The sequence below is a fragment of the Malus sylvestris genome, chromosome 12 (assembly GCF_916048215.2).
Source record: "Malus sylvestris chromosome 12, drMalSylv7.2, whole genome shotgun sequence".
In the NCBI taxonomy this organism is placed as follows: domain Eukaryota; kingdom Viridiplantae; phylum Streptophyta; class Magnoliopsida; order Rosales; family Rosaceae; genus Malus; species Malus sylvestris.
This window is the reverse complement of record NC_062271.1, coordinates 15,372,326-15,516,504: the sequence shown is the minus strand read 5'-3', so window position 1 is coordinate 15,516,504 and position 144,179 is coordinate 15,372,326. Positions and strand designations below refer to the sequence as shown.

Here is a 144,179-nt window from a genome sequence, read left to right as displayed (position 1 = left end):
GGAGTCTGAACTTGCCTTTTTGAAGAGATCTAATGTCTCTGCCCCCATAGCTCAGCAGCTTAAGACCGCTCGTCAAGAAATCAGTGACTTGAAGGCTTAATTTAATGCAATTCGAGGGAAGAATGGCGTTGCAGAGAAAGGGATTAAAAGTCTAAGCATTGCTAGTGCAAGACATTGAGCGTGCCATTTCAGAATTTTGGTCTGCTCATGATGCCAAGGATGTGGAGCTGCTCGCCATGCATAATGACATGGTTCGACTCAAGAAGGCTGCCAGTAGACTTGAGTCCAAAGAGGTGGAGCTGCAAAAAGCGTTGTCTGCCAACAAGAACCTGAAAAAGGAACTAGATGAGTTGCAGAGTGCTCGTACTAACCTGATTTAGGAGAATAAGTAGCTAAAGAGCGAGAAGTCCAGTCTTGAGGTTGTCCTTGCCATAGATCACTTACTTGGCATGTCGTTTGACTACGCATTTTCTGATAAGGATCTTGAGCTTTTTGCTATTTTTCCAGATGATCTGCTTAAACTTTCCTTCTAGAGCGTTGTTGGTGGAGCAGCTAAGGATCAAGCTACCCATGTAGGTGCGGCCAAAGGTGGTGCTGCCTAGGTAAAGGTAACTGATGATAATTTTGCCTAAGATAGGGCAGTTGTAGGTGAAGCGCAGGAGGTTGATGCTGCTGGGAGCGATACGGTTGTTGAAGATATCCAAGCTACTGAAAAGTAATATTTTTTGATAAATTTTAGGATTTACTTTCTTTTTCTTTCCTGCTTCGCTTTTTTCCTTTGCTTGAAATCTGTTGGCCTTCGTGCCAGTTTACTAATTTGCTAGAAATTAATAAACTATTTTCCTTCGCTTTACTTCACCCTTGTCTTTTTGCCTTACCATGTAATGAACAATCAAGCAGGTTGCTTTGAACAAAGCATTAAGCCCATCTTCATTGCTTTGGGCACCAACTCCAGGTTGTCGGGTGTGAATCTTCACTTGCTTAAGGCATCTTTTGAAACTTCTAAGTTATTGGGATAAATGACCTCTCTAGTTGCATGTTTCGTATTAGTGGTCCACTATGTAACGCCCCACCCCGAAATAGGCCCAATTTATCATCTTGTCTAATTTGCTATCATTACACATTACTCTTTAATTAAAATTCCTTAATTACTCACAAAAGTCTACCACTAAATTTACTTATAAAAAAAATACATTTATATTTTGAGTTTAACACCAATTCTTCTCCTCACTCTAACTCAAAGTAAGAGGTCAAAACTCGATTATTAAACCTCGTTATTTTATGGCTGCATCTAACTTCTCATTAGATTACCTACGTACCATTTGGAGGGATCAAGTCAATCGTAGTTCACCAACAGTAAAAGAAATTGAACAAACCCTACTTAATCACACACTTAATACTCAACAAAGAATTATATATACATAACCAGATTCCACCACTTTCTTATAATTCCTCCATTAAGTCCAACATGAATAAAATTAACCAACGATCACCCAAAATCCAAGATGAGGCTCACGGCAAACCTACTTATCAACTTAAACCAATTCTTTACCACTTTAGTTACCAGTTTAAAAATCCACACAAATTCATCCAACTTACACCAAGAACTTAACATAAATTAACTCATCTATTAGAACCAAAAAGAAAATATAATAAGGTTTCTTGGGTTCTCACCTCCAAACTCCTCCAAAGTTGTTCATCAATCTGCCATTTCACTCATACACTCTTAAATCTACTTCATCACTACGAATCCTCAACAAGAACCCCGAAATTTCAAGTTAAACACTTCAATCTCAAACTTGTTTGAAAATGAAATTTGATATTCGGAAGATCCACTTACATATCCTAGAAGTGCATGATGAGAGGAGTATTTTTCTCTCTTGGGACGAGACCCATCTCCGGCGAGGTTGGCCAGAATTGGCGAAAAACCCACGAAAACTATCAAAACTTCTAGGCTTCAATATATGAGCACGCTTGGTTCCAGCATATAGTTTTGGTATCAAATTGAAGAGAGCTTCATTATGGATACATAGCCTTCGACTGTGCATGGATTTGTTGCCGTATGAGAAAGTTATCATTTTTGGAATGAAGAAGAATTAAGGGGGAGAAGAACACAGCAGCCCCCCCCCCCCCCCCCCGGGGCCCTTTTTTTCCATTTACCAACCCGAGGAAAGAAAAAAAAAACCTTTGGCTTTTAGAATACTCCCTCCCAAAATTACCATTTGCCCCCTAACTTTGCTTGTTCATATCTTATTCGTTATAACTCTGTTTCATAAGCAATTTTTGCCTACACACTCGTAGGGTCGTCCTCTATTTAAATATATCAAGAAATATGATAAAACACATGAGGATAAAATAATTCTTCATATAATTACATTAACCAAATAGGGACATTTTCATCATTTTCCACTTAACGAAAAATTATACGACATAAATAATTAGAAAATCCGGAAGCGAGATTTTACATTTTCCCCATTCGAATTTCTTAACTATGAATCGATTTATTTTTTATTTTCTCCACATATTCATAATTATGAATATCAAATTCATATATTTAAATTTTCAAGGTATTACACACTAGATCTTTAATCACAAGGTCGTTAGCGAAGTGCGCTACTTTTTAATAAGCAAACGGGCTTACATGACCTATGTGATTGCCGATCTAAGCTTAGGACCTCTGCAAAGCTATTAACCAGAGAGTTAGCAGCCAAGTGCCTTATTTACAGAAACAGGCGAGTTTGCACGACTGTTTAGTTGTTAACTTCGATCTTCTAGGGCGTTGAACTGTTGAGCTTTATCTCACGTTGTTGCCCCCTGACCATAGGCTAATTAGCTGGTTGTTATTTCTCCAATCCTTTGAGTTGCGTGGCCTACATCACAACATACTAAAGATTGCTGGGACACGAAATTTGCTAACCTTTATGTTGACCCTAAAAACCACCAAGCCTACATGGTGGTGCATGCTGAGTAATTAATAAGCTAACTATGTCATTCGGTTGTGTGCAGGGCATGCCAACTCCGGGGAGTAAAATATGTTGATATTGTGTTGAGCACGTTGCTGACTTCTTGATCTTGTGACTGCGGCTAAGGAAATAACACATCTCGGCCTTCAGGTTCTAGAGCTTGAAGATAAGGCTACTAGTTTTGCGAAGTTCAATATCAGATTCAGCTTTCAATATGCCAAATGTAGTAACCTGGTAACACATCACTTCGCCGAGAAGGCTGATGAGATGACCTCTACTAACAAGTACTCGAAAATCCTTGTCTACCGAGACTTAGATAGGCAATCAGTCAACCGAGAAGCAATGTTGTTTATCCAAATTAAAGGTGCTCCTTGATCGACTGATTGTACGCCTCCAGTGATGTTTATCCAAACTGAAGATGTCGTTAGTTGCCTTTATAGTGCTGTTTATCCAAACTGAGGATGTGTTGGTGGAAAGAAGAAAATAAAAATCTCAAGGTTGTTAAGAGGTTTTGCGTAGAGCGAGAGTTTGTGCAGGGCAGTTTGTGTAGTCCCGGCAGTTTCTGACACGACACGGTGACACGACACGAAAATAACAAGTTTCAGGTCAACACGATAACTTATCGGGTGACCCGTTAAGAACCCATTAATATCGGGTTCTTAACGGGTATACACGCGGGTAACACGTGGGTAACCTGTTTCGACCCGTTAAGAAAAAATTTATTTTGATAATTTTAAAGTTTAATTACTAAAAGATTTCTTATAAAATACAATAGCCATATTAATATATTCTATATTAAATATATAGTTTTGTATTATTATTCTATATAAGTTTTAAAAAAAAGTTTTAGTCATTATTTATTTTTATTATGAGAGTTATTTATTATCATAACTAGGATAAATTTTATTTAGCATGTTGTTGTCCAAAATTAAAATAAACTAATATAGTATTTGTATAGGCAAGAACTAATAAGACATACATACAAGTATGAAAAATATGAAAGAATATATAAACACTCGTGATTTACACTTACATTATAGTTTAGATTTTTAAAATCCTCCAAACCTTCATGAATAATGTTTTTTATTTGAGGGAAAATTAATAAAATTAATAATAATTATTGTAGAAGTGTAAAAAACGTAAAACAAATATATAATCACTCATAATGACAAACTTTACAACTTTCATGAAGGGGTCAACTTCGAAATCCAACACTATAATTCATAAACCTTAAATTTATATTTAACCGTCGATTTCCATTTACGCTTTATTCTTCTTACTGAATTTCATTTTTTAAATTTTCTTTTTTGAAAACATGAACATATGGCGGATGTAAGAAGATGAACGGTTCAGATCTTTGATATCATGTTTCAATATTTACGGTTAACTGAAATATGAGTCGATGTCATATAGTTTGTAGAAACTTTATAAACATCAAGCAATATTTTCACTAACCGTAAAACTTTGAATATAATATCAACGATCCAAACCGTTCATATTCTTGCATCGTCTAATAGATCAAGTTTTCAAAAAAGAAAATCTGAAAAAAAAAAAACAAAATTTGATGAGAACAATGAAGCGTAAATGTAAACAACAATCAACGGTTAAATTTTGATCTATGATTTATATGATTATAGTGGCTAATTTCGAAGTTAAGCTCTTCATGAAAGTTGTAAAGCTTGTTATTACGATCGTTTATATATTTTTTCTATATTTTTTTACACTTCTACATTAATTAAAAAATTATTAAAGACTTTAGGTAAGTGAAAATATACTTAAAAGAAAAATGTGTTTTATGTTTTGGATGTGACAATATGATATGTATATACTTATTTAGTATTATGTTTTTCATTTGATTATTTATTGGTTGAAAATATATTTTCCTTAACGGGTAACGGGTCAGGTCATATTACTTGTTAATATTATCTGGTCGATTTCGGGTCGGGTCATTTTACCCATTTATTTTAACGGGTGTTACACGACACGACCCGTTAAGATATCGGGTATGACACGAAAACGACATGAACACGGAAAAAATGACACAAATGCTAGGTCTAAGTTTGTGTGTTGAATTGGAGGGTGCCCGAATGATGCACGGTTTCTTATATTTATAGAGACGAGTGCGTGGTTATTGATAAGCTTATATAGGCTCTACCATGCTATTAGAACTCTCCCATTGATTTAAGCCTCGGATAAGTCTTACTACTCCCAGGACTCTGAACTTAGTCCAAAATGCAATCAAATTCAATCATTGTGCTTAGCCTTATCACATCGAATCTCAAGATATCCTACATGCTTGGATTTGATCAAATAATGCCTATCTACACAGCCACCAATCCACATGCACCGCCGTGGTTGGTTACTTTTTGGAGATAATCGTCACCAAACTTGCTGTACATAATTACATGGGAAGTAGTCTCCCAACCCTCCACGTATATGCATGTGCTGACTAGAGAATTGCAAATGAATTGCAATTCTTCTTCTGACCATTGGTTATTATATAACCATTCTTATTTAATAGGGATGTGATATCCACACATCATTTTTTACTTCTCACACACCCTTCTAATTTTTGGCCGTCGGATCAAATGAATTGAAGAAGATCAACAGACAAAAATTAATAAAGGGTGTGTGAGAAGTAAAAATGGGTGTGTGGATAGCACACCCCATTTAATATTATCCCATGCAGAGAAACCCATTTCCAAACAAACGCCAGGATATTGATCATATTGAGCCTAGATAAATTAATATATTATTAAAGGAAGGTGTTATTGGCACTCCAAAAATCTCATTCTACGCTCCTCACAAGTGTATTTTTCTTTCTAAATATAGAAAGTTTGGAGTGTAGAATGAGAAATTTGGAGTGCCAATAACAATTCCCTTATTAAAAGATAATATCATGATTAAAACCACAATATCTACTTCAATAATAATTATTTTAATCATTCTGCCATCCAACGGTTGAGAGTTATGCTCATTTAATGGCCTCGATTGCACGGGCCGATGGTGTAAATTTGGGTCCAAATATTACCCCCCAATTTCCTTGAGCTTCAGCTCGTAAGCCGAATGGTTAAGGAAATTAGTCATTTGTGCCTGGCTCTCAACCGTTCAACATGTTATTTAGCTATCCACTTCATTTATTCAAAAGAAAAAGAAAGCAGAACTGAGAAACACCGAGCCGAAACGACTCCAAAATCATTTATGTTTAATCAGCACAATTGAAGAACTCTCCGTATCGCCGAAAATGAAAATAGTTCTTGGTAATCAGAACCCTACCAAATGAGTCCTTGTAGCGGAAACACATGTTCACACTTGGACTAAAAATTTCAAATGGTTAAGCTTAGTATATGAGGGACCACCATCACAAAAATTGGCCATAGCCTATTGTTGACCCTAAAAACTACCAAGCCTACGTGGCGCGCAGGTTCAGTAACTAATGAGCTAACTACGTCATTCGGTTGTGTGTAGGGCGAGCCAACTCGTCAACCGAGCTCGACCGGGGAGTAAAATGTGTCGATGTCGCATTGGGCGCACTGCTGACTTCTTGATCTTGCTACTGCGGTCGAGAAAGGAACACATCTTGGCTTTCGGGTTCTAAAGCCTAAAGACAAGGCTGCTAGTCTTGCGAAGTTCAGAGATCGTCGGTGCCGGATTCCGTCATAATGATTATATTCATGAGCGTATAAGCACGCCGAATCAGCACCAAGCTATACGGACACAAGTACTCAAAAGAGATGTATGTCTTGATGGTGAATGTGGTTCGACCGTTAGAATACTAAACTCTAAAACCCACTTGTGAATAACCAATCATAAGCAACTCGGTGTTCAATATGCCTAGCCTAGTAATTTGTAACACCTCATTTCACCGAGAAGGCTAATGAAATGACCCTTACCAATAAGGATTCGAAAATCCTTCTCGACCAAGACTTGGATAGATAATCAGTCGACCTCAACGCAGTGCTGTTTATCCAAACTGAAAGTACTCCGCAGTTGGCTGATTCTACAGCAACAATGTTGTTTGTCCAAACTGAAGGTGTTCGTCTGTTGCCTTCACAGTGTTGTTTATCCAAACTGAAGATGTGTCGGCGAAAAAAAAAATAAAAATCTCAAGGTTGTTGAGAGGTTTCTCATAGAGCAAAAGTTTATGTAGGGCAGTTTGTGTATTCAATTAAAAGGGCCTCAAATGTTGCACGATGCCTTGTATTTATAGCAGCAAACTTTATCATGGCTGAACCAGAACCATACTCGGATTAGGATTCTTTATCCTAATCCAACCAAGTCTCGGCCAATCCTACCTCCATTAGGACTTTGAACCAAACTCTTTATCCAGCCACATTCACTTCTCAAATCTCAGCATCCTCATTCCATTAAGACTCTTTATCATACTAGGACTTGGCCCATCTCACTGGGCGGCTTATGACCACTGGACGACCTATAGTATTTTTTGGAAGAGCTTTAGACCGAACATAAACCTACGCTCGGCCCAATAATATTATTTTGGGCCCAAACACATACCAAATGTCGTGGCCTTGATTTAAGACAACATGTGATTTTTGCTCAATTTGGTCAGGTGATTTCTGCTATTCTTGGAAACACAAGCATGGAGGCCTAGCAATTCGCGACGTAGAAACAAACAGTGGACATGTCCGTAAGAAGCATGCAGCAGTTCACCGAGTCTTTGGTGAAGAAAAAGCTCTTGATGAATCTTGATAAAGCAGAATGTGAAGACCACGGCGAAGTGAACAACATATTGAGATAGGATCTAGTAACTTTTCAACGATTTAAGCTTCAAATGACCAATTTTCATGACGAAGCTGTTTAAATCGCCAAGGTCGGATCACCGTCGCTAAATTTAAAAAAAAACCGTAATCACTTTGACCATTCAACCTATACGATCTCAACCCATACAGTCAAAAGATTGATGACTTCAAAGAGGGGCCGAGAAAAAACAAGCAGAGAAAAACCATTCTTAGCAGCTAAACCCCGTAATTACTTCGACTATTGATCTCATTCGGTCAAAACCTAAAAGCACATGAGCCTGAGAAAACCCTGATTCTTGGTAGCTCAGCCGAATGAAAAGATTAAGCCACCCTTAGTGATGGAATCACTAAGGAGACATTCGGCGACAACAGTTAGAGTCTCTTGCCTACCACTACTCATTGTGCTCAGAAGATACATTAGAATCAACACCATCCATGACGAGCGTTAAGATCGATACCGATGCCGCCAAATGGGTTGATACCGCCAAACTCATCTCATAGCCCATCCAAACTCAGAAAAGAACTGATACAGCCAAGCTCTAGTTGTAGACCAAGGTGTGCAGTCATTAAAGACATTTAACATCTCCAAGTCATCGTCAAGAATCATCATCGAGCTCGACAATATCATTCATAATCCAATCATGCTCTTGGTGGGCATACCGCTCTAGCCTTAGTAGAATCTTGTTCTCTTTTCTTGTTTCTATCTTGAGTCGATTTCCAACGAAAAATCTAATTTGCAGAGACTAACGCTTAGTCATCCTCTCAGCTCGGTACTGTGTTTATATGCTAAGCACATCTTTTTTTTGCTGTTGACTCTCACCGAGTAACAATGAGGTAATTCCCACCAATGGATTGAAAGAAGACTCCACAGAAAATCGAAAAACAACCCATATTCTCCATACAAGACAAAATAATATGGATATAATATGTCTCACGTACTAATTCATTATGGTTGGCTTCCTTTATACCAAGGAATGATGTTATATGTATGCATCGAATGGCCACCAAAAAATGGCCTAATTTTTTTTTAACTTTCTGCGAATGCCATTCATCCCATAGAAATATTAGAGCCACGTGAAAGCCTACCATCTAATAAGGGTGGCCTTTTTCCTTTTGATTCCATCAACTAGAGCATACCACTCGTTACCCCCTATTTTCTTAAGTATCAGCTTGAAAGCCGAATGGTTAAGAAAATATTGCATTTTTTTTTTTAACAAAAAAAGATGTTTGTACCATACTTGACCAATCCCGAAACTACTGAGCACCGGTCTACATTATACCGTTAAGGACCTAGAAGAGTTTCCCTCCAACCAGAAGGCCAATCACAACACGACACGTGTCGACATTAGAAGCCAATCATAGTGTGACATGTGTCAACATCAGAAGCCAATCACAACACGACACGTGTCAATGTCAGAATGAAACTAAAAACTCTTTTCTATAAATAGAGATCATTCTCTCACAATATTTCCTAATGTCATTTGTACTAAATCATTCACTTGTACTCACTAAAGGAGAGCTTGAACCTATGTACTTGTGTAAACCCTTCACAATTAATGAGAACTCCACTACTCCGTGGACATAGCCAATCTGGGTGAACCACGTACATCTTGTGTTTGCTTCCTTGTCTCTATCCATTTACATACTTATCCACACTAGTGACCGGAGCAATCTAGCGAAGGTCACAAACTTAACATTTTCTGTTGTACCAAAGTCCCCACTGATTTTGTGCATCAACAGAAGATAAAAGAGACCAAATCATAATCATGAGGAGGCCAACGATTTTTTATTCCGCCCCGAGATCTTTTAACATCAAAGTTTTCACTTTGAGTTTTTCCAAAGCCGAATAAAAGTTCATCCCCAAATATGTTTGGCTTGACGAAAAAGTTTTTACCATTGGCCGTCGAATGTGTTGGACAATTATTATGGCCCCCCAAGCATAATTACTTCGTTAATTTCAGCTTTTAACTCAAATAACTTAGCCAATTGGGATTTCTCCATATCGGCTTTATCACCAATAATCATATCAATGGGCGTAGTTTCGGTGTCTAAGATCATGTCTCCAATTACCATATCAATTGATGTGGTTTTATGGTCTAAGTTGTGTATCAGTCTTGTTCGTCATTGGAACACTCCTCTGACGAATCATTTTTTGAGTCAATTTTTGGCTCAGAAACTTGAACTTTTTCTTCTAGGCCTACCACACTTTCAGTCTCGACCAAACAAACAGGTGACCTAGGTTTTTTCTTCAGCCATCTTGACAATTTTCTTACCCCTCATTCATCAAACTTCCATCCTCAGCCTAGGCTGAGACCAAAGACGCCGATCTTCTCGACAAAACTGGGGGTCGTTCGTGCTAACTCGCGACCTTCCCTTCGGTTGTGATGCTCGGCGCGCAAGTTAGGAAGTCAACCATCCCCACTTTATTGCTCCGCAACTTGGCTACCTCCAAGGTTGCCTTGTGCCCCTGCTCACCTCCCAATCTCTTCTAAGTCAAGGCCGTCTCTCTGGTTCGTCCAAAAAAGAGTGTAGAGAGGCCGAACAAAAATTTCAAGAAAAATGCACAAAACTCTGCCTTCGGCCGAATGCTCTTGAAACTCATAGCACTAGCACTTTTGTTGAATGGTAGGATGCATACATCCAAGAATTCTTTGGCACACCAGTTGAGGATGTTGCTAAAAAAATCTTCGACGACTGTCCAAAGAAAGCTCCCACCCCAAAATCCAAAGAAACAACCCAAGGTATGCGTCTTTTATTTATTTCTATCTCATGCTCAAAATTTTCATCCTAACTTAAGTCTATTTTTAGCGAGTCATTCAACAAAGCGGGCTGACATGGCCATGACGGTTGCCGTAAAAAAGAAACCTGCTCCTCCAAAGAAGACTGCAACTGCTCAAGCTCCTGTGGCCTCTTCTACACCAATAGCGGCCATTATTGTGCCAGTGACGCCGAGCAAACGACCTTGCCCTGAGACAGAAACAGCCGAAAATATTGCCCCGCCCTAAAAATGCATAAAAAAGAAAGCAAAGAAAGGTGAGCGAGAGATTCTCGTGATCTTCAGTCAAACTACAAGGGCAACTGCTCCCAGCGTATCCCCTTTCCTTCTGTTGTCGAGGCCTCAGCAAGAAGACCGTAAAATCCTCCAACGAACATAGGCGACCGAAGTATAAACCCCTCTTGTAGCAGTGACTGAACCAATCGTTGCTCCATTGGTTGAAGTGTCACCACTCCGGAATCGGCTGTTACTCCTGCTATCGGTTCAATACCTACTACCATTGAGAAAGCGGCCACTCTAGTCGAGAAAAACCCTTCTCCAAATCCAAAAACAAAACTAGTAGTCGTTCTGGAGGAAGAGGTGTGCTCATCTTGCTGGCAACTTTTGCTTTCAACTAGATTCTGAATACTAACAACTCCTATTTCAGGACGACGACAACGAAGAAATCCCGTTATGAAGTCACCATCGACCAATTGAACCTCCTACCACCAATCCTCCACCTATGGTTAAGGTGACTGATCAGGTCGATCCTCCTGTAGCCGATCGTGGATAAAAGCCTCTTGTCGAGCCTAAAGCAACGGCGAAGACATCAATCCATCCACAGGATCAAGACCTTGGCATTCCTCCACAAAAAGTCACTTCGACTTTTGTAAGGCTCAATCCCTTTCTATCGTTAATTTTACTATAACAAGTCTAAACCAAGAAAAAATATTAAATGTCAGGTGCCCGATTGTTCATTTCATCGAAAATTCTATGTGCCGAATGGTGTTATCTATATTTCCTGGCCACCTTAGTGGCCGTTGAACGTAGATAACCTTCATCGGCTGCATGAATTGAGAAGCAATCTTAAACATTGGGCTCAGCCATTAAGCTATCTAGGTTCGAGCAATGAACCAGAGGATATGGCCGAAGTCTCCTCTCAACAGGTATAAAACAAATTCTCTCTACTATATTCTTTACGATTTTCCTTTTGCCTAAAACCTTTTCATGTGCAGCCTTCATGGGAAATTGAGCTCGACACTCACTTCTTGAATACTTTTGGAGCAAACGGGCCATCTGTTGCGTCGGCCAAGCCTTCCGTAGCCGAATCCAATGCCTTCGCCAAGTTGTAGGAACTCCTATCCCTTTCTGCCTCATAAGTCCTTCAGTGTAAAGGCTTCAACTTTATAGGAGAGTGCCTGAACGATCTTCCAGCCGGTGGCTTGCTGAGCACTGAAAATGTCATCCATCTTTATGATATCCTGGAATAGACTCGGCAGTTCTTTACTACTTTTGAAAGGGCTCTTCGGGCTGAAGACTACCTAAAAGCTGAAAAGACTACTCACGAAGCCAGTCGACCAAAGGTTGTGGCCATTAAAGCAAAGAAAACACAGCTGGCCAACTTTGATCATCAGATCGTCGAGCTACAACGTTAAATTGCAGAGCTTCAACAGCAAAGGTTGGTCGTCTCTTTGGATCTCAAAAAGAATTTTAAAGCAAATAAAGCTCGACCAACAGACTTCACGGCTAGCGCAAGGTAGATCCAGTAACTTCAACTTAACAAAAGGACGAGGCAAGTTGAAGTCACAATGGGTTAAGTAAGGTGGTTGCAACTAAAGACCGTTATTGAAGCCTTCCTTCATTCGACCCCTTGGGATTTTGGCCTTAGGAATCTTTTGTAACTTCCATTTGTACGCTCTTTTTGCAAAATTAATGAAATGATCCTTTTAGTCTCGCGTCTCCCAAGTGACTAGATAGTATTTCTTTAGAAATTTCCCGTTGATCAGCAATTTGTGAATTAAACTAGTCCAATCTTTGAGGTTGTATGCCCCCTTACCGAGAACATTATAAATGATGAACGATCCTTAATTCCCACAGGCATCACAATTTGCCAAACCAACTCTCCCTCGCATAATGTTTTTTGTCTGACTTGCTGATAATAAGCTTACTCGGCAATCTTCTTCTGTGCCACCAATAACTTATAAGCGTCAAGCTGAATTTCTTCCAAGTCTTCTAACTCTTGTCTTATGGCCTGCCTGTACTCGGCATTGAACAAACTACTTTGTTCAATCACTAGTAACGAATTTATACTTTGCTTGACTGGTAACATCGCATCGTGTCCATATGTTAACGCGTATGGGGTCGTCTCGGTGGCTGATCGGAATGAAGTTTGATAAGCCCATAACACTTCGTTTAACTTTAAATGCCACATACCAGGCCTCTCTTTTAACATTTTTTTTAGAATACCGATCAAAACCTTATTACTTGCTTTGGCCTGTCCATTTGCCTGTGGGTAATACTGCTCGAGTCAAATTTTTAGATTTGCCGTATTCTCCTTAAACCTGTTTAATGTAAAGATTGTATCATTATCTGTTATGATTGTTTCTGGTACGCCGAATCTAGTCACGATGTTTTCTTCTACAAAATTACCGACTTCTTTAGATATTAACTCGGTATATAACTTGGCTTCAACCTATTTGGTGAAGTAATCTGTTGCGACAAGTATCCATGTATGCTTTGCTAACCCGAAAGATGGTGCAATTTTGCCAATTACATCTATGGCCTATCCTCTGAAAAGCCATGGTTTGGTAACCGAATGAAGTGATTCGGTCAGGACTCTCTGTATAGGCCCATCAATTTGACATTGTAAACATCCTCGTGCGGACTCAATACAATCCTTCAATATACTCGGCCATAAATAGCTATGTCGACGAAGCAACCATCGCATCTTTCGTCCGGGCTGATGAGCCCCATAAATTCCTTCATGGACCTCTATGATTACTTGAGGAGCCTCCTGAGGGCCAAGGTATAACAGTAACAAATCGTCCTCACCCTTTCGATATAATTCATTTTGGTACGTTACATAGTTTGTGGCATGAACCCTTATCTTACGGTCGTGTTTGCCATTGGGATTGTCAAGATACCTTATAATTGACTTTCTCCAGTCATCTGGCATTGCCTCGATTACACAAACCTTTATAGGGTCCTTCCACTCCAACAACGAAGGTGTTGACCCTAAAAACTACCAAGCCTACATGGCGCGCAAGCTGAGTAACTAATGAGCTAACTATGTCATTTAGTTGTGTGTGGGGCATGCCAACTAGTCGACTAAGCTCGACCGGGGAGTAAAATTTGTTGGTGTTGCATTAAGTGCATTACTGACTTCTTGATCTTGCGACTGCGACCGAAGAAGGAACACATCTCGGCCTTCGGGTTCTAGAGCCTGAAGACAAGGCTACTAGTCTTACAAAGTTCACGGATCGTAGGCACCGGGTTCGGTCACGGTGATTATATTCATAAGATTATAAGCACGCCAAACATGCTCTAATCTATACGAACATAAGTACTTAAAAGAGATATATGTCTTGATGGTGAATGTGGTTCGGCCTTCAGAATGCCAAACTATAAAACTTACCTGTGAATATCTAATCATAAAACAACTTGGCGTTCAATGCGCCAAGCCTAGTTACCTGTAACACCTCACTTCGCCGAGAAGGCTAATGAGATAACCTCTGTCAATAAGGATTCAAAAATCCTTCTTGACCAAGACTTGGATAGATAATCAGTCGGCCTCGACGCAGTGCTATTTATCCAAACTGAATGTGCTCCGCAGTCGGCTGATTTTACGGCAACAGTGTTGTTTATCCAAACTGAAGGTGTTCGTCAGTTGCCTTCACAGTGCTATTTATCCAAACTGACGATGTGTCAGTGAAAAAGAAAATAAAAATCTCAAGGTTGTTGAGAGGTTTCACGTAGAGCGAAAGTTTCCACAAGGCAGTTTGTGTGTTGTGTTGGAGGGGCTTTTACGATGCACAGTGCCTCTGTATTTATAATGCTATTCTCGCTGATGGCCAAGCCGTAAATCTCTTAGTCTCCTTATGTGTCACAGCTACTAGAAAATAATCTTAGTCTTATGATGTATCACGACTACCAAACTGAAGCAATCCCTGAGTCTCCTTACTCAACAAATCTTTAATATTTAAATACACCACATCTGACAAAACAATGATGGATTTATCCCATCATCATGTGATCAATGGTCAAGAAATTACCATGTCACTATCTTCTGATATTTATCTTTTCCATCATGTACATAGGTTGAAGCCTACTCTTTTTTTTATCTAGATATAATCATCCTAATCACATCACATCACCATCTCACAATTTCACCTTTATCCCATTCATGAATTAATTGCATGAAATTAATCCAGTACTAGCTACACTGCCATATACCGAATATCCCCAATTAATTTGAATCTACCTTGGCTCCCAAATTAGAGATATTACCTGCATCTCATTTATTTCATTCCAATCTTTTGTCCAAAGGATAATAACAGCAGGCTAGCATGCGTGATCTTAGGCCTGGTTAAAAGACCTCAGCATCCTAAATGAGATTGCATTCAAACACCATAAGATTATAAATATTAAGATAATTCTAACTATTCAAAAGATAATTAGTATGATTATCATAATCATAATAATATAAATAATTGGAAATCATCTTGATATTTTACTCATGCGACGATAAAAAACTCTGCTCATTTAACAGTCTCGATTATTCAGACCAATGGTGTAAAATTGGGTCCAAATAGAAGGTAAGGACATGACTCGTGTACAAATTACGCAATCTCATTAGAGAACTTACTGATTTACCAAGGCTGGGTGTGTTCGTTATGACACAGGTATTTCTCGACCTAGTTTGCCCCTTAGGAGTTGTGCTCCGGAGGCTATTTAAGCTAATTCGTCAGTGTCAATGTTGTGAACTCGTCAAATATGCTTGAAAGTATCGTCGTCGAATGACTCAGCCAAATAGCTAGCAACCATGTGATAGGGCGCCAAAGTACAACTCATGCAACGAAAAGTCCCATTAAGTTAGTTAATCACGAGTTCAAAATCACCGAGAATAAGGACACGTGTTGCCCGCAAATCATAGAGGACACCAAGGCTGGTGATAAAGGCTTCGTATTCGACCTGATTATTCGTACAATTAAAATCGAGCTTGAAACAAAAATACCAACAGCTGTGATTTAGGGATTGAATAACGATCCCAACACCAGCCGAGACTGAAGTACTAGAACCATCAAAGTACATTGTCCAGTAATTATCACGTGTTTCCACCATAACGATTTCAACGTCATTGCCCCCCAAAACCATATGGTGAGGGATGTTGGGCCAAGAAATCGGCCAAAGCTTGGTCTTTGACAGCTTTCTAGGGCACATATTGCAAACTGAATTAAGAGAATGCCATTGTCCATTTTTTGATTCGGCCTTTTACTATCGGCTAGGTGAGCATGTAATGAAGGACATCGGTCTGGGCGATGACTTGAGTAACCGACAAGAGCATGTAATGCCTGAGTTTTGATGCAGCAAAAAATAAAGCTAGGCAAAGCTTCTCAACGGTGGAATAATTAATCTCCGGTGGGTTGAGATTTCGGCTAAGATAAAAAATGGTTTGTTCTCACCCAGCATCATTGTCTTGTGCAAGAAGGCATCTGATGGATTCTTCGGCCGCTGAGATGTACAGCTTAAGAGGGCTGCCATGTCGTGGTGGGACCAGGACGGGTGGAGTCGTGAGGGAGACCTTGATCTACGTAAAGCCTCTTGGTGTTCTGCACGCCATTCAAAAATGTCAGAATCCTTAAGTTTGAAGAGCGTGGAAAAGGCTTTCATTTTTCCCCCCAAATTAGCAATGAATCGATAGAGAAAGTTAATCTTGCCGAGCAACGACTGAAGTTATTTCTTAGTCATCAGGGGTGAAGCGTTGATGATTGCTCGAGCCTTGTTTTTGTCTATCTCAATACCACGATGATGTAGAAGGAATCCTAAAAAATTGCCAGTTGATATGCTGAAAGCACATTTGGCAGGATTCATGTTAAGGCTATGTTGGCGCATACGCAGGAAAGCCTAACGAGGATCATCCAAATGTTTTTGTCGATGTTCTGATTTGATTACAACATCTTTAATGTAAACTTCAACGATGGTACCAATCAAATCATGGAAGATAGTATTCATGGCTCGTTGGTATGTGACACCGGCGTTCTTGAGGCCGAATGGCATGACGACCCATTTGTATATGCCGAGTGCCCCCGGGCAACGAAAAACGATCTTATGGACATCAGCCTCGGCAATGAAAATCTAGTTATAACCAGCATGTCCACCCATAAAGAATAAGATCTTATGGTTTACTACTACGTCGATTAACAAATCTGAAATTGGCATTGGATATTCGTCTTTAGGAGTTGCCAAGTTCAAATTTAGAAAATCAATACAGTTACGCAATTCATCACTTTTCTTTAAAACTGGGACGATATTTACCAGCCATTCGATGTATCGAGCTATCCGAATAAACCCAGTTTTTAAAAGTCGAATGAGTTCATCTTTTATTCTGAGTTGTACTTTGGTTCAGAATCGTCGAGGTGGTTGCAGAATGGTTTACACCCAAGTTTGATGCATAATTCATGTTCAACTAATGTTCGATCTAAACTAGGCATCTCATGGTAACTCCAAGCAAAACAATCTTTAAATTCTTTGAGCAAATTATAAATCTTGGTTTTTACATGTTGGGGTAACAACGCACTAATAAACATAGGTTGTGGGTCTTCTGCCGTTCGAACATTTATTTCCTCTAAGGGATCCTTGACCTGAGGCTGACTATCCTCAAGCTTGGCTGGTGCAGCCTAAACTTTATCAAGTGAAAGTACTAGGCTGTTGTCTCATTCGGCCAAAAATTCGACTAAGTTTACACCTGAATTTGGTTGTTTGGAAATAACATACCAATGGGCTAGTAGTCGTTCCATGGTAGATGAAACCACGACCAGGCGTCTATCCTTGTTATCTTCAGACATCAATGTCTGCGATCAGATCAGCCAACCCAAGTCTCGCCGAATCTTGATGGACGATCTCGGCGCTTACCTAGATTGCTTTCTGTACCAAAATTTAAGTTGGTCGTCCTTCCTCATTCAAACTCTGTAGGCTAATATAACTGACGTAATCATCATAGTATCGTGCCTGAATTATATTAGCTTCAAATGGCTGATTGTCAGCCGGGTGAACCACAGTGGATTTGCCATCCCAAAAGATGAGAACCTTATATAACGAAGAGGGGATGCAATTTGATTGATGAATTCAATCCCGACCGAGCAATGCATTATACCCGGTCTTGGAGTTGACGATAAAGAACGCGGTCATGTGATTGCAACCTGCAATGCTGACCACTAAAGGAAGCACTCCCTTAGTATGAGACTTGTCACCGACAAAGCTGCTCATGGTTATTCTTGATGGAATGAGTTCGTCGTTAAATTGTTGTAGTACCTTCATGACGGAGAAGGGCATGATATTGACTGTAGCCCCACAATCGACGAAGATTTTGGAGATTGGATAAACTTCAATGTGAGCCGTGACATACAACAGCTTCAAATGTTGAAAATTAACCGAAGAAGAGCAGGGAAACAGTATGGCCAAAGCTGCTTTGAGTTTGTAGGCTTTACTCGCTTGTTCATCTTTTTCAATGGCGATGAAATTGACTTGTGTTGCTTCCTCGGCAACCACGTTGAAGGAAGATTTTGTGAAAACATGTTCATTTAAGCAACATCATATAGCATGCAATTAACAATTAAAGGCGGAATCATGCTAGCATGCACTTAAAAACAAAACATTAACCAAGAAATTCAAAGCCTAGTAGATTGGTGAACCATTAATCAACTCAAAACAAAGTGAGTTGAGATTTATACCTTTGTAGATTCCTCTTTGCATAAGCAAAGGCTAATCACCCAAAGAGAGGGCCTTCATTCCTTGCATCTTAAATCAATGTTTTTGGATGGAAGAATAGGTTTCTCCAAGTTCCCAAAGTAGGGAACCTCTAAGTCTCTTCACCAAGGAGAGATTGGAGAAGAAATGAGTGACCTTGGAGTAGTGGGATTGCAAGATGCACCCCCCAAGGGGCCGGCCTCCTAGAGAGAAAATGGAGAGACAAGTTCTCACCAATTTTCTCTAAAAGAAACCCTAATGAATAAAAGGCTATAAAGTCATATTTATACCTTTATTCATTTGAGTGGCAAACTTGTAATTAAAGCAAGTTCACTACCCTTCCTCTAAATGGCCGGCCATGGGGTGTTGTTTGGGCTTTTGGGTCTTAGTGAATCATTATTCATTAAGTTGTCATACAACTTAAGTCAATGGGCTTGACGTTCGAAGCCCATTGGGCCTTAAGGTCCAAAACATATCCCGAGGTCTTTAACGAACTTATTCGTTTGATTAATTAACATATTAATTAATCCTTGCCATAAATAAATGATTAAACCATTTAATCATTCTTACTCATCTCCGTTTAATCTCCAATCTCCACCTCTTATGGTGTGCGATCCATTAGGTTCCTTTTAGCGAGGCAGTGGGCGATTAAAACCATTTCAAATCGATTGTGAATTGAAACTTACTTTCAATTCTCCCTTTAGTGATTACACACGTTTAGGGCTTCCACAAACCATGAGTGACACCTTGCAGCATATCATGGTTACCCAAGCTAATCAGAAGAGGTAGAGAAAACCTATTCAGTTTGGGATTACAAATGCAATACGGTCTTTCTCTAATCTAATACTCCTGACCACATTGTTTGGTTTGATAGTTTATTTATTCATGTCTACTATCCAATGTGATTCGTGTGCTTATATGATTTCATTGAATGTGATTTAGAACGACTTTTCTAAATCTCATTCATACTCTGGCCAGAGATTCTAAATCATATCATAGAGTATTCTCCCTCAAACGGTTTGAAGGTTAGAGATCCCTTGTTGCGCATTCACCTGCCTCCATGACTAAGTGGCTTAACCCCAACGATGCCGTGGACACCCCGATGGGGTGACTTTGACATAATCAAAGATCAAGGACTTAACCACAAGACAACTGTGATGCCTCAGGTCAAAGGACTAATTTGCATTATCCCAAACATGAGTTCTCATGTGACATGAGTATGAGAACTCTTCGTTGATCACGTTCAGTGAACTCATTCTCTACTGAGCACCTACGTACTTGTCTTGATGTCACACACACCAATGACTCGAGACTAGTCACTCTCCCTGAGAGAAGACATAGCACGTACCGATCTTGACGGACTGTCAATGCCCAATTGGCAATCCTATGATCAGGAACATTTAGGATGTGTCTACGAAAGAATGGTCTCATGAATCTAACTTCATTAGATTACATTCTTCCAATCACATATTCCTTGGACTTTATCGTTTAAGCATATAACATTTATATGAGACGGCTCAAACAATAATCTTTGCCCTTTATATTAAACTAGATTAGTTTAACATGTAAAATGTCCGTAAAGTATCATCATATGATTGGCTTTAGGGCACATTTCCAACACACGTCCCCATCCAAGGAATTTGGTTGGTGTGGGGTTGTTTGAAATTCAGCGGGTAGGACATGGACCATGTTAATTTCCATATTTTCAAAGACTGAATGACCCATCGGGTCTTGGTCATTGTCCTCCGGGTTATCGAGCACGGTGTCATGCTTTAGAGCATCCTCGACCTAAACATCTCTCGCCTCATCGGGTACCTACTCTAATGGTATGTCAACTAAACCTGTTTCATTTTGGTTGTCGTCATCGAGCCTGTTTGTTACTAGGGTTTGATTTTGTCCCTGCAATGCGTTACGAGCTCGTTCTTCATAGGCTACTCGAGCATCCCTCGTGTCTAGGTATGCATCCAAACGCGCCACACGATCCTTCTCATCGGCCGTAAGGCTAAAAAGAGATACGGCTGAGAAGACTTCGAAATGATGTCGTAAATATTGAAGATCTTCAAAAGAAAAAAGGAGCTCGGTAATGTCTATGTCTGTGTACGGGTCGACCTCGAAGCCGAAGACTCGAGCTTCACGTATGTGTTTGAACCTGGCTTTCATTGTTGGATCAGTAGTTTTCTGAATAATTTGTTCGGCATCAAGGCAAGTTAATGTCAGGTTGAAGGCTTCTTGACACGTCTTGGGTAGGTTGTACAAGTCATTGGCATAATGTTTCTTGTGAAATTCTCGCATGTACTCCAAGGATTCGTCAAGGAATGGAGGGTGTAGATTCCGTCAAACTCTTATTAACGGCTCTTGCGAGGTTAATAGGGGAAGTTTACTTTCGGCTACTTTTCGATGGTGGTTTCAAAGTCGTGATCAATTACCCTTTTCCCTTAAAGTAATTTGACCATGACTATAAGGGTTTGTCGGTTATCTCCATTTCCTGCTGCTTTTTACAGCTGCCATTTTGTAGCCAAAGTAGCCTGTGCTATCTGTCGTCGAGCCATGCAGTCTATTCGCTGATGTCAATGTTCTTAGATTTGGATAATGAGTATACATGCCAGTGGGAGAATTGTAACTATACCAACGTTGGTCGCATGGCTCAGATAGCTTGAAGGTTTTTTGATTCGCCGATGAACTTGAGTTGCTAGAATTACGCGAGTAATAATCCTCATTATAAAACGGTGCGTCGAAATCAAGGTGCCGTCTGGCTGAGATGGGGTCATCCGTTCGTATGTGAAGGCCAAGCCTATCGAACACTTTCTGGCACTAGCCTCCGCCGAGTTCCTTTGGAGGTGTTGCTGCGGCCTTGGATGGTTGTCGTGGTGTTGGAGCCTGAAGTGGTATCTCCTTTGGTTCAGTTAGGACGACACGTGCTTTACAATTGCTGCACATAACCATCGGTCCATCAATTTCTTCTGCACTGGAATCTGACATAGATTTGACTATGGCCGGTCCCGAAAACTCTATGGGTGATCGTTGGAAAATAGATCAATCTTGAGTCACGGCCGAGAGTTCTACTGTGGGACATGTTGTATTGGAACAAACTTGGCCTTCCCTTTCCCTTTGCTCTTGGGCATCCTTTTTTTTTAACAAAAGAAGATAAAAGAGACCAAGTCATAATCAGGAGAAGGCTAACGATGTTTTATTCTGAGCCGAGATATTTTAACATCAAAGTTTTCACTTTGAGTTTTTCCAAAGCTGATTAAAAGTTCATCCCCAAATATGTTTGGCTTGACGAAAGATTTTTTACCATTGACCACCGAATGTGTTGGACAATTATTATGCCCCCCAGGCATAATTACTTCGATAATTTCGGCTTTTAACTCAAATAACTTAGCCAAATGGGATTTCTCCATATCGGCTTTATCACCAATAATCATATCAATGGGCGTAGTTTAGGTGTCTAAGATCATGTCTCCAATTACCATATCAATTGATGTGGTTTTATGGTCTGAAACCTTGTATTGGTCTTGTTCGTCATTGGAACACTCCTCTAACAAATCATTTTCTGAGTCAATTTTTGGCTCAGAAACTTGAACTTTTTCTTCTAGGCCTACCACACTTTCAATCTCGACCGAACAAACAGGTGGCCTAGGTTTTTCTTCAATCGTCTTGACAATTTTCTTAGGCCGTGTTTTTATTGTGGTCGGAGCGAAAAATTGCCCCTCGGTCTTTTCAACCAACCTTTCCTTCAAATGGAATTTGATTTGTAGTCGAAAACGTAAGGACAATGTTCTCCATCTAGCTAGGCATTAAATCGAGCTTTGTCTTCATTTACCCATTGCTTTTGGAGGGTAACAGGAGCTTTTATTCTCAACATGTAAGTGAATGACTTTTGCATCTCTCTATGGCCACAAAGAACTTTTTCCACATCCAAAGATCTTTTACGTTCCTCATGGTGTTTTTCCAATTGCATTCACAAGTAGCTTCATGCATAGCGATAATCTCAACATGGTTCAAAGAAGTCGCAACTAAGGTCTACTTGGTGGACCTCCAAGATGTGCCAATGTCGTTGAAACCACTAAAACAATGAAAAATATGAAGTCTTACATTATGTGAAGCTTTTGAAACGTCGATTTTATGTTACATTCATCATAAATAATTTTTCTCAATCAAAGTGTTTGTAGTTTCATTCGTTATAGTTTTGTTCTACAATGGAGGTGAGAGTGGTTTTGAGAGTTTGAGAAGATAAATAATCTTAGGATATGCGCATTCAAAGTGATTTGGGGTGTATTTAGAGTTTTTTAATTTTAAAAAAAACTTTATAAGGTCGAAATTGTCATTGCATATTAAAGTATATAAGTTATTTAATATTAAATTCTATTCAACATTACATGAAGTACTAATTAAAATAACCAAAATAATAGTTTAATTTGACATCCTATTTGAAGATGCTCTGAGTGGGTTTTTATCAAACAAACACATGAACACCCATAACTTTTGGGCTCCAATTTGGCCCAATGTCGGCAGAGTCGATGAAGAAATTCGCATCCATCCATCCATCCCGACTCCAAGTTGTTTTCCTCGCATCTTCTGCGATCTCTCTCTTCCTCTCACACGTCTTCGACCACTTGCACAAAGGCCACGCGCGTACTACAATCTCGTCGGAGGCGTAAACCGTTGAATTAGCTCTCGTACGTAACCGGACAGTTTAAGCTTCCAAATTCCTCAACTTCGCCGTCGTCCGTACAGTTCAATCTTCCCGTCCATTCGATTCCTTGCACAAGCTCCCCCCAAAGCCATGTCCATGTTCAAGTTCTGGTAATTTCTCTCTTCTGGGTGTAATTTAGGGTTTTAATTTTGAACCGTAGCTCCGTTAGTCCTAGGGTTGAATTCCGATTCTGGAGATTGATTTTTTGTCGTTTTCGTTAATGGGTCGGTGTCGAAATGTCCAATTTGTTCTGCGAATTGATGGGTTTTGTTAATTGAATCGATTTGCGAAATCATTTGTGGAAATTGGGTTGATTTTTGTTTCTGCAAATTATTTTTTTGGAGTTTGGGTTGATTTGTTTCTGCAAATTATTTTTATGGAGTTTGGGTGAATTACTGGAGAGGCTGAAGTCTAAGTTTCTAACCGTGTGTACGTTCACAGGGGATCTCAGGAGGAGCCCACTCAGCCGCGACCGGAGGTTGTTACTCCTTCACAGTCATGGTACCCTCCATCTGTAGTTAACTCTCCGACCTCTTCTCGCCCTGGGACGCCGAGCAGCACCTCATCTAGCAGTATGAGTTACCAAAGGCCAACAGAAAGGGCACAATCTCCGTTACATGTTTCGCCGGCCGAAGCTGCCGGTGTTATTTCTGTTTTGAAGGACAAGAGGTAAGGCTCATGGTGCTACCAAAATCTGATGTTTATAGAATAAATATGGTTTTTCTGTTTCGGAGCTGATCAACAATGATCTTAGGTCACCTAATTAATGGGTTGTTGCATATCAACTTGTCAATTTTTTTGTTTCAGATTGTACATTGATATCTGGAGATGTTTGTGTGTGAAATTTAACTGTACTTAGTGTTTGTCTAATGTAGTCGGTAGTTTTGTTGAACTTGTTCTTTTAAAAACAAAGCTTGGAACGTTTTGGTGGACTGAAGAATGTTGAAAAGGAGTTTAGAGATTAGGTTTTACGTATCATGATAGGATTTGTTTACACAATCATTATTTTAATCAGTCTTTGAAAGACCATAATTGTTAAATGAAAAATGTTGTTCGAGTGAGTTTGTTTTGCTTAATCTCGAATATGGATGTAACTCTCTCAGATCATATCTAATTCTTATATCATCTTTGTGGAGTAATCAGTAACTAATTATTATGTCTTCCTATTGATGTGTTCAGTGTTGAGGACCTACGGAAGCTTTTGTCTGACAAGAATGCATACCAGCAATTTTTTCTTTCACTCGATCAGGTCAAAATTCAAAATAATGTATGTTTTAGTTAACTTTTGGTGTTGTGCCCTTTCTGTTTAAGGTTCAAATGCTTCTGCACACACCCCATTGTTCTCAGTATAATCAACACTTACCTTTTTGTTTAGAAAAGCACTTGATGAACTGCAATGGCTATCTTGATTTGGGCAAAGCGATAATAATACTTAGATCAGGCCCTTCAAGGGAAGGGATCCTCATTTTTTGAATAAAAATAGGGATTAGTTGTGGGACCCACTGCACATCGAACGTCAACGATACTGACGGTCTATTTTGCAAGTCTCAATTCATAGATCATCCTTACAAAATTTCAATTCAATCCGAAACCAGTTGCCTATTTAATTCACAATGAAATTTCAATGTTTTCTTGGAACAAAGTGTTCGTCAATTTCTTTGAACTCAATTAGATGCCCTAAATATTTGCGATTTGGCTAATATTTTGCAAGGATGATCTATAAGGTACAACTTGAAAAATAGATAGTTCGGATTGTTAAAGTTCGATATAATGTGGGCCCCACATCTAATCCCCGTTTTTTATTAAAAAATGCGGATCCCTTCCCTTAAAGGCTTCCATAGTTTGTTCGAATGCTGTCAGTTTCAGGACATGTCTTTATTCTGTTCTTTATTGTTTCTTCTACTGACCTCATCAGCTAAGAGAGGAGCTACGGAGGGAAACTCTGCAGTTATCCAGTGAGTTCTCTGTTTCGTTTTCTGACCTACTATTTTAAATATAGATGTCTCCTGCTGTTGGATTATACATGGGAAGACAGTATAAATTTATTTTTATCAAACAGGGGAAAACTTGGAAAAAGAACCACAGATGGTGGAACTTAGAAACCAGGTAAGCTTTCACCGTTGTCTTGTTTCTCGCACTTGTTGCAAAATTGTTGTTGTGATCGTGGATCTCTCTTTCCCATTTCTTTTGTGGTCACAGTGCAGAATAATTAGAACAACAGAGTTGGCTGCCGCTCAGGAGAAGCTAAATGAGCTTGAGAGAAAGAAAGAAGAAATGTTGAAGCTGTGTTCCCCGTCTTCTCTTCTTCAAAGGCTTCAAGGTATGCAGTAATGATAATATGAAATTGTACAGTAACTCAGGATTTGTTCTTGCCAAGCAATATATGACATGAATCACAATCAATTTGTTGGTACATGAAAACTTTGTTCGTTCGTGCAGAATCGATGAATACGACAGAGGAGGAATCGGAAGCTCTGCACGAGCAGCTTCTCGACAAGGAGGTTGATCTCGGGGCTTTTGTGGAGAAATACAAGAAGCTTCGTACCACTTACCACAAGCGAGCGCTCGTTCATCTCGCAGCAAAAACATCTTCAGTAGGATGAACATATTACCATAACAACATGTATACATTTTAGTGGATACTTCATTGAAAATTGAAATGGTCCAAAAAAGTACTTTGGCTGGTTGCTTATGCGTGTATAACATTAACATTCAGTTTTGATGGTAATTCTATGTATAAACATTGTTGTTTTCTCATTTGGATATGCAAAGCTTTTAAACTTCGATCGAAGATTACCAATTTAGAGTCCCGTTCTTGGTACGATGTTTACTTACCTAGATCGAGTATTGAAATTATTCGGAATCAGATTCCACATTCGAATCAAAAGAAATACGCAATCGCGAATCAAAATCCAGAATTTTAACATTTGATAAACTAAGCACAATTTAAACTTTTACAGCACCATCTGGTTTCCCATGCCTACTAATACCAATATACGAAGCTACTTAACCTCAACCAAAACAAATGCAACTACCGGAGCGTCTATAGGTATTCATTTCACATGTCCAACCACCTTACCGAATTTCCCTCATCTTATCTTCAATTTCGGCTACTCCTATTAGGGATTATTGTTCCTCCGATTTCAAACGATCCAGCTCCTTGTCCCAGTTGAGTCCAAACATTTGACGGCCGAAAGGAGCCATAAGATTATACTGCAGTACCTTATTATTGATCTGTTTCACTTGCAATTTCAAAGCCTCTGAAGCTTCAACCCATTTCGATTGATCACCCCCGTCCCCGCCCCCGTTGCAATTTTTGCTTGCGCAAGCCTTCTTCAGAGCGATTCTCCATTCCGAAACCTGGCTCCTTATCTCTTTGTTGAGCTCAACCCACTGTGGCGCGCAGCCATTCTTTGAGAGGATTCGGTACAAAGTGTCCTCAGCTGGGTCTGCGTGAGGATTTGAACTTAAGTTTAGGGGCTTCCCTTTCCCCGGCAAATTCTCAAACTGCCCTGCTTCCATAGAATGCCATATTCTTTGCTCCACCACATTGATTATATCTGTTTCTGACCTGCCACAGCATCCCAAATTCAAAATTATCATAATTTTAATGACAATAATAATCCAACATTCAAAAACCCAAATCTAATTGAAAAGCCAAATCATCGCTTTAGGCCTGCGCTTCGGCCAAGTTTCAAATTTTGAAATGTGTAGTTTCAATTGTCGCGATTTAAGTCATGTAGTTTATGAACTGCTTGTAATCTAAGGGCAATAAAATTAGCACATAAGTAACATAGGGTAAGTGGTGTTCTTATTGTGAATACAAGTAGGTGGTGTTCTTGTAGTTGAAGAAACACCATACACATAATTATCAAATGCTAAATCAGTAACAAATTAAGTCATGAGACGTTTAGCGTCGGTTTGATAACCTTTCAATTGTTTTTATTTTTATTTTTGAATACGACATATTTTACACTAGGGGAATAGGAATTCGGCTAAGTCATTCAATGAGCAACTTAATTTGGTATCGAATTCGTCATTCACGAGATCCATGCCTAAGATCTCTTACTTATAAGTGAAGACGAATGCTACCAAACCATAGTTCTGAGCAACCCATTTCAATTGTTAGTCTTCAATTCTTGAACACACAAAAATTGTGAAAACAAAAACTGAAAACTGAAAACAAAATGGTTATCAAATATCCGAGTAAACTACTAAACTTGAACTACCGAATCAAATCAAAGTGGGCAAACAGAATCATGGTTTGGCCAAATTAAAACTGGGGTTTTGAACCTGATGTTGTTGCGCTGACCACGGAGCTCAGGAGGAAGTTTACTGTCGTTAACGGCGTCTATCACCGCCGATAGGCGGTCTCCTAACGGGTTCTTCTTCTCCGCCTTATCAGATTTACTAGACGATGATGAAGACCACAGTCTCGGTTGGGACCCACCCTGGCCGACGCTGATCGCGGTCAGAGACGAATAGTGGGCCGTTGATCTCCGAATCTGAGACGACAACGCAGCTACCGTTAGTCGCCCAAGGCGGGTCGCCATGGCTTCAGCGCAACCTCGACTCCGAGGAGGTTCTCGTCTTCGTTGGTTTTGGTAGTGGGGATTTTGTTGAGTGACGGTTGCGGTGGGCGGCTCAGCGTTTGCCACGTGGGAACGGATGAAACTGGCGCCCAAATATGTGGGCCATGTGTTACCAAGTTTTCTCTTATTCACATCACTAAATACACGCTTCAATAAGCACGGTTAGATTAAAAGGAAACTAATGAAAATGGTTTGAAAATTTTGAGTTTTAATGGTAAGGAAAAAATAAATGATAAAATGAATAGTACCAAGTTTGACTTTTTAATGTAAAAATTGATTTTTCATTACAGTGAACAGTACCGTGGGTTTTTCGTTAAAACTCCTCAAATTAAATTGGAAGGAGGGGATGAAATCTTTGGTTTAAATTGCAACCCGTCAAGGAATTTTTTTTTTTTTTGTTTTGTTAGTAAAAATATAGTTTGTTAGATTATATATTAAATTAAGAAGTCAACAAAGTTTAAACTCATGTCGTGGTGTAAGGGTAATACTCACCTTCATCACTGTAGTAAAATGTCACTTGCGGTCATGGAATATCTATTCAGTAATAGGTTATCTCCATCCTAATAGTAGGAGCACTTTGTTGCTTAATGCGTGATTCTGGAATTTTGTTATAATGTGTTTCATATTTGTAGTGGCTTATTATTCGTAAAACGCTGATACAAAAATCAGATTTGTTTTTATATGAATGCGCGTCTAACGTCAACAATAGGTTAAATTTTTTATTGTTTCGAATGACGAATATGGAGTTGGATTTTACCGCCCAACAAAGAGAGGAAACACAACTAATTTTCACATTGTTGTTCCATGGAGTATCATACAAGTTCCGTACGTTTGAATTTTGTGTTGAGTCCTCGAGGCCTTCCTAACTCAATGGGTAGCCCCTAAGCTATGCACCCCTTAATTAACATGCAAGTGGCTAAAGTTGGCTTTTTAACCAAAATTGTCTCTAATATTGACATAACTTCTCATTTTGATTCCTGATATTGAAAATTCATAGAAGTGGTCTATAAGTTGTTTATTGTAAATTATTTTTGTCCTTCAAAGAAAAATCTACAAGATCATCGTTAAATTATTACGTGCACGACCACATGACCACATTTTTAAAGGTATTTTTGTCAAATCATCCCTTACTTTTTAGCCAAATGATCCCTGAGATTGACATAACTCCTCACTTTTGTCCCTAACAATGAAAATTATTAAGTCATTTCTAAGCATATCCATAAATCATTAGGAAAACTAATGAAAAGGGTTTGAAAACTTTGAGTTTTAATGATAAGGACAAAATAAATGGTAAAGTGAATAGTACCATGATTGACTTTTTAGTGTAAAATGTGGTTTTTCGTTAAAGTGAACAGTACCGGGTGCTTTTCGTTAAAGTTCCCTAAATCATTTTGATCATTATGTGAAGATTGAGAAGATGGAGAAACTCCAACAAAATATGACCCAATAGGTGGCTAGAACACTCATCATATAAAAAATGTGTACAAATGAGATGCAATGAGCATTTGAACTGTTGAATACTCATTCTTAGAGGTCTAGTAGCATATTGGATGTGTTTACTTGTCAAAATGTGAAGGTGGTGAAACTCCACGAAATTATTTTCGTGACAATTTAACGAGGATATCCTCATGACAATTTGACGAGGATATTGACAAATATTTCACAGAATGATTAAAATAATTTAAGATGTACAAACTCATGACAATTTTTATTGATTTTCATTATCAAGGATCAAAGTGAGGAGCTATATTAATCTCATAGACCATTTTGGCTAAAAGGGGTTGGTTTGACAAAAATATCCTTAAAACGTGTTCACATGGTTGCCCACGTGACAATTTAACGATGTTGTTGACAGATTGTTCACAGAATGACCAAAATGATTTACAGTGGATAAACTCAGGGATCACTTCGATCAATTTTCAATCTTAAGGACCAAAGTGAGGAGTTACGCCAACTCAAGAATCATTCTAGCTAAAAAGCCAAGATTGAAATTATTGTAGTTGATGAGAATGATATGTATTGAAATTACTCTAGTTGATGAGAATGATATGTATTATTATTACTAGTATATGCCCACACACAAAGTGTTTGAAGTTTTTTTTTTTTTTTTTTAATTGAAGGAGAGCGGAAGAGGGTGAAAAAGAGTGGACAGGGAGGGAGAGAGGTTTAATTTTTTTTTTTTAATTAGAGATGTTAAAATCATATGTAGGTAAAAAACAGCAAAATTTGATATGTATTATTATTACTAGCCCACACACAAAGTGTGTCTGAAGTTTTTTTTTTTTTTTTTAATTGAAGGAGAGCGGAAAAGGGTGAAAAAGAGTGAAGAGGGAGGGAGAGAGGTTTAATTTTTTTTATTTTTTTAATTAGAGATGTTAAAATCATCTGTATGTGAAAAATAGAAAAATTTTGTTTTATGAAATTACATTACTGTCCTTAATTTTGTTGTTGTGATAGAAGACTAAATAGTCTTTTTACCTTTTTTTATTTATAAAAAGAGTTCTATTAATATGTAATTTAGATTATTATTGTTATTATTATTATTTTTATGTTTTTTTGAGTAATTACCATTATAATTATTATTATTAAATAAATAAATAAAATGACTTGGGCCAGCAGGTAGAAAATATCATGCTGGTCCATGCGTTTTTTTCCATAAACCTTTGAAATTGATTATTGTCAAAATAAAAGGCCCAAAACAAATCATACAGTCAAATAAAAAAAAATAAAAAGAACCCAACTATAAGAAAACAAAGAGCTTTATGTTCATCACACAAACTGTCCAAAACAAACTTTTTAATGAATACTAGCCATATGGGCACACACGAAATATGTGAAATTTTTTTTTATGTTTGTTTTTGAAATTGAAGGAGAGAGGAAGAGAGTGATGGAGAATGTGGGAGTGGGAAGTTTGGTGTTTTTGTTTTTTTTTTTTTTTTATAAATTAGCGATATGTAGGATTACATGTAGGTGAGGCTTTGAAAAAAAAAAACAGTAAAATTTGGTTGTGTGAAATTACATTTCTACCCCATATTTATTATTCATGTTTTGTTTTAATTAGAGGGTTAAACTGATAATTTCATAGGATTTTGGTTGACAATTAGTGTTTTATTAATTAGTAGAGATAACAGCTTATTTTTTTTAAACATAATATTCTTAATCTAAGCTACATTAAGAGAGGGAGAGTTTAAGCCAAGAGTGTAGAGATGATCGATGTGTGCATGGATCCTACAATATCACTTTCATCACTAAGCACTACAATTAACACATATCTACATTAAGTGGACCTCTATTTAAGTAAATAGATACCCATTGACCGTCCCTAATCGCATTGGGTTAAGAAGAAAACCCTAACCGCCACCGCTATCCGCTAGTTGCACGCCCTCCCTGTGTATTGTCATGAAAAGAAATGTACATTGTGAAGAGTTGTACTTTTTAAAAATGCTAATAACAACTCCTACAAGTTTTTGTAATTTAAAATCTTTGGTCCACGTGGCATTTATGATTTTATGTTCATTATCACGCCATTTTAGCAAAAGAGAGTTCTTTCTCCTCAACTAACACAACTGATAATCAAAATCAAGGGAGGGGAGATACAAATGTGGATCCTCTTATAGCGTTGGAAAGAAAAGTATTGCAATTTAGTCAATAATAAAATATGAGCGCCAAAATGAAACCAAAACTAAAGAAGTTTCTCATGAAAAACCCAAAGTCAAAAATTCTCTCCTCTGTGAGAGACCTCTATTGTGAGTGTTTTTTCTCTCCTATGTGAGAGTCAATGTTCAATCTAACAATTTTAGTTGATTTGGTTCTTCCTTCTGTCCTAAATTTCTCGTTAGTTCTATTTAGTGCTTTTGGATTTGTATTGCAAGATTCACCTAATTAGGAGTAGGGCGTTCCTGTGGTGATTGATTGAGCCCAACCACCCGCTATGAAGGGGGAAGGGGAAATTTACTACCCACAATTATTCCCTCCATTAAATGAAGACTTGGGTATGCCAACTACTCTTTGATTACATCTATATAGCAAATTTAATCAATCTGTTGTTGCACACAGGTACTTTGTACTGCATATCCTATTTGTAGTTGCTTTTTGTGCTCATCACATAGGAACCGTGCAAAAAAGGAGATATGTGGGGAGAAAACTTAAATTGTCCGACAATCACACTCAGTCTTAATAGATCCTTCAATCTCACTAGGGTTAGTAGATCCATCACTCTCAACTGTGTTCGAAAGGGACAACCAACTCAGAGCATAGGAGGACAAATGGAGCAGTTGGTAGTGGATGATTTGGTGGTGCATTTGGAGCAGTCTCTAGATCTTACGACTATGGAACGTGGGATCAAGCTGGTGGGGGCGGCCTTGACAAACAAGACTTTGAACAAGTGGGGGATAAGAAATATCCTACGGTTGGCTTGGAAGGATCTGGGGGATGTCGAAGTCAAATGGGTCCATGAAAACACCTTTATCATTACTGTACATGATGAGAGTACGGCGGTAAGGATCCTTAACCAAGTGCCTTGGGCTGTCATGAAACAGAACTTCTCCATTAAAAGGTGGCCACCTGAGTTAGCTTTAGAGGAAATTCAAATGGAGTTGGTCCCATTCTAGATCCAAATCAGAGGGGTACCACTATCTTTTAACATAGAAATAAATGTGAGGCACTTAGCCAAGAAGCTTGGGGAGTTCTTGGAAATGGAGGACCATGCAAAAGCCAGGGGTTTTCTTCATGTAAAGGTGATTGTTGACACAAGAAAGCCACTGATTCCAGGGTGTTGGATCCCAAGGGAAAATAATAGAGAGACATGGATTGAATTTAGATATGAAAGGTTATAAGATTTTTGTTATCGATGTGGAAGGATTGGCCATGCCAACAACGAATGTTCATTTCAACCGGAGGGGGGATGTAGCGGCATATGGATAGTGGACAAGAACTGGCCCAATTCGTGACAAGGTTGAAGGTCCAAGGCCCCTAGTTGTCAATGTAGGGGGGAGGAGAGTTGCTGGAGCTACTAGGGCAAGCACAGGGATGAGCTCTCAGAGGCGCGTGTGGGACACGAAGGAGTTGGTAAGTGGACGTTCAATTTGTGGTTTGTGGGTCCCTCCACACCAGGAAGAGGCACACAATTTAAGAAGTGGATGCAGGACATAGCGTAGGGCTCGGAATAGATCGAATGATCAGGAGAGGGACACAGATCAGTGGATTTCAGCGGAACAAGGTCCCCGTGTGACTCATCACGTGGTCATGGGTTTTGAGCAAATGGGCAATCAGCCCAACCCAATCTTTGACTTTCAAAGCCCAAGAGTTTTGAATCAAAGCATAAGGATCCATAAGATAATAGAGGAAGGCGAACAAGCTTTTGTGGGCTCGGGGGTTGAGAGTAACCTAGAACAACTAATTACCCAACATATAAAGAATGTTACAGCCTATAATCAAACTAGGATGATGATGAATGTCGTTTTTCCTCAAGCTAGTTCTCCATTCTTTGGGTCAATGCAGCATCTTGACATCTCCCTACAATGGAGAAGTGAAGATAGTACCATACGGTGGGGTTCAAAGAGGGAAGTCCAGCAGCTAGAGCAATTTTCCCATAAGAAGAAAAAGGTGGAAGAATGTAGTTTTGAAAGGAAAAAATAGGCATTGATTCGTCTTCGAAACATGACGGTGAGTGAGAACTGGTTGGAGGTTGGGAAAGCTCTATATGCTAAAGAGGATTTGATGGAGCTTCCTATAGAATAAAAGGAACTATGGGAGAATTTGGAAGCAATGTCTGAATTGCAGAATCTTAGGAGGGTGGAGAAAGGGAAGGATGATATACTTACTTTGGAACTGTCGTGGTCTTGGGTCGAACACGGTAGTTCAAGCCTTTCATGGGCTAATTCGGAAATATGGACCCTTTATGATCTTTCTGTTTGAAACTAAAATGAAGGATCATAGAATTGATAGGGTTAGACATCATATAGGGTATCCATATGGTTTTCATGTTGCACCAATTGGGCGTGTTGGGGGTCTAAGCGTTTGGTGGGATGACTTGTTGAAGGTGGAGACTGGATTTTCTTCTAAGAATATTATTAATGCTCGAATTAGAGTGATGGGTGAGGAGTGTTGAGGTCGGGTCACATGGGCTTATGGAAGTGCCTATCGGGTTGAGAATACTGCTTTTTAGGGTTGGATAAAAAATTGGTTTAGCCCTTCAAATCTCCCTTGGCTTTGTGGAGGTGACTTTAATGAGTTTCTTTAGGACCACAAGAAGGCAGTGGGAGCGGAAGTGTTGTACAACAGACCACGATACTTAGAGGACTTCATGAATATTGCAAAGTTGGTGGATTTAGATTTTAATGGGCCTAGATTCACTTAACGTGGTACTAGGAATAGGCAGTTGGTGGAGGAGATATTAGATAGAGGTTTATCCAACAAGCTCTAGTTGGACAAGTGGCCCAACACATCAGTCACTCATGGTACAGTTATTGGATCTGAGTACTGCCCACTAATCATTCAGTGGCAATCAAGGGATCAAAAGACGAAGAAGTTATTCCGTTTCGAAGCGTTTTAGGCCAAAGAGAATCGTTGCAGGGAGATTGTTGACCGTTGTTAGGGGTGTCCATATGGTGGTGATGGGATTGCACGGTGGTAGAAAAAGATGAATGTTTGCCACTCACAACTAATAAGTTGGAGTAAAAAAGAATTTAAAGCGAGAGGACGGGAGATTGAAAGCCTTGTGCATAAGCTTGGAGAGCTCCAATTTGATTGGAAGACAAATTGGGAGGAAATCAAAGTGATGTCAGAGAGACTTGACAAGCTATGAGAGTTGGAGGAGAGTTACTGGCAACAGCGATCCAGGGTCAGGTGGCTCCGAGAAAGGGATGCAAATACGGCTTTATTTCATCAATCCACGCTACAAAGACGTAGAAGAAATAATGTGGTGAAGATTAAGGATGGGAATGATGTGTGGGTTGACAACCAGGGGGAGATTCGAAATCTGGTGGAAGAGCACTTTACGACTTTATTTACATCTTCTAGGCATCGAGATTGGCAGCAGGTGTTGGATTGTATTTTTTGCTCGGTGACTGAGGAGATGAATGAGGCATTGGCGGGTCTGATTATGGAGGCGGAAATCAAACATGCTGCTCACCAAATGGGGGGAATGAAGGCCCCGAGACCGAATGGTTTCCAAGGGTTGTTCTATCACTCTTTCTAGGAGGCGCTAGACACGGAGGCCAATGCGGTGGTGTAGGACATTGTGAATAGGGTCAGTTCTCCTCAATACTTAATTATACCCATATTGTGTTAGTCCTAAAGGTTAAAACTCCAGAATCAGTGGGGCAATTCCGGCCTATAAGTTTGTACAACTATTCATATAAGATTCTGTCTAAGGTGTTGGTAAACTATCTCAAAGCTATCATTCTGGATATTATTTCTCCCATGCAAAATGCTTTTGTGGCAGGGAGACAAATACAGGATAATATTGGAATAGTGCATGAGTTGTTGCATTTTCTGAAGCTCCGGAAAACGAAACGTAAATTTGAGATGGCCATTGAGCTTGATATGCATAAGGCCTATGATCGTGTGGAGTGGGACTTTCTAGAAGTGGTGATGGAGAAGATGAGATTTTGCACGAGGTGGAGAAATCTCGTTATTGGGTGTGTGAAATCTGTGGATTTTGCGGTGATTTTGAATAGGCAACCAGGTAGGAAGTTTGTCCCGTCAATGGGTATTCGTCAAGGAGACCTGTTATCCCTATATCTTTTCCTCCTTGTTAGTGAGGTCCTATCTAGGCTAATTCAAGTGGCGATCGATAAGAGGGAGCTTATGGGCATTTATATGAACTCTGGTGGTCTGGTTATCTCGCACATTTTTTTCGCAGATGATACTTTGCTTTTCCCCAGGGTGAATCGTAAAAAATGTTGCAACTAATAAGAGCATATTTATGCAACTTAGTTAGCTTGTTTTCTTGCATTTTCATAGCTAGTCTCTATTTATTATAGTGTTTTAAGCTATTTTCGTGTGTTTGTAGGTCCAAATGACAAAGTTGGCAAGAAAGTGCAATTTGGAGCATTTTGGAGCAGTTTTGGGCACCAAATGGATAGCTTATGAGTGGAGCAAGATAGATGGACGAATTTGAAGTTCAAGAGGCTAGGAATATGCTGAAAAGAGTGAAGAAGTAAATCCAAGACAAAGAAGATAAGGAATTAGCTAAAAGGAATGACATTATCTAAAACATTATCCAACCTTATCTTATCCAAAGTAACCTTATCTTATCTTATCCTATCCTAATCCTATCCTACCTTACTTCTAGCTACAAGGGGGACTCCTTATCACATTAGAATACCTAATATCTGATTCTAGAAGCCCTGAAATAATGCAAATAACCTGATCCTTTTTCCCCCTAGAAATTTGGCCGAATTTCCTAGTCCTTTTTCGCTAGGATTGTGTAATCATTTTCATCCACTACTTTGTGCCAAAACCCTAGCCTATAAATACATATTTTCTGACCATAATTCACCACCACCCTCTACCACAATTCACACAACCATTCACCACAAATTCGTCCACACACAAGAGCCTTAAATCGGAAAATCCCTATTATGCCGCAGCTGTGCAAGAAAGGAGAAGATGGAGCCACCTGGAGCCGTGCTTGCCATTCAAGACGTTGGATTGTTAGAGCATTTCTAGGTGTATTCTATCTTTGTTTTCAATGTTTAAATTTAATTGTCTTCGTTTAATTGCGAACATGTGGAACTAATTCCTTTTTAGTTGGAGGTGAATTCGAAGCCATGATTATATGTTTTATATGAATTGATTACATCCAGTTACTGTTTCTTGAGTCTTGAATGTGATTTCCTTATCTACGTTATCAAAACTTGTTTATGTATGTTGATTGAGGATGCATACTTAATTTGCTTGCATAAACTTGATGCTAGAATATAAGGGAATTTCACCTAATCGTTATGAACTTATATTCACAAGTAGTACAAATCACTAGTCATGATTGAGTTAAGTAAATACTTAGCAGGAGTACCATGCTTTTCATAGTTATGAATGCCTCGTCAATGCTTATGGTTTTCAAAGAACTTAATGAGCTTTGATATGTTTTCTATCATGCTTTTCATAGTTAGGGAACTTGATAAGGATAATTTGGTTGTGATGCGTATCCCGTCCAATTCAATGAAATAAGGAAAATCTGATGGTTAATTTGTGCTGTCACAGTTAACTTGGGGTGTTGTCATTCATAGTTTAAATGAATAATAATTGGAAATTGGTTTGTTTGCATATGTCATGTGTGGAGAATGACCCTCTAACTAGCCATTCACCCATTTAATTCACCAATTTCGTCCAAAGTATTTAGAGTCTTTAATTCTGTTTAGTTTTACTTTAAATTTGTCAAAAACCAAATCCCCTTTCCTTTGTTGAGTCAAGTTAGTTAGAATTTGTCCAATTTTTGTTTTAAGTGTTTTTAAGTATTTTGAGTCAAGTTAAAATCAATTTTCGTCCGATTCACCCTCTAGTGTCTAGGTTGAGTCTTTTTAGATTGTTTTGAGTTCTTTGAGTCTAGTTAAGTGTTTTTAAGTATAGTTTTGTGTTTTTGAGTCATATTTGTGTAGATTAACAGCCATAGTTAATCCCCGGCCTAGAAAGATCCCTACTTTCATATACTACAACTATCTTAATAGGGTTTAATTTGTGTGTTAGAATATTTCACATCAGCAACCTTGTCAAAATCATTGATGATTATTGTATGGCTTCAGGACAGAAGGTGAATCTTTACAAGTCCAGTGTTTTCTTTAGTGCTAACATCCCGGGAGGTCTATCTGCCGAACTCAGTCAAGTTCTTGGCATGCCCACGGTGGATGACCCGGGGACTTACTTAGGTTCGCCTTCACTTTGGAGCCGCTTAAAAAAGCAAGGCCTTGCCTATATCAAAGGTAGGATCCTCGAAAAAATTCAAGGTTGGAAACAATGCATTCTCTCACAAGCTAGGAAAAAGGTAATGATCAAGGCTATGTTACAAGCAATTCCTGCATACCCAATTAACATCATTAAATTTCCCACTACTCTATGCTCGGAGCTGGACTCATTGATTGCTGATTTCTGGTGAGGGCAACAAGGAGAGGATAAGAGGATACATTGGGTGTCCCGGGAATTTTTGGAATTGCCGAAGCATGAAGGGGGTATGGGCTTTCAGAATTTTGGTGATTTTAATGATGCCCTCCTTGCTAAACAATGTTGGAGACTGGTGCAAGAACCAAACTCGTTATGAGCTATAGTTCTTAAAGCTCAATATTTCCGAAACTGCTCGTTTTTTTAGGCTAAACGTGGGGGACGAGCTTCTTGAGGATGGTCAAGTTTAATGGTGGGCCGTGACACTCTACTCCTAGGTGCCCACTGGCAAATTATGAATGGGGCTGGTGTTCGAGTTTGGCTTGACAAATGGATTCCTTCCCTTCCTCTCGGTCACCCTATTCCTCAAGGTGATGTGCAAGTGTCCAAGAACTTATATGTGAGCTTTTTAATATGTGGGCCTTTAAGAACTTGGGATATTGACTTTCTCAAGCCCTTTATTTCTAATGATGAGTATTAGGCGATCTCTAACATAAGTATTGGTGATCAAATGCGGCGGGATAGACTAGTGTGGCCGGAAACTAGGAATGAGGTCTACATCATGAGATCGGGATATCACTGAGTGCATTCCCGTGCCGTGCCAGTGATGACTCAGATTACTTCCTCTTCATATACGATTCCTTCCCAAGTTTGGAAGGTGAAACCTCCCCCCCCCCACGAATATCCGTTGCTTTCTATAGCATGCGTTGAATCCAGCGTTGGCTACATTGGAGGACCTGTATAGACGTAGATGTTCCCCAACTCCTCTCTACCCTATTTGTCATGTTGATGTGGAGTCTGTTGAGAACTTGCTTTTTCTGTGTCTGTGGGGTTGTAGTTATATGGTTTAGTGAGTCTCTAAATTATAAGGTGGATAGGGCTGGCATCTCAACTTTGACAAACCGGTTATCTTCTCTCTTAAGTTCTAATATGGGGTCTAAGGAAGAAGCTAATTGGCTCTTGTCTTATGCAACCTTCACTTGCTGGCACATTTGGAAGGCTAGGTGTAACTATCTCTATAACCAGATGGCTATCAACCCACAACAAGTCATTATGTTTATTTCTTCCTCGATTGCAGCTTTCTTGGAGGCTTCACGCACACCTTTGGTGATCTCTCGTTCTAGGCAGGCCACCCCTTCGTGTTTTCCCCGTTGGTCTTTTCACATGCTCCCTGTTTACCAAACTTAGTGTAGACGAGAGCTGGGATGCTACTACAGCCGAGGGCTTTGTTAGGATTGTTGCCAGAAATTATGCGAGTAGGTTCATGGGGGCAAGGAAGCTGATGATTTCTGCTCCTTTTGTTGTTGTGGCAGAGGCTCTTGCCTTAATGTATGGGTGTGAGTTTGCTAGTTCATTAAGTTTGCAAAGGATTATTGTTGAGTCGAACTCAAAAGAGAACATATCATGTTTGGGTAATGATTTATCCTTTGGTAGCTAGGAGGCTTATCCAACGTTGACTAGAATTTTATGGCTTCGGGATACCTTTCAGACGTGCTGCTGGTCTTGGGTTTCGAGATTGGCCAACATGGCGGCTGACCGTTTGGCGTCAAGAACTAATACGGAGATGTGTAGCTCTACATGGGTTAACCATCCCCCATCTTCGTTGGTGCATGTTTCGAACAAGGATGGGCTCCCGTGTCCTCTGTAATTGTGTTTTGGTAGTGAAGGGGTTGACGTTTTTACATTTGGTGCAGCGTCTTTAGCCTCTGTTCCCTTCTTCACTGCTTTATGTATGTTTTCCTTGGTTGTCGCCTCTTGGTAAGCCTCCCTGTATTTTTGGCTCCTGTCCTGGTAATAAATGTTTCCAGTCCTCCAAGAAAGTGAAAGCAACTCTTATAGAGAGCCAAAAGAAAGCTACAATAGATTGTAGAATAACTCCACAAACACAATCCCTAAAATCTGCCCTAACAAGTGGAAAAGCAAAAACCAAATTACAAGTAAAGAAGCTTTTACAAGCAACTAAGAAATGTTGATGTAAGGTGAATGACAAGCTATGGAAAGTGACTTTAGCCTATGACTTAGCTAAAGTGAGGATGACAACTCATACATACAACCCATCCATACAAACTGGTTTCAATACACCCCCTCAAGCTGGATTAAGGGGATTGATTTATCCAAGCTTGCACAACAAACGCTAAAACTGAGTAGAGTCTAGTGCTTTTGTGAATAAATCAGCAAGTTGATCGTGGCTACGTGTGAACATGGTGTCTATCACCTTGGATTGAACTTGAGCACGAATATAATGGCAGTCAACTTCAATATGTTTGGTCATTTCATGGAATACTGGATTGGAGGCAATGTGCATGGCAGCTTGGTTATCACAATACAAGGACATAGGTGCCATATTTGTGAATCCGAGCTCGGAAAGAAAACCTTTCAACCATATGAGTTCACAGGCTGTTGCTGCCATAGCACTATACTCAGCTTCAGCACTAGATCGAGCGATAACACTAGATCGAGCGATAACAGTTTGTTTCTTGCTCTTCCAAGTGACAAGGTTCCCTCCAACAAATGTGCAAAAACCTGTTATGGATTTTCGATCAAGGGCATTTCCAGCCCGGTCAGCATCTGTGTAGGCCAAGATGTGATTTAATCCATTGTTTTTCATAATTATCCCTCTTTCTACTGAGCCCTTGAGATATCGAAGTATTCTCTTGACGATTTCCCAGTGAACTAGAGTAGGAGAGTGCATAAACTGACTAGCTAGGCTAACTGAATATGAGATTTCAGGCCTAGTAATGGTGAGATAAATAAGTTTCCCAACCATTCGCTGATAAACACTAGGGTCCAAGAGAGGTTCACTTTTTTCATGCCACTGAAGTTTGCTAGCTAGGGGTGTCCGAGCTGGTTTACATTCCATCATGTTAGCTTCATCTAGAAGATCGAGAACATACTTTCTTTGATTCAAGAACAATCCCTTTAAAGAGGTAGCCACCTCAATTCCAAGAAAATATTTCAAGGGCCCCAAGTCTTTAATGGCAAATTTTTTGTGAAGTGACTGCTTAAGTGTCTTGATTTCACTTATATTGTCACCTATAATAATTAGGTCGTCAACATATATAAGCACAACCAATTTGCCAGCAATACTACTTCGAACAAACAAAAAAGAGTCAGCATGACTCCTTTTGAACCCTACAGCTTCAAGGACTGAACTAAGCTTCGAATACCTAGCTCGAGGGGACTGTTTGAGACCATATATGGCTTTGTGAAGTCTGCAGACCTTGTTGGGCTCATTTTCTCTTGGATGACCAGGAGGCAACTTCATGTACACTTCTTCTTCAAGATCCCCATGAAGAAATGCATTCTTCACATCCATTTGGAATAAGGGCCATGCATTATTGACTGCCACAGACAACAATACCCTCACTGTGTTGATTTTGGCAACGGGAGCAAAGGTCTCCTTATAGTTAATGCCATAGGTTTGAGTAAAGCCTTGAGCTACTAACCGTGCCTTGTGTATTTCAATGCTTCCATTGGAGTTGAATTTGGTCTTATATATCCACCTACTTCCCTCGACCTTCTTTCCATTTGGAAAATCCACCACACTCCATGTCTGGTTGTCATTCAGAGCTTGAAGCTCTTTAGTCATAGCATCTTGCCACTCAGGCATGCATGTGGCTTCATGAAAATTCCTTGGTTCGAAAGTGTGGGACACTTTGTTAAGGAAAGAAGTATGAGAAGATGAGAATCTGTGATAAGAAATGGCTGCAGAGATAGAATGCCTTGCAGTGTAAGTAACATACTCTTGTAACCTCACTGGTGGATGTCTATCTCGTGTAGGATTTCTTCTTGGTGCACTTATAGCTTGCTGATTTGGTTGAGCTTCTGATGGTTCAGAGGAGCTTGGCACTGCATCAGTTACACTTTCAGTGAGTTGAGAATTATCAGTGCTGATATGAGCAGGAGTGACTTCGTGAATTTATGCTAGAATAGGTAGTGGAAATAGGTCCATAAGATCTTCCATATTAACATTAGTCTCCAACCCTTTGTGGAAATAAGGTGAATATTCATCAAATCGCACATCTCTAGAGACTGCCAGCTTTCCCGTGTTAGGGTTATACACTTTGTAACCCTTTTTAGAACTGGTGTATCCCATAAACACACATTTGATAGCTCGAAGGTCGAGTTTGTCACGATGGAGAGCTTGAATATGCACATAACAAGTACAACCAAAGGTTCTGAAGTGAGACAAGCTTATAGGCCTGCCCTTCATGACTTCAAAAGGAAATTTAGTATTCAACACCCGAGTTGGCAGTCTATTAATGATGTACGTGGCAGTGAGTAGAGCTTGAGACCAAAATTTCTTAGGAACATTCGTTTGGATCATAAGTGATCGAGTCTTCTCCAATAAGTCTCGATTCTTTCTCTCTGCCACACCATTTTGTTGTGGTGTACCAACACAGCTAGTTTGAAGCAAAATGCCATGATTGCTCAAGTAATTACTCATGTTATTGGAAGTGTACTCGGTACCATTATCTGATCTTAACATATATAACTTAGATGAAAATTGATTGGTGATTAGGTTGTGAAAGTCCTTAAAAACATCAAACAAATCACTTTTAAGTTTTAAAAGATACAACCAGGTTACTCTAGAATAGTCATCAATAAATGTAACATAATATCTATACCCATCAAAGGATTCTACACGAGAAGGACCCCAAATATCAGAGTGAACAAGCTCAAAAAGTTTACTAGTTCTAGAACAAGCTCAAAAAGTCTAGTGGCTTTTGACATTTGACAAGTTTCACACTCCAGTGTGTTTTTACAAAAAAAGGGAAACAACTTGGTCATCACATGTTCTAAGGGATAGGCAAGGCGTTGATGCCAGAGTTGGTGTTCCTGAACTTGACTTAAGTTGACACTGAGCTTTTTGACAAAATTGGACTCTTTTGAGAGATAGTGGAGTCCATTCAAGAAGAACCCTTCACCAATCTTCTTCTAAGTAACTCGGTCTTGAAACACAACATTGTGTGGGGAAAATATGGCAAGACAGTCTAAGGTTTTTGTGATTTTTCCCATTGACAAGAGCTAAAAAGGAAAATAAGGTACATAGAGAGCAGTGGAATCAGTATGCTCACTTAGCAATCTAATCTTTCATTTCCCTAGAATAGGTTCCCCTTTCCCATTTGCAACAGATATATGAATTGGATCAATAGTTATTTGAAAATCGAGACTAGAGGGTTTATTAGTTATATGATCAGTGGCACCAAAGTCAATAATCCAAAAATCATGTGTAACATTTGCATTAAGAGCAGTGGAAATGGCACTGATAATACCTGGAATATTGCCTTTCGATGTGTTCTCCGAGTCAGCCAAGAATCCAGCAAATTTCCCTAGCATTGCAATATGGTTTTCAGGTGTCATTTCATCAGGTTCAGTGCTTCCTTGCTTCTTTTAAAGAAAAGCAGTAAACTCTTTGATCAAGGACACATGATTTGTTAAGAAATTGGCCATCCCATCAGTTGAGGAACAAGCTGAATGAAATGCTTTTAGAGTGACTCCACCCTTCCCATCTTTGATCATCCTGCCTTCCCTATCGAACTTAGGCTTTAACTCCGGATGAAGAATCCAACATTTTTCTCTCAAATGTCCCTTCATGTTGCAATAAGAACATTTCCAATCTGCTTTCTTGCCAAGCACCCTATCACCAGTTGCTTTGTGATTTATCGTGAAAACCCTAGCTTCAGAGTTGGATTTGGGCTCAACGTTCATCACTCTTCGTCGAGTTTCTTCTCTCTGGACTGCATGACACACAGTGGTAAAGGAAGACAGCTCTTAAGTCATTAACAAGTGACTACGTAAGTCTTCATACTTTGTTCCCAAGCTTGCTAAGAGTTGAAAAACCTTGTCTTCATCAGCCCTCTTCAGTAGCACAGCGGAATCAGTCGTGTGTGGACGATACATATCGAGTTCATTCCACATGGATTTCATACTTCCAAGGTGTTGAACAAATGAGTGATCACCTCGCTTTAAACTAGCCACACTCTTCTTCAGTTGAAAGATTCAAACTGAGTTGTTTTGGCTGCCATACATGTCTTTGACAAACTCCCATAGGAGAAGGGAAAACTCTGAGTAGCTGAAAATCTCAGACAGTTTTTGCTCCATGGAGTTAAGTAACCAGGACATGACCAGCTGATCAGTAGTATGCCATGCATCGTAAGTTAGTGAAGTGGATTCTGGGGGCTCAGAGCTGCCATTGATAAACCCTAGCTTCGATCTTCCTCTTAGAGCAAGTGACATAGCTCTTGACCAATGAAGGTACTTGAACTCGTTCAATAGCCCCGAGCAGAGTCATTGATTTGGATTGTTCTCAACCCCTTAGGTTAAGTTTGGGGAGGAGGATGAGGCACTGTCGACACTAGACACATTTTCTGTTGCCATCTCTATCGATGATGAGCAAATGAAAAAGTAAAAAAAAGAACAAAGTCAGGACCCTATGGTTCCTACTCTGATACCATGTTGAGTTTTGGTTTCAATATTTGTTGTATATTTCATTATGAATGTTACAAGAGAGTGAAGGCAACTCTTATAGAGGGCCAAAAGAAAGCTAAAATAGATTGTAGGATAACTACACAAACACAATCCCTAAAATCTACCCTAACAAGTGGGAAAGCAAAAACCAAATTACAAGTAAAGAAGCTTTTACAAGCAACTAAGAAAGGTTGATGTAAGGTGAATGACAAGCTATGGAAAGGTTGATGTAAGGTGAATGACAAGCTATGGAAAGTGAGGTTGATGTAAGGTGAATGACAAGCTATGGAAAGTGACTTTAGCCTATGACTTAGCTAAAGTGAGGATGATAACTCATACATACAACCCATCCATACAAACTGGTTTCAATAAATCCCCTTTCTATAAATATAAACAAAACTTCAAATTTTCACATTATTCATCATAAAGCTTGTTCCTTTATCGTAATGTTCCACGTCCCTTTCCGAGAAAAAAAATTCTATTTGTTTAGAGAAAGTAGAAATTCGTGAGGTATTGGTCTGTAAACTAAAATTTCACAAGTATTGGTTTGTTAACTAAAAATTAGTGAGTATTGATCCGTAAACTTCTTGTAAGCATTGTAACACCGACTTCCATCCAACTCGGACACAAAACGGAGTTGCCTAAAAGAACCATTGCTTCACATTGTGACAAGTTGAAGAATCAACACTTAAAAAAGAATTTCAAGGAGCAAAGCTCTAATTCGACCGTAGTTTAAGGGCAATGCTCCAAAAGTTTGTAAAATACATTTGTGCATATAATTTTCCCAAATAAGAAAAAAAAAACCAAAATTGGAATACCTTCAAGGCCTTGTGGGGCAAATGCAGCGCCTGACGTGCTCGGAGGTTCGGGTCAACCCGCCACAACATCCCGAGCCCGAAACAAGTGGTTTTCCCCGTGCCATTGTGCGCCTGAGCAATGAGGTCTTTGTACGAAGGGGACGAAATCATTGGCAAAGTGATTGCCTGAATTTTACTGGGCCTCTTGAAGCCCATCTCTCTATACAACCCCCGTATCACCTCCGGCAACAGATTCAGCTCCTCGAATGTAATCGCCGACGCGTACAGCGTGTTGTCGGCCACCTAAATCGAATTCAAACCCCAATTAGAAAAACCCTAAAAATGTCAGCCTTATTTGTATGAAAACCCTAATTAGATTTTAGAGAGAGAGAGAGGTCGTACGGCATTGATGTATAAGTCCTCGGGATCGTCGAGGAACATGTTTTCTCTATTGATGTTCAGGTCGGCAATGTTGAGTGCCAGTCCAACAGTAGACGGCGGTGGTACTGATCTATCGTCGTTTTGGTTTGCCGCCATTCTGGATAGCGATGTTGCGTGAGGTTTTGGTATTAATATTAATTTTGGCAGGAAGTCTAGTGTCCGTGACCTACGCGGAGTAGAGTAAGACTAGAGTAGGGTTCTTTTTAAGACCTAGCGCGGTTCACACGTACGGTGGCCAACGTATGAGAGAGTTGATGGGGGTTTGCGGACTCGTGCAACTCGAAAATGACTTATATGGAAGGAGGTGTATTGTCTGCCCTCTTATTTTCATACTTTTTCCATTCCCTTCTGTTTTGTGTGGTCACGGTTAAGCAACGTCAACATTTTATATTCTTATTACTTTTTGTTTTATTATTTTTATAAAAAAAAATCAATATAAAATGTTGACGTGGCTTAACTGTGACCACACAAACATAAAGGGATGGGAAGAGTATGGAAATGGAAGGGCAGACAATCCACAATGACTATCCTACAACTGTAGTGTCCAATCGATTGATGTATTGTTATGTGAAAGAAAATTTTATATATATTAAAGAGTTATTAGATTAAAGCGCTTCATAACAGTGAATTCATTTTATGTAAATTCTTATGCAACTTCGACGAATTGAGCATATTTCAATTCTAATCCATCTTTTTACAATTTGGTTTGGATCACCAAGGTTTAAACGTAATCCAACTTTTTTTTTTGTCAAACTAAATTACTTCCATTAAATAAAAAGATAAGTACAAGGAAAAGAGCAACCTAAATACAAGCCTAACATCAAATAAGAAAATAGATTGGATAGGCCAAAAAGTGACCAGCTAAACAACAACAACAACAAAAATCCTAAGACTGGAATGGAAACCAGCAGCCACCAGATATGCCTCCATCACAAGGTCACCACCACCACCAAGAGAATGAACCAACGAAACAATTGGATCAACAGAAAATGGGAGTGAGCGAATCACCCACGCAGTGAGCGCACCCATAATCCAACCAGATAGTGCTAAAATCACTTTAACAGCCACCCAACACCTGAGGAGAAGCACACGAGCCAAGTAGCAAAGGCTGGTGGTTGAGGATGCGTGACGTAAAGTAGCACATAAGCAGGAGAGGTCCATGAAGGTCCATATCTGAGACTAGCTCATGGGAATTGAGACAAAGCTCAAGGGAAGCCAAAACAATGACCAAAAGAGAAAAAGTTTAGAAATTAAACAACTTTTTGAGTGGAATGAAAGGGGAAGAGGGAAGATTACAGAGGGTGGAGATGGATGGGAAAAAGGGAAGGAGGGCTAGAAATAGGTGGGAAGGATTGGGAAAGGATGGGGGAAAGATGGGGAAAGATGGAAGATGCAAAGGGTGGGGAAGAAAGGGAAAAAGGGAAAGATGGCTAGAAAAAGATAGGAGTCAGGCTGCCGCCAACCCCAAGCCAAAGCAAGGAGCGGTAGCTAGGAGGGTTTCTTTTTTCCAGAAGGCATATGGGAGGAAAGGTTATAGAGATGGAGGGGAATTTTGAAATAGTCCCACAATCCAACTTAAAATGAATTCGAGTTAATGTGGTTAGGCTCAATTAGTTATCAGGTTGACCAAATGCTCAAGAAGGAAAATGATTGTCACAATGTATTTTCTCTAGTTTATCTATGGGTTCTAAATGTAGTATATCAACACGGAATCAAAGTGACAAAAAATTAACACGAATGTAAATAAAGTAAAAAATAATGTCTAAAAATCATTTCCCTCTTAAGAAATATTTGATTTCATCCAATTACAATTGTTGAAACAAAACCATTGGGAAAAGTTGCATAAGAAAAAAGAAAAAAAAACAGTAGTAAAAAAACAAACGTATTTAAGATATTAATTAATAGTTGCGCCCATTTCCTCAATCTTTATTAGACTGATCAGGATGAGTAGTGTCAAATTTTTCACATATAGGACTGGTGTAATAGAATGGACCAAGAGTGTACTTCACCAAATCTCTGTACACAAAACTCGGCCGGTTCAACTTCATCCCTGACCGGCCTCTGCCGAAATTAGTCGGAACGTTACACGTGGCATCTGGGCAAGATACCAACCTCACTGAGCAACGACTGGCTTTCACTTCTTTGTCGTTGATCGTGTACTTGTTCACGATCAGGTCGAATTGGCCTTTCTCGTCCGTCAAATCGCTTCCGTAGAAAGCAACCCTGCTTCTGTCATCCATGCATGTTACTGACACCTTCCCACCTGCACCAATACTTTTAATTAAATTCATAATCTTCACTATCCGTGATTGTTACCCATTATTACACATATATTTTACAATGCATGAACGATTAACACTAAACTACGCATTCATAACTGTGACTAGCCCAACTCATTTATATATACCTTCATTTATGACCAAGAAAAAGGACCATAACCCTCATTTTCATGAAGGAGTTCCTCTTTTCTCACCAACATGACACCGTTTAACTATGTGTTAATCATGATTATGGTGACAAGTGATGAACCTACAATTTCTTTTGATTCAAATAGATAACTAAATGGTATGAAATTTGAACAAATTTTTCTAAAGATAACCTTCAGGTGATGATAATTAAAAAAGAAATGTTTCTTATATGACATGTCTACAGTTAAGTGATGACACGTATATAATTAAAAAAATATATACCCTTGATGGGTCTGGCACCGTGAACCCATTCGTTCCAACCTTGGGTGCAATCTTGGCATAGTACCTTGCCACCTACATGTATGGTTTTGATTTTGGGTTCTTCATAATTAGAAGCTTCAGCTGTGTGGATGCTGCTGCAACCCATTGCAATCAGCACCACTGCAAATATCAGCACCACCATGGTTCTCATCTTTCTCCTGATCTCTCTCTCTCTCTCTCTCTCTCTCTCTAGATTAAGCAGGAGGCAAATATATATAGGAAAACCAAATGGGTGGAAGAGCACTACTTAGACGTGCATTCCATTTGGAAATGTAGAATGTCAAATTATGTATATATATGTTCTAGTTTTTTAATGTATAAATGAATTATTAATTTATCAAGGTCAGCACCTAACATTTTGAACAATCTTTATAATTATTCAAGAAAAACCTGCTTAGTTATAAAATAAAAAAAAATAAATAAAAGGATCTGAATATGATTTCTGAATAAATTCAAATTACGGTTTTTGAATTTATACATTCTCTTAAATACACAATTCAGTGATATATGATTATCAAAAGCTACGAACATACACAAACTTGAACCTAATCAACATAGCATTAATTCCAACAACTGACGCAGGAGGAAATTAGGGTTGACGCAGTCAGTTGTCATATGAAGAATATGAAGCAATGCTGCTCACGTATTTGCGCTTCTCTAGCTGTTTTGGTGATACTATGAATTGTACTTAACATTAAGATGTTAATATTGATGGAAATTGTATATTAACAGGATCGGGAAACGGATGTCGTTGGACTATCGATCACAATATAGTGTGAAGGATATGAACAGAGTGAATATAGAATCGAATGTGTATTCTGACAGAAAGGGATTTACAAATATATAGATATGCAAGTAACCTTTCTGGAGAAGTTGTGTTCTTCAGGAGAAGTTATAACTTCTCAGGTTGGAATATAACTGTTCATATCCTTTAATTAATTAATTAATTAATTATATTATTTTCTTTATTAATTAATTAACTTATTTCACTACAATCATATGTATATTAGTATACCAATGTTATGGTATACCTTCACATATGATTACACATATTGTGAAAACCATGTTATCATAATCATATTCCAACAAATATGCATTCCCCATTGCAGGGAGGCTAATTCTTTTGACACCGCCGCTCCGATTGCCCACCACCCCTCCCACGGATCCATGACTCTCATCGGCACCCTCTCCATCTCTATTTCCCCAGGCACGCACCAGCTCCTTCTGTATCTAACCCCGCTAACATCCCCCTCTTCAACAATAAATGATCAATTGCTCTCTCTTGGCATTGTCTTCCATCTCCGTTTCAGGAAATGACTTCGTGCATGGCAACACATGCTGTCTACATCGCTATGGGTTACAGTGGTTGTTGGGGCAAGGTAGGTTGATTTCGAAGAACACCTTCCATGACTGTCATTCTAATTCCTTCCTTGAGAACCAGTTGACGGGACAAGGAAATATAATTCCTTGATTTCATTGATTCGCAACATTACAAATATATACAAGTCAAATGACTTGGAGTGCAAGTAAACCTAGGCCTACAGCACCTAGTGCATATTAATTATCCTACAATAACAAGGAATTTTGGATATTATTTTCCTTCAGTTCTGAAAAATAAATTTAAAAAAATTTACTTGTCCTTGTGGCAATATATAATTGGTTGAGACAACCAATTGGATTGAAGGACATTTTTGTCCTTGCATTTTAGTGGAGATGTAATAGAATAATCATGAAAATTGCTAATTGGATTGACATTGCTATGAGCAACTCTAGTGTTTGTAGTAGCCTGGTGGACACAAGACTTTTTCAATCCAATTGCCTCCCTTCCTTGCTCCAGCCCATGCGGGCGATTGGGCTAAGGAGGGGCCCAAGTGAGAAGGAGGGCTCGAATCGCAGGCCTGAGCGCCTGAGGCCGGATGATGCAAGGCTAACGTTAGGGTGATGTCAACCACGTTCTAAAAAAATTTGCTTCAGGCGCGTGTCGCACAAGTGCGCGTGGGGGCGCGTCACCAACAGCTTTTCAGTTGGTGGGGCCCGTGGTTTGATTTATGAAATGTTACCGTTTCCTGGGGGCACGTGGCATCTTCTCCCCCAAACAGCTAGATGACGTGGCACAATATCAGCCATTGGATTCCAGATCAACGGTCTACGTTATTCGGCTTTAAAAATTAAAAAAATTAAAAGAAAAAAAGGAAAAAAAATAAGAAATATTATCGTTGTGCCACGTGACACAATATGGAGAGTTGGAAATTAAGTTAATAAAAATGTTAAAAATTAATAAAAAAATCTGAAAAAAAAATTTTGATTTTACTTTTCTATAAATACCTTCTCATTATCTTCTACCTTACACCACAATTTCATATTTTCTAAAATACTTTCAACCACATTCCAATCTTTTTCTCAAAGATTCTATGTACTTTTGTTTCCAACAAAATGGCTAATGATGCAGGTACGAATTGGACGCTTATTGAAGATGTTACGTTGTGTTCTAGCTAGGTTGAAGTTACTCATGATCCGAAATATATCCTTAAAGATTGTAAACAGATTGTGACATATGGCACGACGTGATTGGTTAAAAATCTTATCAGAAATCTATCCTCAATGATTCTGAAAAGGTAACGACACGTGGCGCGACGACATTGGATAAAAATCTTATCGCAATCTATCACCAAAAATTGTCTTTTCGGATAATAACACGTGGCGCAACGAGAACAATTAAAAATCTTATCCGAAATTACAAATAAAATTATTTTGTATTATTTTATAAAATAAAAAATACTAATATTTTATTGTCTATTGCCATGGCCATTCAGTTAGAGGTGGAGATGCAAAAGGTAATTACTGTTCATTAAAGGCAGTTACTGTTCACTGGAGGGGATTCAATAGGCAGTTGCCCTGGGGGACCTTCCTACGCTGGAGTTTCTCTAATGAACCTGACCACATGGTTATGATTAACTACTTTTCACCATAGAGGTTGGATCAAAATTAGAATCTCATCATAGAGACCACACAAAAAAATAAAATAAAATAAAAATGTAGCCTTATTATTATTCTTGCTCTTTACTCTTTACTCTTAAAATTACTAAAATACTCTTAACGTTTGTGTTTCGTACAATCTTCATTCTAACTTCAATTTTCGCTCTTCTTGTGCTCACGCATTAGTATCAATGAGCACTACGAGAGTGTGCTAAAGAGAATAGGTCATACGTGTCATGAGCCCAATAGTCAACAAAAGTCAATATTTTCTCCTCTATGGGCAATTTGGCCATTTCCCACCTTTGAAGGTTAAAATACTCTAATTTCAGGGACAGGTCATGACATGTACCATTAGGGAATCCTGAATTCCCAATCATCAGTTTGTTTTTTTTTTTTTTTTTCTCATCTTAGATTTATTTGGATTTTTAGGTTTCATTCAATTTCATCAATTAATTTAGTTTGACTCTTCACTGGAACTTTTGAATTGAATTTATATGCGGTAATTAGGAATTGGCAATATATGGTTAATTTCTAATCATTCGTTTAGATGGTTTGAATATTTGGCTTTATATTATGATAATGAAATGAAGACTGGAGTGTGGAATTAAGTTCTTTTTAATTCCTTCTAGTTTTGGTTGAGTCAGTGGTTAATTTGATAAAAATTGTATTATGTTGACTCTTTTTCCCTTGTATTTTTTGAAACAGTTATGGGGAGGTAATTTAAGAGAAAATTAACGGAATATACTCCTCCACTTCAGATATCAAAATATGATCCAAATACAAGAGATCAAGTCTGAAAGTGTTGTGGCCCATTTTATCTGACAAAGGGAAGGGGGCCGGCGGCAAGGAGAGAAAAGAGAGAGATGTGTTTGTAGAATTGTATGGAGAAATGTGTGTGCTATTCCCTCCTATGTAGTGCCTTTATTTATAGTAATATGAGGGAGAAGAAATCCTTCATCCCCAAGGAATTCAAGTTCATATAGGAAAGAATAACTAGAATCAAATCTAATATAGGATTTACACAATCACACTTAAACTAGGAAAGTTTATAACACTCCCCCTCGAATGTTTAAATACTCAAGGAAGATTCGGCATCATGTAGAAGTTGAGGAAGTCGACTTGTCGACACTGATTATGGGAACAAGCTATTCTCAAATAAGGTATGAACTTGCATAAGGAAGTAAGTCTCACAAAAAATCCTATGGCTATGGCAAAAACCTGAGTAGGGACAAAATCCATAGTCTAAGGAAAAATGCATGAGTAATGCAAAGTCAAATGAAACATCTACAGGACATCATCAGGGATATGATCAACCTAAGCTGGGTGCCTCGTTAAAACCTAGTTAGGTAGTAAAAACCCAGTGGGAAAAATGCTCCTAATCGTAGGGAAAAAGAGTACATTAAGATCAAGCAGGTATACTTCAGGATACTCCCCCTGAGTTTGACATAATTCCAAAGAGAACTAGCAATGTTACAACTCAGAAAGTTTACGCATACCAATTCCATGAACAAGCTTCTAAAACGTCACATTCGATAGTGATTTGGTGAAGACGTCAGCCAGATTGTCTTGTGAACGGATTTATGTGACTTCAATCTTCTGATGCTCTTGTTGTTGATGTGAGCAAAAGAACTTCAGCGCAATGTTCTTGGTGTTGTCTCCTTTGATGTAACCTTTCTTGAGCTGTTCGATGCATGTTGCGTTGTCTTCATCAATTGTTGTCGAGACATCAATGACGAGGTAAAGATTGCAGGAGCTTTGAATATGGCCCACAACTACTCTCAACCAAAAGCATTCCCGAGTTGCTTCATGTAAGGCGAGAATTTCAGCATGGTTATAAGGAGTGGCAACTAAGGTCTGTTTAGTTGACCTCTAAGAGATTGTGGTGCCTCAAACGGTAAAGATATAACCCGTTTGAGAGCGCGCCTTGTGCGGATCAGATAAGTATCATGCGTCAGCATAACCAATAAGGCGAGAATCGACTTGAGATAAGGGGGTGCGGTATGACTCAAGGATCCATAGGGATAGAACAAGCCCAAATCTGTAGTACCCTTAAGGTAGTGGAAGATGTCTTTAACACCAGTCTAATGTATGCGTGTTGGTGCATTACTGTATCTTGCCAAAAGATTAACAGCGAATGAGATATTGGGTCTATTGCATTAAGCAAAGTACAATAAAGCGTCTATCGCACTAAGATAAGGAACTTCAGGCTCCTTCATCATCCTCATTCGGACGGAAGGGATCTCGTTTTGCATTTAGTTATCGAACGACCATAGGAGTACTCGAAAGCTTCGCTTTATCCTCGTTAAAGTGGCGCAACACCTTCTAGGTATAGTTTGTTTGATGTACTAAGATTCCATCCAAACAATGCTCTATCTCGAAACCGAGACAGTATTGAGTATTTCCTAGATCTTTCATCTCAAATTCCGACTTCATGTGTGCGGCAATTCTCGCAAGCTCTTCAAGAGTTCCGATAAGGTTCATGTTATCGACATATACTGTAACTATCGCAAAACCAGAATGTGATTTCTTAATGAATACACAAAGGTATAGTTTGTTGTTTACATATCCCTGACTAGTCAAATACTCACTCAGACGGTTATACCACATTCTTCCGGATTGCTTCAAAACGTAGAGTGAACGCCTTAGCCGAATTGAGAGCGTGTTCCGGGGTTTAGAAATATTTGATCTAGTCAATGTAAGTCCTTCAAGAACTTTCCTATAAATTTCCGTATCAAGATCCCCATAGAGATATGCAGTTACTACGTCCATCAGCTGCATACTCAGTTTTTTGGAAATTACAAAAATGATAAGGTATCGAAAAGTAATCACATCCATAACGGGTGAATAAGTTTCGTCATAGTCAATCCTGGGGCGTTGTGAGAAGCCTTTCGCAATAAGACGAGCTTTTAACGCACAATTTCATTCTTCTCATTATGCGTCCGAACAAAAGCCCACTTGTTACCAACGAGCTTCACATGTGGAAGAGTAGGAGCTACGGGTCCAAACACTGTATGTTTCGTAAGTGAATCAAGTTTAACTTTGATTGTTTGTTTCCAGTTTAACCAATCGGTTCTACATCGACATTCATCAATGGAACGGGGTTCAATGTCATCGCTCAACATGATCTCAGTAGCTACTGCATATGCTAATGCATCGTCTATGATCATCTCATTTCTACACCACACATCATCTAAGCTAGCATAATAGACTGAAATCTCACGATTCTCGAGAGGTGGATTCGTCTCTTCAAGGACGCTACCGTAATCTAAAATTTCCTCATAAGTTGGATAAAATGAGTAAGCGACAGTCAAATTCAAGGTAGGCTCTTCAGGTGCTTATGTCATGGGTTTCCTCTTCCGGGGGTGTGAATCCTTTGAACCAAGAAGGTTGCCATGCTTTTGTGTAGGGGCAAATGATTGGCTAGCTGCTAATGGACATGGATCACCAAAGTTGGCATCTCGAGCCTCCAGGAGGAAAGTTCGTCGTACATTTGGTACATCCATCTTTGTAGGCACATTCGCAGATGGAATATGTGATTTTGTCACTCACGCTAGATCGGTGAAAGCATCTAGCATGCTCTGAGCTATACTATGGAGATCTAATATGCGTTGCACTTCAGTTTCAAACTGAGCTGTGCTGGGATCTAAATGAAACAAAGTGGGAGTCGTCCACGATAATTCACGTCGTTCTTCAGGAACGTTGACGCTTTTATCTCCCCTTAACGACGGGAAGACTGTCTCATAGAAGTGACAATCCATGAAACGAACGGTAAAAAAATCGCCTGTCAAAGGGTCTAAGTAACGAATGATTGAAGGAGAATCATATCCGACATAGATTCTCATCCTTAACTGAGGCCCCATTTTTGTACATAAGGGCGACGAAATCGGCACATAAACAGCACAACCAAAAACACGCAGATGCAATATGTCGAGTTCGTATATCGTAACCAACTGAAATGCACTATATTGTCGGGTCGCAACAAGCCTCAGGCAAACCAACATGGTTGCGTGCAATATTGCATGGCCCCAAGCAACGATCAGGAGCTTGGTACGTATGACTAATAATCGAGCAATCATTTGTAAGCGCTTAATGAATGCCTCTGCCAGGCCATTCGAGGTGTGAACATGGGGTACTGGATGTTCAACTTCAACCTCAACCGACATGCAATAGTCATCAAAAGTTTTAGATGTGAATTCTCCAGCATTATCCAATCGAATAAATTTGATCGGATAGTCAGGGTGGTGAGCCATAAGCTTGATAACCTAAGCCAACAGTTTAGAGAATGCATCATTCCTTGTGGACAACAAGCACATGTGCAACCAACGTGTGGAGGCGTCAACCAAAACCATAAAATATCTAAATGGTCTGCATAGAGGGTGAATCGATCCACAAATGTTCCCCTGAATCCTTTGTAGAAAAAATAAGAGGATTTGAACGAATCTTGTCATAAGAAGGCTTAGTAATAAGCTTTCCCATAGAACATGTTTGACATGCGATTCCTTGAATCGAACCTAAACTTCGGGTTAGTGGATGCCCGTGTGATAATTTAAGGATACGACGCATCGCTATTTGTCCAGGATGTCCCAAACGATCATGCCAAAGTGTAATTTCGTGCGTGATCCCAAAGGTAGGGCAGGCCACATAGTGGCTTTCTATGGGGCATATAGTCGTAGTATACAGACCACTCGAGATACGCTTCATCTTCTCTAGAATACGCTTTGGCCATATTCGTAGGAAGTTATGCACAGAAATTCAACTATGTTTTCTACGTGGGTTTTAGCATGGTAATTGTTATCTCTAATGTCCTTAAAACTCAACAACATCCTTCTAGAACGCGAAGAATAAAGTGCATCATCAATGGTCAAAATTGTACCACTGAACAACATTATACATGCCTTACCGTATCCTTCAATCAGGTTGGATAGGCCTGAGAGGGTTGTCAGAGGTGCATTCTTAGGTATGAAGTTAGTGAAATAGATGCATTCACACAAAACGGTGTGCGTGGTTGCACTATCTGCCAGACAACTAACTTCCCTACTAGTCATATCTAGAATGAAAAATTAATTTGAATCGATCACATGCATAAAAGTTCTTCAAACAAATATCCATTCAAAATAATTTTTAAGTATTCAAGGACAGTAATTAATTAAAACCTTAATATCCACAAAAAAAATCACCAACAATTAATCCAAACATGAAGGAACAATGTTCAAATTAACCAAAAAACAAGGAGGGGTTCGGCCACTACTGTGGAATTCGACCCCTATGTCTTATTTCAACTAAAATTTAGTTTATGTCTAAGATTCTAATCTTCCATAGGGGTGGTATCCTCTTGAAAGTCAGAAACCTCCATCTTGGTACTCTTTGGTTCGTCTACTTGCACAAAGTTTGATTCAAACTTCTTACGACGAGAATTATATTCAGATACAACCTTCTGGGAAGCTCGGCAAACACGGGACCAATGGTCCTTTGAACCACAATGATAGCCGCCCTTATTCTTGAAGTTTGGGGCCTTGGGAGCGAGGTTAGCTGCCCTTTTTCTCCCTTAGATGGGCCTTGGCTCTGTTAACCTCGATGGGGTGGCTTCTGGCCGCCCTAACCACACCTCTTTTGGCATTTTGGGCGTTGGTTCATGTTATAATGTGCTTCAGGCACAGTAGTCACCCTAGTAAGTCGAGCTTGATGATTCTTCATCAACAGCTGATTCTATTTTTCAGCGAAAAGTAAAACAGAAATCAAATCCGAAAACTTAGTGAACTTCTGAGCTCTATATTGTTGTTGTAGGATAATATTAGTAGCAGAGAAGGTCAAATAGGTCTTCTCGAGGAGATCTTCTTCAGTCAAAGTTTTGTTACAAAACTTGAAAAAGTGATCGGATTCGACAAACTTCATAATTCTATTCATTCACAAACTTAAAGTCTTGGAAGCGCAAATACTACCAGTCATGTCTTGCTTTAGGCAAGAAGATGTCATTTTGGTGATCAAAACGATCAGCCAAAGCGACCCATAGTGCTCGTGGATCCTCCTCAGCAAGGTACTCAGTTTGCAAAGCGTCATGAATATGTCTTCAGATGAAGATCATGGCAGTGGCTTATAGAACTTGAGGTGTATAATTATAATTGAATTAATTATTTGGACTTTGGGCCAAATTTAAAATGTGGGTGAAAAATTATAAAACCCATTGGGCCTAAAAATAATTAGGCAATTAAACTTGAGGCCCAAAATAATAGGCCACAACCCACAAGTGGGCTAAGCAAATCTCTACCGTGAGGTCCTGGCCCAAATTGGGCTAGAATTGTCTCGGGTGGGCTGCAGGCCCAAGGCAAAAAGGAAAAAAAAAAGGCCGGATCCAAGGGAGAGCCCATGAAAGGGCACATATCCAGTGCATTGGGGACACCATAAAACCTAGGCTGGTGTCATGTTATGGACCGGGCTGCTTCAGGTGAGCCCAGTTAAGAAAATCTCCATTTTTTCATCATTCAGGCCCAACTAATAGTTTAGGCCGCTGCAGGCGAGCCCAAAGAAGAAAAAGAAATAGGCCAAGGAAAACAAAGCCCAATTAAGCTCGAGTTGAGACCAAAGACACCCCAGCAGTAGCTGGGTGCACTTATCGAGGAAGAAAACCGGCGTCACTGCTTCAAGCGGCACTATTTTGGGACAACAATGCTTGGGGCGAGTTCGTGGATCAATGGGGATCACAAATATGAACAAAGATAGAGAAATCTCAACGTTCTAACAACCAAACCCTAGAAGAAGAAAAAATTGAATCAGATTTTCAAAAATTCAGATGAGATTCGAAGGAATCTTGGTCAATCGTTGTCGGGGACGAACTGCAGGCCGTCAAAAACGTTGACCCGTGGGCGAGGATTGACTGCAGGCCAACCTGCAACGGTGGAGACGCTATGGAAGACGTCGAGGTTTTTGGGTTTTCAAACCTGGAGCCCTTGGCTCTGGCTTGGGGTATCACGGCTTGGCACAGCTCAGCCATATAGGCTGCAAGCCTGGGCGAGCAGCTCAAGGTCATGGGTTCGAAGAACCCTAGCGTTTTCTGATTTCTATCTTTTTTTTCATTCAATTCAATTCAATTCAATGCATATATAATTTGAATGAACATATATTTGATGCAATTCATGGCAATATCAAATTCACATAATTCAACAATTATGGATATAATGCATATACAATTTATGTAGAATCTAAAATTCGAAAAACGTAAAGTTGGGTCATGCATTATGGTGAATGTTCATGCTATCAGGGCTGCAAAAATATCGACATGAAAATCGTTGTTTTGGAAGAACCTGATTGTGTAATGATATGAATGAACTGGTTTGATGCAGAAAAAGCCTCCATGTTAGATTCCTAGGCGCATAGGTAGGAGCGTGCTAATAACGTGTTGTAGCCTATTTTATTTGACAAGGGGAAGGGGGCCGGCGGCAAAGAGAGAAAAGAGAGATATATATTTGTAGAATTGTATGGAGGAATGTGTGTGTTATTCCCTCCTACGTAGTGCCTTTATTTATAGTAATAAGAGGGAGAAGAAATCTTTCATTCCCAAGGAATGCAAGTCCATATAGGAAAGAATAACCAAAATCAAATCTAATCTAGGATTTACACAATCACACTTAAACTAGGAAAGTTTATAACAAAACGAGCTTATTTACAAAAGGAATCGTTTCAACCTCGAAACCATCAATTTGCATATACGTCATTTGAAAGAGTATAACGAATTATATTTATGCCATGCGTTTGCATAATGAATTTTCTAGATTGAAAGGAACTATTTGTCTTGTACAAAAGTTGGTGGAGACAAAGGGATGGACTATCCTTTAGTGTAGTTGCTTGTCAAATTAGCATTGATTTTACATGTTAATTGTTTCTGATGAAAGAGCTTTTTTGGTGATGAATATTGTGACAAGTCTACATCGTTATAGTATGGGTTGAATGATAGCTTGGTTGTATACATTGGAAAATATGTATAGATTCTATTGATAATAACATTATAATATGAAGTTTCCAAAATATGAGAACATGTCGTGGACAAATCTAAAAAATGAAGGTATGATCGATTTTCAAAAGTTATTTTTTAACCCCATCATTTAAAATTCCTAAGTCTGCCACAGCCTATATCTAAGAAATCTGAGCTAAAATTGGCTTGTAGGCAGCTTACGCCATTGGAATATATTGCCGAGTATCGCACTGGAATTGCAAGCAATGCAACGGGAATCGCAGACAATCGCAATCAGACTGGCAATCACCTTCCCATTGTTCCATTTTGCCTTCTCTGAATCTCTAGTAAAAACTATATGAGCCATTGTCTCTGTATCATGCTCAAATTGATGCGACTGAAAAATCAAATACTGTAGTTTTGGATTGGTATTTAGGGCTAGAAATTAAGCACAAGGCAGTAGTCTTGTTAATTTCTGAAGCACATTGCTTGAAATTTTGAGGATTTTGAATTGTTGTTTGCCACTTAGTTCTACCGTCTAGTGGTATTCCTCTTCACTGATAAATGAGAGATCTTAGGTTTAATTCTCGTCAAATACGAATTTGAACCAAATTATTGCTAGCCCACTGTGAGGCCACCCCCTCCCCTTAATATAGATAATATCGATTGTTCAAAAAAAAAATTGTTGTTAAATCCGAAGCGTGACATTTTGGAGATTTAACGTTCATTCAGATACTTGAATAGAAAAAAAAAACAATTAGAAGCACTTTTGAGGTTTCCATTGCCTAATCTAGATGACATGGTTTTATAACACATGAGCTTTCATTGATATGTGTAGATCAATCGATAATTTCAGTGGTTTATCGACGACGAAAATCCACTCGAAAGCTAGCAAACAAAATGGATCAACTACCAAAATCACTAAATGATTTAACCTTACATGGCACAAACTAACTAGAATGAGTGAATATTTGTCATGAAATAATAGTGACATTTACAGACACTAGAAAACGAACCCATCAAGCATCTCCGACGGTCCATAAAGACAAACAAATAAATAACAAAATTCTTCGTAAGGTATGCCCTCCGCTGGGCTGAGCATACAACACTTTCGCCTGTTTCCTTTTCGCAAAACTGGTTGTTCTAATGCCGCATAGACCATTACATTACAGTAAACCGGCAGCTTTAAGAGCGCCTTCAAAAGCTTCTTCGGTGTTTTGAACCTGTAATCGAAGGGAAAAGAGAATCAATAAGGTAATGCCAAAATTATCACATTGATCTAATAGTTTATCTCCAATAAGATATTGCGACCAGAACGTCAAAGTTCTGTACGAAAGAACAGACCAGAAAGACTTGAACTTTCATCGAGCACCAGGACTCAATTTCCATGAGCTTTTCAAGTAGGATGAGATGCTCGCATCTTCGAATCAAAAGCTAAAGTAGGATGAGGTGCAAGATTATTACCTCTGTTACTGGGGTGTTAAAATACTGCTCAATCTTTGACATGGTCAATTCATCCCAATCACCGCAAATCAAGTTAAACACAGCCCCTGCACAAGAACATATGCACACGCTCAGACAACATTTTCATATGTTTATCAACTCCAAACTGTCGTAGCACTGTAATATCTGTATACTAGCTTAAATGATATATAGAGATCCAAAACAATGGGGAACACCTAATAGCTATGTTTATTAACTACGGTGTTTAGAATAAGTGTTGCATAAGGCTTTTTAAAACCAATATAGTAATGTAATGTTAAGCGTAGGATTGAAAATACCTATCTGTACCGGTATCATAACTCTAAACAGCCAAACCTGGCCCAAATAGCACATAAATCAAACCGAGCCAAAAAAATTGCCATCACGAATATGATTATATGTGAGGATGTATAGCATACATGATCCCAGCACATTTCAAGGGAAAATGCACTTGAAAAAATGTGTTTGCTAGTTAAACCTACATGATTGTTCTCTCAGTTAAAAATAAAAGGTACACGTTTTGTTAATATAGTAACAGGTTTAAAAGCTGACAGCTACATTAGTACATGGAAAGAGCTCCAATATGTATAAGGGAAAAAATACACCAAAATACAAATTTCAGAATGAGAACTTACCCTTGCGACCAAAACGTCCTGCCCTTCCAATTCTATGCAAGTAGACCTCATAATCAGGTTCGGGAGGATCACGTGTCCTGGGGCCCTCTCTATATTTGATTGGAAGATCATAATTGACAACACAATTAACCTACAAAAAAGGTATCAAGTCACCATGTAACTCTCGTAAGGCATTTTGAGTGGGGCTGGGGGTTGTGGTTAAGAATAGAGGGAAAGTGAAAGGCACCTGCTGTTGATCAAAGCCTCGAGCGAGTAGGTCAGTTGATATAAGAACTTGGGTTAAACCATCTTTGAACTCTTTGACTATTTTGTCTCTATCTTCAGCATTGAGGGCACCTTGAATAGTAGTAACTGCATAACCATCTTGAACAAGTTGCTGATGCAACATTCTTGCGCTATTTTTTGTCCGTACAAATATAATTCTCTGCCCCAATTTCTCTCCCAGTTCAAATATTTTACTTTTGATGACGTCGATCTTTGCCAATTCATCAGGGCAGTACACCTTGTACTGCTTCACAGCCTCCAAAGATAGCTCTTCTTTCTTTACAAAGAGTTGATTACCACCACCTTTGATCACTTTTGAAACAAAGTTTGTGACTTTTTCATTAAATGTAGCAGAAAATAAAAGCACCTGAAGCAAATGTAACATAAGAAGGCAGTCAATCCCCACTCCATACAAATATTTATAATTTAAGGAAATACTCCGCAGAGTGCATACATAAACCAATAATTTAATCACCAAACATTCATCGTTCAAATAGTGGTAGATTCAGCCTGTATAACCACTCTTTCATTTCCATAACCAATAATGTTTATCATCAATACTAAAGAGATCCGACCACAGCATTAACAGTCCTAGAGTCCTAGACAGTCTTCGAGAAAACAGTACTGAGTCTACTGACACAAATAACATGGGATATGTTTTAAGCATTTGCGCTGAACTTTTATTTATGGTCAACCCCCCACTGCTGGTAGTTGAATTAACAACAACAACAACAAAGCCTTTTCCCACTAAGTGGGGTCGGCTATATGAATCCTAGAACGCCATTGCGCTCGGTTTTGTGTCATGTCCTCCGTTAGATCCAAGTACTCTAAGTCTTTTCTTAGAGTCTCTTCCAAAGTTGTCATAGGTCTTCCTCTACCCCTTCGGCCCTGAACCTCTGTCCCGTAGTCACATCTTCGAACCGGAGCGTCAGTCGGCCTTCTTTGCACATGTTCAAAATCACCGGAGCCGATTTTCTCTCATCTTTCCTACAATTTCGGCTACTCCTACTTTACCTCGGATATCCTCATTCCCAATCTTATCCTTTCTCGTGTGCCCACACATCCCACGAAGCATCCTCATCTCCGCTACACCCATTTTGTGTACGTGTTGATGCTTCACCACCCAACATTCTGTGCCATACAACATCGCTAGCCTTATTGCCGTCCTATAAAATTTTCCCTTGAGCTTCAGTGGCCTACGACGGTCACACAACACGCCGGATGCACTCTTTCCATCCAGCTCGTATTCTATGGTTGAGATCTCCATCTAATTCTCCGTTCTCTTGCAAGATAGATTCTAGGTAGCGAAAACGATCGCTTTTTGTGATCTTCGCTAGATTGCTCCGGTCATTAGTGTGGATAAGTATATAAATGGATAGAGATAGGAAAGCAAACACAAGATGTACGTGGTTCACCCAGATTGGCTACGTCCACGGAATAGAAGAGTTCTCATTAATTGTGAAGGGTTTACACAAGTACATAGGTTCAAGCTCTCATTTAGTGAGTACAAGTGAATGATTTAGTACAAATGACATTAGGAAATATTGTGGGAGAATGATCTCGTAATCACGAAACTTCTAAGTATCGGAGTGTGGTGTCGTCTTGACTTGCCTTATCTGTCTCATAGGTAGATGTGGCATCTTCTCTGGAAGTACTCTTCCTCCATCCAGGGGTGGTATCTTTAACTGGTGGAGATGCACAAGGTAATATATCAATTTCACTTGAAGCTTACTTGTAGTTTCAGGCTTGGTCAAGCGCGATACAAACCATGTAGTAGGAGTCCCCCAAGTCACCGAGCTAGGGGGTCTGCTGAAAGAGGTGACAGACAAGGTAAGCAATCAGAGCTCCGACTGATTGTTCACCTTCTCCCCATCTTGCAGCAGCATGAAGGATAAAGAGAAGAAAAATGAGAAGAGATGATATGAGATACTTTTGCTTTTGAAGAAGTAACTTTCCACAGGCTTATTCTTGAACTGAGCTGGAGGGTTTTCTGGTTTCCTCCAGAGTATAAGGCCGACTGAAGAATTTGAGGGTCAAAACAAGTCCATCAAATCTAGAGTACGTTCCACCCTGCTGATATGGGATACTTTTGCTTTTGACAGAGTAATGAATGTATCGGCACGTGTGCTGTTACGCTTGTCTCCACATGCTTCCTTGTATCCTTCGCACTTGCCCTATCTGTTCCTCAAGCAGATGCGGAATCTTCCCTGGAAACATAAGATGTTGAAGATGAGTACTCGAGAGCAATGCCAGGTAAGTAATCAGGTAAGGGGTTCCAGGCAGTCAGTTCCTGGCTGGAAGCTTGATTCCAAGTGCTGACTGATTGCTCTCTTTCTCTTTGTCTTGCAGGTAAAAACAAGGCCAAAAGAAAAGACAGGGAAAAAGCATGATATGGGATACTCTTGCTTTTAACCCTGATGATATGAGATATTCTTGCTCTAGTATAGCTTGTTTGCAGAGGTATTATCGGGGGGAAAGAAAGCTGAATATTTCGAAAGGCTTCGTTGGGAGTGCCCTCTCAGATATGATGAAGGGTTGAGCATTATTGCAGGTCTGCCTGTCCGTTGGGGATGGAGGTCGACATATATAGGAGTCTCCTTAACAACAAGTAGTAATGCTATTCCTTTACCCTGCTAAGAGAACAAATTCCAAAACTTGTTTCATTAAACCTCAAATGTACAGAAACAATGACCAGACATAGGCGAAATTGTAGTGCAATAAAATTCAATCATAACCTGACAAAACTAACCTGGCAGTGAGAGCTAAACCTCTCTATGTCCTTCATTATCCTCAAAGAATCATCCTTAAAGCCATCCTGCACAAAAAAAACTTTTCCACTTAGTACCAATAATGCACTAGATTCTGCAACAGCAATTAACGCTCAAAAAGACCACAGTGAGGATGCTCAAAGAACAACCCTTGATCACATCAACCAATTTAGACCCTAAAAAACCCAGAATTTGTTCATATCACCTCAGCCCAATAAAAAAAATGACCTTTGATCTATAATGTCCTAAGGCTACATTGAGTTTACATTGTTTCATCATAAGCACTACACTTAGAAAAACATACAATCCATACATGAAGAACAACAACAAAGAAGACAAGGTGAGAACTTTTAAAGTTCAACAAATATGCAAGCACAAGAATTTGATTACCTCGGCAAGCATGTGATCAGCCTCGTCGAAAACAAGAACCTTGACCTTGCTCACACCGAGTTTTTTCGTCGACATTAATCTCTTAATTGTACCAGGAGTTCCAATCACAATTTGTGCCGACACTGGTGGCCTGGATTGCGTCGAGGTAGAACTCGTCCTATCTGTAGGGACAGCACACTCTGCAGTTATCCCTGTGTACTTCCCCATCTTCTGAAGAACTTCCATATTCTGCCACATTCACTTAATAACATCAAATCTCCTGCTCTAAAAAGCTTAGCTTTATTCAATTTCCACACAAAACGCCCACACAAAACGCCATATTCACTTCTTTCTTCAAAGTAAACTTTCATATTTTCTATTTGAGACTAAACAAAAGAAGAAATTGGAGCAGGAATCCAAGCAAAGAACGCAATTTGACCTGAATGGCCAACTCTCTGGTGGGGCAAATGCAGAGCGCCTGAGGAGCTTTGAGGTTGGGATCGACACGGCTGAGCATCCCGAGCACGAAACAAGTGGTTTTGCCCGAACCATTATGCGCCTGAGCAATAAGATCTTTATAGGGAGGGGTCAAAATCATTGGCAAAGTGATCGCCTGGATTTTGCTCGGCTTCTTGAATTGCATCTCTACATACAAACCCTTCAGTACCTCCGGCGACAGTTTCAGATCCTCGAAACTACTCGCTGATGTGTACGGCGTGTCTCCGTCAGTAACCTAAATCAAATTCAGTCCCCAAAATTTACGAATAAGTAAAAACAATTCATTCCACAAAATTTGTGAATAAAATCAACAAACAATCTTAGCCCTGCTGAATTTGCTACAAAACCCTAATTTAAACTAAGAATTGAAGATTTCAGAGAGAAAGAGAGGGAGAGAAAGAGAGGGATCGTACGGCACTGATATTAGAGTCTTCGGGGTCGTCGAGGAACTTGTTCTCCGTAATCTTCAATTCGGCAAGGTTGACCTCCGGCTCGGAAGTAGAGGGCGCAGGCGCGTCGTCTTTCTTCTCGGGCTCCTCTGGAGGGTCGTCCTCTTCGTCGGCCCACCGTTTTGTTTCAGGCTTCTGCGCCGGCGGAGGAGCGGTGGTAGACGCCTCGGGAGACGACTTTTCTGACGGCGCCGACGGTTCTGCGGTCGCTGTGGCGGGGGCGGGGGCGTCGCTCTCAGCCATGTCGTGCGACAACAGAGAGAGATCTTATGGATCGGTCGAGAATTGGAGGGTTTTTGCGTCACTCCGCGAGGTTTATATGGGTGGGGGGTTTGGGATTTCTACAAATTTCTACTCGATTCTGTAGCTAAAAAAATAAAATAAAATAAAGCAAAGTTGCCGCCAAAATACAAGCATGAAATTTATGTATTATTTTATCTAGTAAAAAGGAAAATAAATTTGAGAAAGCCTGAATCGTATGAAGGAAATTGTTTAGATAAAGGGCAACCACGGGCACCCATGCAGGGACCAACTTAAAGAGTGGAGTAGCAAGAAGAGACCCTTTGCACTAATTAGTAAATTATTTCTAACACTTGGGAAGTGGAATACTTGATCAGCGTTTAGAATGTTGTCCTGGATTAAACGCATTTGGGGTAGGAGAAATCACACTTGGCAACGAGGATCCGTTAATATTATTAGGTAATATGATCGATCCGTTACATGTCAAATAAAATATATTCTAAATCAATAAATAATTAAAATTAAGAATATAGCTTGACCCAAAAAGAAAAAAAATATATATATATGTATATAATACTAAATTAGTATATGATACCACATTGTCATATAAATATTACTTCAAAACATTACCAAAATTTAAAAAATACATTTGTCTTTCAAGTATTACATACTCCAAAATAAGAGCCTAATGAAAAACCTTAGTACATTACTACAAAATACCAAATGTTCAAGGATATGCAAAATGAAGGGAGTTGCGTTTAAAGTTGAGGAACCTTGCATTTTTTTTTAATGTGTTTGATATTTTTAAATTACTGGATATTTTTATTTTTAATGTGTTTTATAATTTTTTTAATCTCATTCTTTGCATATAGTATACTATAAAAATAAATAAATAAAACTTAAATTTAATGTGTCGAAACGGGTTACCAGCGTGTCATTCTCATGTAAACCTGTTGAGGACCCGTTGGTTCTTATCGTGTGACCCAATAACAACCCAATTAGACAACTACAATATGTAGTTGTGAATTCATATGTGATGAATCACTTAATCGGAGTACATTCAAAAGTCTTAGTCATATATTTCGCGTACAAATATACGAGAGGTACTCTTTATTAATGGATAACGTATGGTAAGTTCTACTTTTCATGTATGATAATAATATTATTTCTACTGTGACACTTACCTTAATATGTTGAGATGCGATGTCTAGAGCTAACCTAATTAGATATAGGTCCATCATGAAATACCAGTTGGTAGTATTAAAGAGGACTAACATTGGATGACAAATGTTTTAAAATCCTATATGGAAGAGACTAGTTCTTACTATATCTGTTCTTGAGTTATCCCACTATTGTGGAAGAGACCAGTTTATCTGTGTTTACATGTGGTGATAGCCCAGCTATGAGAGCTTGAGCTAAACATACATTTATCTTGCATATATGCATATGATATAATATTTTGAGGTCAGAATTAGATCTAACTAATCCTCTGACAAATCCACTAAAGTAAATGCTAGTGATGATTATTACATCGAGGGGGATGAGACTTATGCTTATTACAACGATCAAGAGTGATGGTAACCCAACCTATGTGAATGGAGATCCTAGATAGTAGGTTCATATTCATAAGAACAAGTCACTTGCTATTCAGGCATGCACTATCATATTTTTTTTATTATTTATAGTATATCCCTATGGTGTAGATAGTGCAATTACTGCAGTGTGCAAGGTTAAACTTATGTTCTAATGAATTCCATAGCCCGACATTTGGGTGGTGTGTTTGATTGTAATGCACACTTGATGGATTCACCTATATGAGTGTGGGTAACATCCCACATCACCCAGGGGAGTGGATCCTCTAAGCCTTATATGTATATTCTCATCTCTACCTAACACGAGGCTTTTTGGGAGCTCACTGGCTTCGGGTTCCGTAGGAACTCCGAAGTTAAGCGAGAAATGGGCCAGAGCATTCCCAAGATGGTGACCCATTAGGAAGTTCTACTCATGTAAGTTCCCAGAAATAAAACCGTGAGGGCGTGGCCGGGGCCCAAAGAGGACAATATCGTGCTACGGTGGAGTTAAGCCCCGGATGTGGTGGGGGCCCAGGCCGGGATGTGACAATTTGGTATCAAAGCTAATCCATGGCCGAAAGTGTGTCGACGAGGACGTCGGGCCCCAAAGGGGGGTGGATTGTAACATCCCACATCGCCTAGGGGAGTGGATCCTTTAAGCCTTATATGTATATTCTCATCTCTACCTAGCATGAGGCCTTTTGGGAGCTCACTAGCTTCAGGTTATGTAGAAACTCTGAAGTTAAGCAAGAAAGGGGCCAGGGCATTCCCAGGATGGGTGACCCACTAGGAAGTTCCGCTCTCGTGAGTTCCCAGAAACAAAACCGTGAGGGCGTGGCCTGGGCCCAAAACGGACAATATCGTGTTATGGTGGAGTTGAGCCCGGGATGTGGTGGGGGCCCGGGCCGGGATGTGACAGTGGGAGTGGGGCCTCTGCCTATGAAAGTTTAGGTAGGTTCGCAGGTTCTCTAAAGCACTCATGAACATCCAGGTGGGCACATGACCTATTCACGCCAACATACTCGAACAAGCTCGATTCCGAGAATTCAATGTGGGTGGTTAGTCCTATGATTCACATAAAGAAATCTTGGTTCACAGAAAATTTAATTTTCACCAAATGTCTGTGAGTTAAGGCTAACTCATCCTAAGGCTAGTTTATAGTCCAAAAGAGACGAGCTATGATGCGTTGGATTCTCATTTTCCTTTGGTACTTCCTTGTCCCCATTAAACTTGTGTTTCACAAATTCCCTGTTGGTGATTCAATTTTCACTTTGAAACATGTGGGGGGTTGTTGGAATTTTTTATTGGGTATTTCAAAATACAAATTTGGACCATGTGATAAATGTCATGCTGTTACTATTTTGAAAGGTTTATTTCATTGAATATAAATTTCAAGCCGTACCTCCCTGTAGAATTATATCCTTGGAATCATTGGGTGGTGGTTTCTTTCTAGACCTGCATTCATATCACGTTTTTCGTGTCCGTGTAGTTTTCATGACATACTTGATATCTTAACGAGTCGTGTCGTGTAACACCTGTTAAATTACACGGGTAATATGACCCGACCCGTTAATATTATCGAGTAATATGACCTGACCTGTTACCCGTTAAAGAAAATATATATGTTATATCAATAGATAATGAAAATCTATAAAAATGAAATTTGGTGAGTAGAATAAAGCGTAAATGAAATTGACGGTAAAATTTAAACCTAAAGTTTATGGATTATGGTGTCGAATTTCGGAATGACCGCTTCACAAAAGTTGTAAAACTTGTCATTACAAGTGATTGTATTTTATTTTATTTTTTTACATTTTTCACACTCCTACAATAATTATTATTAATTTTATTAATTTTGCACTCAAATAAAAAAAACACTATTCATGAGATTTGGAGGGTTTTAAAAATCTAAACGACCATATAACCATCATCTAAGCATAGAAGATGCAATCACAAGCGTTTATATATGCTTTCACATTTCTCAAACTTGTACATTAATGATTATAAATTTATTTATTTTGAACTCCCTTAAAAATACTATTCATGAAGGTTTGTATGGTTTTAAAAATTCAAATAATGATGTACCCATCCTCAAAGCGTAGAGGATGCAATCATGACCTAGGAAGTTGAAACGCACGACCAACTAATAGTGTTGAGAATGAATCTGACATTGATGAGAAGATGGACCTTACATGTGCTTATAAGAGGTTGAGGCTTGAGCTACTCCTCATATTGCTAATTGGTTTTATGGTCGAACCCAACTTTCTTCATGGTATCTAAAATTTGGTACAATGTGGAATATCCTGCAAATAAAAATTAACTTTGCACAGTAGACTAGTCAAATGAGCTAGTCAAAAGTCCATGTGTGCCTTGAGGGTAATTTTTTTTCCTTTTTACCCAAACTCCATGTGTCACCTCCATAATTTTCTTAATTAATTTTGGCTCCACAAATGCCCACACACATGTTGGGCTGTTCACAGGAAAGGACAGCAGGTGTAGAGATCTTCCATTACTTTAGGAAACACAAGATTGTTTCCTATTTGATGTAGATTCCCACTTAATTGGAAATTAGATCCTTCTATGAAAGGGAAATAAATCACTTCCAAAGTTTATTTAAGTCTAGATGATTAAATCAACTTCAGAGAATAATTTATTCTGCACTACAAGTGAGAGAAAGCTAGAGGATATTTGTTCCTTCTCCCCTAGCAATCTTTTTCACTTGCACGTGCAAATGACCATTTTTCGTTACTTTCTTTGTCTTCACGCCGCACCAAAGTAAGAAAAAATTAATTTTCCTTGTCTTCTTAAAATTTTTTGGGAGCGTCGGAGCTTGAAATTTAGCTTGACAGGGGTCGAGGATGTGTCAAAAAATGGTTGGGGAGCCACGACATGGCTGCTGCCATGGGGCTGCTTCATCAGCTCGGTGCAACGACTGCTTAGCTTGGGCCGAGGGCTGGCGACGTGAACCTGGGGCTTGGCGCGTGGCTGGCATGGGCCAGGGCATTGGGGCACTTAGGTTTGGGCTGCTGTGCTTGGGCCCATGTTGGAGAAAGGAATGGAGGCACAGGCTTCCTTCCTTAGCTTGGTTTGTGGGCTGCTAGACTTGGTTACTGTGAGAGAGATGAGAGAAAATGAGGTGAAAGGGCGTCAGCCCCCTTCCAATTGGACTGGGCCAAAAGAGAGAGATATGAGCTAACACAAGCTGGGCTCCCTTGGCTGCTGTCCTTGGGCCATGGGGCCTGATGCATCTTTTTTTTTTTTTGGGCAGCCGTCAAACAATTCTTCCTTGCATCTTTGTACAATTTTTTTGAGCATGTCTTCTTCAAGCCACAAGAGTGATAATGGTGTGCCGCAATTGTATCGTCAAGGCATGTCTTTGAGTAAAGTGGGCAACTTCAAGGCTGCTCACTTCAAAATTAATTTCGATAACTCGTTTAGAGATTTCCTTGAAGCATATAGGCAAGTCATTCTGTATGGGATGTGTGTGAAATGTGTCATGGAAGGTAGCAACCGTGAGCCATGTTGTGGGGCTCAAAGAGCTATTAAGTTTCACCCCTACTACTTCGTGTTGGGATTTACTTTTCTCATGTCGCGTTTCTTCCAAAAAGTGCTTTGCTCTATGAAGTATGCCTCCCTCAATGTTCTCTAAATGTGGTCTGTGTGATGGTGAGATTCCTCAATCTAAGCCAATTCTTTGACTTGGATCTGACCGTCAACGAATTCTGGTACTTCTTTGACATGTGCCATATTGATGGAATTGGGCAGTTACGATCCCGTCATAGGCTCTTCGATCATTCGAGCAAGGGAGATCATGACTGGGCGAAGGAAACTTTAGAGATAAGTGGAGAGTGGGAGTCTGATTCTTCCCTTGAGCTAAGTGTTCCGACAATTTTCATCACCAGTAAGTAGACTACTTAGTCTATAGGCTGCCTTGTGCTTTTGCTAAACTGTTTTCTGATTTGTTGACTATTATCTTCTGTCTTGTAGTTTCGGAATTTGGCTCAACTCCCAAGACTTCTCCAAATATAAAGACGGTGCACGTTGCTTTAGGTATCCCTGATGAGCACCGTGAATGGCGTGCTTAGTTCTCTTCATCGAGAAAAAAATGGGCTGCCCCATAGAGAGGAGATAAAGCGGATCAAGGTGGATGTATTGGCTCATCTGATCGATGTCAATGAGCTTGCTGTAAATGAAGGTGGAAAAAAAAATCTTCCCCTCCTGCTCAAGAGACGCCAGTTGAGAAAAAGCCGAAGACTTTCTTCGTTGCTCGTGAGGGTCTGCTTCTTGCCAAGAGGCTTATGATTAACTTGACTTCTTCTAAATGAAAAAAAAGATGAGGCTGCTAGATCTGAGCCTGTGACGCATGCTATGCCGAAGATAGTTAGTACGATTGTTGATAGGATTGCTTAGTGTAGAGGTTCCGTCGTGCCCCCAATGTCGAAAGTTGTACCAAGACTTCCGTTACAAGCTAAGTCTGGTTCACCTTTGGATAGGCTTCCTTTATAAAGAGCGATAAGGTGGAGTCTGTTGCTAAATGGCACCAAGGCCTGCTCATCTTGCTGCTGAAACTGATTCACCTACTGAGAAAGAAGAGACTGCTTGCATGAGCAGTTGCGAGAAATCCACCAAGCCTGTTTCTGGAGAGTCTATTGAGATCTGTGCGCTTTTGTAGCCTGATCTACTTGAAGATATAGACGAGTATGTCAAACTTGTTAATTGCGTCAAAAAGGTTGTTTGCTCAAGTTCATTTGCGAAGCATACATCCCAGTATATGAGGACTGCTCTGCTTGCCATGATGTAGAAAACGGCGATTCTGGCTGCTAAGTCTATACTCCTTGACCAAGGTTGCCAAGGAGGTGGCAATGACTATGGAAACTGAGGTTTTTCCGCTGAGAAGATAAAAACATTGGAGTCTGAGCTTGTCGCTTTAAAGGGGTCCAATATCTCTACCCCCATTTCTCTACAGCTTGAGACCGCTCACTAGAAGATCATTAAGCGTGACATTTTTTAGCTTTGTTATACTGCTTACATAAAGGATGAAGAGTAGATGTTAGGGGTGGGTTCAAAAAACTGAAAACCGAAAAAAATCGAAAACCAAACCAAACCGAAACCGAAAAAACTGAACCGAACGAAAAAACCGAACCGAATTGAAAAAATCGAACCGAATCGAATTAATTAAATTAATTTTTTTATTTAATTATTTGTTTTGGGTAGTATTTTCTAAACCCAATTTGTAAGTTAAAATGTGCTAAACCCAATGTGTTGCCAAACTTTAAGCTTAAAATATTTTAAAAAGGCCTATAAAAACTCTAAACCCTAACCTATTATTTCTCCCCCATATAAGGTTCCGAAACCAAACCTCATCCTGAAGTACCTACATCCATCTCCATAGCACTGTCTACTTCTGCCCCAACTTTCTTTTCCAAATCTACTCTCATATAATATGTAACACAATCCATAAACATTTATTTTGGGTAGATTACTTGGGTAATTTGTGATGGAAAAGAATCCAACACACACTAAATAAATCCACCCACGTATTACTTTTACTAATCAAGTTGTCAACATGTAGTTACAAGCAAACAACCCTGATCTTTGAACAACATCATACAATTTAACTTTTCTAAGTCATTTGTACGATTTTTGTATTGTGAGGTTGTTAGTTTGGACTTTGGAAGACTTGATTGATGATTTTAGTTCAACTTTAAATGTTTATTTTCATTGTCTTTGATTCTAGTTAGAATGCTTATGTTATAATTGTGTTGGATATGTTAAAATTTAAAATTTCAATATTTTTCATTTTTTGAAAAAAAACAAAACAAAAAACCGAAACCGAACCGAAAAAAAAATGAACCAAACCGAACCGAACCGAAATTTCGATTTGGTTTCGGTTTTGGCAAAAAACCGAACCGATTTAAACCGAACCCACCCCTAGTAGATGTTGCTTATAATTAAGTGATCCACTTCTGGAAAATCGTCAATAGGCTTGAACCCCAAGTGTTGGAACTTCAAGGTGCATTGAAGATCAACAAAAGTCTAAAAAAAAGAAGTGGATAAGCTGCAGCGCATCTGTGTTAGCCTGCTCGAGGAGAACGATTCTAGTAGTCGTGAGCCGATTCTAACAGTCTTCTCCGGCTACTAGGGATCAAGAATGATGTGTTCAGTGTTTTCTTTGGGTTTCCATCCCATCTCATCTGCTGGCGCATTGATTTGGACATCATTTCTTGATCCGTAGCTTCGTCATCCTTTTGGACTTCGGTGACCTCGATGCCCCATTGTCTGAAAGGCCATGAACCTATCAGAGTATTGAGTTCTTCCGCGTGTTGATGATTCATAGAGAAGTACTTTTGACATTTGTCGCAACTCTGGCCTAATAGTAACCCACACTTATTGGTTTCTGGGCCAACGACCTTCCTCCAGCATGATTGTCGCAGACCTCGGAGTTGTCAATTAGAATTTGTAGGCCAATCATTGGTATGACGCACAAGGTATGAAGTTCGGAGTATGAACGTCGATAGAGCTTTCCTTGAATGATTGTGTATCTTGACGCTTTCTGGATTAACTTTCTGGTCAGGTTGTGGTCCCTGGTAGTTTTTTGTCTCGTATGTAGTCATTGTTTCATCCATCCAATTTTCTCAAGCGTCGATAACAGCGACTACCTCAGGCTTCATCTCATGGATATTATAGGCTTCTAGATATTCGAAGGGGATCGTTCGTTAAAAAAAGTAATCTATGTTTAAAGCTACCTCGGCAAGTGCGTCGGTGTGGCTCTTCTATCATCTGGGGATATGTGTGATTTCATATTTTTTTTAACTTCTCGAGTAGCATTTTAACTTTGTCCAAGTTAAGCCCCATAATAAGATGGTGGGCGATGTAGTCCTCTGTGACCTGATTAACTATGAGATCGAGTCACAATGAATTAGCATTTTTTTACCTAGAGTTTTTCTACAACTCTAAGCCCTGCCAGGAGGGCTTCGTACTATGCTCTATTGTTGCTTGCTTTAAACCCAAGTTTTAAAGCCTGTTCAAGTATGGATCGTCTGATATTTGCAGCACCATCCCTGCGCCAACAATGTATATATTAGACGACCAGTCTACGTAAAGCTTCCAAATGCATGGATTTTCTGGAGGGCCTTAGGGACTTGCTACGTCTGTGGTACATTAGGCTGTAGGCGTGAATTCGGCTACAAAGTTCGCCGATACTTGGCCTTGATTGATGTCCTGGTTCGGTAGATTATTTCATGTTCTCCTAGTTCAATTGCCCATTTGGTGACTCTGGATGAGGCGTTGAGGCTATGCAAGATAGATCTCAGCGGGTACTCTACCATGTAGATTACTCTGAATGATTGGAAATACGGTCGGAGTTTTCTAGTTGTCGTTGCTAGTGCCAGGATGAGTTTATCCATTTTTTGATACCTCATCTCTGGTTCAAGAAGAGCTTTTGATATGTCGTATGCCAGTTTATGCTCCCCTGAGCCTTCTCGAATCAGAGATGCACTTACCGCACAGTTGGATACAGTGAAGTACAAATACAAGTTTTTTCCGTTCATCGGTTTATATAGCATTAGGGGTTTGGAAAGGAATTCCTTGAGTTTAGAGAATGCCTCTTCACATTCATCCATCCAGAGTAGTTGCTATTTTCTATCATTGTGAAGAATGGTTTGCACTTGTCTGTGGATCGTGATAGGAAATTGCTGAGGGTTGTCGCTCGTCCTGTAAGGCTTTGTATTTCTTTTTTGGTTCTGGGCTATCTCATTTATATGATGGCTTTGATCTGATCTGGGTTGGCCTCAATTCCACGCTTAGTAACCATATTACCCAAGAACTTTCCCAATGATACTCCGAAGGTACACTGGGTTCTGCTTCATGTTGTACTTTTGGAGCATATCAAATGATTCTTGGAGATGTGTTATATGATCCGAAGGTACACTTTAATTTTAGAGATATGATATGATAACATGTGAGTGAATAATAAATAAATAAAGCAACATTTGATTTGTGCGAAATTTTATTATTGCCCATAATCTTATTTTGTGATATAAGACTTAAGTATCTTTGCACGCTCTTTTTTTTTCTTTGTTTTTTTTTTTTGGTCAAACGATAAATTTTGTTAGATTAGGTGTTAGATTAGTCATCAACGGGTTCGAACCCACGTTGTCATGTAAGGGCTCAACTCCTTTCCTCCACTATGGTAAAGGGTCACTTGCTCTTTTCACCCTCTTTTAATTACCAAAGAAGATTTTATTAATAAGTAGTTTAAAAGAGTGACAAGTGTTTTCGGAAATGATTTACGGAAATGGATCAAGTACTCACACACAAATTTATTTATAGTACTTATCACCTAAACTATATAAAAGCGGCCAATTTGAACACTGCCGTTAAGTTTCTCAATTTTCATCCAGTTTGCTATTAAAATTAAGGGCAAATTTGACATTTAATAAAAATTGTCATAACTCTTGTCTCGTTGCTCTCTTTTCTTTATAACTATAGAAAAGGAAACAGCAAGAGAGAGTTAAAAGAAGACTTAGAAGATTGACACGTGATTTACGGACATGATTTTGACACACCTTTTGTGCTATGTGCACATTCTTTTTAATTGCAATTATTTTATTATTATTCTTCTATTTAAAGATAAAAAATAAAGAATAATACGTGTAAGAGAAGTGTACAAACCGTGGGTGTAAAAATCATTTTTCTTTTGCATTTGATAAATCCGTGTGTACGAAACTATGCATAAGAAAAATAAGCTTAAAAGCAGTAAAAAAAGAGTGGCACAATCTTTGTTTGCCAAAAAAAATAAAAAAAAAAGGTGGCACAATCTTTTGGTACTTTCTTGTCGTGGAATATATATATATATATATATGAATCATTTAACAAGAGGATCTTCATTTTTCTTTTTATTAAATGGAAACTCTCTCTTGACTGTTAGATTTGACTTTAATGAAATTATGTGATTGAGATTGTGTGGCCTGTGATTTAATCTCAACCACACAATTTCATTAAAGTCAATTCAACAGTCAAGAGAATGTCTTTTCTTTTTTTTTGAAAAATGGGGATCCTCTTGTTAAGGGGCCTAATATATATATTGGGATTAGTTGTTAGGCGCACACCACATTGAACTTTAACATTCTGAATTATCTATTTTTTAAGTTGCACTTCATAGATCATCCTTACAAAATATTAGTCAAATCGAAAATATTTTAGGCATTTAATTGAGTTAAAGAAATTTAAGAACACTTTGTTCTCTAAGAAACAATGAAATTTCAACGTGATAATTAAATAGGCAAATAGTTTTAGATTAAATTGAATCTATAAGGATGATTTTATGAACCGAGACTTACAAAATAGACGGTTCGAATCGTTGAAATTCAACGTAGAGTGTGCCCTACAAATGGTCCCCAATTTTACCAAAAAACTGGGGATCCCCTTGATCCAAAGGCATATATACGCGTCTATATAGTGCAATAGCAAAATTTAGTCACAGGACAAGAGTCATCCTATTGCCCATTCCTAAAGCTCTTTTTATCAAGAGTTATGTTACACTTATCACATATTCATATTATTATTCGTATCATCTTTCTAATAGAGGTAGAGCCCACAATATATGTGGATCTCGTCTCTATTAGAGAGATAGTACGAATGATTGTACAAATATGTGATAAGATTACCATTATGTTTTATTAAAGCTAAAAGTTTGCTATTAACTTAATTAGCCATAAAGCACAGAGCAAGTATTAATTTCAACCAAAACAAGTTCAAGTTTTACATATAAAATTAAAATTATTCTGGGCATGCATGATTTAAGTTTAACGTGGAAGGATGCGATTGTCATCATCACCTAAGTCCCCTTCTATTGTAAACCAGAGTCTAAAAAAAATCGTAGTCACTCATTGTTCGATCTTAATTGAATAATAAAGCAGAAAGTACAATAAAAAGTTACAAAATCATTGATACAATCATATTTATACAAGTTTTTATCACCTTAGTACTTGGATTATGTATAGTTTTCATCCCTTAGTAGTAGTTTACTTGTGGTTTTCTTATTTTGTAGGATTAATTGCAAAGAAAGGGATTTTGAGGCTAAAAAGAGGAGTTTTGAGAGCCCAAAAATGGTCCGTAAACATTCAAAGGAAGATCACAGGATATCAAAGCGATGCCCAAGACATGGAGGTGACACAATTTGGAAAATCTGGGATATGGGAGTTTCTGTCCAGCGAATTTGATGGGCTGCCATTTATTCATCCAGAGGAACCTCGTTGCATACCATATATGGATGAAAAGATATGGAAGTCTTCTTTCAAATGGAGTTGGAATCATGTCAATCTGATATTCCTGTAATGAGTTATGATCATCTTAATGACTGCTGTTCAGATTTCCAGATTTTGTTAGCTTTGCATTTCAAGTGATTTGGGCCAAATCTGTGCAGTTCATTTAAGTTGGAGATTTAAAGCCCAACAAGTAAACTAGTATACCAGTTTGATAGAGAAATATGAGCTGCGTTTTTACGCCCAATAATGTACTTAATCCTCACCAAAATACAAGTGGAGGGGTGGAGATGAAAAGCAAAAAAAATAAAAATTAAATTAAATTAAAATAAAATAAAATTGGGGGGATTGAACGGAAGTGGGTGTTGCTACAGAGTAGGGGAATAAAGGGAAGAACGGCTGCAGACTTGAAGAGGAGAAAAGAAAAAGAAAAGAAAAAAACGCAGAAGAGGGAGAGGAAGGCACACAAGAGTTCGGCAGCTTGAGGAGTGCAAAATTCTCCTTCGGTTCAATGGTTTCTCATGCTTTTCTTATCTTTAGTTATGTTTTCCATCACTATGTATTTCTAAACTCTTTTGCTAAGGCTACAATGTAGCCATAACAAAAATATTTTGTGTTTTTAGCTATTTGATTATCCAAGACGATTTTCGTTACGTTGAATCTCAAATTTTGGGCTTAATTCACTTGTTCTTTCGTTCTTGACGATTGGCCATCACTTGTATGAATTAATAAGTGTTTGTTAATAAGTGCTTGTTGTAGGTTCATAGGCATACATCCATGTTATGTTCTTGTTCGAATCATGAATTTGAGATCACAATTTACTAGAAGCATACACCATGTTCTAGGTTTTGTGTGGTTGTATAAAAGTTTCCATTGTACTTTGGGAACTTCAAGTTGTGAAATCTAGGCATACACCATGCTAGGTTGCTTCTTAAAAGAATATAATTTGATGCATACATCATGATCGGATTATAGAGTTGGGAAACTTAATCATCAACATAGGAGTTGTTAAATGGATAGTTGATAGCTAAGAATCGGAATAGGATTGTTATTGGTGAAATTGGATGCCTTAGCCCTTAACGTCTTGTTTGTTCTTAAGTTTTACTGTTATTGGTTTATTTATTTTCTTAAACTTTTAGCAATTTTATCTTTAGTATTAATCTTCACAACCAATATCTCCTTTGCTCAATAATATTTTCATTTTCACTTGTGCGTTAAGTGGGTAGTCATCGAATTAAATCACAATTCCTTGTGTGATTTGACTCTATACTTGCACTTCTGTACTATTACGAACCGTGCACTTACGGATAAACATGATCAAAATTAATCTATTTTAGGTTGCTCTAATTGACGGATCAATTATCTACAATTGGATTAAGATTGAATGGTTGATGATAATAATTTACTTATATCCTGGATCAAAGTCCCTTGTATTATTGCTAATGTATTGGTCCATGCATGGAATCGACCTTTGAGCTATTTAATTAATTTTAAACAAAGACACACGTCAATTTCCAAATACAAAAGAAAAGGGTATGTTAACAAGAAAAGCAAATCATACTCTATTAATTAAAGTTTCCATGTTTCTTCCTCAAATTTATTTCTTAAAGAATTTGGTTGCTGAAATTTGCAGAACAACTCGATCGCAGGAAAAATGGCTATCTAAATTTGATTAAATATATTGTTAAACAATGCAATCTCATGTTAGAAACTTGACAAGATATATAGATTTGGAACTCATCCGGATTCTCTTTGTGAAAATCCTAGGGATTCTTACATCATATCTGTTTATTGTATATCATATCGTCATAAATCATTTTCAATTTTTTTATTTAAAATTAAACACAAATAGTACCTAACAATGTTTTTATGATAAAATTCAACATCTCTCAAACTATGCATATGATTAAGTTAAGACAATATTCATATAATTATTATGTACTACTGACTCGACTTCAAAATATTAACGTAAATTATGGATGAGTATAGGATTTTATGCAGCTTCTTCTTTTTTTTTTTTTTTTTTTTTTTTTTTTTGGTGTGGGATTACATGAGGGGTTGATCATGGAGGCGTACTTTTGAAGGAGGATGTTTGTTGCGTTGAGTGGCAACTTGAAGTTAACTACTGTTACGGATTAAATGACATGACATGTCAATATATAAACATTATAATTGGGGTTTGAGTGTGGGAAAGCAACTTCACAAAGAATGATGCATTTGGTTTCTGAACAATACTTGACAGAAATATGATTCTATTAGGATTCTCTTTTGTGGTTAACAATTATTTTAAATTTTTTTATTTAAAATTGAACATAAATAATAAATGATGAAAACTGATCGTAAAATATAAGATAAACGTACTAAAGTTGTTCTTGAAATTCCCACAAAAAGAATTCAGAAAGAATCCACGTCCCACTTGACAAGTCGTACGTACCTCTCTCTTTCATCTAACCCCCTCCATTTAAAGCTACTACATGATCCAACTCGTTTCTTTTAACGTGGCACTTGAGCTGGATAGGATTGTTACTTTTTCCTCCATATATTAAACTTCCACATTTGCTCCCACATACATAAAGCAGAAGAAAATACAATCTTACCGCATCTTCTTCAAAATTTCGTGGGCTTTGCTTCCAAATTCACATTATAATTAACATGACAACACCACTTAATACTATGGTGCGGTGAGTGTTGATTATTTTAATAATATATTAATATATTCGAATGGAAGAAGTTGGGTATTTACCCAACAGTTGCTCTTCATCAGATTAAAGCAATGCGACTTTTCAAACTTTACTTAAAGACATGATCCATGTCTGACTAGTGCATAGTTTACTAACAGACACAACCTTTGGTAATTGATGCTTTGCATCAGACATGCGAATTGGCATATTGCTATAATATTAATTCAGTTGTATCCTATGGTGAGATGGCATATCCAAAACCAAATGATATGTCTAACAGGTGCAATCTCCCTTATATATTGGTAAATTGGTAGAAGAGAAATACAATTCAGAAATTTGTTGTCTACGTAATTTCTTTGCTCTCTTTTCTCTCTTCTTCACATTCATATAATTTATTTCTAGTTATTTCTAAGGGAATACAATTTGGTTTTGCTAATCGAATATTCCATATTTTGTTGTATTCTGGAAGCGATTTGCCAAGAATCCTTTAGCAAACTCATTCGAGTGGGGGCAAATAACACTTTAAAGAAATGATTCAAGTCGTACTTTAAAGTCATCATTTCTTAAACAGTGAGATCATATGATTTTTAACTTTTAAACAAGAGTTCTACATTTCGGCGTATACATATCATGGTTGAAAAAAGTTAACACCACAACATGCACCATTCAAAATTTCAATTGAATAATATTGCTTTTTAGAAAAATGAAAATGAAACGGCTAGCTAAAAAAGACTACATCCAAATACAAAATGTTAGTCTTCGTCTAACTTAATAAAAAATATTTTTTAAATAATTAAAATATAAATTTAGGCGATGTTAGCTTCTCGGAGTATGATGTTGTAGGGCGTGAAAAATGTCCACCCTCACCCAAATCAAAGGGTCCTGCACAATCTGATATGACACATCCTGATCCTAGAATCAAGGCGTGCTGGTCGTTATGTGAGTGTAACGTAACTAAAAATGCGACGCGGAAGCAATAGGTAAGAGAAATACGAAGAAATAAAAACCAAATATTAGCAATAATATCCAACTGGCATGCTAGAGTGAGTTTAAGTGTGAAACACACATATTCAGAGCATAAGTACTAGTTGCAGTCAAGTAGGACCATAACTAAATTACAACACCCGAAGGTGAGTCCTACATTTATGTAGTCTGTCAGTACGCCGTGGGAATCCTCGTGGGCCACCAACGCTACTAACTAGAACCTAGAGGGGTGCAAAACAAAATTGAGTGAGTCGGTAAAACAAAACTTTTTGAAAACATTTCAATTAATAACATTTCTAACCCTCGCTGTAAAACCTGTATACTTTCCCAGAAAATAACATAATATGCATATAATCTTCATATATCTTAAATCACAATTCTTTATCAAAAATCAGAAAGTATGCCATGCGATAAATGTCAATAACAGAATAAGGATGCATCAATATAACAGGTGAAATAATGAATTAACCGTACAGGACCAATTGCAGGGTCTCCGGTTGATTCATTATTTCACATGTTATATTGATGCATCCTTATTTTGTTATTGACATTTATCGCATGACATACTTTCTGATTTTTGATAAAGAATTGTGATTTGAGATATATGAAGATTATATGCATATTATGTTATTTTCTGGGAAAGTATACATGTTTTACAGCAAGGGGTTAGAAATGTTATTAATTGAAATGTTTTCAAAAAGCTTTGTTTTACTGACCCACTCAATTTTGTTTTGCGCCCCTCCAGGTTTTAGTTAGCAACGTTGGTGGCCCACGAGGATTCCCACGGCGTACTGACAGACTACATAAATGTAGGACTCACCTTCGGGTGTTGTAATTTAGTTATGGTCCTACTTGACTACACCTAGTACTTATGCTCTGAATATGTGTGTTTCACACTTAAACTCACTCTAGCATGCCAGTTGGATATTATTGCTAATATTTGGTTTTTATTTCTTTGTATTTCTCTTACCTATTGCTTCCGCGTCGTACTTTTAGTTACGTCACACTCACGTGACGGCCATCACGCCTTGATTCTAGGATCAGGGTGTGTCATGATAGCCCACAGGCCATCCTTCCATTTCAAATTATTAAATAAAAAAAGTACAAACAAAGAGCGAAAGGGCATGAACGTAGCCTTCATGGAAAAATGATGCTAAGTGAACAATATAGAGGAAAAAGACAAGCCTACTCTCAATAAAAGGAAACCAAAAAGCAACCAAACTAGAAAATTCTGTAATTAGGTCGAGAAGAAAGGTCGTGAGCTTAAGCCATTGCAGCGCACCCACGCGGAAACTAGCCAATTAATTACAAGCAACTTAATTTCCCTATCGAACAAATTCAGGTGACACGAATATGTATGCGAAAAAAAAGAGTAAGACAATTTATCCAACGAATACGTAGAAGCCTTGGCATCCTATCATAACGAGAAGAGAGAAAAAGTACTACTAAAGAAGAGTCACATTTAATCTAGAAATTCGTCCAACCTTGTGCCTAGGCAAAATCCACTGCATGAATATCTAGGTGAGTGCCGAGTAGACATAGTCCTATCAAAACTCTATCTCGGGAAACCTGGTTATCATGAAATCCATCCTATACATAGAAGTGGTTATGCAACATGAGAGGCCCCTTCAACTCAACAAAAACTTAAAACACTTAACGCGAAAAATCTCGCTCTACGCGAAACCCTTCTCATATCCCTAAGAAAAATATTAATTATTCTAACAATTTTGTTAACATATCTTCAATTTGGATAAACAATACTGTGTTAACCGCTGGCAACATCATCAGCTTGGATTAACATCATTCGAGAGTCGAGCGATTTGCAACTTTCCATTTTTAATTCTTTCGCCTAAACGTGTCATTTCATTAGCTTTCAAGAAAGTGAGGTATTTTATGATAGTAATCCAACTGCCTAAAAGGTGCTCGTTTCAACGTCAATGCTTCGGTCAGCATTGAAGGGTATAATAGTCGTTGTAGTCTCTATTTGAACACCGTGAGTGCCCAAATCATTTCTCATCATAAAACTGGTTTCTAATTTTACAACTTTCCGTTTTGAGCCGCAAAAGCCTTCCTTCCTCTGTCTCTCTGCCTCTGACAGTCTCTCTCTGTCAATGAACAAAAGCAAGAAGCAACACCACCACCACCACCACCTCCTCCATCTTTGCCACTGAATTTCCCTCTCACCCAACTCAAAAAACTATCCGTTTCGCCGAAATGCGGGTCTCCAAAGTTCCGATCTTGGCCTCCCTCGCTGCGCTGCTCTCTCTCTCCGTCGTCTACTGCAGCTTCCCGGCCGCCTTTCTTTCTTTAGAGCGTGCTTTTCCCCCGAGCCACCGAGTGGAGCTCGACCAGCTCCTAGCCCGGGACCGAGTCAGGCACGCCCGGCTCTTGCAGAACGTGGTGGGCGGTGTTGTCGACTTCTCAGTCGAAGGCACCTCCGATCCCTACCTAGTCGGGTAATTTTATCATCTGGGTTCTCTTAAATGAAGCTTTTAATGCATTTGGATTAATGGGTTTGTCTGAAATTTGGGTAGATTTTGGTGGGTCAGTTGAGTTTTCTTCTGGGTGTTTGATAATCTTTGTGGGTTCTTAATTGGGTAAGCATTTATTGTCTCTGCGGGTTTGTATTTTCTATTTCTAGCTCTGTTTGGTTGCTGAGAAAATGCAAATAAGAAAGGAAAAAATTACAAAAAGCTCAAAGCTTGCTAATTCTTGCTGTTTTCAGTTCCTCTGCTAATGAGTTCTTCAATGCTTTCTCTGGACTTTTTTTAGTGTTCTTCTGGATTTTTTTTCTTGTTTCAATTCAGTTTTCTTCTGTTTTTATTATACAACTAAGATTAATGATTTTTCGTTTCATCTTTGGTTTATCTAGGCTCTATTTTACCAAAGTGAAATTGGGCTCTCCACCGAAAGAATTCAATGTGCAGATTGATACCGGAAGTGACATCCTGTGGATTACCTGCAATTCGTGCACTGATTGCCGCCAATCTAGCGGACTCGGTGTAAGTTCTGTTTCGTTTTGTTGCTTGCTGTCACTCTAAGAAGTTTGTGGAGTAAAGAGGCAAGTTAAAGCGTAACAAACTCTCGAATTTCTGCCCCTTTTTTGCAGATTCAGCTCAATTTCTATGATTCTGCTAGCTCTTCAACTGCAGGGCTGATCCCCTGTACAGACCCAATGTGCACTTCCTCATTTCATACTTCGTCAACTGAATGTTTAACTCAGAGTAATCAGTGCAGTTATACTTTCCAATATGGTGATGGAAGTGGGACGACTGGTTATTATGTATTGGATGCACTATACTTTGACATGATTCTGGGGCAGTCTTATATCGCTAACTCATCAGCATTTGTTGTTTTCGGGTGAGTGTTTCAACTTATACTGAAATGGTGTGCACAACAAATGAGGCATATAAAGAAATCATTGACAAACAAATGATACAGGCAAAATATAATAAATAACTTAGTATGAAGATTGATCAGGTTTTATTAATAAATAATTCATGTTTTATTTAAGGTGTACATAATTTATCCGTATTTACGGGAAATTTTAAAATGGTATGGCTGACCAGTCCCATCATTTAGCAGCAATAGTGACTCTGCTTATAAATAACAATAAGCATGATGTGTGCCAGAAGAACCGTAATTGATTGTGCTGAATTTCTCTGATTTGTTGGTGTGTGGGTGTGGGAGGGGGTCGGGGTTTAATACCTGTTCAATACTTGTTATATCTGACTAAAACAAGAGTAATGGGATATCTTATATTGTAATTTCTCTTCATTCTCTTTGGATGCTTACATCATTTTTCATGTTTCTTTTTATTGAAGCTTATTGCTTTGGATGGTCGTGCAGGTGTAGTACGTATCAGTCTGGTGATTTGACTAAGACAGATAAAGCAGTGGATGGGATATTTGGGTTCGGCCAAGGGTCTCTCTCTGTTATATCACAATTGTCATCTCGAGGGATGACTCCCAGAGTGTTTTCACATTGCTTGAAGGGAGATGGAAATGGAGGAGGTATACTTGTTCTTGGCGAGATTTTGGAGCCAAGCATTGTATATAGTCCCCTTGTCCCGTCACAGTATGTCTCTACCCTGTTGGAATTTATTTATGGTTGTGATGTTTGATTTAGGTTAAAAGTTTTAAGATATAAGTATAACCCAGTCTATGAAGTGGAAATTAATTTCTACTACAGATTTAAATCATTGTTCGTGTTTTTGTGTTTCTATATCTGTCGTATTTCATTTAAACACACAATTTATTTGGTCAGCAATGGACCTTGACTCCGAATATATTTTATGTACCAAGGATAACATTGAGTCATATCACTTTTGGCTTTTTAAACTTTTAGTGCTTGGCTATTTGATACATCTGGATAGGATTCAGCATCATTCATCCCCATTGTGCTAGTGATTTGTTTTTAACATTATCTGATAAGAATAAGATTGTTGTTTCACTAAGGAAGTCTGGAAGTTTTCTCTCTGTGCAGAAACATCAAACATAAAAATTTATACTCTGTCAACCTCACCGTTACTTTTAATATTGTTCTTTTAATTGCAACGATTTATAACAGTTATTATTTTTTGTCCTTTCATCTGTACTTTTTTCGGTAATGTAGTTTTGTTTTTTGTTATTTTCAGGCCACATTACAATTTAAATCTGCAGAGCATCGCTGTCAATGGGCAAACCTTGCCAATCGATCCAGCAGCCTTTACAACATCAAACGGTCGAGGAACTATTGTTGACTCGGGAACAACGTTGTCATACCTTGTGGAAGAAGCGTTTGATCCTTTCGTTAGTGCCGTAAGTTTGTTCACTTGATTTGATACGCTAATTCACTTAAATAATTTTCATCATTAGCATTGGGATGAAAAAAGTCATTTTGTTAGAGGAAAATAATATATATATATATATATATATTACATATATTTTAGATGAGTCACTTTAAAAAATGGTCAATTTGATGGTGTTTGAGTCTTCTTTAACTGTGTTGCTTGATCTATGATGTAATTTCATGGGCAGAAGCTACATTAATTAAGGCACAGTTAAGCTTCGTTCCTATTGTAATTCTTTCTTTCTTCGTCATTTGATTCATTTCATATCTCGGTTTAGTTTCTTATGGGGCCAACTTGACTTTGATGTGGTTGTGAAATATCTGCTCCTTCCTTTCTATTTGACATCAGATATAATATTGCATGGAAACAAAATGATTTCATCTCCGTACTTAGAACTGATTTTATGATTGTATCTGTAGATAACTTCGGCTGCTTCACAAACCGTGACTCCCACCATTTCAAAAGGAAACCAGTGTTATTTAGTTTCCACCAGGTTGGTTCTATGTCTAAATATCTTTGAAGTTTTCCATAAGAACAATGGTGGACCATGGAGGGTGCGCATAATTGTGGCAATTTGTTTCTTTCTGTTTATGTTTTAAAAAATAAATAAATATGAATGACATCTATTTTATTTTTCAGTTTGGCTGATGTATTTCCTTCGGTTAGTCTAAACTTTGCCGGAGGTGCATCGATGGTGTTGAAACCAGAGGAGTACCTTATGCGTACAGGTATCATTGTAAGTATTCTCTGGCTTCCTTTAAACTCTCTTATTTAAAATAGTTTCTTTAGACATCATGACTGCAAATTACATGGCGTAAATCTAATGGGTTATTTCTATTGTAACAGGAAGGTGCTGCTATGTGGTGCATTGGCTTTCAGAAGGTTCAGGGAGGGGTGACGATTTTAGGAGGTTAGGCCCCAAATTTAGGCTGGTTGATTAACTTTACGGCCGAAAGTTGGCAGTCATATTGTGTGTGCAGAACATACGGAGCATTTTGTTATTCTGTTGAATTTGATTTATAAACTCAAACTAGGCTGCTTTCTAATAAATGAATAAAGTTTAGAGGCAAATTTAAAAAACCGGAGCAAGGGTTAAGGCTCTGCAGTTTAGGTTTGAGTTGGTAAATGATAAATTTCAAGTGCAGCTTGCATGGCATATTGTGCAGGCTGGAGCTTTCAACAGTTCGAAAGAATCTGCAATGGCTTCTGAGCAATCTGCAGTTTCTTTCTATAGCATCCGATAGAAATTGATTATCATAATTTGTGTTTACGAATAGTACTTAAACATGTATGCTAATCATCAATGTGCCATCTGATGACCTTTCGTTTCTTCAATTGCAGATCTTGTTCTAAAAGACAAGATATTTGTGTATGACTTGGCTCGCCAAAGGATTGGGTGGGCTAACTACGATTGTAAGTTGAATAACGAGTTTCACTTCCTTTACAACTTTGGGCCAGTTACCAATACCTATGTCATATTTTTTGAGTTTCTCCTTTACAGGCTCAATGTCAGTAAACGTCTCTGTAACTTCTAGCAAAGACGAATATATTAATGCAGGACAGCTGCATCATAGCAGCTCATCAGGAGACATGCTTTTCAAGCATCTAACAACAGGAACTCTGGTTTTCTTAATCCACATACTGTGGAGCTAACGAGTTCCCTTGCTGTAATATAAACATAAGATTCTAAGTTCCATTCTCTGTTGAAAGTGGCTGATCTTTTATTTATCGTGATCAGCGGAGCCTTCTGCTATTGTTTGTTGTATTGCCAAGCACCTGGTTCCCAGTGTATATCGTTCTGCTCTACTTCTGACTCGTGAATGGGAGTGTCTTCAAGCGCTCTCCATCTTCAGCATTGCCGGAATGGTAATCCATTTTTCCACAAGTTTAATGAAGTTAATATTCGAGTGGAAGCAGAGCAAATTTATTGTAGCTATTGCTTGACTTAGCTTAGGCATATAGAGATTCTGTACGTCAGTCTGAGTCGATATCATTTTTGTTTACTTGATGATTCCAAGCCTTGTACATGACTGAAACTCTTAACAGTTTCTCGATGTTGACACGTGTTTTGTCCTCCAAGAAACTTGGAAAATAGTCCATTGTTGTTGTCTGGAAATGTTGCAGAGAACTCAAAAGTGTTGTAGTTTGATGATTCAGTTGAATTAATTCAGTTGGAATTGTATTTTTGGGTACCATTATTGTAGTCATATGAAGCCCCCACAACTGTTCAACATAGCAGCACCATTCTACATAATCTGGTCAATGCACTTGTGTCATACGACACGTATACATCGAAATATGGCGTCCCGTGTCAATGAAACTCTCGCTCGCAAGCCTCTCAACATTCGGCACTACTTGTGTTAATGCGACAACTTCTTAGCGATTTCCATACAATAGGCGCATCCCCATCCTCTCTATCAGGCAAGGAGAGAGTTGGAGAGAGAACAACTTGATGTATCAGGATTTCTTGTTACGTGAAAAGAGAGACATCGGGAAATATAAACTCATGAGATATTTTCCTACTATTGCTAACTGTTACCAACTTGTAAATCATGAATTGGAATTATGATGCAAGCATGGAAACTTTCTTTTTTAAACTAACCTATCTTATTTATCGTTCAATCAATCACTTACCATTACGATTTAGTAATATTTTTCTTCTTTATAAGTAAGAGTTTTAATTGACAAATTCAAGGCATTTAGTACTACGGTCTAATAATATTCCTCTTTATTTGTAAGTGAGAGGTCTTAGATTCGATTCTCACCAAATGCGAATTTGAATCACATTATTGCTAGCTTATTGTGAGGCAAAGCCCACTCCCGCCCCTTAGTATAGTTGATATCGTTTGTTAAAAAAAAATTGACAAAATCAATACCAAATTATTATAGTCACTCATTGTGTGACTTAGATCAAAAGCTACATGTGCGAACTACAAATTTTCTTCTTTTTATAAATTTTATATAAAAAAAATGAAAATAAAAAAAAAAATAAAAAAAGGAGAAAATCAGTGAGGGAAAGGGATTGTGAGCGTGAAAGAGGGCAATGTTTGAGTAAAATCCTGGTTGTGAAAAATGCCGATAATCCCTACGAAGAAATGGTTGTGTGAACAGTTGAAGTAGTCTTACGCTCTTGGGCCCCGCTTATTTATCCCGTTCCCCACTCTCTCGTTTATACGTGGCATTCTCGTTCCACATGTGGGACCTATTTTCATGCTTCTTCTGGTCTTGGTCCGATTAGGACTTGGGAGATCACAATCCTTTTATTCTTTATTTTTTTTAATTTTTAATTTTAATTTCAGTTAGTTTTAGTTCATATCCAACTCAAAATTGAATTTCTTTTGTATTAGTTTTAGTTCATATCCAACTCAAAATTGAATTTCTTTTGTATAAAAAAATATAAGGCTTTAGTTCTATGAGGACTTCTCGTTTAATCTCGATTTTATACACTCGTGAATTTAAGCATACTTTGAAAGAGTGTAGATAATGTCAGTAATAATAAACCGTTAATCACTATACAAAAAATTATCATTTAAGTGTTCTTGAATTTGAGAAACGGCATTCATGTCCCTTCTTATATTATGATAAGTGTGTGAAGAAATAGAACTCAATCAAAGTAGTATAATTTACGCGCTCTTATATTACGAATGTGTGAAGAATAATACTTAAATCACAATAGTACATATCATGCTTTCGTAGTATTCATTGGTAACTATTACTTTTTCATACATAATTCAACGTCAATAATTAGTTTTTAGGCAAAGTAATAATGATGGATTATTTAGAAAATAGATAACATTCCTTGAAACTTTTATTACCAAAAATACCAAATTTCCTTTAAATTGCGAAAAATTCCTTAAAATTGTGTAAATTCCAAAAGTCCTCCAAACAAAACCAACAAATGTCCTTAAAAATTGGGAATTTCCGTAAACGGGGCTTCCGATTCAAGGAACGCCACGTCGTTTCATGGCGCGTACCAACACGCGCCGAATCGCGCGTCCACACTCCTCTCATGGGAATGAATCCTTGTGGAAAAGGACCCCAACAACATCCATGCAAATGAAAATATATAAAATAAAATAAAATAAAAAAACTTTCATCTTCACAGGTTGGGTCTCTCTCTAACCTCTCCAAAATTCTCCAGAAAAAATCCAAAAAAATAGCCATAAAAGAGAAAATTCCCATCCGTTCCCCTCCCTACTTTCTCACTCATCAGAACCACTCTCTCCCTCTCTCTCTCTAAGAGTTGGTGGAGCAATTACTGTACATTAAAGAACCCAAGAGAACGCCGGCCGGGCATTGTTTTTTTTGGTTGTTTTTGAAATTTCTGCGTGCGATCATGGCCGTTAATAATTCCCAGACGGTGGTGGGGGCTGGGCCGACGGCGGGGGGTGTTCCTGCGGCGTCGCTGTACGTCGGAGACCTCCATCCGTACATGACCGAAGTTCAGCTGGAGGATGCTTTCAAAGGCTTCAAAGGTGTCACGTCCGTTCGGCTCTGCAGGGACACCGCCACCGCCACCAACTGTTCTCTCTGCTATGGCTACGTCAACTTCACCACACCTGAAGAAGGTCGTTTTTTGTTTGCAGTAATTTGATTTTGTTTTCTGAATGGAAACATAGGATACATTTTTCTTAATTTTTTATTTTTCAGTTTTGAATTGAGTTTTTATTTACTTACCTTTTTAATATATGATTTGTGTTGAGATTCTTTTGTTATTATTGTTGGAATTTGGAAATCCATATGCACTGTGAAATAGAAAACTATGAATTACGATTTTGTAATTTTGATCTGTTTGATGGTTGGGCTGTGTGCGCTTTCTTAACCGATCTGTTTGGTTTGTAAGGAGGGACAACTCCTCTCGCGCATACACATGAGTTTGCGCGCGTGGGCACATACACAAAACAAATGTTAAGTTCTTGTGTATGTGGTCTTAATTTTATTCTAATCGCGTTTGGTTTTTCTCTAATAGCAATTCGAGCTCTTGAAGTGATGAACCATTCAATTCTTAATGGAAGAGTGATAAGGGTCATGTGGTCTCATCGTGATCCCGATGCAAGAAGAAGTGGAATTGGGAACGTGTTTGTCAAGGTATGTCATGTTGCTTTAACCCTAAGTCATGGAGAGCATACTTCCATATTATGTGTAGTTTTTCTCTGATGTGAATATTTATGGTAAAAATATTTTGGTTTTCTGTTGCAGAACTTGAGCGAATCAATTAATAGTGTAGAGCTTGAAGAAATGTTTAAGAAGTTCGGACGTACTTTGTCTTGCAAAGTGGCCATGTTTGATGACGGGAAGAGTAAAGGCTATGGCTTTGTTCAGTTCGAGTCTGAGGAATCTGCGATTGCCGCTATTGAGGCGCTAAATGGCACAACTGTCAAAAACAAGCAGCTGTATGTGCAGTTTTTTATTTATTGTTTCCTGTTCTGTTGAAAGATGTCTTCTGGGTGTTAATCATACAATAATTACAACTCATGTAACAGGTATGTTGCGAAATTTGTTAGAAAGAGCGATCGAGTTTTGCCCAATCCTGATATTAAATATACAAATTTGTATATGAAGAATTTGGATCCAACTCTCAAGGAAGAGCTTGTGGAGGAGAAGTTCTCTGAGTTTGGGAAAATTGTTAGCTTTGCGATTGCAAAGGACGACCATGGGAACTCTAGAGGTTTCGGTTTTGTGAACTTTGAGAACCCAGATGATGCTAGACGAGCAATGGAAGGAATGAATGGATCACAACTTGGTAAATTACGCATCTTTTTTATGGCATTAATTTGGTTGGAAATATGGATTTGTTTATACAGACCTTTAATATTTGGTCCGGCGGTTTATTTTGAGTAGGCTCCAAGGTTCTATATGTTGCAAGGGCTCAGAAAAAGGCAGAGCGCGAGCATCTTTTGCGTTGGCAGTTTGAGGAAAAACGAAAAGAGCAAATGTTAAAATTCAAGGTAGTTTGGATTTCTCTTTTCTTTCCCAAAGATTTCTTGCCTCCATTAGGTTTACAAGAAAAGGGCATTGTAAACATGGGAAATGAATAGTGGGCATATTCGGTTTAGGGTTTAGGACCCTAAACTCTAAATCCCATTCCACTTCCCATCTCCTGGGAAATGACATGGGGATTGATTTCCCACCAATTCATTTCCGCGAATCAAACAGGGTTATAGTAGCATCTCATCTTTGTGTTTCTTTGTTTTATATGTAGGGATCAAATGTGTATGTGAAGAACATTGACGACGATGTCAGTGAAGAAGAGCTGGCAGAACACTTTAGTCAATGTGGTACGATTACTTCTGCAAAAATTATGCGAGACGACAAAGGAATAAGCAAGGGGTTTGGTTTTATCTGCTTCTCTACCCCTGAGGAGGGCAATAAAGCTGTGAATACTTTTCATGGTAATAAGATGATTGCACGGATCTGTTGCTTTTAACCTTAGATTTATATGGTAACATTCCTCAGTTTCAATATTTGGTGGTTTTCTTTACAACGTTTTATGACAATCGAACACACACGTTCTAAGTTCTTCCTCTTTAATCTTATAATAACTGCTGCGCTATAATTTTTATGCATAGACTTATAAGTTTGTGTTTCAATTTATGGTTTTTGTTTCACGGTAAGTATTTTAACCTCGGATTACCTAATGCCCTTGTCTGTCATGTTTTCTTCACACTGCTAATCGTGTTGCCATTGTTTATTTCACAGGATATATGTTTCATCGGAAGCCATTGTATGTGGCTATTGCCCAACGGAAAGAGGAGAGACAAGCGCAGCTGCAGCTTCAGTATGCACAGCGTTTGGCAGGATTTGCAGGTCCTTCACCAACTGTGATCCCTGGTGGATACCCTCCTATCTACTATCAAGCTCCCTCTGGGGTTGCTCCACAAGTGCCTCCTCGAGCGGGATTGATGTATCAACCTTTGGGATTGTGGCCAGGATGGAGACCCAATGGCTTTGTACCTACATCTGGACCAGCCTATCAACCACCACTGGGTCCTGTGGTGAGTACCATTTTTCCTATGCCTAGTTGTCATAGCAATTATGCTTATGCTAACTTAAAAATCGCATCTGCAGATTCCTAATGCTCCACGACAACATAGGCAAAATAGGGGAAGAATGAACGGGCATATGATTCCTCAGGGAGGCGCATATATGCCACATTTACAACAGCCCAATCCGTTGCTACACTCTGCAAAAGATTCAAACAATCCGCAGGTTTGTTTTCTTTTACTAACAAGCTTTTGTTACTCGTGTGTGTGTCGGCCTTGTCTATAACTGCAGAATTTACACCTTTCAGCACTTAACGAACCTATAAAACCAGATCTGCTTTTATTCTTGTTTGGTTTCTTCGAAAATAATAATGAGTAAAAAACCAAAAAGTTTAGTAGTCCTTAGGACCGAGATGAATATTTGTTTCCCCGGCTTTCAAGTATGCCTGATGTGTCCATCTGTTACTCGTGAAGTTCTAATCCGTGCTTGCCTTTCATTGCAGCGGACAGGGCAGGCTAAGTCTGTTCCTAATGGGCGTCAACTAGAAATGAATAAAGGAGGAGTCTCGTCCGCTGCCTCCAATTCTGTTGGAGTTGTCGTTCAACCGGAGATGCTGAGTAGCATGCTTGCTGCCGCTTCTCCCGAGCAGCAGAAACAGATACTTGGCGAGCAGCTCTATCCACTTGTCCATAAACAAAAGGTGACGCTTTTGCCACATTGACCCGTTTAGAAGTTTCTATAGTTGTCATCTCTAGCAGTATTAATGCTCCCTCAGAAATTCCAATCTTCTTGATGCTGTTTTAATCACCTTTTAAAATTTCCAAATACACCATCAACCAAACGCAATGGCTGCTTGAGGACCGATACTAACATTTACTCAACACTTTTACGTGCAGGCCGACCTAGCTTCAAAGATAACTGGGATGCTACTTGAAATGGACAACTCGGAGCTGCTGAATTTATTGGAGTCACCGGACTCCTTGACTGCGAAAGTGGAAGAAGCAGTTCAGGTGCTCAGGATGTCGAAGACCAAAGTACCTAACAAAGATAACAATCATCCGAGTTATCTATCTGCTGAGGTTGCAGTCAATTGAAAATAGGCGATGGTGAGAGGCTTTTCCGTAGCTCAAGCTCCGGGAGAGAGAATTTTTTATACCAGATTGGCACCTTCTCCGTCTTTGGCCCGTCATGGTGTTTGCTTTTACTGGTCTTTTGTTCGCACAGCGGATTATTTTTCTTCCTTCATAGAACGTTAAGCGTTTCCTTGCTATAGATTACTCTGGTATCGTAGTAGGAATGATAGATTTGATGAAGTTTCAGAACTTAGTATTTTGCGGTTTTGGATTCAAGTGCTTTTAATATTTTGGCAAACATAATTATCTGTTTTGATTTGAATTTTCTGTTGCATGATAATCTCATCAATTGACGAAAGATAGAGCTCGAAGGATTTTCACAGCCGTACTTCTCTTTGATACATTGATGGTCAAGGGAGACGAAACAATAGAACCAAACTGGTTACTAATGGATTGGTTTGGTTCCAACTCAAAAAACAATTAATTAGAACTAAAAATGAAGACGATGATCAAGTTAGAGAGAGAAAGAGAAAGAGATGTGAGAGAGAGACCAATCGAAAAGAGCGATGCTTGGGCAGTTTAGGGCCATTCATCGAGCAGGGGGCGCGAGAGAGGTTATGTTGACTAGGTTTTCGCAATAACTTATTTATATAAGAGGACAATTTGATCATTTTAAGTTTTAGAAAAATTCTATTTTTATCATATTGTTGTACATGTCGTGTGTATGTTCTGTGCATATTTAGAAAATCCTATTTTAGTCTCAAGATTAATAAAATGGTAATTTCAGACAATTTCCTAAGATCTTTTGTGTAACAAAACTCATGGATCACAGTTCATTGGTCTTTAAGACAGTTTCGTCTAATTGTGTATCAACTCGAACTATAGATGTTGGAACTATAAATGTTTGTTTAAGTGTACGTTTTAAAGATATAAATCGAACCAAACCACTTCGTGTCGTGCCGTAACCTAATTCTTAACTTATAAAAAAAATTAAAATTTAAGCGGCAAGACCTTTGAAATAAAAGAGGCAACTTGTCACACGTGTCACAGCTTTCCCGCTTTTTTGTTTTTGTTTATGGGCATAAGATAATAAATATGGGCCGGTTTTTGGGCCTCCGAAATATGACCCGACATTGTCCAATTTTAATTTGTATATCCATTCGTTTCGGTACAAACCCAAATAAACCTCTGGAAATTTATTACCGCGAAACATGGGATCTTAGGGACGCAGTGGCAGCAGTAAGGAGGCGCCGCCGTCGTCGCCCTCCAAGAGTCGCTGCAAAAGAAGATCCGAAGACTCCGATTCCGCATCGTATACCGAGTCTGATGATTCCGATATCCGCGACTCCTCTCTGGCGAGGAGCTCCAGGAAGCGCAGGGAACGAAGCAACCGCAGAAAAAGCAGCCGCCGTAAGGACTCCGACGACGGGTCGTACGACAGCGATGAGAGCGAGGACCGTGACCGCAAGACGAAGAGGTCGTCGAAGAATGTTACGGAGGAGCAAATCGCGGATTACTTGGCCAGGAAGGCACAGAAGAAGGTATGCAATCCACTAGGGCTCTCAATGAGATGTAAGTGTTCATTAAATTTTTGGAATTTAGACTCTATTCGCTGGTTATATTGGTTATAGATCACATTTGGACTGGCTGTTGCAAGTTAGTTGGCATTGTGAAGCAATAGGTTATAGAAAGCTTATGGTTAATTGTTGTGTTCTATTCCTTGTGGTTATGGCAGTATTAGTCTTAAATAAGGGTTTATAGGTTTTGGACTTTTAATTTGCACTCAGTTAAAATGTCAGATGCATAAGTTAGAGACTATGCTCAGAATAGAATTTCATATGATGTGGAAATAATTTTATTCTGTTGTTGGAAGGTCCCTGGAGAATTTGATTGAAATTCATGACCTAAAAATTCGATTTTATCTCATAACTTACTGGAATCAGCATTAGTTGTTGGAGCACTATAAGATGGATTACATGGAATGACAAGCTTAGCTGCCGAAGTTTGTTGGCATTGTACGAAGTCTAATACTGACTGAGAACCCTTTTCCTGTTTCTGTACAAATGGGTCTATGTAATTAGTTATTATTACATTCCAATTCCTTCCCGATACCTTCCAAGGAAAATTCCAAGTTGTATCACAAATTGACGGGTTACTGTGAGCTTATGCATGCGGTTATGCAGTTTTAGGATAAAACCGAAACCAAAATTTATTTCAGTTTGGTTTGGTGTGGTTTTGGGGTAAGAACCAAAATGGAACCAAACAGTTTGATTTTGGTTCGGTTCAGTTTCAAACAATTTTGGTTTCGGTTTGTGCCTCAATTGTAGGCCCGTTGAAAAATTGGCATTAATACAAACATTCAAACGAACTCAAAAGTTCAAAACCGAGTCATATGCAAACTAAATGCTTTATGCCATTAGTGCAACACAATTGAACAAAAATTCGGGATGATCACCATACTAAATTCAAATTGAAACAAAGTTCAACATCAAAATACCTTATGACATTACTTTAGTACAATCCAATTGAAAAAGTTAAGTTTACCATACTAAAATTAAAGTTCAAACAAAGTTCAACGTCAAAATGCCTTTTGGCATTAGTACAACCCCAAAAAAAATAAATTGATCACGCAATTCAACAAAAAAATTTAGTGTTTCAAGTCACTACTTTGAATCGTTTAACCTTGTCCCGATCCCTTTCCTTTTGGACACTTACTATGCAAAGGTTTAGGAGGCCTTTGAGCTTGAGAAAGCGGTACTTGGGAATTCATTGGACCCTGTGAAAGTGAAACCGATGGATACACCATTGAACCTTGTGAACTAGAAGCTTGAGAAATAGAAGCATGTTGCCTTGGAGCTTGTTGTTGGTGGTGGATTAAGACTAAGAGAGGTGATGCTTAAATTCAAGTTGGCCAACTTTACACAATGCAAAAACATAAAACAATATATAGTACATTTGTTGTTATAAACTTTAAAAAGCCTAGTCTAATATATTATGCTACTTGATACCTAAGAAATGTAAGATTACAAGGAAATTGAAGTGTCTTTGAGTGCAATACAAGTTCAATTTCACCCCAACATCTAATTGGCTATTAAATTAAATATATTTTTATATTATCAGGTGTGGTGTGGTTTCGGTTTGGTTCCAGATGTTAAGAACCAAAACCAAACCGTTTTTTAGCTTGCAGTTCAGTTTCAAAACTGCAAAAATCAAACTGTTTGGTGAGGTCCAGTTTCGTGCGTGTTTCGGTTTTGGTTTTCGGTTCCAAGTGCACACCCCTACTCACTACGGATTGGATGCAGATAGAAAAGAATTTACTAGGGCATAAGCATTTTGATATCTCAATAAACCTTTTAGGATAATTACGAGGCAAGAGAGGCATTTGAAATTGCTAGGATTACAAAGGGAACAAGCCCTGCAGTGAGGCTCTTTCCTTTTCTCAAGGTTACTCTTTCTCTTAGGTAACTGTGTACTGCATGTATGTGAATGGCTCATTTAATATGGAAACGAGAGTTAGACATGTGGCAAGTTCTCTTATATTATGAGGCACTGAGCAAGTTTACTACCTTACCGAATTTCTGCTTTTATTCAATACCCTTTACAGAAACTCTATCATTGTCGGCGAACTAAACCTTAATGCACCAATGGCTAAGAAGGGTACATACCATAAGGTCTACTTCTTTTGGGAAAGGACTAAAAGCCAACCCTTATGCTACACACAAGCCTTATCCGCACCTCTGGTTGTTTGATACCATGTCACCAATGTTATACTCATCCTGTATTAATTTTTACCTGACTGTTAGAGGGGGTTGGTATTAGATATATCTCTTTAAACAACAGTTCAATTCTTAAACATATATGTATCAACCTTTCATGTTTATGTATTATGTATTGTATTCCAAAGAGATTAATCCCATGCCTTGGTTAGGACGAACCAGGTTCTGTTTCATTGTAGCTGCATATCTACTTCATTGACAGCAGAAACAAGAACAAGAACAAGACTCTAGGAAACCATTTACATCCAGTTACCCTCCTGCTAAATTACTTTTTAGTGGAGCACGTGCTTAGCTAGGATGAAGAACAACAAGAGTGTAGAAACCATCCCATTATCCAGTAACCCATGTGCTGAAAAGTTTTTTCATGAGGGACGTGCTGCAGAAGTAAGTTAAATAGTAAGATAAAATAGGAACAGGATAGCTTATAATTTTAATGAATACTTTGGCTTTGCTATAATTAATAAACATATCACTTAGGCTTTGTTACAACTATTTAATATATAGAAGACCAATCCTTTTCAGTGCCATTTTGCGGCCTGTGGTTGCAAACTAAATGGATTCTATGATTAAAACATGGGATTTTTGGCTTCCGTAATTTATAGTTGTTCAGTTTGTATCTTTATAATTTTAATGTTTTTAATACAAATTCATCCTTCAGGTGGAGATTGAAAAGGTCAAGAAAAGAAGGGAAGAAAGGGCACTTGAGAAAGCACAACATGAAGAGGAAATGGTAAGTTTATTGCCTGGTATGGATTATATTTTTTCATTGAAGATCTTGGGCATGTTTGGAAGTGCTTTCAAAATTAAAGTGCTTTTGGTGAAAGTGTTTTTGGGTTCCAAAAGCACTTGAAGTGCATTTTGGAAGAAGCACTTCAAGTGCTTTTCCAGGATTCACTTGGATTTTTACTACGGATTGGTTCCAAAAGCGCTTTCAGTTATTGTAAAGGCACTTCCAAATACACCCCTTGGCAGTGAAACTCTGAATGCATTTTCCCATTGGAAATGATACTTTTACTTTTATAGTTTCTTCTTTTCCTAATTGGTCTAACATTGCTTTTCGGTTAAGTAAAGTTGATTTCTTTCTGCAGGCACTGCTAGCCAGAGAACGTGCTCGGGCTGAGTTCCAAGATTGGGAGAAAAAAGAAGAAGAGGTGTGGTGCTGAATTCAATCAATAAATTCCTATTCTTGCCAATTTTCGCGTTGAATCTGCATTTTTCTTTTCCAATGCTCTAGCTTATGTGAATGTGTTGAGATTTTCTTTTACCTGCCAATTTGATAATCTACATGTTCTAAGTACAGTTCCACTTCGATCAAAGCAAGGTCAGGTCAGAGATCAGATTGCGAGAAGGGCGTATTAAGCCAATTGATGTACTGTCTAAACATCTCAGTGGCTCAGATGACTTTGAGATTGAGATAGATGAGCCATATATGGTTTTCATGGTAAATATTTCTGAGAGACTTGTGCATGCTTTCACAAAAATTTATTTATTCTTCATGGCAATTTATTTCCTTCTCATTTCTATTTTGTATGGAAATTGCTAGGCACCTGTTCTGTGCAATGAGTGGAGATTGAAAGAGAGTCAATGAATGTTTCCTTCCAGGGCCTTTAGATGTGTGCGCGCGCTTGTGTGGGGGGGTTATCTGGAAGGGCGTGATTTCTGTTCTTGTTGATCAACTTGGTTCTTAATTAGATCTCTCAAGTAGCAAGAATCTTAGTTCTTGCAATATCAGCCTGAAACATCAATTTTTATTTTATCTTTTCAATATCTAGGAAATTATTACTTTCGGTTCTCCATCTCGAAACAGATGTTATAAAGTTGAATACATGAAATAAGCATTAATGTTTCCGTTTCAAGTCAAATGTTTATCTCTATTTAATGTCCAGTGTGTCTTATGTTTCAATGTCATAATTTGGTATTGTTTCGTTAATAAACATAATAATGACATAGATTGAACTGTTTTAGGAATCATAATTCACTCTGGCATTTGACATGTACAATGCAGGGATTGACTGTAAAGGAAATGGAAGAGCTTCGAGATGACATCAAAATGCATCTTGATTTGGACAGGGCAACAGAAACACATGTGAAGTACTGGGAGGTATTATTTTCTTTCTTTTCCTTTTAGTGCCTTTCTACCTCTTACAATGTTTCTCATGGATACTTTACCCCCAGATACGAGTGCTTCAAATTAATCAAGTCATGCTAATTAGTTAGTGTCTCCTGTTTTATTATATGGTTTGATTACTTCAATATTTTTGTATTATCGATGGGGTTGTATTAGATATACATTTTTGGGAGATAATTTCCAAGTGGTCTCATATTTCTGGCATGTGCAGCTCTCTTTTTTCCCTATCCCGAAGTTTTGTCCCACATGGTTTTCTTCGGGAAGGTTTTTAACCGAGGCCCACATCAATAATGTACGTTGCCTAGTCTGTTGTATTTCTCTTTTGGCAGTTTTGTATCTTACCGCGTGTCTTTTATAAAGACGCAACTATAGTTCCTGATATTCACGTTTGGGTTTGGATAATTTGTGCTATCCTATGTACCTTATTTTGATGTTTAATACATCATCTTTGCAATAAAAAAAACAAAACAAATATAGCAGTAATGATGCTCCTTTATTTGGTTATTTTTCTTTTTATTCAAAATTTATTTTGTCCTTTGAGTTGTCTAGAGTGAGTGAGCTGTACTCTACGCGCTAATCAGAGAATCAAAGCTATGCGAGGTTGCAACTTTGCCAGCTGCAAACAATAGTTATTACTTGGACCTCATTTAATTGCCTTAAAATTTAGTAATTAAATCTGGATATTGCCTAAATAATTATATGTTAAAAGCTAGATTTGTTTTGGGATTGTATCCTAAATTCCTAATATACAGTTTGACAGGCACTTTTAGTGGTTTATGATTGGGAGCTAGCGGAAGGTCGTAAAAAAGATGCAATAGATCGAGCTAAGGTTCGTGGAGAGGAACCTCCTTCTGAGTTGCTTGCGGAACAAAGAGGCTTGCATACTAGCGTTGAAGCAGATGTCAAGAACCTCTTGGAAGGAACGACTTTCTGGGAATTAGAGGAATTACAGTCCAAAATCGAGTCAGAAATGTGTTCTGGAACAGCCAAGGTTGTTGAGTATTGGGAGGCTGTTCTCACACGCCTCCATATATTCAAGGCCAAGGTACTTTATCCTTACATTCTTTAATGTCTTCGCATTTTATCTCAGCTACAGTGTTTGGACTCATTATTTAATTCCTTCCAATACAGGCTTGTTTGAAAGAAATCCATGCTAAAATGTTGCACAATCATTTGCAACGGCTTGTGAAACGGGAGGGTGGTGAAAAGAACTTGGATGAGGTTCACGATTCACAAACCGAAGAGGGGAAGAGTGAGCCTGGTGTCAAAGGTATGCGCACTTTTGACCTGTGGGTTTATGATTTTATTACCAAAATGTTTGCTAATACATTTTTGTATATAGATGCTCAAACATTTTCCATGGAGGAGGAGATTCATGTGGCTGAGGAAGAGGCCGGGTTGTTTTCACCAGAGCTGTTGCATGTAGATGAAAATGAGGAAGTAATCAACCCTGAAGAGGACAAGGCTATACTGGTAATATTCAGTTTCTAATACTGGTAAGATTTCTTTGCACAAGTGCATTGGTGTAACCGCATGAGTCTTTTGCTATTTAACAGGAAAGGAAGCGTGTAGCCATGTCCATGGGAGACATGGTTGAAGGAGATGCAGTTTTTGGCATGGGTTCTGAAGTGAACCTTGACTCACAGGTACTTCATCTTGTCCATTATCTTCTTTTGCACTTTATTTTTTCCCCTCAGTTATACTCAAGGAAAAATGAAACTGTAGTTGGGCGTATCTACCACGTCTTCTGCAGAATTTGATGAAATAAATGTGGATGCAGGTATACTGGTGGCATGACAAGTACCGACCTAGAAAGCCGAAATATTTCAACCGTGTTAACAGCGGGTATGAATGGAACAAGTACAATCAGACTCACTATGATCATGATAACCCTCCTCCGAAGATTGTGCAAGGATACAAGTTGAACATCTTCTATCCGTACCTTGTTGACAAGACGAAGGCCCCACATTATATGATAGAGAAGGATGGCGACAGCAGTGAGATATGCATTACAAGGTTCCATGCAGGGCCACCCCAGGAGGACATGGTAAGTTTTCTTGATCTGGTAATTGAACTTTGTCGGTTATGATCCTGTTGAGGATGAAATTACTTATCATTCATCTACTTGCATTGCAGGCGTTCCGGATAGTAAACAAAGAATGGGAATACTCGCACAAAAAGGGGGTTCAAATGCACGTTTGAACGTGGAATTTTGCACGTGTACTTCAACTTGAAACGACTCCGCTATCGTAGGTGATATGCTGGTAGTTTTGCTACTTTTCCTTCTGAAGCTGACATATATGCAAGTGACACAGTTTCATCGAGTTTGTACAAGCTAATCTTGATTAATTTTCTTCCTATGTAATACAAGATTTTGAGTTTAAATGGCTTCTTGTCTCAATACTGCCATATGTGCATGTCCAATATGCGGGCAACGGCTCGTTTAACCCAAGTTGAGAATAAGCCATGCTGTAATGCATTTTACTACGGCATGGAAGCAAGGTTCTGGAGGACGGTACTCGGGCAGTGGGCCGAGGCTTAATGCCTAGGCGGTTAAGCCTCTGCCCAGGCGGCTAGGTGGGACTTAGGCGGATTTAAGTAATTTATTATATATTGTATAATAATTGTCTATTTATACTTAAAGACACACACAATTACCACTTAGTATTACTGTCTAGTGATATTCATTTTCACTTGTAAGTGAGAGGTCTTAAGTTCAATTCTAGCCAAATGGAAATTTGAACCACATTATTGTTAGCCCATTGTGAGGTTAAGCTAACCCCCCTCCCCTTTAACGTATATAATATTGTTTGTTCAAAAAAAAAAAAAACACACACACACACACAAATATACTGGGATACATAAATTGTAAAATAAAGTAACATATAGATTATAAAGTATTAGAATATATTGAAAATATGGGGAACAAACATATAATGAGTGTTTGTCCAAGTATTTAACAAGTTTCTTACATTTTATTGAGGAAATAAAAAGCAAAATGAGAGTTATCGATTTTCTATTTAAATGAGAGTCGCAATTTAGGTGTGTGCTTAGACGGGTTTAGGTCGGCGCTTAGGTGGTTTAGATAGATGCCTAAGCGAGTCTAGCTGCACATTCTTAATTTTCAAACGTTAAGGAACTAATCGGGAGGGTGGCTAGTTACCTAGTGCCTAATCAAGCCCTAGACGGCAATTTTTAGAACTGGAAGTCTGTCTACACCATGTTCTATTTTATACAAACGATGGTGAGGGAGAAAGAATTTTGGCCCAGTGTTCGATTAGAGATCAACAATAAAGCCGACGCCTTGATAGGCGTGTGAAAGCGTGGTGAGAGGGCTAGTTCATAGAATCCAGTTTGTTTTTTATTGGGACTGAAATTATCCCACTGATCCATAATCCTTTGTGCTAAGGAAGTGTTTGTTTTTCACCTTCCACTCAAGTTATTGCGGTTGTTTTTAATTACCAATTTATCCTTCCACTGCAAAAAAAGGTTATGCGAGCATAAAATGGCAATCGCATCACGCGTGCCGTTTCGTTTCTTTATGTAGAAGTTGTGGGTTGTTATGGTATCTCACTCACTCTGTCAATCCATAAAACTAAAATTGTTAATAGTACTCGTGTTAGTGGTCTTTCTTTTATTAGGTCAAGTACGATATTCATTGAATAAAGAAATACGTACAAATGGAAAATAGGATGCTAATAATGGATCGCGATACAAATTTTGTCAGAGATCAGCCCGATTGAAGAGTAAAAGATTGTCCTGCACTAACAACTTAACTACTAATACTATCCTCCAACAAAAAATCATAAATTAAATCAGAAAGTTTCTCGTACCATAAAACTGGGTGATCAAGAGTTAAACTTAATGTGGTTAGATGATGAGCCACCTTATTCGCATCTTGTGATCCAAAAGAGATTTTCCACTTTGTGAAGCTCTGTAAAATTTGGCGTGTATCATCAAAGAGATGTCCAAATGGCCCATTATGCGCTGCTACTTCGGTTTAGTGCTTTTTAGTATTGATTTTTTATATTTACGCAAACAAAACAAAAACAATTGATTTTAGTTCAATGTCGTCCCCAGAACTATAATAATCACATTGCATAAATGAGAACAATAGTGTTTCATATTACATAGGGTTAAAGTACATTTTATACCTTTTAAATTTGAAACTATTTTTAAAATAGGATACGAAGTTTCAACTTTCTCATATTACATCCCAATTATTGAAATTGTATTAATTTGTATCTTTAGTATGATTGATGTATGATAATTCGTTGAAACTGATGGTCGGTTTAGCTTAATACTCTTATATGGGTTATCATGTAAACCTCATTTGCACCACATTAACCAAAAAACTTATCAATTTAATAGATGATGTAGAAGCTCAATGAGACAAGAGGTGTAAATTGTTACAATTTCAATGCAATATTGGAAAGTTGAAATCTTATGGTCCATTTTGAAGATCACCAAAAACTTAAAAGGTATAAAATGTAGTCAACCCTATTATAATACTAGGCAGACTAGATTTGTAGACCAAATTTTATAAACTAAATTATATAGATATTGATAATTGGATTATTACTGAAGTGTTGATTAACATGTTTATTTTTTTATTGATGACACTTTATTTAATTTGCAAATTTAGTCTACTTAGCATTATAATAAAAGCCAATGTAATGGGATTGTGCTTTTGACTAATCCCAATTAAAAAGTGGCTTTTTATCTTTATAACCATGCCCACTCTTGACCCCTTTTGACTAGTTAAATCTCATTGGAAATCACATTATTTTTTTGTAACATTATTATTGCATCCATGAGTATAACGTTTCCTTTTAATATTGCCTTGCCAACACTATTAATCCGTCTTAAGCATGCTTAGTTTCTATTTTAATTACCTTGGTGCAAGATATTTTGAGTTCAAATAAGGAAAATAATAAACAAATACTTTTTTTACCCGTTCACAAAATGCTATTTAATCTTGTCTGTTGTTTTCGTTTGATTTATTTAGCCTCTCATACAATCTTTCCCTATTTTTCAATCTCAAATTAATCTTTTTTCAAGTGACTATTCCACTTAAGTTTGGTGGATTTAGAATAAGCAAGAGCACTTAACAGTCTGCATTTTAATGATGTTCTGCATTAACCACAACTCCACAACTTTAACTACTCACAAATTATAATCGAGCTAAAAACTCACTATACTCTCAAACAAAGTAAACATGAGTATTCTATTGCTTTTTAATCAAAATGATCATTGAGATTGGTATAACTCCTCATTTTGATATTTGCGATTTAAAATCAGTAGAAGTGGTCCCTGAAATTGTCTATTGTCAATCATTTTGGTCATTCTGTGAAAAATCTTCTTTAAATACAAGGCAGTTTTGTTAAATCTTCTCCTCTACTTGAACTGGTGGCTTCTTCAATTTAAAATAGATTTTTGATAGAAGGACCAAAATGATTAACGGTGGACAATATCATGAACCACTTCTATCGATTTTAAATCTCAAAAACTAAAATGAAAAGTTAAGATAATCTCATTTACCATTTGCCTATTATAATTATAACTTTTATATTCGAACTTTGTAAGCAAAATGCTTTTGTCGTTGTGAAAAAGCTTGCTTGCTTTCTGTGTCCATGTCAACCAATCAAAATCCAAAGAAAGCATCTGATCCCAAGGGCCCTTGTTTCTTCCCTCCATTCAAAGCCCATCCTTCCTTCTTCCTTTTTTGGAATGGAATCACTACTTTTGGCTTCTGTGGGCTGCGTAAACACTGATTCTTTGCCTTTCATCTCCACTCCTTTCTTTTACAACATGAATATTCAAAGAAATACTTTACACATATTATCCTTTGTTGACACAATGTATATGCTATCTTCTTACATGTATGTTAAGTTGCATGATACTTGTAAGGGGCTAGCGATTTAAGTTGGTTATGAGCTTTCGTTCCTGTGTTTGAGATGACCTTTGTTCGATTTATCTCTCCTTCAATATCGAGTGTGTAAAGAAAAGTTGTATGATATTTTGACACTAAAACACGTTAAAATATATCTATTCATGTGACCATGAATAATTTAGGCTACAATCTAACAACATAACAAGCTACGACAGAACATTTTCAAACTCTACTAGTACTATAGTTACATATGACATTGATAAAATTTCATGACGATAACTAATAATGTCATTAATTATGAACCACTTGTTCATCTAAAGCTTGAATTATGCAATGGAGTTCTTGAACAACATCCTTCATGGCTGGTCTCTCCCCCTTCTTTTCCCTCAGACATGCAAGTCCAAGCTCTAAGAAAAGCTTTACACTCGCTACTGTATTCCCCGAAGGCTCCTCGCTGAGCAGCCGGTGATCCACAACCTCCATAGCTGCACCATTGTTGGCTCTTACTCTCACATAAATGGCTAAGTTCACGTCGTCCTGATCCCGCGAGAAATCAATGGCCTTTTGTGATGTCAAAAGCTCAAGCAGGACGACTCCATAGCTATAAACATCACTCTTGTCAGTTAACTGGTAGTTCCGATAATATTCGGGGTCTAAGTATCCTAATGTTCCCTGAGCACATGTCGAGACATGACTCAACCCCGGACTAGCCAACCTGGACAGCCCGAAATCTGAAACTTTTGCGTTGAAATCGCTGTCCAGAAGTATGTTGGTTGACTTGACATCTCTATGGTAGATGGGAGTGTGCGCGGCGGAGTGTAAATAAGTCAATGCTTCAGCAGTTTGCACGGCAATTCTGAGCCTAGTTTTCCAGTCAAGAAATGTCGAAAACTTACCGTGTAAATGGTCACTGAGAGTGCCATTGGAGATGTACTCATAGATCATCAATGGCTGCTCAGCTTCCACACAATAGCCTAAGAGTCTGACCAGGTTCTTGTGGTTGACTTGGGAAAGTATCCCAACTTCATTTAGTACATGTTCTGTGCTCTTGATGTTGCCAACTTTCGCAGACTTGACGGCGATGAGAGTCCTATCTTCGAGCTCTCCTTTGTACACTTCTCCAAAACCACCACTCCCCAAAAGTCTGTCTTTGGAGAAACCATTGGTGGCTTTCTTCACTTCTTTCAAGTGAAACATTCGAGCCGATTTCCCATCATTGTTGCTCTTCAAAATGTCCTCTCTTGCCCTGGTAAGTTTCTCCTGCTTCGAGAATTTGCAGGATCTTTTCACCGTGACTATTGCTACAACTGCGGCTACAACGAAAAATGAGATTACCCCAATCGAGACCTTTAGGCTCAGACCGGCTTTCGTGTTCCTCTTCTTCCTTGAGCAAGTGCCAAGAAGATGATCCCAATAGTACTCTCTATTGCAAAGGCAGCGTGAGACGCTCCTCGAACCAATAGGCGAACATTTGGAAGCTGAAGAGCAATCAAGTTGTGTTCTACAAATTGGTTCAAGTGGAGGTGACCATTGAATTTCCAACCCCTCTTCCCATTGGCTCGGAGGCTTGTTTATATCCAAATGAAGGATGCTTCTGAGGGCTTTGCAGCCTGAGTTGTGAAGCCGAATCTTGTATGCTGAAGGCATACCACCGGCAACAAATGTGCAGCAAAGATTAAGCCTGTTTTTGCACTGTAGTGCTCGGTTTGTGTCAATGTGTCTTGAGCTTTCCAAGTACCGGTGACAGAGGCTAGATGGAGTGCAATTGAGAGGAGATACCAAGAGCCGTGGAGAGCAATTGTAGAGGAAGATAGTATTCGATGAAGTGATGTTGAAAGGAAGTGACTGATTCAACCAGAGGCCCTCACTCACCACCAAGTCTTGAGTAACACATTTGCCGGGCAGCCATGGTGACGGTTGTACCACCATACGCTGATACAGAGCCATGATTTGAAGCACAAGATAGTAACTTCCATTGAGGGCATCAAAGTAGAGTTTCTTAGAGGAAGGATCGCAATGGAGAGAGTAGTTGGGGTCACCACAGTCGGGGTTTGTGCTTAGGGGGTACGGAACCTTCATGCTGCCACACCCAGGGCAGGTCTTTTGGGAGGAGCAGCGAAAATCGACGCAAAGGATGATGAAGAAAAAGCTGCAGAGGAAGCCTGGCATTATGTTTGCCTTGGTGACCATATTTGCATGAACAAAGGAGGAGCAATGAAAAGCTTATGGGAAACAAAGATGGGGTAAATAAAAGGATACAACACGAGGTTAAGTAGGTTGGCTAGGGAAGTGTGAATGCCTCGTTACACTAAGCTTGAATTCCACTCTCGTGAATGGAGTAGTTTAAAATATCGTTTTGTCAAAAGTTAAAAAAAGGAAACAACAAGAGAATAAAGTGGATTCCTCCTTTATAGTATGACCTCTACTTAAGGAAAGCTCTTACTACAAAGGCATTAGGGAAAACTAATGATATATCAACTTTTGTGCTTTCCATCACTAAGTTGAGGAACAAATCACTGAATTGGAGAATAAAAATCTATTAGAAAAATAAAAGAAATAATTCCATAACGTAGTGGCTAATCACATCTAGCTAGAATTTTTTCAATGTTCTGTTCTCGGATAAATGTACACGTGTATCATCGACGAGATAAGTTAGAACGATGCAGAATACAGAATTATGCAGAAAAAAACTATGTTCTGCATAAAAGAGGAAAGATTTAAGATTCATAACAAGAAAGTGACTCAAATATAAAGAAAAATCGTGAATAAGAAAACGATGATCTGATCATTCAAGGATAAGCACTTCCAAAAAAGAGAATTTCCGAAAAAGTATTTCGAGGTTCTGAATGAAACTTACAACGCTAATGATATTTGTATCATTTATGCAGGTACCCTTGTTTTAGTGTCGAACAAAAGGACACCTTTACGGTTTACAATGAAGAGAATAGCAAGATAATGTTTCCTCATTTAAATTACACAAGAGGCATGACAATCAGTAGGAAGAGCTTAGTTTCATTAACCTTCAACAATTTTTACAGGAGACCTGCACAAGAGAGCAACAAGACGAAACAATTGCTACGTATCTTCTAATATGAGCACAAAAAGTGGATAAGTAAACTTCACGGAATCCATTACTTACCCAAATGGGGTTTGTTTAATGGCGAGTAGTTCAACGTCCAACTGCAGATAAAAAGAATATACAGAACAGTGAAGACGAATATAGGGAAGGGCCCCTGAAAGAAAGGTATCAAAAAGATGAAAAGAATATAATCACAACGCGAAAGAGAACAGCGATAGAGATAGATTAGCTCCAAGAAATACAAGAAAAAATACATTTAGAATCCTACACTTTGTATGAAAGAGAATGGCAAAGGAAGTTGATTGTGAACAACGTCTGGAGTGCGGTACATACGTGTATTTATACTTATTACCATAGAATAAGCCTAAGAGAGAAGAAGAGAGATGCGGTGAGATTTGAGGATGAAGTCCTTTAGGAGATTTGTAGATGAAATTTTGTTACCTCTATGGTTGCATTTGGAGGAATTTCCTGTACTCCTTTGCTTCCATATGCTAGCTCGGGAGGAACTATTAGCAATCGCTGCAAAATAAATAATTTAAATAAAAAGGAACCCAAAGGGGTACTTATCAAGCTGAGCGCCAAAAAGGAAAAGAACGAGAGGGCGTCGTTATTGCAGTTGTTTTAAGTGATCTAGTCGAATGAGGAAAATGCCATCGACTTCAAGCTGCTATTTCCTCATCATAAAGATCAAAATATCTCCAGCACATACTTGAGACTCAAAACTATTTTTCTGTGCATAAATCAACTCCATGACAGTATTCTACTCAAGGTTTACTACTAAACAGCATAGAAGAAGTAAGAACTTTAATTTTCTTCCACAAAGTGTAAAAACAAATAAATTTTAAGCCAATAAACTAATCTCACCTGGCCTCCTACCCGCATGCCTTTTACACCAATATCTAATCCTTTAAGGACTGATCCCCTCTCAGATTGGCCTACGTCAAATCCGTATGGCTGCAGCATCCAAGCATGAATGTTAAAAGTGCACGATATAAGAAACACACACATGTGACTCAAACAATACTGGGCGAGATTGCTTAGTCTTCAATGCCATATTTTTCCTTTCTATATCATAATTAACATATGTACACACTTAAAGCTCAGATTAAGTTTTCCTTAAACTAAGATTCCACAATCTCCAACAATTGCTTCATGGAGACAATTGAAAATCTGAAGTGATATATTCAGTGACATTTTTGGTCAAGAGTTTAAGACCAGGTTTAAGTAATTCCTTCTAAATTTATGAGCAGGTATCAATGAGAATCAGATAACTGGTGGTTCATCATATGCAAGAAGGGATGTTAACACTGTTAGCACTTTAACTGAATAAATATAACTGTTCCGAACTCCAGTGCATTTTTATTAAGCAGAACCATTTTATACATATGAGTGCAAAACAATGTTCCAAGTTTTGGTTTATGGTCAAGATAGTTATTCCAGAAGTTAAATCATATAACCGTAAAATTGGTTGCTTCATTTTATCCTAAGTTTATAAGGAAATTTGAAGGTGCCTGCTTATTTCTACATGTAAATGTGAATAGCAGCACTACTCAAATCTCACCGTTCCTCCACCAACACCAAGTCCTTGTCTACTTGTCATAAAAGTGATACCCTTCCACTTCGCAACATAATGAACCTGCAAAAATGAGGATACCTTTTCATGCTTAGTTTGGAATATTCTAGGAGACAGAATTACTTATGTATACTCAATTATTGAAATTTAACTTGATCACAACCATACTGCAACCCGGGATCCTGTCACCGCCTCAACTCCACCCCCGACCTTCAAGTCATAATACCTGAGGAGAGAAGAATAAAACCATCAGTGTATTACTCTGTGTATTGAAAAAGCCATTAAGTTTTCACAGATACAACAACAGCAAAGCCTTTTCCCACTAATTGGGGTCGGCTAATTAAGTTTTCACAGATGAAGTCAATAAACCTGTTGAAACTTTTATCGATAGGAATAGTGGGTTATGAGCTAAATGCAGTACTTTGTATCCTATTATAATCAGAGACAGAGCTTCGAAAACTCTAGAAAAATTCACTCTAAGCTAGATAAGAAAATTATGAATTCGAGAGAGAATTTCTATCATCAACATGAAAGCTACAATGAAAGGCAACACTAGCTCATATACGATGAATATGGATTACAAAAGGAGAGAGACGAAATTTAAAGGGTGAGAAGAGATGTTAGAAGTAATGATAGTTTACTAACTTCAGGCCATTGGGAAGGGTTGTAAATTCACTCTCGGGTATTTTCGCTCCTCTTAGCTGCAGCAAATAAATGAATGTCACAAACTTTGAATCATCAAAACAAAGATTTCCTTCTTTTCTCCTCAAACTTAAAATGCCAGAAGAAATAATCACTAAAATATATCCGATAGAAAAGATAAAAGATTTCGAAAACACAGTAAAATTTCAGAACTCACAGCTCTCCTACTTGTGCTAACAGCTTCAGCCCCATCACACACATAAATGCCAGCAGCTGACTCATTAAAAAAACAAGAACAAAAGTCAATATACCAGTTTATAAAGTATCATATGAAGATATAGAAAGACCAAAATAAAATAAAAAGAAAACCCAACTGGAATTACCAAGAACTTCTACTTCAATTCTGGCTTCAAAATTATTTTAATTCACTATCTTTTTTCTTTGAACCAGATGAAATTAAAGCTTAAGGAAGAAGTTAGATTAGGAAAAAACCTGAGGCTAAGAGAGTGCCAATCAAAGCCCTCCTGCCCTCAAATGGTGTAATTTGGTTGGTTGGTTGTGCAGAATCATCTGAGGAAGGCAGTGAGCATTGACATGGCAACACATGTGACTTCCTCTTGGGGAATCTCTTGCTGTTGCCTGTGAAGAACCCAAATAAAATTGGTAAATTAGAAGTCTCAATGCACCCCAAAAGACAAGCTTTTAGAGAGAGAGAGAGAGAGAGAGAGAGAGAGACAGAGAGAGGTACTTGTGATGGGTTGTGGGAAGAGAGGCCTGTGGAGCAGAGTTGGGTTGTGATGGTGATAAGGAAGAAGGAAAAGCTCCATGGTGCAAATGGTTAGAGTGACCGTTGGAGAATCAGTTGGTTTTAGGCCTTCAGCGGTTTGGTTTTTCGAGAGAGGGAGAGAGAGTTTGGTTTTGATAGGGGAGAGAGAGGATCTCACTCACCCTATTTCATCCACAACTTATGGTCACAAACAAAGGTGTGTCGCCCCAATTGAAAATAGTTAATGTTTGTCACAAATATTATTGGAAGGTGCATTCTAGCAGGTTCAATTTTTCCTTTTCATTAATAAATTGGTGCTACAGATAGAATGACACATATTAAGTAAGTGGCACTTACGGTTTGGGTGGACACGATTTGGTTTGGAAAATTTTATTTGAACTCATATAACATCTTTCTACATCTAACTTAAACCTTAAATGTGAATTGTCCTTTTTATCTTATTGCATGATTACCATTAAGTACAAGATGAAATTAATAACAAAATAAAATTTATCAATAAACCCACACCCAAATTAAACATTACATTATCCTACGTTGGCTAAAACCCTATGTTGATCCTACATTGAAATGCTTTTTTTTTTTGTTCACTTGATTTCTATTTTTTATAGAGTTGAGAAGATGAGTTTTTGAGTTTCAATTCACGGCCATCAACATTGAAAGTTGAGAAGATGGGTTTGGGGGGGGGGTTGGTTTCACCATGTAGGTGGTGGCGAAGCCTCACCTTGGACTTAAGACTCTGTTCTTGGTTGAATATTTCAACAGAAAATAAGTGGTTTCCCAGCTTGAGAAGGAGGTGAGTGTTCCCGACGATAAGTCACCTCTAAATATAACACATCATCTCCATGGTAGAGCTTGGCAAGCTCATCCTCCACCGCTACGGGCCACACAAATTGTCCATCACCATTGTCTATACCTATGGCAGCTTCGTCGATACCCCTAGTATTCCTGCCTAATTGCCGCATATCACAATATCTGCATAGAAAGAAAAGTTATTATTAGTTTATTTTCTATGGTGTTTTAAGTATAGACATATGAAAGCATATACTTTATGCTTATGCAAATACAATCACGGGGACATGGATATCAAGAAAGTATATGGAAGATTTCTAAACAAGTAGAAACTTCACCAAATTATTCAATTGGGATTTTATTTTTTAAATGGATGCAAAGATAAATTTTCATTTTGAATTGGGTTTGTGAGGGTAATTTAGGTATAAAATTGGGTTTAAAGATATATTGATTCTTTCATTAAAAATAATATGGGTGTAAAGGGTAAGTTGGGTATAAAAAGTGGTTATATATGAGTTCAAATAAAATTTCCCTTTGATTTTGGTCGGTTTCAAAAGTATCAAAATCCAATCAGAATTGTTGGGATATTATTGATTTGCATATTATTGCTTTTGTGCAAGATTTCTTTCAGTGCGGTTAGTTGTATCCTAACACTAATAGTTATTTTACTATTCTTGTCTCAAAAGTGAATGGTGTTTTTGAGATTGGCCAATATCGATCTATTGTTCTCGCAAACTTTTTTATTTAAGATTATTTCCTAAAATTCAGGTTGATAGGCTTAGTCCAATTGCTACATTAACTATTTCTCCACGTCAAGGTGCTTTAAGGTAGCGTTTGGTACGTGGGACGGGACGGAACGGAGTGGGACGAGACGTTCCGTCCCACGTTTGGTACGCCTAAAAAGGATGGAACGGGCTGTTCTACGGGACAAGTTTTGGGTGAATTTTCGTTCCGCCTCACCCCCCTGGAACAACTCGTTCCACATCCGTGGAACATAAAATTATAACATTTTAAGATAAAATTGCCCCTCTCCCATTGTCTCTTTCCTCAGACCTCAATCTCTCCGTCTCCTTCGTCCTGCATTCATTCTGCCGCTGCCCTTCTCTTCCCGTGGGCTTCCTCCTCATCCTCTCCAGTAGGCGTCGACTGCACCCAGCCAGCACGCAGCAGCACGGACCCACAACTGTCGTGCTGCAAATTAACCTAGGTATGCGATTGATAGCTTGATGAATCTCAGTTTTTTTTCATTGTTTTGCGTTTTGATTGAAAGTTTTCTGGGTTTTAATTAATTGGGGTTTTCTTTTTTATCTTTTGTTGTTGATTTGTTAATTATTGGGTTGTGTTAATTACTGGGTTTTGTTAATTATCAGATTTGATTTGTTAATTACTGGGTTTTGTTAAGATTTGTGCAACTGGGAGTGCGAGTGCATAGATTTAACATGCCAATTTGAGATTTCTGAATTAGAAGTGAAGAACGGAGCAAACAAATGTAAGACCCCACTGGTGATATTCGAATGTTGCTATATTTCCAATTTGAAATTTCTTAAATTCTTACTAATATCTTATGGTGCTTAGATGATATGAATTTACTGAGCATAGATTAAGGCAAGAGACACGGGTTTCGGACAATCAATTCGGGTTCATGCTAGGGCGCTCAACCATGGAGGCCATCTATCTCTTACGAAGATTGATGGAAAGATATAGAGATGGGAAAAAGGATTTACACATGGTCTTTATAGATTTGGAAAAAGCATATGATAGGGTCCCAAGAGACATTCTTTGGAGGATTTTAGAGAAGAAAGGAGTATGAGTAGCATATATCCAAGCTATAAATGATATGTATGAAGGAGCAAAGACTGCCGTAAGAACTCATGAAGGACAAACTGAAAGCTTCCCCATAACTGTAGGATTACATCAAGGCTCATCCTTAAGTCCTTACCTTTTTGCGTTGGTAATGAATGAGTTAACAGGACATATTCAAGATGATATTCCTTGGTGTATGCTTTTCACAGACGATATAGTGTTGATAGATGAAACTCAGGAAGGGGTAAATGCGAAGCTTAACCTTTGGAGAGAAGTGTTGGAATCTAAAGGTCTTCGCCTAAGCCGATCAAGGACAGAATATATGGAGTGCAAGTTCAGTGCAAATGGAGGCCAAAATGAGTTAGGGGTGAGGATCGGAGATCAGGAAATACCAGAGAGCGATCGTTTTCGCTACTTAGGATCTATCTTGCAAAAGAACAGAGAATTAGATGGAGATCTCAACCATAGAATACAAGCTGGATGAATGAAGTGGAAAAGTGCATCCGGCGTGTTGTGTGACCGCCGTATGCCACTGAAGCTCAAGGAAAAATTTTATAGGACGTCAATAAGGCCGGCGATGCTGTATGGCACATAATGTTGGGCGATGAAGCATTAACACGTACACAAAATGGGTGTAGCGGAGATGAGGATGCTTTGTTGGATGTGTGGGCACACGAGAAAGGATAAGATTAGGAATGAAGATATTTGAGGTAAAGTAGGAGTAGCCGAAATTGTAGGAAAATTGAGAGAAAATCGGTTACGGTGGTTTGGACATGTGCAAAGAAGGCCTACTGACGCTCCGGTTAGAAGATGCAACTACGGGACAGAGGTTCAGGGCCGAAGGGGTAGAGGAAGACCTAGGAAAACTTTGGAAGAGACTTTAAGAAAAGACTTAGAGTATTTGGATCTAACGGAGGACATGACACAGACCGAGCACAATGGCGTTCTAAGATTCATATAGCCGACCCCACTCAATGAAGAAGGCTTTGGTGTATTTAACACAATATGTTGAAATGAAGCAAAGCTTATTTATTGATATATCCGATAAGTTACAAATATGTACATATACATGAGTCAAAATAAACAAACAAGAGGGAGCCTTCACAAAGGTTGCTTAGGAGAAGTCTCAGCAGTCGGTAGAGCCCCAGAAAGAGAAGGCACCGGAGGGGGATCATTCGGAGCCTCAGTACTGGACAGAACCCTAGAGGGAGGAGGCATCGGAGGTTGATCATTTGGAGCTTCATTACGCGGTATAGCCCTAGAAGACGAAGGCAATAAATGCCTTTGGAACAAACCCACAAACCGCTGATGATCAAGTAAAACCTCCTTCATCTGGTTAAGCTTCCTCTTCATGTTTGTAGCATAGTCATGTGCGAGCTGGTGCAACTGTTTATTCTCATGCTTGAGCCCTCTAATCTCCTGTTTGAGACTCATCACTTCAGCCGCCAATGATTCAACTTGGCGGGTTCGAGCAAATAAACGTTGGGCCATATTAGACACAGAACCTGCACATTGAACACTTAGAGCCAGAGAATCCTTAACAGCCAACTCATCAGACCGTTTCGAAAGTAGTCTGTTATCTTTGGGAGTGAGAAGGTTCCTGGCCACCACCGCAGCGGTCATATCATTCTTCATCACGGAATCCCCAACGGTAAGAGGACCAGTAGGGGATAAGAAGGATGGGCGCCATATGTTGTTTGGAGAAGGCGTGGCTGCCTCTTCAACAAGGTTCAAGTCAAAACGACGGTCGGAGGGGCCAGACATTTTCAAAGGTGTTGAAGAGAGAAAAGGTTGGACAAATCAAGATCTTAGAAGTGCAAGAAGGGAGCTTCTACTAGTGAAGATTCAAGTGTGCTTTGGAACTTAATGCCAGCCTCTATAAAAATCTGCACTCGACGAAGCTTCAGAAATCGAAGAGGCGCCTGCCCAGAAATCGAAGAGGCATTTGCTTTCTCAAAAGTTGGGCTGCTCAGAGACCACGAGGGCCGATCTCAGAAATCGAAGAGGCGTTTGCTTTCTCAAAAGCTGGGCTGCTCAAAGACCACGAAGGCCGATCTCAGAAATTGAAGAGGCGCTTGCTCTCTCAAAAGCTAGGCTGCTCAGAGACCACGAGAGCCGATCTCAGAAATCGAAGAGGCACCTGTTTTTCTTAGCCTTGTCAGCACCTGTCACATGCACACTCAGCTTTGCTGAAATTACGGGCATTCTGTTGAAGATTTCTGGTGAAGTAGAAAGCACGTGAATCTTACTGTTCAATCATCCACTTTCCACATGCACTATCAGCTCATGGGTACTACAGATAACTTTGCCAAAGATCTCTGACAAAGTTTAGACACGTGAAGCTTGCAGCTCCCACTACATCGCTATGACCAAGAAGGGTAAAAAAATAGCAAAGAAACAACACTAACAAAGTTTAGACACATAAATTTTGAAGGTCTAGCTACCATATTATTACCCACAAGGGTAAAGGAACAGCACCACTGCTGGATAATTGGAAAGTCCCTATGTGTCAACCTCTGTGCTCCGTGGCAAGGTAGACTAGCAAACATGCCCAACCTTTACTCACATTCGAGAAAACACTCCCAACAAGATTGCTTGCTCCAAAATCGAAGAGGCACCGTCCTCCGAATCTCGAGAGCCAGACTCCCAACATGATTGCTTTCTCAAAAATCGAAGAGACACCGTTCTCCGAATCTCGAGAGCCAGACTTCTAGTAGGATTGCTCTCTCAAAAATCGAAGAGGCACCGTTCTCCGAATCTCGAGAGCCAGATCCCCGACAGGATTGCTTGTTCGAAAATCGAAGAGGCACCGCTTTGTCAACTTCGAGAGCCAGATCTTCTTGGATAAAGCTTGTCTGTAATCTTCACACGCAACATCAGCTTTCCAGATACCACAGACCACTTTTTCAAAGTGCTCTGACACACGTGAAGCTGGCAGCTCCCACTATCGTGCTATGACCAAGCAGGGTAAAGGAATAACATTACTACTTGTTGTTAGGGAAACTCATATATATGTCGACCTTCATCCTCAACGGACAGGCAGACCTGTAAAAATGTTCAACCCTTCCTCATATCTGAGAGGGCACTCCCAACGAAGCCTCTCGAAATACTCAGCTTTCTTTCCCCCCGATAATCCCTCTGCAAACAAGCTACACCAAAGCAATAATATCTCATATCATCAAGGTTAAAAGCAAGAGTATCCCATATCATGCTTTTTCCTTGTCTTTTCCTTTGGCCTTGTTCTTACCTGCAAGACAAGGAGAAAGAGAGCAATCAGTCAGCACTTGGAATCAAGCTTCTAGTCAGGAACTGATTGCCTGGAACCCTTTACCTGATTACTTACCTGGCATTACTCTCGAGTACTCATCTTCAACATCTTATGCTTCCAGAGAAGATACCACATCTGCCTGAGGAACAGATAGGGAAAGTGAGAAGGATACAAAAAAGCATGTGGAGACAAGCATAACAGAACACGTGTCGATACATCCACTACTTTGTCAACAGCAAAAGTATCCCATATCAGCAGGGTCGAACGTACTCTAGATTTGATGGACTTGTTTTGACCCTCAAATTCTTCAGTCGGCCTTATACTTTGGAGGAAACCAGAAAATCCTCCAGCCTAGTTCAAGAATAAGCATGTGGAAAGTTACTTCTTCAAAAGCAAAAGTATCTCATATCATCTATTATTCTTTTCTTCTCTTTATCCTTCATGCTGCCTGCAAGATAGGAAGAATGAGAACAATCAGCCGGAACTTGAAATCAAACTTCTGATCTAGGACTGATTGCTTGGAGCTCTGATTGCTTACCTTGTCTGTCGCCTCTTTCAGCAGATCCCCTAGCTCGGCGACTTGGGGGACTCCTACTACATGGTTTGTATCGCGCTTGACCAATCCTGAAACTACAAGTAAGCTTAAAGTGAAATTGATACATTACCTTGTGCATCTCCACCAGTTAAAGATACCACCCCTGGATGGAGGAAGAGTACTTCCAGAGAAGATGCCACATCTACCTATGAGACAGATAAGGCAAGTGAAGACGAGAGCTTGAACCTATGTCATTTGTACTAAATCATTCACTTGTACTCACTAAAGGAGAGCTTGAACCTATGTACTTGTGTAAACCCTTCACAATTAATGAGAACTCCTCTACTCCGTGGACGTAGCCAATCTGCGTGAACCACGTACATCTTGTGTTTGCTTTCCTATCTCTATCTATTTACATACTTATCCACACTAATGACCAGAGCAATCTAGCGAAGATCACAAACTTAATACTTTCTGTTGTACCAAAGTCCTTACTGATTTTGTGCATCAACAATCCTTAAGTCCTTACCTTTTTGCGTTGGTAATGGATGAGTTAACAGGACATATTCAAGACGATATTCCTTGGTATATGCTTTTCGCAAATGATATAGTGTTGATAGATGAAACTCAGGAGGGGTAAATGCGAAGCTTAACCTTTGGAGAGAAGTGTTGGAATCTAAAGGTCTTCGCCTAAGCCGATCAAAGACAGAATATATGGAGTGCAAGTTCAATGCAAATGGAGGCCAAAATGAGTTAGGGGTGAGGATCAAAGATCAGGAAATACCAAAGAGCGACCGTTTTCGCTACCTAGGATCTATCTTGCAAAAGAACGGAGAATTAGATGGAGATCTCAACCATAGAATACAAGCTGGATGGATGAAGTGGAAAAGTGCATCCGGCGTGTTGTGTGACCGTCATAGGCCATTAAAGCTCAAGGGAAAATTTTATAGGACGACAATAAGGCCGGCGATGCTGTATGGCACATAATGTTGGGCGGTGAAGCATCAACACGTACACAAAATGGGTTTGGACATGTGCAAAGAAGGCCTACTGACGCTCCGGTTCGAAGATGTAACTACGGGATAGAGGTTCAGGGCCGAAGGGGTAGAGGAAGACCTAGGAAAACTTTGGAAAAGACCATAAGAAAAGACTTAGAGTACTTGGATCTAATGGAGGACATGACACAAAACCGAGAGCAATGGCGTTCGAGGATTCATATAGCCGACCCCACTTAGTGGGAAAAGGCTTTGTTGTTGTTGTTGTTGTTGTTGTTTGGGAGTTTAAAACATTGGAGAAAGGAGGTACGAGCATGGCGGAATATCAGGGAGTGCCCAATGTGAGGGAAGAGAGAGTGGCAGCCATGGTTGTGGATTTTTTGGGTCTGTTAGGACTTAGGAAGGGTAGATAAAATGAAAAATGGAAGAAAATAAGGAGAAGATGAGGAAGAAGAAGAATGTAAGAAAAATTAGTGGTATCGACTGGTTTTTCTATGGTTGCGAGCCTGTGGCTTATCAAAACCTAATCTATATACTGTTTGTTTATATATATGAGTTGGAGAATTTGGCCAAAGAAGGGATGGAGTAAAAATGACGACATGGAATTGGAATTCACTTTGTATGATATATACAAATGAGGGATTGCTTGGTGTACAAATAATTTGGATAACAGTGAAGCTTGTGATATATGTTAATCTATCTGTTATCTATATATTGGTGCAGATAACTGAATTTGTTAACTTTCATGCCTACAAGTTAGCATGCTGATTCTTGTATCGGAATTCCCTCTTATAATTTTACAGGGAGTAGGATGATTACGAGGTGGTGAATTGCATAGCTTTTACCTTCTGTACTTGTATAGGCTGCCTTGTTGGTATTGTTGTTCAGTGAGTGAGGTTTTAGAAGGATTGCAATCGGAATTGGAGTGCATGAGAGATTTGGTCTTGTGGGTTGTATGCTGGGTAAATTTGGGATTGAGAATAAGGTGGGATTGTGGGCTTGTGATAAGGATTAGGGGAAGGGGGGGCAAATGTGGCTGAGTTATTGTGGGATTTGAGGACCCAGGTTCTTTCCATTTTTGCTTGATCTCAGCTGGGTAAGAGCTTTTTGGCTCACTTTTTCGAGTTTTCGAGATTTCGAGTTCAGGGTTTGACACAGAAATGCAGCAGTATCACACCAAGAAGGATCACACCATGGAGTTTAATTTCAAATGTCTGCGGGTTTAATCTCAAATGTCTGCTGATTGAGTGGGACATTTGTTAGCTAAAATTGCAACATAATTATTGGTTTAGATAACAGCACTTGGATTTAGTTTTTGCTTTATAACAATCATAATGGATAATGGCATAAGTTAATGCGAATAACCTTTGATAGATATGTTTCCATTCTTATTTTGGTACTTTACCAATTCATTGTTTGATGACAATTTGATGACATTTTGCTAAAATGATTGTTGTAATTTTTTTTTATTGCTTAAAGACTACTGAGATGTAAACATGTATGGAAAGCCTACTTCCGTAAAATAGAGACTCATAATTTTACACTAGTACTATCATATTGTTTGAATGTTGCCTCTTCACATCATTGATCCGATAAGCTTCAACCATATTGAAGCTAAGCATCGTATTGTTATAAAAGATAGAATTCATGGCATAACATATCTTCAGCCATGTACTACGCATAAACATTGTACCAAACAACAAACAAAACAGGGGTGATTTAGTCATTTAATCTTTTGGTTTCGTTTCGTCCAGCGCGTACCAAACGCAGACTGGAACAACCGTCCTGTTCCGTCTTGCACGTACCAAACATAACATGGAACCTCTGTTCCGTCACGTTCCGTCCTGTCCCGTCCTGTTCCGTCTCGTCCTGTCTGCGTACCAAACGGTACCTAAAGGATGACATATTCATGATTATATTGGGCAAATATCAAAGGGTTTTGATCTTTTAGACGTAGGATGACACACCACGACCCAATAACTAACTAGTTAAATGACCATAATGTGCTGGACGACGTCAAGTTGACAATGTAACCTCATTGTAGGAATGAAGAAACACCACCAACTTAATGATGAAAACCATGGTAAAGAATTATAATGTGAATACATTTGAACCAAAGTGGCTCTTTATTAATTTAATTCAGACCAGCTTGTAAGTCCTAAACAACCTCCCTACTTAGGAACACATTTCAATGGATACAATCCCATTATTATCTGTCACAGCCCGTCCCGAAATATTATATCTGTTGATGCACAAAACCGGAGGCTTTGGAACAACGTAAATCCGACCGTGAATCTGCATGAAATGTAAATGACACAAGATGTATCGTGGTTCACCCCAAGGTTTGGGCTACGTCCACATTGATTGTATTATATTTCTCTGTCGAAGAGGGAGAGAAAGAGCTTAGAGCTTAGGGGGTGTGAGGAAGCTTAGGGTTTGTGAGGGTGATAAAGCCCTTTTATAGAATAAAGGCTCCTCCCTTAATTACATATTTGCCCCTTCCTTTATTACATAATTACATTTAAGTCCCCTGAGTATTTATACGAGGTCTAAATATGGTATAAACAGGGGCCCTCTTATAGAATAAGGGCTCCTCCCCTAATTACATATTTGCCCCTTCCTTTATTACATAATTATATTTAAGTCCCCCGAGTATTTATACAAGGTCTAAATACGAGACCCTAAATATGGTATAAACAGTAGTCCCCCAAGTTTTCAGTCAAGAGAGTCTTTTGGCTGGAGACTTGAAATTCAGTCTATGTGTAGGCCGAAGTAACTAGATGCTGTCTTGAACTGATGCTCGATATGAGGCAGTGCTCAATCTGAAATGACGCTCAACTAGAAGTAGCACACGCAGCGAGGCTGCTCGGCTCGTGGCTTATATTGCCTTGGTTGGCTCGGCTTGTGGCGTTTGAAGGTGAGGGAGTTCCTTTTATAGAATAAGGGCTCGCTCCTCAATACATGAATGATGGGCTAGAGTTGATGCTCTCTAATGATGGTGAGGGAGTCCCTTTTATAGAATAAGGGCTTGTTCCTCAATACATAAATGATGGGCTAGAGTTGATGCTCGCAGCAAAGCGGTTGCTCAGTAGGCGGTGATGCTCTCTAATGGTGGTAAGGGAGTCCCTTTTATAGAATAAGGGCTCGTTCCTCAATACATAAATGATGGGCTAGAGTTGATGCTCGCAGCGAGGCGGTTGCTCAGTAGGCGGCGATGCTCTCTAATGGTGGTGAGGGAGTCTTTTTTATAAAATAAGGGCTCGCTCCTCAATACATAAGTAATGGGTTAGGAGTGATGCTTACGGCAAGGCGGTTGTTCTCTAATGATGGTAAGGGAGTCCATTTTATAAAATAAGGGCTCGCTCCTCAGTACATGAATAATGGGTGCTCTCTAATGAAAGTGAGGGAGTCCCTTTTATAGAATAGGGGCTCGCTCCTTAATACATAAATAATGGGCTAAGTCCCTCAAGTATTTTTCATGAGGCCCAGTTGAGCCCAATATATGGTACATAATGTAGTCCCCCAAGTCTTCGGTCAATAGAGTCTGTTGGCTGGAGACTTCAAATTGAATCTATGTATGGGCCGAAGTGACGGTTGTTCGGAGGCGGTATTTGTATACCCTGCACTGAAGCTTTGTAAGTGAAGCTTTGAAGCTGGAGCTCTGTAAATGAAGCTAGAGCTTTTGTAAATGAAGCTTTTGAAGTTGTAGCTCTGTAAATGAAGCTTTTGAAGCTAGAGCTTTTGTAAATGAAGTTTTTGAAGCTGATTGACATGAGTGATGCTCATGAATGTTTGATTGACATGAGTGATGCTCATGGATGTTAACATGAGTGATGCTCATGAATGTTGACATGAGTGATGCTCATGAATGTTTATGTATGATTGATATGAGTGATGCTCATGAATGTTTATGTATGATTGATATGAGTAATGCTCATGTATAATATGAAGTACTGGGCGTACTTTTGATCACCTGGTTGGTGGCATGAATGGCTAGTTGCCAAATTAGAGTTCGGGTTGTACATCTCATGTTGGTGGTAATAGCGGCGGGTTGCCTAATAAATTTGGAGTACTGGGCGTACTTTTGGTCACTTGGTTGGTGGTAATAGCGGCGGGTTGCTGAATAATTATGGAGTACTGGACGTACTTTTGATGACCTGGTTGGTGCTATTTTAGGCTTATGGGCCTTCGTTCTTCACAAAACATTGCAGCCCATTATTTTGGGCTTTTTTTTTTAATTACCCTTTGATGGGGTTTATACATATTACCCTCTGATGGGGTTTATACAAATGTCTCCGAAAGATAAAATAAATTACATCATGCTGGTGAGATGTTTATTCCTTACTTTTGCAGTGTCCTATGTGCCTCTCTTCTTCTTTTCTCTTTTCCTTTTCTGCTTTACTTTTGCTTTTGTTTCTATCTTCTTTTCTCTTTTGCAGATGGTAGAAGGGATGATAAGTACATTAATCTTATCTCTGCTTTTGCATGATCCCTCATGATCACAGCCTCCACCACCTCTCCATACTTCCTGAAATATTCCTTAAGCCGTTTCTCATCTGTGTCCCAGGGAATCCCCATTGTTTCTTTTTCTTTTCACTTTCTTTTTCTTTTTCTACATAGGCACAGTGGATTTTGATCTAAATCTGCCAATAGCATTGCTTCTGTCAGTGCTTTTGCTTTCGGCCTGGTTGGTGTTGGGACCTGTGGGATGATAACCAGCTTGGCATCATTATGTCTGAATTCCTTTATCTTGCTGGGTAAAGCTCTGGATGACAACTCAAAGCACCAGAGACCAAGAAAGTATGGTCAAAATATTCTTTTCGCACGTTCATCCGCGATTGTGTCTGTCAAAATATTCCATAATATTGAAAGGGTTCTGACAATAATGGAAAAGAGAATGACCCAGACACGGTGGACGAGGAGGCCGAGATTGTGGAAGAACGGGAAAATGAGGACAGTGAGGAACAGGAGGACGAGGAGGCCGAGATTGTGAGAGTCAATCGACCAGCTTGACATTAACCACGCCGAAACCACCATGCTGTGCAACAATATCATCAATCCCAACTCCACTGGTAATCTGGGAAGACCAGAAATGCGTCGGACAGGAACGGAGGCCGTAAAGAGAGGGTTCGACTTGAGTTGAGAGAGCTCGGATGCCAGCGTCTTATTGGTGAGATTGCACGTGAAGAGCTGTAATTGGGAGGATAACCTAGAGATAATCTTTGCAGGACGCCATTGGAGAAAGCTTCGAGCTTTGTGGGTTGTAATCAAAAAATTTCAATTACTATTTTAACTGAGAGAAAAATACCAATTTGAATAGTCATGATTCCATAATTGCAGCCAATGTCAGGACAATCTTTTCCTTCGAACCGTTCCTTCTTGAAAACCTTCAACCTAACATCTTCTTCCATTTCTTGGCTAATTTGATAGCAACTTTTGTGGTTTCCATAAGGGAAAATCTCTTTGCGTTTCTTATTACTGATCTGCCCATGTTGCTGTTCGCCTTCCAAACCTGAGTTCCTGCAATTCAGCTCTATCAATTGACTGTGACACGAACTCAAGCTACAAACCTGCAAACTGATCATTCTCTGAAATTTCCTGCGTTGAAGGCGCGCCACGTGTTCCTTGTTCTTCCGGCCCTCTTCCTTCTGCTCGATCGACGGCCAGCTCGGTGGTCGAAGTCGAACTCTATTTCTCCCCCAAACGACGACGCTGTGTGGGTCTTGGTTTCCAGCAAGCGAAGACAATTTTTCCTCAGCGTCGGCCTTTTCACGCAGGAAGGAAGGAAATGTGTTTTTTTTTTAATTCTAGGATTTCTCTTTCAACGCTTTTGGTACACTGTGTTTCGAAACACAAGGTGAGAGCATGAGCTTTACACAGATTTAAAAGCAGCAACCCAGATGGTGGTAGCTCATGGTGGGTGTTGTGCCAAGTGTGTCGGATCTCCAATGACGGGCGGTACTAGGCCGGGTTATGGGCTAGGATTGAGTTCCCCAGTTTATACTAATGGATCCGTAGGTGGAGACGGGGGTCGCCAGGAGGAAAAGGAGTGTGCCGATATTTGAGGGTATTTTCTGGGTTTTTTGTAACCGTTTGTTTGGGTTTTTTTTCTTTCTAGGAAGTGATTGGAAAAACTATGATATCTCTGAAATGAGATTTGGGTGTTTTGATTTGTTTGGTAGATGAAAATGGAGATCTGTAGGCGTTTTGGATTTTTTACGGATCCACGGTGTATAGTGGTTGTGATGAAAAAAAAGGGAAAGAATCCGACATAGCTTTTCGTGTCGTTTCCCACAGACGGCGCCAAATGTTGATGCACAAAACCGGAGGCTTTGGAATAACGTAAATCCGACCGTGAATCCGCATGAAATGTAAATGACACAAGATGTATCGTGGTTCACCCCAAGGTTTGGGCTACGTCCACACTGATTGTATTATATTTCTCTGTCGAAGAAGGGGAGAGAGAGCTTAGAGCTTATGGGGTGTGAGGAAGCTTAGGGTTTGTAAGGGTGAGGAGGCCCTTTTATAGAATAAGGGCTCCTCCCCTAATTACATATTTGCCCCTTCCTTTATTACATAATTACATTTAAGTCTCCCGAGTATTTATACGAGGTCTAAATATGAGGCCCTAAATATGGTATAAACAGAGGCCCTTTTATAGAATAAGGGCTCCTCCCCTAATTACATATTTGCCCCTTTCTTGATTACATAATTACATTTAAGTCCCCCGAGTATTTATACGAGGTCTAAATACGAGGCCCTAAATATGGTATAAACAATATCTTTAGACATGAAATGTCAATTATGCCCTTGAGTGTTTGTGGTGTTGTGTGGTTTACATTTAGATTTGGACCGATTCGTTAAGTCCCTAGTATTTTGGAACCAATTAGAACTAAAAAGGACTTAGTTTTGTTTGGTTTGTGACCAACTAGGACCACACACACACACACACAAACACCCATACCCTCTCTCTCTCTTTCCCGTTGACTCCCTCCCTCTCGGATTTTCAGTTTTTCCGTACAAGTCGTACGGACCACCTTGAAGCTTCACTTCTCGTGACTGATCGAGCTCATAGTTACCATCATAATCTTCATCTCATCATCACAAGCTTAGCCATACCCTTTTCTGGTCGTGAAACCTTCGAAACCTGTGAACCCGAGATACCCAGTTTTGGTGCACTGTTCATGCACAAGTAAATGTGAAGGTTTCAGTGGGTTTTAAGCCTCTAGGAAGCTTTAGAATGTCTTCACGAAGCTCGGAGAAGAAAAACCAAGTAATTTGGACGTCGGAAAGTCGAGTTTGACGAGTTGTAAGTTTTGGCCGGATTATCGAGTCTTCTCCGTCAAGATTCTATGGATTTCAAGCCTTGAAATTGGTAAGATTTTGTTCGTCTAGTTACAAGTTTCATTTGGGGACAAATTTGAGGTAATTTGGTTAAGAAATGACTGAAATATCAAGTTTTTCGAATGCGCAGTTTTTCGGCGACGACAACGGTCACCAGAGTCGAAGGAAGAAGACGAGCGAATATTCCGTCAAAGTTTGACGGAATATTCTGACGCCGTCAGGTAGAATTAACGGTTTCTGTTACTTTTTAACGGAATATTCCTAACTGGGTTAGGGGATTCCGTTAGGGTTCCCTACGTATGGCCGCGCGTAGGGTTGTGCCTTTGTCGGTGCGTGACGGTGCGTGAGGGCTCCAAAAATTATTTAAAAAATTTGGGCGTGTTCATGGAGTTGTGTAGGTCACGATGGTATATTTATATACCTCATTTGAGCAATGTATGAGAAGTTATTAGCTAGTATTGGTTATGTGCTTTAAATTAATGTTTTTATAGTTGTTTCGCATATAGGGGAGACTTATCCCGAGGACGAGTGCAGTCAAGGACGACTCGGGGGCTACGACCCTTCGACATACCAGTGAGTGGGCTTTAGGTTTTCAATATATACTTATATACTTGATATTTTCCCAGAAAATGCGTTTAAATGAAAGTATGCTTTGAAATGCCATGCTTATAAATTTACATTCAGCATATGAATTAGTATATGATGTATAATATGAATTGGTATTGTGGACGCTCAGGTAAGTACCAGGTGAGTTATGTTTTATTATATGAGATATTTATAATATGAGATGTGATTGGAAGCTCATAAACCTGCACCCCGGGTGATTGTGATTTAGCCAGAGATATGGTACATGCCTGTATATAATGTCACCTCCCGCGCCATATGCTCACATTGGATCCAATTTAGGTGCACAGTCTTGTCGTACAGACCATTATAGGTGGTTCTGACTCGTAGGTGACTAGGATTTATCGTACAGCTATCATGAGTGCGTAGCATTAAGCATAACTATATTACACCCAATCTTGTTGTACAGACCCTTACAGTGGTTCCGACTTGTGTGTAGTGTAGTGCTGTATAGGTCACTTGTAGTGACTCCGGCTAGATTGATTAATGAGCTATGAATTCAGCCGTACAGACTTTTGCAGGGGTTCCGGCTAATATGTTATTTTCTATGAATTTATTTTCATCTGAGTTATTTATTTTGTTTATACCTTGGCATGGCATATTTGTGATTATGGATATGTGTGAAGCATGAATTGATATATATATTTTTTATTCCATTCCTGGGAAAATTATATATGTTTTACGGCAAGGGGTTAGAGCGTTGTTAAATGAAATGATTTTAAAAAGCTTTGTTTTTGCCCACTCACACTTTCTGTTTTGCGCCCCTCCAAGTTTTAGGTAGACTCGCTGTTGGTGGCATTTGAGGATCTCGGCGGTTCTGACAAAATATAATATCTATAGGACCTCTTATGGTACTGTATAACTAGTACTTGTCCTACTGGACTGCACCTAGACTTTCTACGCTCTGATTAAGTGTATTTACACTTGTATCTCATTCCTAACACTTTCTACATATTAGTGCAAATTAATTAGCTTTCGGTTCTTATTTATTTGTATATTTCATATCCTTATTGCTTCCGCACTGTGCACATGGCTACGTTACCCTCACATGGCGGCCAGCATGCCTTGATTTTAGGTCGGGGTGTGTCAATTTGGTATCAGAGCCTAGATTTAGCAGTCATGTATATCTCGTGAATAATCTAATCATTATGATGTCTTTTGTCAGAACTATGCCGCCTCATAGAGAGCCTTGTCACTCAGCTGAGCTTAGTTTCCCCGATATTGCTCAGTTAGGGGAAGTTATAGCTAATGCCATTCAGTATTCGCTTCATCCTCCTCAAAGGACACATCTTGAGACTATGTATAATCTGAAGCTGAATCATTTCATGGGTAATGGAGGACATGAAGGAGCAGAGAAGTGGCTTAATCATGTCGAGAAGACTTTCCTTGTGATGCAAAGTCAGGGGAATCTTCCTCCTGATAGGTGGGTTGAGCAACTACCTGGTTTCTAGGTCCGGAGCCTGCATCCTGGTGGAGACATGAGTCATATCAGATGCCACCAGAGGTAGCAGCCGATTGGGAAGTGTTTAAACAGTTGTTTCGGAAAAAGTTCATTCCCCCTAAGTATATTGATCGCAAGAAACAAGAATTTACGCATCTGAAACAAGGAAAGATGACGGCGAATGAATATTACAGGAGATTCACTTATTTGTCTTGATATGATTTGGAGGTTGCTACTAATCCGGTTGAGATGCTCTGTCGTTTCAGGTTGGGTACTAAGAAGAAATGGCGTTCTATACCGACATCGACTCCTTGTGCCACTTACCAGGAGTTTTATGAGGTTTTACTGCGGATTGAGGACTCAAAGAACATGCCCGGTGAAAGTGAAGATGAAGAAGAAAAGAACGGGAACCAGAGGCGAGATGATAAATGTGAAGGTCAATCATCTCAAGGACCTCGTAAGACTCAGAGTTTTAATAGAAGTGGTGTCACTTCCAGCTCTTCTAGTGGAGGTTTAAGCTCTAATGTGCAAAGGAGAAGTGGTAGATTTTTTGGAGGCTCAAAATTTCAGAGGCAGAGGGACTTTGGTGGTTCAGGTGCTCCTTTATGCCGTAGGTGTAATAATAGGAATTTTGGGGAGTGTAAGAGAGGCAGCAATGCATGCTATACTTATGGACAGATGGGGCATAGGGCTACACATGCTATACGTGTAGGAGACCCAGTCTTGTCGTACAGACCTTTACAGTGGTTCCTACTCTTGTGCAGTGTAGTGTCGTATAGGTCACTTGTAGTGACTCCGGCTAGATTGATTAATGAGCTATAAATTCAGCTGTACAGACTTCTGCAGGGGTTCCGGCTAATATGTTATTTTCCATGAATTTATTTTCACCTGAGTTACTTATTCTGTTTATACCTTGGCATGGCATATTTGTGATTATGGATGTGTGAAGCATGAATTGATATATATATATATATATTATTCAATTCCTGGGAAAATGATACATGTTTTACGGGAGGGGTTAGAGGCTTGTTAAATGAAATGATTTTGAAAAGCTTTGTTTTTGCCCACTCACACTTTCTGTTTTGCGCCCTCCAGGTTTTAGATAGACTCGTTGTTGGTGGCATTTAAGGATCTCAGCGGTTCTGACAAAATATAATATCTGTAGGACTTCTTCTGGTATTGTATAACTAGTACTTGTCTTACTGGATTGCACCTAAACTTTCTATGCTCTGATTAGGTGTATTTACACTTGTATCTCATTCCTAGCACTTTCTACTTATTAGTGCACATTAATTAGTTTTCGGTTCTTATTTATTTGTATATTTTATATCCTTATTGCTTCCGTAATGTGCACATGTCTTCGTCACCCTCATGTGATGGCCTTCATGCCTTGATTTTAGGTCGGGGTGTGTCATTATCACATCGAGTTCAGAGCTCATATTTAATTTTCAAACTCAATGTCGCTAGTCCATAATATAATTGGTTTTTATTTTTTTTATCGCTATGTGCATTTGATTGCTCATGATAGCAATTATGACTCAGTCTTTGCTAATCCGCATTGGTTCAACATGTTTACAAATTAAATATCGCTTACGCATTAATCCTAACGGTAACTGAAAATGTGATTTCGTAAACATAAGGTTTAGTTTCATAAGTTGTCACAAACCTATATCCAATATATACAATGCATTTTCTAAAGTCATCCAAAACAAGTAATAATAAGGTTTAGTTTCCCTAACTTAATTTATCACAATATGTCACAATAAATGGAAAGCTGTCCAACAACACATATCAGCGATACAAAAAAATTTTTACAATGAAGCACTGTAATGAGGCAAAATTCCTTCTTCGTGAACTGGGTTACTTTATAGCCTATTAAATACATGAGCCCTTCTAGGCCTTTCACCCCTTGATTAGCCACTCTACGGAGTGACAATTCATGCACCAATGGGCCCTTGAAGGCCATTCTATTGACATGCTCTAAGTGTCCAAAGCATGATTCCCTAAAGGCAGCACGATGTGCGTCATTAAACTTTTGACGCATGTCTCCTAGCACATGACTTGCTTGAGAAAGTTTGTTAACCCTTCCCCTATACGATTCTTCCTATTTTGTTACTAGCTGAATCCCCTGAGTTGTCATCTCCTGTACACATAACAATATAAGCATTCAACATAACCAAATTCAACAATATATACCCTGAACACAACCAATGTATACCCTTAACACAACCTGTCAACAAGTTTTCATAACAATACATCTACTATACAAAACTTCATGACTTAAGCAATATCAAATTAATTCATAAAATTAAAAAAGATTTCATCAAAACAAATCATTCCCAACTAGACAATATAACTTCAACAAAACAAAAGTGAACGACATAGCTCTTATACACAACCTGTCAACAACATTTCATAAACCCACATCCAACCCAAATTTCTAAAAAATTCCACAAATATTCACCAATTTCAACTAATTTCATCAACGAATATGCATAATTAACCTTAAAAACTACATTGATTAATAAACTTTACAAAAATAATAGAATTTATTTTTAGGGCTCCACATTTCCAAACTCACCAAATTTCAAATTTTCTCTTTTTGTTGTGCATTGTGTTGAGAGTTGTCCCACATTGGTGAGGAACAAGGTTTGCTATGTGCTTATATGATCTTGGGCTACTCCCTATATAGCCAATTGGTTTTATGGTGGAACCCCAATTTCATCATGGTATCAGAGCAAGGTTGTCCACGTGTGAAGCCCAACGGCCACACGCCACATCACCCAGTTGTTGTTCACGTGTAGGCTTGAAAACCCGCCACATGTGCAGGGACATGTTGAGAGTTGTCTCACATTGGTGAGAGACAAGGTTTGCTATGTGCTTATATGATATTGGGTTACTCCCTATATAGCCAATTGGTTTTATAGTGGAACCCCAATTTCATCATTGCAACTCTCACTCTCTTCGAAATTATATTTACATCGGTTTTATTTTATTTTATTTTTATTTTTATTTTTATTTTGAATTAAAATAGGTATTATTCTAAAGTAGATCAAATTTTAATCCCTCAGACAACACAAACCAAGCATAGGAACGTAGATAAAAAGATATTTCATTCCTTACCATTTGGTGCATTTCTCATCATTCTAGTTTCGAAACATGGGGAATGAGGCATACCAAACTCGCCCATTTAGATTTTTGTTTTTTGAGTTAGTTTAAATAAAAAAAAATTGAGATTATATGATTATATTACAGCAAGGTTCTAAGAGATTTATCTCAGTCATCACATATGAGACAGAGGATTAGAAATTCTAAAAGGCCAGTGTTCTTAAGATAGAGAATCAGAATATCATAGTTTGCCCTTGAATACATATTTCTCTTAAATTCCAAGTGATATTAATGCATTACATGCTATAAAACTGACCCAAAGTTTCAGCAGTAGAAACATATATATAAAGCACGACTAAACAACATAGCGATGCAGAATTCGAGCGCCAGAGATGCGTGATTTCGTAACAGGATGGTCTTATCAATGCATCAAAAGCTTGAAGTCAAAATCATCGGTCACTACTACATAGTCGTATCCAAGAGTATTGGCTCGAGCATGGAACTCATTGATCTCGCTTTGAGGAACTTGGATCCCAACCAACACATTTGCCCCGGTTTCACCCTATTGCAGAGGAAGGGCAGGTACACAATCAAAGTATTGTTAATAATAAGAAGAAAAAAAAAACGAATTTAAATTTCTTACTATAATCATATTGAAATATAAAATCTTTAAAAAGGAAAAGATGTTGAATTACAACCTCTCCGCGGTAGTGGAACAAACTAATATTCCAACGTGGACTAAAAGCGTCCAAGAACTTCATCAGAGCACCGGGTCTTTCTGGGAAGACAAAGCGACAAAGAATCTCATTTTGAAGATTTGATCTGCCCCCCATCTGAATGATGCAAACAAAGTAAACTTAGGACCAAGATGCGCAACTGCAGCCAGGACAGGAAACAAGTCCTTTCTTTTTTAAAAAAAAAAAATTAAAAAAAAAAAAAATTTACACCGTTGACATAAATGACGTGCTAATTTTTGGGTCAAAAGAAATCAGTTTTGCAATGGAAGACAATTATGAGAATCAAACTCTCGCCATGGCATGGGGGTAAGTGCTGTGTTTGGAACTTGTGACCATCAAAAAATGTCATTTGATCGACTAAACAAAAATGAAATTGCTACTTTTCCACATACTGTATGGTGTTGCTATGGTCGAGCAGCATAGCATGCCACTGTATGGGAAGGGAACATAATTCATATATACACACATGCACATACAAGAAAGACAATTATAAGTAGAAGAATTACCAAGTAACGCAAGTGATCTTTGACTAAGTCACTTTTCGTGAGATTGTAAGTCTTGAGTTGAGAAGACTCCAGGCGCTCTTGCATTTCTTGAAGTTCAGAGGCTGTATGCACACCAACACTGCATATAACGTACAAAGGATAAATAAATATCTCACTTCTGCATGTATTATCAGCCCTAAGTAAGAAAACCATTTGATGGGAGTCAACACGACCGTACTAAACACATCTAAACCAAGCAAAAGAAATTGGCCCTGAATTCGGAAAAAGTAACAACAGTGATCACTAAAACCTTCTTAAGGCTTACCTGTACAATACTATAGCCTCTTTATCAGAATTGTGTCTGTATTTGAATTCACTGATATTCATTGGGCCCACCTGTCAACCAAAGTGATTCAGTTCAAACCATGAAGACAACTTTAATAGGATGGGGAAAACAAAAAAACAATCGACTAAAGCATTATTAGCATATGATGTAGGACAACAGGAATAGATATGAACAGAGAAGAAGATCTGGACACACCCGGCCCTTGGCATCGCACCAAAGGTGTAATGGAAGCACTCCAATAGAGAAATCAGAAAAAAAAAATCACACTGGCCTTCAGCCTCACACTGAAGGTGCATTGGAATCACTCCAAGGTGGTTGTTCCTCACGCACAAGCAGGAAACCCAGAATTTCATTTTACTAATACTTATTTTAAAAGATTAAGAAGTAGACCTTTTGATAGGCTACTAGGTACATGAATCTGGAAAGATCCACATTAATATACTAATTTATGATACCTAATACATTAATATTTTAACATAGAGAGACTCAAAGACTATGAGCTTGCAGAATGCATGTGTAACTTGGCTCCATCAGCATACCAGTTCACAATAATGTTTAAAGCTCCCAGGCTCCTCGGGCATAACAGTTGCGAGTACAGCCTCTTGTTGTCGACCAACATTAGCAAGTTCAGTCACCACTCTCAATTTATCAAAGTTCATATTTGCCCCACTCGTTATTGCAACAACATTTTCTCCTTTAAGACCATAATACTTGCAATAAGCTTCAGCACCGGCAAGAGAAAGAGCACCTGCCGGTTCTAAAATGCTCCTTGTCTCCTCAAACATATCCTGCAAAAGAAGCAATACGATTGTTAGTTCTAATCTAAGAATTCAAAACTCTCAAATGGTAACCTACTGTTCTGCTCATCATTTCCCTATTGGGTACACTAGCACAATAATTGCATTTGAACCGATCAGTGTCACAAACAGTCAAATAAAGGAAAGAGGTTACTCCTGAACATGAATGAACCAACATTAGCAAGAAGCTCTCTGATGTCGTAAGTGCATTATGGAGCACACATCCCTTTGTATGAGAAAAAACGTCACGGACCAAACTAAAATATCAACATAAAATGACGACCCTAGTATCAAAGCTTGAAGGATTAAATAGAATAACAGCAGAAAAATGGCCCGCCTTGAGGCATTAGAACAAGCCGAAAAGGACCTCGCTACCATATCAGTTATGGTAAGCTTGGTTCAAGGAATTTTTTCCAGCCCATGATGACTTGTCCTAAGTTTATTAGGAATTACAGCTTTAGAGGATTAAAATTATTTACCCAATCGAAGTTGTTTTACCAATTGGAGTGGTTTCTCAACTGGAGTTGGTCCAATTGGAGAAGGATTCATAACTGGATTCCAATTAGGATTTGTAATCCTTATTGAAGAAGACCTTTATTATGTCTATATAAAGGGGCTATTGCACTAGTTTTGAATTGGAGCAAAACAATAAGTTGTATACTACTCAAGGAGTTAGAGTGAGAGAAGGGCAAAGTGTGTGCGAGAGAAAAGACAAGAAATAAGAGTGTGTATCATGTTCTTGTTCTTTCAAGCTTTTCACCCAGTCTTAATCCTAGAGGCTTGGCAAGATTATTCGTTGTACTCATTATTGATATGGTGAAAGATTGTTGTTGTTGCCCCGTGGACGAAGGCACATAGTTTTGGTGTTGCTAATCTTGGTTATTTGTTTTCGATATCCGAGTTTGTTCTGTTTTTCCCATTCTTAAAAGCAACATTCACAACAACAGAATATTTTTTTGGCCATTTGGACATTCTAATCATACATTTGTAATCCAGTAACCAATATACAGTACATAATTGCCACCAGAAACCACCCATGCAGATACAGAACATTCACTCGACCTGATTATCATATTTAGAAGTCCTCAAGTAAATCCACAATTCCTTATGTGGAAAGACACTAAGGGAGAGGGATATATTCCTTGATTTTAGTAATTGCCAAGATTGTACGACGAGCCCTTTTGTTCTTCACCCAAACACATTCTAACTGCTGCCCAAGAATTTTAGCTTCTGATGCCATGAATTCAATTTCTTCATATGTACGTAAATATGTCAATTCTAAGACAGGTAGCGTATGTACAGTTACAAAGCTAGAAGTAGGTTTACAATCTATAACATGCAAATGCAAGCAGAAGGCTTCTTTAAGAAGCCAACTACCAAAGAATGCATGAGAAGCAAAAGACACTCACCCATGCAAGTTTCAAGACTCGAAAGAAATTTCACCTTTATTGAGCCGCAGATAGCATCGCGGCTGACAAGAACTACACCGTCAACCATGTCCTTGCATAAGCGGAAGGTCTCTTCACCAACCTCTTTCACAGCCACACCATCTGCAAAACCACCCACCTGGTCCAACATTATTCTCTGGCCGTGATGTAGTGACAATGCCAGTGCATTTGCATCAGAGGGCTCCACACCAATAATCTTCACCTGTATAAGAGATGCCACAATCAGCGCTCTTTAAGAATTATATGATGTGAAACTAAAGAATCATTAGAAAAAACAAATAAACTATCAAATCTTTCCGAGAAGAAAACCTACGAACTTGAAAAATTCAGTTGCCCAGCAATGTAAACTCAACAGACATAGTAAGAAAGTTGAAAACACCAAAACCAGACAAACCTTTGGAGCAACCCTCTTTACATATGCAGCAATACCAGCTATAAGGCCACCGCCCCCAACAGGCACAAAAATTGCATGCAATGGAGCCTTTGTTTGGCGCATAATTTCCATCCCAACTGTGCCCTGGCCGATAATAACATCCGGGTGATCAAAAGGAGGTATGAAGGTCCTTACCTCCTCCTTTGCCCGCTTCTTAGCATAAGCTTGAGCCTCGTCATATGAATCCCCTATAAGAACAACCGTGGCTCCCAATCTCTCCACCGACTTCCACTATACACAAGCAATATACAATTCAAAAAATTCAGAACGCCAAACCCACATTTTACAATTTCAAAAGCCAAGATCCAAATGAAAAAAAGTACCTTAATCTCCGGCGTGGTGACGGGCATAGCAATCACGGCACTGCATTTCAACTTCTTAGCAGCCAAAGCAACTCCCTGGGCATGGTTTCCGGCCGAAGAGCAAATAACCCCTCGATCCAATTGCTCCCTTGGAAGCTTTGCCATCATGTTGTAAGCCCCACGAAGCTTGAACGAGAAAACCTACACATTCCAACACGAAAACATTCAATCGAAAAATCCCCAAATTTTCCAATCCAAATTCTACTCAAATCAACTATTGGGCAACACACTTACAGGCTGCAAGTCCTCTCTTTTCATCCATAATTTCACCCCCAATCGCTCCGAGAGCTTCGTAGCCAATTCCAATGGAGATTCGATGGCCACGTCATACACCTTGGACGACAGAATGTTCGTCAAGTACTCCATGGCGTCGACAATGTTCCCATTGTCGTTTCCGTCCGTGGCCGAACGGTCGGGCACGGCTCCCAGGAAGCCGGGCGGGTACTGGAGCGAATTGGAGGAAACCCGGTTGGGAGGCGGAGACGGCTTCGTTATGGTTTCCGATGAAGCAGCGGAGGTGGAGGGTTCGGCGGAAATATCGGCAGTCGGTCGGGACAGGGTGGCGGAAACGAAGGGCCGGAGCGGACGGCGGGTGCTGAGGTTGTGCGGCCCGCTGGGGAGGTGATGAGAATGGAGGCGTTTGGAGCGGATGAGGGGGGAATGGGCGGGGCAGAGGTGGAGGGCCTCCATTGTCGGTTGGTTGAAAGTGGCGGCGGCGGCTTTGTTTGCGAAGGAGAGGGGGGAGTCGCAGAGGTTTGGGGGGTTTGCTTCTACTTTCTAGTTTTGGTCACACGCAGTTCACAATTAAGATTGTACGAACGGCAAATGAGAGAGCGACACGTGCAGAAGGTTGGATGGTTATTGGTCTGTTACTCAACAGCCGGGGAGATTATGGGTATCGAGTGCGCGGTTCTTGACCAAAATTTTATAGTAGCTATCTTACAGGAACATTCAGTTGGGACGTGAAGAGATACTCTGTGTTCTGTTGGGGGTCCCACACTGTAGGTCTGTAGGTGTCGGGAAGGGAAATGGAAATGTGCATTGCATTCGTTCCCGAAAGGACACGGAAATGTGCACTGCATTTGCCATGTGCCTGCTTTTTGTTTTGTTTTTACGTCAATACATAACATGTATTCAATTAAGATATTTCGATTTCTTCTCTCAATCTCTCTCTTCTCTTTTATATTTTATTTCTAACACGTTATCAAAACTCTTAATTCCAGCTGAAGAGAATAAAGAGACAACAGTTGCAGAAAACCCCTTGAAAGATCATATTTCCTGCTCAAACTTCTATAGATATGATATATGTAACTTGCCCTTTATTTCCAACTGCATTTGTTCTAATTATATGCGACTTTCTTTGCAGATTCAGTATTAAAGAAAAAGCAGTGCTCTATACTATGATTGAGATTGCATCGCTTAGTCACCAAGTACAATTGAGTTTGCATTTACTTTATCACAAGCAATCTCATATCTAGCACAATCAATTTTTTGAATCACGGTGCGCTACGCGCGACTTGCACTTTTTATTACGGGCATTACGCGCCTGTAAAGATCTTTTATGTATGTCCAAAGTCCAAACCACATGTTTGGCAAGCGTCTCATTTTTGAAAAAGGGATCAATTTGTATTACACAAATTATGAAACAATCTTGTTGCATTGTGAGAAAGTTTGAACTAAATGAATAATATTAGATCATGTTAGAAGAAATCCTTGGATATTCCACATAATAATAAGATACTAATTAAAAAAAAAAACTTTCTATTTGACAAAAAAAAAAATATTGTTTTCATGACCACGTAATAGTGAGATACTAATTTTTAAAAAAAAAAAAAAACTATTTTCAATACAAAATTACTCCTACATTATTATTATTTTTTTAGTACATTGATATTTTTATATTAGGGGGAGGGGGAGTTCGGCTAAGCAACACAATGAGCAACCTAATTTGGTATTGAATTCGTCATTCACAAAATTCGAATCTAAGACCTTTCACTTTCAAGTGAAGAGGAATATCACCAAACTGTAGTACTGAGTGGCATTCCTACATTATTTTAGACTATTTTCGAACTTTTTTGTTTGAAGGGCATTTCTGTCCACTTCATTTTAGTAAAGCCTGTGACCAATAGGGTCTGCCGGCTTTGTATATAAAAGATAAAAGATTTAGGATTTATGTATGTTAAACGCATGCAACTACACAATATGATATGATAAAGATAATAATATCATATAAAAGATCATGACATGAAGGATCCCTATCAAATAGCTAGATCCGGACCTTAGTCCGTTGATCCCAATTTTCGTAAGTGGTGTTAAAGGGCCCACATATGAATATAGAGGTTCGTATTCATACAATTTGAAGCATGCGTCAAAACTCAAATGGGAATATGAATATCTCGAACTCGATGGATACAGTTCACTTGGAGTATTTTTTCTCAACGTTGATGACAAAATTATTATGTCCCTTATTTTAGGAATGAAATTGTACATCTTAGATGATAAGTTATTAGATTGAATCAGAACCCAGAATTTGTTGATTCTAAATAATTGAACCAAAATTTGGTGTAGTTTTACCAAAGTCTTGGTTAAAGACAAATGAAAACTTGTTGAGACAAATTGATATTTCTCCCATGAATTTTGAATTTGGTGGATATCACCCACCTTGAGTTTTCAAACTTGTTCTCTAATACAGATGAAAGCCATTTTGTTCCATTCTTAGTGTTTGAGATTTATCTCCCAACTTGATCTTACAAACAATAAACAGTTGAGTTATCTCTCAATAGCTTGGCTTTTCATTTCATTTAATTTATTTTTCTTCACTTTTATTATGTTGATTCAATTTTGTTTATTTCATTTTCGTATATTATTTTGAATTTGTTAGTTAAAATTTTTATTTATTTGAGAAGCTCCTACTTTCTTTAATGAGTTGTATCGCACAATTATAGTAGTAGTGTATGCTTATATTGTCATAAACAGAAGTTCATTGACCAAATCATGGCATAATTATCTTGGCCATTCAATATCCATAATGATGTGTAGGATTATTACAAATATGTATGGACATATTTTGAGGCCTCAACATAGTGCAATGTCCATGTCCTTGTAAGGATTGCTCACATAGAAATTTGGTCCTCTGACCATCTAAAATTGACTTTAGATCCTGTATTTTGTCTTGAGAATGCAACATCTTATTGTGGATTATTTGATTAGTGACCTAGGTGTATCTACAAGACGATCATTTTATTATTTGCCTACTATGACAAGCGCCATTTTCCAAATTTTTTATGCTATTTCATGCCACTTGGGATTAATTTTGAGCACACAACTTCTTATGGCTTACCACAAGCTTTACGCATTTTATGCATTGCTAATTGAAGCTTGGAAGATGCATCTTGATCACATGCATCGTAATGATCAGTTCGGTTGAGGTATATTTTCCAACCAATAAGTAATTGTGTACAACGATGTTTTTCATCCACTAAAATTAGGATTCAAGTCAATTTGTTTTAAGTTGTGCTCATAGTTACTGCAGTTTTGCAGGTTGTCACTTTGATCAAACAACATTCCCGACTTTAAGGGAGAAAGACAATTTTCAAAGAATGTCGAGAATTAGCATTGATACATTTGCATTTATCTCATCCAAGCAATATAAAGTCATAAGTGACATTAATTAATTTGTTGCATGCCTAAAGCATGACATATATATATATATATATATATATATATATATATATATAGTTTATAAACTTTGAACTCTTCTTAAGTAAAGATTAGTAAAGTTCAAGCCCTAATTGAAAATAACGCTCCATAAGAGGTTATAGTCCAATTCTCTAAGTAATTCATCTTCAGATGTTTGTTCTAGATTTGACAATGGAAGCCTTGAAGAGGCATTGTTGACACACCCCGATCCGGAATGTCCACTAGGATTCCGAATCGAGCTGTGCTGGCCACCATCTGGAAGGTGACGAAGCCATAAAGTGATGATAAGGAAAGATGCGAATAAATTTAAACATAAAGGTGCCTAAATAACCGAGTGCACTCTGCGTGGGTATGAACCCAAATCACACGTGATGTCAGAGCACAGTCAAGTACATCAATGTACGTAGAAACCATACCCATAAAAATAGCCACCTTAACAGGGACATGCCACGAATCCTCGTCGATAAGGAACTTTGCTACTAGAACCTGGAGGGGCACAAAACAGAAAACGTGAGTGGGCGAAAATAAAGCTTTTCAAGAATATCTCATTTATCAACATTCATAACCCCTCGCTGAAAAACCTATATACTTTCCCAGAAAATAATTTATATAACCATATATATCAGCAAATATCTCAAATCACAATCCTTTAACACTTTTCAGAAAATATGCCATGCAATGCATCGAAACATAATATGGATGCATCAATATAAATCAGGTGAAATGATAAATCAACAGGAGACCGTGCAGCTGGTCCTGTACTGTTAATTCTATAGCTCAATATCCAATCCAACCGAAGTCACCAACTGTGACCTATACGGCACTACTCTGCACATAAATCGGAACTACCTGAAGTAGTCTGTACGATAAGAATGGTGTAAGAATATGCTCTAGTGCTTCTCTTATCAAGAGCTGTATAATAATCTAAAGTCACCTACAGTCGGAACCACCTCTCATGGTCTGTACGACATGTCGGAACCCTCTATTGGTCTATACGACATGCACCTACTTGGATCCAAGGTGAGCGTATGGTGCGGGGTGAATAATATAAGCACTAACACCAGGGGTGCAGGTTTGAGCTTTCAATACAATTCACATCACAATAAATCACATGATTAACATAAAACTCACCTAATACTCACCTGTGCGTCCACAACACCAATTCACACACACACACACACACACACACACACATATATATATATGCATCAATTATCAATTCATATAATGTATGCATGGCATTTTAAAACATACTTTCATTTAAATCCGATTTCTGGGAAAAATCAATAGTATATAGGTATATATAGAAAACAAATACCCACTCACCTGGGGTCCGCGCTACGACTCCCTAACATTAGAACCAAGGCGTCCCGAACGCTCGGCGACTAAAACAGTTATCAAACCACGTCTCAGAACTCTTATCCATAGAATATGAAATTCACATAACACACATCCACAAGGGTATTCAAGAATAATGCGAGACCCGTTGATCAAAGGTCAACCGTCGACTAAGTTCGACGGTAGGGTCATAACCCCACATAACTCAATCTGAAAGATCCACAACTCAGATTTCTAATCCATCACTTCCCAAGATATACATTAATCTTCTAGAACAACATACTAAAATTTCGTTACGATCCGACGGTTGGATCTCCGCCAATTTCCAAAACCGAGTGGCGGTTAACCTTTTATTTTATGAACTTACAAATCCAATTCAGGAAGATCCATACGTCGGATTTCCAATCCGTAAGTTCCTAAATTCTTCAAATATTACGTACTACTACGTATCAAAGTTTGGTGACGATCCGACGGTTGGATCATCGATTCATCTTTTGGCCTAACCATGAATCGTATGGAAATTAAGTCCAAATGATCAACTAACGTTAAGCCACTATCAAAAATGAACTCAGGACATCAAATATAGCTTAAAATAACATTGGTGGCCCACTGGCCACGTGCCACCGCACACGCCGCCGTGGGTGGCGGTCGGCCGCCCCGGCTCGCCGAAAAATCCAACTATTTCCAAAAATTACCAAAATTTACAGAAATAAAGATCTGAATGAGGAGAGCAACTTTCATACCTGTGGCCAAGGCCAATTCGGTCGGCAAGGCCTCCAATTTCAACAAACCCGTCGGAAACCCTAGATTTTGGGTGTGCTCAATCCGTCCTCAAATCAACTCCGCCGTCCCAACCATTGCTTGGGCTTTGTTCTAGGCCTCAAGAGGATGCCATGGATGGTGAAAATTGAAAGAAATTGCTTTGGGATAGGGTGATTCGAAGCCAAGGCCGCCGCACCCCTTTCTTGTTGTTTTCTCTATTTTTAAAACCAAATCTCTCCAAATTTGAGATGGAATGGATAGAGGAAGGGTTCTAGAGTGTTTCCCATGAAGTTTCTTGAAGTAATTCGCCGGAAAAATGGGTGGAAATCATCGAAATTACACATGGGTGCCGACTGGGTCAAGAACGGGCCAAGGGGATCCGGCCGATCCCCCGCGCCACTTTCTCCCTTCTTTCCTCCTTTCCCTGATTCTGATTGGTCAGTCTCTCTCTCTCTTCTCCCAATTCGGCCAACTCCCTCTCCTTTCTCTCCCAGAGCTCATGCATCTTTTCCTCTGGATAGGCAGCTTGCCCAATCTCTTCTTCTTCCTCTTCTTTTTCTTTCTTTCCTTTCCATCCGCACCATCTATTTCTTCTTCTTTAAATCTGGGCCATCCAAATAGCACACCAGATTTTATAAAGGAAGAATCCATATTTTCTGAAAATAATAAAATTGATCAAATTTCAAACTTTAATAACTTCTTCGTTATAACTCCAAATCACGAACCGCTAACGCCCACGCGTCCGTAGTGACGAGTATTATGAGGATAGGCCAAGAAAGAAATTCTTAGGTGACACGACACCGTAAATAATCTCAGTCAACACACGTGTCTCGAAAGGCAATTTTGTAAAATCACTTAATAAAATTATAAAAAAAATCAATATTTTCCGGGACGGACTGTCACAATCTTCCTCCCTTTAAAAATTTCGTCCTCGAAATTTCAAATAACTTGCTAGATGCAAAATACTCAAAAATAAGAAGAGTACCATTATATAAAAATACTTACACAAGGAAGAGATCAAATTAGAGCGGTTGCATAAAAGAGAGTGCCATTCCGTCGCGATCGGATTGCAATTATTCCTCTTTCATGCCTCCAAGCTCATACCTTTTTCCTTCCTCGTCAGTATAGTAATATAACTTCCACAAAATCCGTCAAGTAAGAATACCACTTACCACGTAATGGCTTAAGAAAAGTTTACGGATATAAAAAACAACTATCAATATAGAAGCCTTCAGTTCAAATACTTGCGCCAAACTTAAAACCAAAAGAAGAAATAACTCACTCAACATTTGCAAAATCAGAAATACTCAAATAAATAGAATAGTCTCATAGAAAATACTTGCACACAAAAATCAAGATTCAAAATGAAAATGGTCATTGCCAAACATTTGTTGTGACACGAACTTCGAGAAAATTTGAAATATAACTAATTAGTAACTACTATTAAAGATGAGTCGTCTTACCTACTAGCTTAGAGAACCCAAAATTAAGCCATTGATATTACTGTTTGCGGCCTGGAATGTCGATAGTTCAATGTTGTCTCAATAAGTTAGTAAGAATCATCTTGCTCCTTGAATGCAATTATGTCCAAATCATCCGATTCGTGCCTCGATCGCAATGCCATAGAATCTTTAAGCGCATCAATCTAACTGCTAGGAGTGCTTGATATCCATGTACTCCCCAAATTATCAAGTCCTAGAATGAT

General features: G+C 38.8%; 9 protein-coding genes, 1 long non-coding RNA gene and 1 pseudogene across 11 annotated transcripts; 5 read left to right on the top strand and 6 right to left on the bottom strand.

The window, feature by feature from the left end:
• Positions 1-22,951: 22,951 nt before the first annotated feature.
• Positions 22,952-25,896, top strand: LOC126593292 (vacuolar protein-sorting-associated protein 37 homolog 1-like). The gene is made up of 7 exons (XM_050259324.1): positions 22,952-23,249; positions 23,581-23,808; positions 24,319-24,406; positions 25,055-25,094; positions 25,199-25,245; positions 25,339-25,459; positions 25,579-25,896. Exons 1-7 carry the CDS (start codon positions 23,230-23,232, stop codon positions 25,740-25,742), a joined length of 708 nt encoding a protein of 235 aa, XP_050115281.1. The 5' UTR covers positions 22,952-23,229; the 3' UTR covers positions 25,743-25,896.
• Positions 25,897-26,042: 146 nt separating this feature from the next.
• LOC126593293 (uncharacterized) lies at positions 26,043-27,747 on the bottom strand. The gene is made up of 2 exons (XM_050259325.1): positions 27,433-27,747; positions 26,043-26,710 (listed from the first exon to the last, which is right to left on the bottom strand). Exons 1-2 carry the CDS (start codon positions 27,690-27,692, stop codon positions 26,266-26,268), a joined length of 705 nt encoding a protein of 234 aa, XP_050115282.1. The 5' UTR covers positions 27,693-27,747; the 3' UTR covers positions 26,043-26,265.
• A 19,072-nt stretch (positions 27,748-46,819) lies between these two features.
• Positions 46,820-48,452, bottom strand: LOC126593857 (proline-rich protein 3-like). Its single transcript, XM_050260018.1, has 2 exons — positions 48,229-48,452; positions 46,820-47,801 (listed from the first exon to the last, which is right to left on the bottom strand). Exons 1-2 carry the CDS (start codon positions 48,416-48,418, stop codon positions 47,458-47,460), a joined length of 534 nt encoding a protein of 177 aa, XP_050115975.1. The 5' UTR covers positions 48,419-48,452; the 3' UTR covers positions 46,820-47,457.
• An 11,539-nt stretch (positions 48,453-59,991) lies between these two features.
• On the bottom strand, positions 59,992-66,081 carry LOC126593935 (DEAD-box ATP-dependent RNA helicase 38-like). The gene is made up of 8 exons (XM_050260105.1): positions 65,618-66,081; positions 65,146-65,439; positions 64,728-64,955; positions 64,319-64,384; positions 61,532-61,936; positions 61,306-61,435; positions 60,653-60,738; positions 59,992-60,411 (listed from the first exon to the last, which is right to left on the bottom strand). Exons 1-8 carry the CDS (start codon positions 65,894-65,896, stop codon positions 60,355-60,357), a joined length of 1,545 nt encoding a protein of 514 aa, XP_050116062.1. The 5' UTR covers positions 65,897-66,081; the 3' UTR covers positions 59,992-60,354.
• A 17,307-nt stretch (positions 66,082-83,388) lies between these two features.
• On the top strand, positions 83,389-88,407 carry LOC126594430 (aspartic proteinase 36-like). Its single transcript, XM_050260733.1, has 10 exons — positions 83,389-83,850; positions 84,267-84,396; positions 84,504-84,754; positions 85,244-85,471; positions 86,031-86,193; positions 86,645-86,718; positions 86,865-86,961; positions 87,072-87,135; positions 87,567-87,638; positions 87,727-88,407. The coding sequence occupies exons 1-10, from the start codon at positions 83,609-83,611 to the stop codon at positions 87,876-87,878; spliced, it is 1,473 nt and encodes a 490-aa protein (XP_050116690.1). The 5' UTR covers positions 83,389-83,608; the 3' UTR covers positions 87,879-88,407.
• A 1,899-nt stretch (positions 88,408-90,306) lies between these two features.
• LOC126591889 (polyadenylate-binding protein 7-like) lies at positions 90,307-94,604 on the top strand. Its single transcript, XM_050257599.1, has 10 exons — positions 90,307-90,793; positions 91,195-91,313; positions 91,425-91,618; positions 91,709-91,968; positions 92,067-92,173; positions 92,428-92,617; positions 92,925-93,220; positions 93,294-93,434; positions 93,712-93,909; positions 94,106-94,604. Exons 1-10 carry the CDS (start codon positions 90,562-90,564, stop codon positions 94,301-94,303), a joined length of 1,935 nt encoding a protein of 644 aa, XP_050113556.1. The 5' UTR covers positions 90,307-90,561; the 3' UTR covers positions 94,304-94,604.
• An 889-nt stretch (positions 94,605-95,493) lies between these two features.
• On the top strand, positions 95,494-102,587 carry LOC126594532 (cactin-like; annotated as a pseudogene).
• Positions 102,588-106,205: 3,618 nt separating this feature from the next.
• Positions 106,206-108,748, bottom strand: LOC126591770 (wall-associated receptor kinase-like 20). The gene has a single exon (XM_050257449.1). The coding sequence runs from the start codon at positions 108,267-108,269 to the stop codon at positions 106,371-106,373; it is 1,899 nt and encodes a 632-aa protein (XP_050113406.1). The 5' UTR covers positions 108,270-108,748; the 3' UTR covers positions 106,206-106,370.
• Positions 108,749-108,845: 97 nt separating this feature from the next.
• On the bottom strand, positions 108,846-112,345 carry LOC126591771 (peptidyl-prolyl cis-trans isomerase FKBP16-4, chloroplastic). 2 transcript variants are annotated; one of them, XM_050257450.1, is made up of 10 exons: positions 112,122-112,345; positions 111,866-112,012; positions 111,591-111,646; positions 111,377-111,432; positions 110,900-110,957; positions 110,720-110,794; positions 110,023-110,112; positions 109,600-109,677; positions 109,219-109,312; positions 108,846-109,122 (listed from the first exon to the last, which is right to left on the bottom strand). In XM_050257450.1, the coding sequence occupies exons 1-10, from the start codon at positions 112,198-112,200 to the stop codon at positions 109,112-109,114; spliced, it is 744 nt and encodes a 247-aa protein (XP_050113407.1). In that variant the 5' UTR covers positions 112,201-112,345; the 3' UTR covers positions 108,846-109,111. The 2 variants fall into 2 exon arrangements, with proteins under 2 accessions (XP_050113407.1, XP_050113408.1); XM_050257451.1 differs by having other exon boundaries at positions 109,219-109,259; positions 112,122-112,343.
• Positions 112,346-114,070: 1,725 nt separating this feature from the next.
• Positions 114,071-114,486, top strand: LOC126592607 (uncharacterized). Its single transcript, XR_007612720.1, has 2 exons — positions 114,071-114,156; positions 114,320-114,486. It is a non-coding gene; the product is annotated as an uncharacterized LOC126592607 (long non-coding RNA).
• Positions 114,487-132,261: 17,775 nt separating this feature from the next.
• On the bottom strand, positions 132,262-137,546 carry LOC126592603 (threonine dehydratase biosynthetic, chloroplastic). Its single transcript, XM_050258355.1, has 9 exons — positions 136,910-137,546; positions 136,637-136,816; positions 136,275-136,544; positions 135,876-136,082; positions 134,175-134,423; positions 133,615-133,685; positions 133,311-133,428; positions 132,766-132,900; positions 132,262-132,629 (listed from the first exon to the last, which is right to left on the bottom strand). Exons 1-9 carry the CDS (start codon positions 137,363-137,365, stop codon positions 132,489-132,491), a joined length of 1,827 nt encoding a protein of 608 aa, XP_050114312.1. The 5' UTR covers positions 137,366-137,546; the 3' UTR covers positions 132,262-132,488.
• Positions 137,547-144,179: the final 6,633 nt, after the last annotated feature.

Coding starts and splice junctions, on each gene's coding strand:
- LOC126592603 (XM_050258355.1), bottom strand. CDS start 137,365: ATGGAGGCCCTCCACCTCTGCCCCGCCCATTCCCCCCTCATCCGCTCC. Junction 136,817..136,909: donor AAAGAGAGGACTTGCAGCCT/GTAAGTGTGTTG, acceptor TGGAATGTGTAG/GTTTTCTCGTTCAAGCTTCG. Junction 134,424..135,875: donor CTATCTGCGGCTCAATAAAG/GTGAAATTTCTT, acceptor CTTCTTTTGCAG/GATATGTTTGAGGAGACAAG.
- LOC126594430 (XM_050260733.1), top strand. CDS start 83,609: ATGCGGGTCTCCAAAGTTCCGATCTTGGCCTCCCTCGCTGCGCTGCTC. Junction 84,397..84,503: donor GCCAATCTAGCGGACTCGGT/GTAAGTTCTGTT, acceptor CCTTTTTTGCAG/ATTCAGCTCAATTTCTATGA. Junction 87,639..87,726: donor TGGGTGGGCTAACTACGATT/GTAAGTTGAATA, acceptor TCTCCTTTACAG/GCTCAATGTCAGTAAACGTC.
- LOC126591889 (XM_050257599.1), top strand. CDS start 90,562: ATGGCCGTTAATAATTCCCAGACGGTGGTGGGGGCTGGGCCGACGGCG. Junction 90,794..91,194: donor CTTCACCACACCTGAAGAAG/GTCGTTTTTTGT, acceptor TTTCTCTAATAG/CAATTCGAGCTCTTGAAGTG. Junction 93,910..94,105: donor CACTTGTCCATAAACAAAAG/GTGACGCTTTTG, acceptor TTTTACGTGCAG/GCCGACCTAGCTTCAAAGAT.
- LOC126591770 (XM_050257449.1), bottom strand. CDS start 108,269: ATGGTCACCAAGGCAAACATAATGCCAGGCTTCCTCTGCAGCTTTTTC.
- LOC126593292 (XM_050259324.1), top strand. CDS start 23,230: ATGTCCATGTTCAAGTTCTG. Junction 24,407..25,054: donor AGGTCAAAATTCAAAATAAT/GTATGTTTTAGT, acceptor TGACCTCATCAG/CTAAGAGAGGAGCTACGGAG. Junction 25,095..25,198: donor GGAAACTCTGCAGTTATCCA/GTGAGTTCTCTG, acceptor TTTATCAAACAG/GGGAAAACTTGGAAAAAGAA.
- LOC126593293 (XM_050259325.1), bottom strand. CDS start 27,692: ATGGCGACCCGCCTTGGGCGACTAACGGTAGCTGCGTTGTCGTCTCAG. Junction 26,711..27,432: donor GGTCAGCGCAACAACATCAG/GTTCAAAACCCC, acceptor ATGCTGTGGCAG/GTCAGAAACAGATATAATCA.
- LOC126593935 (XM_050260105.1), bottom strand. CDS start 65,896: ATGGCTGAGAGCGACGCCCCCGCCCCCGCCACAGCGACCGCAGAACCG. Junction 61,436..61,531: donor GAGGCTTTGATCAACAGCAG/GTGCCTTTCACT, acceptor CCTTTTTTGTAG/GTTAATTGTGTTGTCAATTA. Junction 60,412..60,652: donor TTAACACCCCAGTAACAGAG/GTAATAATCTTG, acceptor CTTCGATTACAG/GTTCAAAACACCGAAGAAGC.
- LOC126591771 (XM_050257450.1), bottom strand. CDS start 112,200: ATGGAGCTTTTCCTTCTTCCTTATCACCATCACAACCCAACTCTGCTC. Junction 111,647..111,865: donor TGGCACTCTCTTAGCCTCAG/GTTTTTTCCTAA, acceptor TTAATGAGTCAG/CTGCTGGCATTTATGTGTGT. Junction 110,958..111,376: donor ACCCTTCCCAATGGCCTGAA/GTTAGTAAACTA, acceptor TTCTCTCCTCAG/GTATTATGACTTGAAGGTCG.
- LOC126593857 (XM_050260018.1), bottom strand. CDS start 48,418: ATGAGAACCATGGTGGTGCTGATATTTGCAGTGGTGCTGATTGCAATG. Junction 47,802..48,228: donor CGGTGCCAGACCCATCAAGG/GTATATATTTTT, acceptor GTATTGGTGCAG/GTGGGAAGGTGTCAGTAACA.